The sequence below is a fragment of the Oenanthe melanoleuca genome, chromosome 10 (genome assembly GCF_029582105.1).
Source record: "Oenanthe melanoleuca isolate GR-GAL-2019-014 chromosome 10, OMel1.0, whole genome shotgun sequence".
Classification (NCBI taxonomy): Eukaryota; Metazoa; Chordata; class Aves; order Passeriformes; family Muscicapidae; genus Oenanthe; species Oenanthe melanoleuca.
In genome coordinates, this window is record NC_079344.1 from 13,160,381 (window position 1) to 13,304,108 (window position 143,728).

General features: G+C 44.0%; 1 protein-coding gene and 3 long non-coding RNA genes across 17 annotated transcripts; 1 reads left to right on the forward strand and 3 right to left on the reverse strand.

Moving 5' to 3' along the window:
* Positions 1-23,957: 23,957 nt before the first annotated feature.
* On the reverse strand, positions 23,958-43,181 carry LOC130257153 (uncharacterized). The gene is made up of 3 exons (XR_008841274.1): positions 36,015-43,181; positions 34,326-34,401; positions 23,958-32,302 (listed from the first exon to the last, which is right to left on the reverse strand). It is a non-coding gene; the product is annotated as an uncharacterized LOC130257153 (long non-coding RNA).
* Positions 43,182-43,380: 199 nt separating this feature from the next.
* Positions 43,381-70,422, reverse strand: LOC130257151 (uncharacterized). 11 transcript variants are annotated; one of them, XR_008841270.1, is made up of 7 exons: positions 67,951-70,422; positions 64,647-64,717; positions 60,064-60,093; positions 53,562-53,731; positions 51,416-51,759; positions 48,514-48,776; positions 43,381-45,081 (listed from the first exon to the last, which is right to left on the reverse strand). It is a non-coding gene; the product is annotated as an uncharacterized LOC130257151 (long non-coding RNA). The 11 variants fall into 11 exon arrangements; XR_008841269.1 differs by having other exon boundaries at positions 60,050-60,093; XR_008841271.1 differs by lacking the exon at positions 64,647-64,717.
* NR2F2 (nuclear receptor subfamily 2 group F member 2) lies at positions 66,432-81,397 on the forward strand. Of its 4 annotated transcripts, XM_056499392.1 has the most exons (4): positions 66,432-66,475; positions 67,112-67,304; positions 75,046-75,573; positions 78,780-81,397. In XM_056499392.1, the coding sequence occupies exons 2-4, from the start codon at positions 67,262-67,264 to the stop codon at positions 79,052-79,054; spliced, it is 846 nt and encodes a 281-aa protein (XP_056355367.1). In that variant the 5' UTR covers positions 66,432-66,475; positions 67,112-67,261; the 3' UTR covers positions 79,055-81,397. The 4 variants fall into 4 exon arrangements, with proteins under 4 accessions (XP_056355367.1, XP_056355366.1, XP_056355364.1 ...); XM_056499391.1 differs by lacking the exon at positions 66,432-66,475 and having other exon boundaries at positions 67,108-67,304; XM_056499389.1 differs by lacking the exons at positions 66,432-66,475; positions 67,112-67,304 and adding an exon at positions 71,335-73,234 and having other exon boundaries at positions 75,025-75,573.
* A 3,059-nt stretch (positions 81,398-84,456) lies between these two features.
* Positions 84,457-91,208, reverse strand: LOC130257154 (uncharacterized). The gene is made up of 3 exons (XR_008841275.1): positions 91,115-91,208; positions 90,507-90,620; positions 84,457-85,546 (listed from the first exon to the last, which is right to left on the reverse strand). It is a non-coding gene; the product is annotated as an uncharacterized LOC130257154 (long non-coding RNA).
* Positions 91,209-143,728: the final 52,520 nt, after the last annotated feature.

The window sequence follows — 143,728 nt, forward strand, 5'->3', positions numbered from 1 at the left end:
GGAAATCCACCCCCCACTCCTCCCAACCCTCTTTCAGCTGGTGCACACAAGATGTTCCTGCTCACTTCATCTTCAAACATTTAAACACTTTGAGGACCACACACCTACAGTGTGTTATTTGCAGGGCTTCCCGAGCTGAAATCCAGCGTGTGTGTGTATCTGTGGGTGGGAATGGCTGGATAATGTTACCCTGATAGCTGATGATAATATTTCTAGCAATTGTTAAGCTTCCTAAGTCTCCACTTTGCAAATGCCTCGGCGGGTCGGTTTCTGAAAAACCCAGCTCTCCTCGCCGAGGAAAAGGGACGAGTCAATAACGTGTTTGTGCAGATTATCTTGGGGGCTCTGATTTGCCCCAGAGGGAAAAAAGTCTCCCTTACACAAATGCACCTTTCTAAACACTTGAGGGGTCGCATGGTTCACTGCAGGGCTGTGTCAGTGCAGCCATAAAGTGAGGCGGCCGCTCAGGCTGCCTGGGGCTGGCAGGTCCTGCAGAAACACAGATGTGCCGGGGCTGAGTCGCCAAAAGTGGCTCCCTGCTTGTGAGCTCTCTGCTTTGGGCCCAAACAGACATCAGGAAAATGTGTGAGGGACAAGAGAGTGTGTTCCTGCACTGCTTCAGGGAGAAAAAAGCGTGGGAGGAGGGATAATTTTGTTGAAGTTCCTAATTCCCTTCAGACCTGTAAAGTCAGTGGGAGTTGCTTCACTTTCATCTCAACATGCAAAGAGGGATGAAGTTAGAACAAAGGAAGGTGGAAGAACATAAATAAGCTGTTTTTTATAAAGTGAGTTTAAGGAAAACCAAAAGAAGCAGCAATGTTCTCGGTGTAAGGACAAAGACAAAAGCAAACTACAATTCTGTATAACATAATTTTATCTCATAATACTTATTCAGGTCCTAGCTTCTGAGAAGTCCTCTGCTCATCTTTGTTCCATTTCCTCTGCTGTGGTGACCCTTCTGGGCTGTGCATGCCTCACACAAAGCATAATATCTTCTGGGACTTGGTTAAAATGCTATTCAGGACCAACATCAAGCTCAGTTCTGACTTTATCAAGCCTTTGCTTCATACTTTCCATCTCCTCTTCATCCACTGCATTAAGGCACAAAATTCTTCTTTTCTCCAAAGATATTTGCAAGTTAAATCCTCCATAACACTCTTCTCAGCTGTTTTTGTCCCCAGAAAATCAAGCCTGACTGTTCACTTCCCGCCCAAGTATTTGCAGCCTCAAAATTTCTCAAACTCCACAAATTAACAATTCCTTTTGGGGCAGGGATTCATATTCTACCATTCCAAATTTACCTTAGTTATAAGACTGAGCAGTTTTGCACCTCAAGTTCTGCACAAATTTTTTGTTTAGTCTTGAGGCAGGGAACATCATTTTAGAGACCCACGGGAAACAATTTATATACGTAAACCTGATTGTTAGAGTGTTTAAATCTGCCATAGAAGACAAAAATGCTATGGATTCACAATTCAAAATGAATTGAAAAAATCATAGTTTAGATATTTGTAGATTTCCTGGTACTAAAAGGTTCTGACTTTAACAAAACCAGCTGGATTCTACTGTAAAATACACAGTAAAAGCTGTGCTGTTCCCATCATAATGTTAGGCTCCCATACTCTTGATCTGAGAGCTCCCAGGCTCTCTCTTTCTTCTGGAGAGCACTGAAAAAATAGATTATACACAAAGTCTGTCTGTGCACAAGGGGGAAAAGCCCAGCACGAAGGCTAAGCTGAGCAATAGCAATGAATCACCCGTTTCATTGGGAAAGCAGGGAGCTCGAGTTTTGTTTATCTTTTGTGTGGGCAAGTTCCCTGGGCTGGGTCCCTATGTTTTCTGAAAGCCCCATCCCCCATCAGGCCCCAGCTGACAGCCTCATTGTCCCCAAGGCTGTCGTGGGAAGTCATGATAGATGGTTGCACCCCGACCCTTTTAGGAGGTGCGTGTTCACGTCGTGCTCAGAGACCTTTTTTTGATCAATAGTCCTTCTGAACCTTTTCTCTGGTGGAGACACACAAATACCTTTATGTTTATGATATATGGGTGTATAAATAAGTGGCTGGAGAATTGTTAAGATGAGCAAAACTACTTCAAGAGGTTTCAGCATTCTGGAACCCAAAGCAGCGCTATCTCATGAGTAAATGTGGTCATTTGCTGTGTTTGCAGTATGTTTTCTCAATATTTCAGTCAAAGGAAGAGCAGCCAGAATACTTTCATTGTGGAGAGCACAGAGACTTGAAATAACTAGGGTTTGATACTAGCCATATTGCACTTCACTTTTCCTCAGCACAGAATGCCAGCTTGTTTCTTCAAATTAAGACAATATGCTTATAGTGATGAACCTTATTGGCCATCTATCTTCCTTTTGTAATCTGGCTCTCATCAAGCTGAAATGAAGCCATTTCTTCTGACTGTGGCTGATTAAACACAGAGTAAACCTAGATCTCTGAGGAGGCTCTAATGATTCTCCACAGGCCTAGTGTCAGCCCAGCACCTGCAGCATTCAGCTTCCCCATTTCCATCATAAAATGAAGCATCTGTTACATCTGAAGTGTTATCTTTTTATCATCGATGGTATCTTTCTGTTTGAATTCACCTACCCCATTTGGTATAAATTACAGCCATTTCATATGTAATGAATGGTCACACAGGATGCACTCTGGTTATTGGGGGTTAAAAGGGCACAAAATCCTTTTACTAAACCTTTATTTAACTTGGTGAAAGTTAAGACTACATGGCTTGTGTAAAACCTTCTTTCTTACAACAAACAGGAGGAAATACTTACCACAGCTTAATGCTGAAGCATTTTGATATTGCTTATCTAAATACTGGCCTTTGAGTTTTTTGGAAGCGATTCCTGAGGAAACATTATTAGTTGCAGGGAAGAGAAACAGAGAAATATGTTCATGCCAAAGACATTTCTGTCTCAGTAACTTGATTAACTATAAGCCTGAGATGTAAAAGTAGACAAGATTTGTTTGCTAGAAGGGGTAGTTGCCAGCTTAGAACCTGCTGCAGATCCCACAGAAGTCAATTGGCATATTTTCAATTATTTCAACAGCATTTGTTTGCATCAGGCCAAAGATCAGGTGGCTGTTTACTTTTTGTGTGGTCCACATGCTCCTCTATGTTTTACCTTCTCCAGTTTTCCATCTGAGCTGAAAGAGGCAACTTCATCTTAGAAACAATTTATTTTCCTCTGAGGGAGATTTGGGACACAACTTTGCCAAGCATTTTGCTGTTTCCAGCCTACAACATGGATAGTCTGGACAACTTCACATCTCAGAAAAGGAAAGAAAAACTTCCAAAGACTCTAACTTGGGAGTGAAACTTTGCTCACTGAAGTAGTAATATAACTGATGGTAAAAGCAGTTGTAAAACTGCTGAATAATTCCACCCAATAACATGTAGTTACAGGATATAGAGGTGGGGACAGCAACTGCACAATGGCCTTCCTGGTCACATGAAAGACGTTATAGCACAGCAACCACTTTGATAAAATCTCAAGATTGCAAATAAGAGATGGCTTGCTGTGTTTGATGTAAGTTGAGATAAGGTCTCCAGTGAGCCAAAGAGCAGCACAGAGAGACTCCAAAGCAGCTTGCTCAGGTGTTGGTGTGAGACTATTTGATACCAGCACCAGCTATTTCTTGGCAAATTCTTGGGGAGTTGAACCGTTGAGGTGTTGCATAAATCTGGGTCAGGAAAGGCAGTTACAGTCCAAAAATTTCATTCCACTCATTGGCCTATGCCAAATTCTGAACAGGATGTGCCACCACTGAGGGCACTGTGATCTGCAGCCCAGCACAGCCCAGCAGCCACACAAAGCAGCACTGACAGTGTTCTACTGAATTGCAGACGTCAAACAGTCAAAAAGGAAATTATAATCACCAAAAATAACAGAGCCTCTCTGGTAGATCATTTGCCAAGGTGTTTTTCATACTTCTCTACAGGTTAAATAATTTTATGGCATAAAATTAACTTAAAATAATGTACTTTATTGTCATGTTTAAACTTTTAACTGCCTGTTATCTCCAAAGCCAGGAGTTGCTTAATGGACCCATTAGCGGGTGGGGGGAAAAAATCATCCTTGTGAAAATTGTGAAAATAATGAAATTATGAAGAATGAACAATTTTGTACCAACATGCATTTTCATGGTAGCTTGGCTAACCTGAATTATGTGGCGACTTTCTCCTGATCCATTTTGTAGCAAGCAAAATCATATTGTCCTACCACAAGAGCACACTTGTTATTCAAAATAATTAAGACGTGAGTCATCTTAGTATCAAAGTTGGCATTAGTGATATATGGGGCTGATGACTGATGAGTCCAATGAATGTTTGACTCATGTAGACTTAAAATATGCAGCTGAAAAGCTCATTTAATTCAGAAGAGGCACAGCATAGCTGTGATAGCATCTTGTAAAAGCAAGATCCAAGACAAGTAGAAATGCAGTAACACTAGTGATGAAAACATCTGAGGTCTTTGGATTTCTCAGAACAGCTGAAAAATGGAATAACTTTTTCATTAAAAATTTCAAAACACCATTGTTTTCCCCTTGACAAGGTACAAAACGTATCAATTATTTATTCTACTGTTTACATGATATTTTGGCAAAGCACTGGAGTTACTTTTGTTTCCTGTCCATTTCTTTTCATTTTTCCTTTTTGTTGCTTCAGTTGAATAAGAGAGTAATATCCAAAATTTTAGTTTGGCTTGGAAAAGCTGTAACAGCAGAAAGAAAAATGAAACTCCTTTAACCACTTTAGAGAGTTTCAGTTTTCCTTCGCTTTCCTCTGTAAGTTCTCCAGAATTAACAATTTGTAAGAATTAGTCTGAAAATAGGGAAAATAAGGAGAAGAAAGATGAGGAGTGCAAAAGGAGGGAAAAAGAAAAATAAAGGAAAAAAGCCAAACTACTACTTATTCTCTTAGAGGGGAAAAAAAAAAAGAAAAATTGGGAAATAGGTGTTTAATATTTGTTTCAAACAAAAGAAATGGGAAAATATGTAAAGAAGCTTTTGTTTTCATCTTTTCTTGTGGATGCCAACCATTTCCCTGTCAGCAGCTGTGTAATTGACTCATACAGTGAACATGTGGCAACTATTTTCAGCTGTATTTAGCCAAGTCTGCTGCAGTGTTTCAGACATAATGAAGGCTTCCAGTGCCCAATAGCTGCTTTCCCAGCTTTGCAATGGGGTCTAACAAAAACCATTGCACCTAACAGCCTTTGACTTAGTCTAAAAAGTAGCAATATTTGCATCTAAACATGATTTAGGACAGTATCAAGGGATAAATGTTGAAGGACAGCTCTTGTAAGGACTTCCACTTGGTTGCCCAGTCAAGGTGTCCCAAAATCAACTACCTTCAAAGCTGCTTCATGGAGCTGTAAAACTCATAAAGGCTTGTACTTCAGCAGCTGGACACCCTGAGGCAAACAGAAAGCAGAAAGCAATCAGAGCCAGAAACTCCAGTCAGTGTTTCCTTGCTCCATGGGACAGCTCTGGGTGACGTGAGGGTGCTCCCCACCTCTGTGTCAGATCCAAATGTCCCTGGAGTTAACAGGCTGTAAAGCAGTGGAGACCACAGCATTTAACTGCAGACCATAAAACTTAGAGCATCTTGTTTCCACCTGGCACCTCACAGAGAAATCTGGTTTGTAATGAGTCAAAAACAAACGTTTGAAAACTGGGAGAGGAATACATGAGTGTCTCCCCAACAGTGGCAAATATCAAGGCAGCTAATCACAAGCTTAATGTTAAAGGATTTGAAATCTCTGGAACCAGCTAGGTTTATAATTAAGCCTGTAGTGTAGAGCTTGCCCAGAAAAAAAATTTGGTTTGGTTTCACTCCTCTTATTCTTTTTTAAAGTGATGCTTTTTTACATTTAAAACATTCAAGTGACACAACTATATTTGTGATCGAGTGTCTTCTTACTGTAAGATTTTTTCTTCACTGATTCAAATGCTGTAATATATATAGCTCATATATAATGGTGCCTGTAGAGGCTCCATTAATGGACTGAGACAATTCAATGCTTTATTCCAAGCCACCAAATCATTCTGTAGTTATTCTGGGGGGGAAACATTACCAGAGCTAGAATGAAATATCAGAGGTGGACACCAGCTTACGTGATTGTGAAGAACAATATGTGAAAAATGTTGTGATCACGGCAGATGAAGAAACTTTGAGATTAAATTGGTCTTTCACAGAAATATCAGTTCTCTTCATCAACAACAATGTATCTGGACAATGCACCAGTGTCATTGACTTTCACCATTTTAAAGGCCTTTAATCCTGATTACTGCTCAGTGAACAAAAGCTTTTCTTGTGAGGAGTCTGAAAAGGTTGATTATATGTACATTACAGCTGAAAATGGATCAGACGAGTAGTAAGGTATGAAAGTATGAACACAAGAGAATAAAACCATTCACTGGGCCTGAATTACTTTAGTTTATCTTCTTAGGCTGAATTGTGGCTGTGGTCTTTTGCAACTCAAATAAAAAGCATAGATCAAGATGAGATAAAGATAACAGAGTATTGCCAGCATTAGGCAATAAAATCAGTAGCTGGAATGGAAGAAAACTTCCATAACCACAGAGAAAAATTTTTAAGAGTTACAGTAATAGAGGCAAAAGTCCTCTGTGCTACTGCAGTCAAGTAAATTAAGAACTGAGACAATAAAAAGATACAAACATCTGCTCTTGCATGTCTTCATGAAGATATTTGGAACAGAAATTATTCTGTCCAGCTGAAGGGACTGTGTCTGATGTCCCAGTTAAACATGATTTGAAAGCAGCTAAAAGTTGAGAGTGGTAACAACTTTCATGTTAGGGCCCACACAGAGATTCAAAATTCACTCAAAGTTCTGTTTTACACTGGGGAAAATGAAGCAATTCTTTTTAAAAAAAGCAGTTTGATTCTCAAATGGATTGTCCAAGTTGCTTTAAAATCATGTTTCTTTCCATATCTTGTGAAGAAAATTAAGTTTTAATTACTTTATACTTGTTTTAGCATGAAGGAGGCAACACAGCCATCACTGGAAGAGTTTGTGTCAGTAACAAGAGCTCACACCTCAGGAGGAACACAGCCTGGTCTCCACGCTTGAGCAGAGTTTGCAGATTGAGCAGTCAGGAAAAGAATCTCACAAATATATCTTTTAAAAATGCATTTTTGCTCTAACAGTCACAATAAAAACTATGGAAGCCCCATTGTTATTCCTGTGCAACAAAGCGCACACTTTTTAAAACAAAAGATCCTAAATTAAATTTTCGCCACTGCATTAAAGGGTCATTTCCAAAAGATGAAAGTACATTCTGTGGCAGTGTAAAAGGATAATAGAGGGCAAAAAAGAATTACAACACACTAGTATTGTGGAAGAAGGAGCATGAGTTTTGATATCCATGAAATGTTAGATTTTCCGCTATTCACAAGGCTCTGCATTCTTAATATCTGTAAAGAATGGTCATCTCACTTGCTAAAATATAACCCAAATGCTCAAGCCACAAGGCTAAAATACTCTAAAGTAGCCACTCCATCCAGCTGACTCTACCATTTAGCACTTCTCCTGTAACATCAGCAGTGTAACCTTAGTCCCCAAAAATAGGAGGGCGAGTTATGCCATTGACCTCAGTCTGATCTGGCTCTAGGACAAGCAGCTGTGCAGTCCCTCGAGGCTATGAGCCATGGGGAAACTCCAGGCCTCTGGAAGAGGAAAACAGCCCCAGATGCCTCAGCTGAAGGGGAAAATCAGAGCTATAAACTCTCCCTGCAGCTGCCAGGAGCCTGAAATAGTGGGGCCAGGTTTTCAGTGAGCCACAGAATGGTTTGGGTTGGAAGGACCCTTAAAGATCATCTTGTTCCAGCCTCTGCCATGGGCAGGGACACCTTCCATGAGACCAGGTTGCTCAAAGCTCTGTCCAACCTGGCCTTGAATGCTTTGAGGGACTTGTTCCACCCTCACAGCAAAGAATTTCTTCCATATATCTAATCTAACCTTGCCTTCTTTCGGTTTAAAGCCATTGCCTTTCATCCTGTCACTCCAAGCTCTTGTCAAAAGTCTCACTTGGAGCCCCTTTAGGCACTGAAAGGTGCTGTGAGATCTCCCCAGAGCCTTCTCCTCTCCAGGCTGAGCAGCCCCAGCTCTCTCAGCTTGGCTCCATAGCTCTTGGATCCTCTTCGTGGCCTCACTCCAACAGGTCTCCATCCTTCTTCTCCTGGGGGACTCAGAGCTCCTGGTGGAGTCTCACAAGAGTTCACCCTGGCACACAAAAGGGAGAAATCCCAAATCAGTGGTGACACACTGGAAGGTGCTGATGCAGCCTCATGTACAAACAGCCAACGTTGGCCATGGGGGTTTGGTGGTGTGTGTCCATCACAGTGAGAAATTCATGTGTCCACATCTTTGGACACATTGTTCAGACACCAAACCACCTTGTATGAAATCCTGGGGGACATGTGAGACCCCTGTTCTGTCTCAGCAATGTCACACAGCCCAGTGTGCACATCCATGCACCCCTGTGCTGACACTACATGCAACAACTGTCTTCTCACATGGAGAAAAACTCAGTAATTAATGTTTGTTAAAATTAATATTTTTGCCAGTCAGAATTAGTCACACTTGAAGCATCCTGAGCTTCCAGTGGGCTGTCTTAATTAAAGTTTTATCTTCCACTTAATGGAAGAATTATTGCCAATTTTGATCACTCTTTTTTCCTTTCAGATAACAGCAGTGCTGTATCAGACTTCGCGTCCCTGTAAACAAAGCAAAATTTCTTTCAGATTTCAAAGGCAGGCTGACTTATTTTGCAATATTCTGCTGCATCCTGGGGTGTCTTGGATCCAATGTTCCCACCCCACAGTGCAGAAACCACGCAAACAGGTGTTCCCACAAAAGGAAAGGACACTCCCCATGACAGATATTTTTATGGAAAGCAATACCATTTGCACAGCTTTGTTTTCAACTGCTTCAGACATTTTCAGCAGCAAAAAGCTATCCAAGTACTGCTTCTAGTGACAACTGAAGGTTCTTTCTTTTTGTTTTTTAATAAAATAATTATTCAGCAACACTGATTTCCCTAATGTATGCTCTATTGGCCTTGTGCAAGTCTGGAATAAAAGCACCATCATGAATAGAATTCAATCTGGAGTCATTCAGGAGCAGCTGAGATCCAAATTCCCCAATCAGTAACATTTTTTTCCAGATTAAAAAACTTCTTGTTAGAACACAAACAGTCCTTTTACAAGGAGAGTTTAAATGAGTTGTTAGTGATGTCTTCACAGAAAGAGATGGAGAATTTATTTGTACTTCACAAAGAACCTCTTCCTCTCTTTAAAAGCACCAGTTGTTTTAATTTAAACTGTTATTAAAGGTTTCTTTCCCTGAGAGTGGTGTTGGATGTACAACTGTACAGCATCTCTTTATCAGTGTAGGAATTCAATGGCATAAAGACCATGCACTGGAGTGAGACAGATCCTCGTATTGCTTCCCTCAGATTGCCAGAATTAATCCAGATTTACATGCCACTCATCCCTAAGGGATGGCTAGTGCCCAATTCTTTCCTTATAACCATGGAGCAGCAGGGAAGACAAGACTCTCTATGTATTTTAATTGAAAAGAATGGATTGGCAAAACAAAATCTCCTTTTTTCAGTCACAGACTCAGAGCTGGATCAAGTGACAATATGTCCTAGAAACTGCAGCGTCACCAGCACGGTGACCTAAGTCAGGAATGCTTTAGTGGCACTTCTAAGCATTTCTTTTTCTCTTAAAAAAAAAAAAAAAAAAAAAAAAAAATAGCAGCCAATCTTCCTCTTGTGCCACGCTGACGTCAGGAAACAGAGAAATCTACAGAATTCTCTTTAAAGTATTTTGGCCGCATGCAGCGGAGCTTAAATAGGATCAGCTCTTTCCTGACAGGTCACAGTATGCTGACTAAGTTTAGTTACACTTTATGATTTCAAAGGCTTCTCCCCCAAAAGATACTCCCCTCTCTGCTCTGTTGTTTTTTTTTTTAACAGCACAGTGATCAAAGTGCTTTTCAAAATGCTATTCATGACTACTTTGAGCTAAAAAATGAAGCCTAAAGTGATTCCAAGCATTTCATTTTAATTTAAGTGATGCATAAATTTTGCACGACTGCTCAGCTTCTTCCATTCAACCACTATAGATAATAAAGAGTTATTTAAAATATGTGGGACATGCGAATAGTTCTATTAGTGTGAAATAATGCCATGTACATGCCAAAAGCTGGAGAGATGACCAAGAACTTTAAAATGCCCAAGAACTTTAAACCAGCAGAAGGGAGCCAGGTACCATGAAGAATTAAGGCAACAAGATACAAGTGCAGCAGTCATCATCTTTGATTTAATTGCTATTATTTTATTCAAGCTTTGAGTTATACAGAGCAAAGTTTCAAAAACTGGAGAGCTTTATTGTTGAAAGGGAGAAAGGGGAATATTTCTGCCACTTGCAGAGAGCATCTCAAACACGTAACATGAAATGCAGCCTTGTGCAGAACTGCAGCAGAGATGAAAGGCACATTAGTCTCCACAGCAAGTTTATATTTTTGTGGTGTTATCTAAAATTCCCACTCAATGCAAACTCCATACTTACCTTGGAAGGAAAAGCCAAGCAATTTCTGCCAGGCTTTAAACACACTGCTCCTGGGAAGTGAATGTTTTCCATGCTCAGACTGCCAAACATCCTGCACCAGCACTCATTACATGGTCCAGTGAGAGTTAAGGGCAATCTACTTCCCCAAAAAACAGACCTTTTGCTCATTTCACCATTTTTTTCTGAAATTTAGAGCCTCTCCAGAGGACCAGCTTCAGCCTCTAAGTAGCTAGCATATAATGACATAATATTCTAGGCACAGTGTCTGCAGAGGTACACCCATCCCACGTCAAAGGCTGTTACCAAAAATCATTGCCATCCCTTTGGTATCCTTGGGAAAAAATGAAGGGGAAAACCAGATTAAGTGTTAGAGCAGAGAAGGGGGAGCCACTGGCACTTGTGCTGTTGGTTCTCTCCAGTTTGGGGGCTGAGAAGTTAATGCATTCAGCTCATCCTGAACACCAGCCTCCCCTCATGTTATTCATACAACTTAACTCCAGCTGCCTCCTCCTCATCCCTCCTGCTTCGCCTCATGCTTCTCAAAAGGCATTTCTCTGCACGGCACATCAGAAACTAAAAATCTAAGTTGCTATCTTACTTCCAAACCAAGCTGTTGTCAGCATTAAACCTACACAATGCATTACAATATAATCCATTTACAGGGTGTCTTATCATGCAAATAACTCAAGGTGCCTCACAATAAAATAGAAAGGACGAGAGGAATAAACCTCAGCCATTGGAACGCACAAAAAGGAAACCTTGAAATTTACTTTTAAACACACTAATGGCTCTTTTCTCCCAGTGAGGCATGAAGAGGGACAGGGCAGAGGATTTGACCAAGGAATTCCTATTAGCATTTGATGTGACTTAAATGTGTAAATCCACCCCAAGGTTACTGGGAGACCAGACTCCTTAAAAGGAGAAACTCCCTTCATACCTTGAAGAGAGAAGATTCATAAAGGCACAAATGTTAGAGAAAACCTTGGTCACCAAAAGATCATCTTGTTGGCCTAGATCTAAACAGGAGGAAGGCCTGAATTATCAGATTCAGGGCACAAACCATGAAAGTTCCATAACACAGAAGCAGGAATAGTGTTTAAAGGTAAGAACTGCTTTGATCGGGGCTTATCTCATTTCGAAAAACAATCCTTAAAATTAATGTTCCATTATCAGTGTAGAAATAGCAAATAAAAGGTGGGTTTTTTTTCCCTTCCTACTTAGCTTTCATTTTCTATACTTTTTTCTTAGACTTACAAAATGCTCTTTGGAAGAGATGGATTGGCAGCTCTCCCCTCTCCTTTTCCCCCCTGTGTTGAAGCATGAAGCAGATTGACTGTCCCAGGAGAAGAGCAGAGGAGAGGAGGAACAGGCACCAAATCTCACTTTGAATGATTTTTCTCCCTCTCTCACAGCTCATGTCATGGCCCATATTATTCCCCTGGCCAAGCCAAATAAACTCCACCAAAATGACAACCAGAGGATGAGGCAAACCAAATCATGGAATGTTTTGCGTTGGAAGGGGCCTTAAAGCCCATTTCATTTCAACACCTGCCATGGGTAGGGACAAATTCCACGAGACCAGGTTGCTCAGAGCCCTGTCCAACCTGGTCTTGGACACTTTCAGGGATGGGGAATCTGTGCCACTGCCTCACCATGCTCACAAGGAAGAATTTCTTCCTAATATCTGATCTAAACCTTCTCTTGCTCCTAGACAGCCTCATATGGCACCAGAAATAAAACCATTGTAGGAGAGTCAGAGTTTGAGTCACTGCTCCTGCTCCTTAGAGCCCAAAATTTAATATTGCAAAAATGCCAAATACTAGAGATAACAGCCAGCACTAGGACAATTAATGTGAAGGTGTCAGCTCTTGTAGCACATTCAAAGTATTTCCTTTATTTTCTCTTCACTGTTTTTCAGGTGTACCTGTGGGTTCAAATTAGAAATATTTGGTTTGGTGAGCATTCAGCTTTGGGTACACACAAAGGGAATAAGGGGGGCTGGAGCACCTCAGCCATCAGGAGATAATGGAAAGCATAGAATCCAGCATAGGATGGAAAACCTGTGGATATCTTGGCAGAGTTGAACAATTCTTCCTGCTCCCAAAAAAGAAAAAACCTCCACAACCCAAATATATCCAGCATCCAAAGTTTACTATTTTTTAATCAGTGGGTATTAACACAGCATCCAAACCATAGTTCAGCTAGCATCCATATATCCCACTCTAATTTTACTGAGGAATGTATAGCCTATTTTCAAATCTATACTAGCAGCCATTATAGAAAATTATTATTATGCACCAATATTTGCTCTACTTCTGGAGCTGGTTGCAGCCAGCCTTGCCTACAAGCAGGGTTAAGTCTACAGACAAATTAGCAGAAATTTAAATTGCCATTTTACATTTTAAACACCACTCCCTTTCTTTCAAGGTCACTGTAGCCATGGTTTCTGTGTTGCTGAACACTGGCTCTACTCAGATTTGAGTGATCTTTTTCTTCAGGATTTCCATTTCCACATTCATTCCCACAGATTTAAATCCAGAGTAATACTTAAGCAGTGAATGATTTTCCACATTTATAAATGCTATCAGATATTTTCCTATGGCCCAGGCTAAGCAGTAATGAACTCCTAAAGTTACTTCAAGAAATAAAAGACTAGAGTAAAAATGCAATTTAAATTGGAAAGCACTGTGTTGTTTGACTTCTCTTGCTTCAAAGTAAAAAGGCCAATTTATTTGCCATTTGAAGAGGATGAAAGCCTTTCTAAGACACTATTCCCCCTTCATCTATCATATATTGCTGGACATGTATGGCACCCATGGCTTGTGAGAGCCCTTCCTGGGGGATCATAGCTAATTTCAGAAGAGACAGAGGGATATGTATCAGCTGCCTTTCCAAGATCAGAGCCAGGTCTGCCTTGGTAAGGCTAAGCTTTAGCTTGGAGAGAGTTTTTATGGCTGAGTTATAAAAAGCCTGGAAACAGGGGAGTTTATGACAGAACCACTGACAGACCCTTAACTATGGCAGTATTCATGGTTACCACTACAAGACAGGCATTATGTTGGAGGGCAGTAAAGTTAAACCTGCCCATAGGGCATTCCCAAATGTTAACTGCTGGTGCATACTGTAAAATTTTTAGCACAGGTGCACTCTCCAAATAAACTTGACTTCCAGAAACCCCCTGAAAAAAAAAAAAATAGAAAAAAAAGAAAGGTTTTCATCTGTGCCACTAGAACCATTTCTGTAGTTGTGAACAACTACATTTGATTAAAATCTGTCAGATTTATCTTCTTAGCAGGAGGGAAGAAATATGTGTTTTCCTCCAGAAGGAAATCAATGTGTCTTTATGACAGATACAGAGAGAAAACAGGGATGATGTCACTTTAAAAGGGGAGGGAGGAAGGAGGAGTGACCCACTGGATGTGACCATTATAATCATTGTGAGGAAATGCCCTGCTCAGATCTTATATTCTGCATTTATAGGACTGGTTTATAATCACTGACCCAACAGTTATTGCTTTGATTCTTAAGGAACAACATCTTCAGTGCAGAGACACTGTGATTCTTTGTCCTCTTCCCGTTTCTTAATTACCACACCTTAATGAAATCTCATGAAAAAGGCCCTTGGCTTTTTCTTTACTGATATTATCACTGCTGGAGTCCAACCAGTTTCTTTAAAACAGCAGAATAAAAGCATATTTATTTTTCTTGAAATAAAATAGAATTTTTTATTTTGGCATACTGGTTGATTTAGTGGCCGAAACAAATATTCTCACTGAGACAATGTATCACTGAAATGAAAAAAAATATATATATTAACTGAAAGAGTGAAATGGAGCTTGATTAAAAGCAGGGGCTTAATGCCCTTATCAGGCTATTTGACCTTAACAAATGTGTTATCAGCTTGGATTATGGCATCATCCAGAGTTACCATACAAAATGGTTTAAAGAAAAACCTAGATATAAAGATGCTGCCCTTATCCTGGAGAGCTTAGAAGCTGAAGAGAGGAAGAAATAGTAAAGATTGCACCTCTGAGCAACTGCACTGCAGGAAGATGAAACAACTTGCTCAGTAAGACAGATTTTTTTGGCAGAGAAGGAGTTAACCTGTATATCCCAAATACCAGATCACAGCTTTAGTAGAAAAACACATTCTCCTTTTGAAATTATTTTAAATTTAACCAAGAAAAACCACCATGGCTTTTAATGCCAAGTGATATTCAGAACCATCCCTTGCTCTGCACAAAGTCCTTTTAATGAGGTCCTGCCAAAGGAATGAGTAACTTCATGTACATCTCCAGCAAGGGCACACAGATTTTTAGAAAGGCTTTGAGAAGTTTTCAGTGCCCTAAAATGTGATAGTTACAAGAATAAATACCCAGTTTTTAGAGTGGGGGCAGTTACTGAGCAGGGGCCCCCCAAGAGTCTGTCACCAACTATGTTGATCATATATGGATAAATGATAGAGAATTACCCAACACTCCAAAATGAAATATCTCACTGTACTAAGTGCCTATTAGAAAAACAGGAGAAATTCAGTGTCACTGGGTAGAGAGTAAAAAAGGGCAATACAGACACACACAGAGGCTCTAGATGCATCTGTACCAGAAAGATCTCAGTAATTGTGAATAATTCACTGCAAAGCATCAATTCAGTGCCCCACAAAAGGGAAAATAAGATACAAGATTATGAGTGGAGAATGAAAAAGCAGAAAATATCCTCATGCCACATATAAATCCATGGTAGTTCTGGTCACACTGACTCAAAATAGGTGCAGAAAATTATAACACCTTCCTGCTTTTTTTAAGTAAAGAATATCTGAAAAAGAAAAAGGGAACACAATATCTGGCCTATAAAATCTGGAATAGAGAAGGTAAGTAGGGAATGATTATTCACTCTTTTTCATAATACAGTATAGGGCACCTGCTACAAGAAAGTATTTTTCTCCTCAGCATGAATTCAATGATGGAACTCATTTTTAAAGGAGTTGGAGAGAACAAAAGTATATATGGATTTTGAAAACCATAAAACCTCGCTGAGTAATATTAAACATCAGCTTTGGATGTCTTTTAACTGCTGATTTTGAAACCAGGAAGGCACAGAGCTCTCCTTCCAATAATCTTTCCCTAATCTGTCACAGACTATGGCTGCACCAGGTTTTACTTTGGTTTGACACAACCTGCAGTTTATAGTATCATGAACTTTATTATGAAATTTTCACATAGCACATAAAATTGTGCTAATAAAATCTGCAGATGACAGGAAGAATTATTATTTTAGGAAGTGATGGGAGAGGATGAGGTTCTGATTCAGGGCAGTCTGTTATGCTGTATTTACTGCAGTGTAGCTAAACAATGCAAAAGTCAGGGAACAAGGCCACTTTTATAGAGTGGGAAACTGTCTCAAAACATTTGAACCTGAAGTATTTAATCTCCACCTCTACTCATCATAAAGAGGCCAAAATTCTCTGGAGTCCAGAGACAGAATTTAAAACAAACAAACAAAAAAAAAAAAGACAGATTTAAGTAGAAACAAGGAAATTATATGCTCTGACAAAAATTGGTAATTCAAATTATTAGACAGCTTTATTTTCAAAAGGGAGAAGTAACACCATAGAACAATAAAATAAGAAATAAATAATAAAATAAATAATGAATAAATAATAAACTAATCTAGGTATTAGAAACAAGCTCTGCTGTGTAATTTATAAACTCTAATTCTTCAGCTGAACAAGAAAGGGGGAAGAGGACTTGATTTCTAAGCAGTGGGACCTGTGCACAGAGAGAATATTGGATAACATGGGGCATTTGACCTTGCTGCCAACAACATGACAAGATGCAAAAATGGAAACAGGAGTTACAGAAACTCAGCTTTGAAGCAAGATGCAGTTTCCCAGTGCTGCAAAGTGCTAAACTTCAAGATCATTGGGCTTGGGCAACATAGAATTTATCTTCTTCATCATCTGACTTGGAACATCCAGCAATTTATACACCCTCCTGTTTGAGAGAATATGGGAAAAGAAGGAGAATTCTTATGCAAGTGAGAGAAATGTAAATCCTCATCATCTATAAAGCAGAGTCTTTCTCTTATACCAGTCTGTGAATCTGGGGTTTTGCCTTGTCCCCTTTTATTATTCTTGTGGTCCAACATTAGGAAAATATTTATGCTTTAGAGTCCCAAGCATTAGCAGTACTTGCAGTATCAAGAATAATTCTCACACCTTGGTGTATAACTCAGCTTCTGGTCTTGCCCTATGCCAGTACTTTTTCCCTTGGCTGCATCCAAGGTTTTGCAATGCTAGACATGAAATGCTGAAGAGGAGATCAGAGTCTGGGGGGGCAATGAAGAGGTGCCCAAGTGGTAGCTGGTATCTGCTCTTGTCATATTCAGGACTGCACTGATCACCAGTTTCAGATCTGAGAGTGAAATTAGCCCAGATCAGGTTATCAGGGACAGTGAGGGAATTCTTACTGGGCAGTAATATCCAGATATATTTCAGCCAGTTTCTCTGGACTTCAGTATTGCCTTGCTCTGACCCATTCTCTGCCTATCCTTAATAGCTGAGGAACAAGAAAGGGCAGAGCAGAGAGGGAAAAAAATGTACAGAGTTTTAAATAGGTTGCAATCTCTGGTCTTATCATAGGTAATTTGTAGTGTTTAATAGCCCTGATATACAGGAGGTCACATGAAATCATTTAGAAGTCCTGTCTGGATTCAATTTCTAAGAATGTATTAATCTCTGCCTGGCACGGGAAAGATAATGGCATTTCCTTCAGTAGAGCCTCGGTGGGTGCCAAGAGCAGGAGCCCGACTGTCATCAGATCAGCCAGTGAAAACAAGAGGGGTATATGGCTGTTTATTTATTGAGTCATTCCAGCTTGATATTGGCTTTATGCCAATGCATATAAGCCCAGAGATAAAGAGTTATTCCCGACGATAGCAGGACAAACCATTTCTCCCCAGCACAGCACAGAAATCCAGTGCTAAATTAAATCCAACCCCAGATATGCAGGTAACCTGAATCTCGACTTTCACAAGGGAGAAAAGGTTCAGGAGACAAGCTGGGACAAATCCAGAGAAGGGTCATAAAGGCACAACAAGCCAGAGCCCTGCACAAACCTTTTGCTGTCTTTCAGCAGCACAGTGCAGATCTGAACTTGGAAAGGTCCAAAGGAAACTATTTAAACCCAGGTCCCAGAATGCAAAGTGAGCTGGTGAGGTTGCTCAGGAGCCTGAAGTGGCATTTTTTTATAGAGCAAACAATATAAAGTAAATAAAGGAGAATGACAACCCTCTGTGTACTCCAAAAGAAGACTAAAAAGCCCCACTGGTGTGTGCTGCTTGTCAGAGAATACAGGAGCAAAATGCAAGTGTGTTAAAAGGCTCTAGCCTGGAAAAACCCTTTTCTCCCTTCTTCTTTAAAGTAATGAAATGGTTCAGCAACCTTCTGAGAAGGTGAAAAATCTTGCCTGTTTACATTTGTAAGAGAAGCCTGAATTACCTGCCTTTCCCTTTAAGCATTTTCAGATACAAATCAAACACAGATGGCCCATTATGTTTATGACCTCACTGTCAATTGCTCTAGATAGTGCATACATTAATTATTGAAATATTTTCATAGTATACAACTTTTTCTTGTTCACATTGTCACAGATAATTTCAACTTTCTGATTAGGAGATATAAACAGTGTTATTTATGAGAATTAATCTCTTGAATGCCATAAAACTCACAAATATACTGGGGGGAAGGGAGGTTCTACATATATATTCACACACACACAATGAATCCAGACCAAAAAAAGAAAATTTTAAAAATTGGCCTCAGTCCTGAAAGTCAACATTATGTTAACATTCCCTGTGATACATAAACGATGCCAAAACCTATTACAATTGCAGTAAATTTTGATTACTGGGGTTGTTTGTTATTTATGTCTAGAATATAAAGATAATATTGGGAATAGCCCTCTTCTTTTCTGCTTATAAATTACATCCATAAAATACTGTGTTCTTCAAAGAGTGAAAAACCTGATTGAGGTTTTTTAAATTGTGTCTATTCTGCTTCAAGAAAACCAGATCTGGCAAGTGAGCAGGTAGTAGGATTTTTTTTAATTCTCATTTACTTTCATTAGTAAAAACTGAGCAGCTCTAGACTATGTCCAGAGAATTCTACAGAGTAACAAACAGCTCCTAGGGGTGGCAAAGTGTTCATTTTAGAGTGAGGTCATCAGAAACACCAGTTTCACCAGAAGCAGCCCATTGCAACATGCTTGTTCATCACTATATCTCTTTGAAAAACAAAAATAAAAAATTACCCTTGACTTCCTTACTATTGACTGTGACCCTCACTATTTATCCCCCCCAAAAAAATCTGCATTATATTGTGATAAACTTTTCTAGGTAGCATCTGGCTTCCTCCAGCAGAAAAATTGGATTTTTTTTATCCTAGGTACTATTTAAAAGGAAAAAACAAAAGGAGAGCACCTGCTCACTAAGGTTCCAAAAGTATATCTATGTAGAAAAAACTTTTCACTTTCTTTTACTGATACTTCTCTTGCCTTAGTATTTCTGCAATGCAAAACTAGAGTGGAAACCCCAAATTTATGGGGTGAAGAATTCAAAGAGTTAATCCTCCCCAGAATGCTCCAGGTGAGCAAACAGAAAACATGCCTTTTTAATATTTCAGTTTTCAGCAAACCCCTCCAATCAGCTGATGGCATCCAAAAGAGCAAAGGTAGAATGGGGAGGGGGGAAGGAAGAGAAAGAAACATCTCGTGGAAGTAGCCCAAGGGAGAAATAAGTTCATGACTAGCACATTTACACCTTTCTTGATTTATTTAAGGTACAAGAATAGTGTAATATGACCTGTTTGCTTCCCTAACAAGCATTTCTATTTGCAGCAGATCAAGTCCAGACCCACTTCTTGTGGCACAGGCACCTCTCACAGCTCTTCAGGAGACCCTGAGCACAGACCTGAGCCCTCTGCAGCACCCCACAAGCATGGGGAGCAGAAGGAAAAACCCCACACCTCTCCTTTTTAACCAAATTCTGTGGTGAAGCAGCAGCCCCTCTTTCAACCCTGACCCCCAGCTTCACACAGACTCCATCTCTCATTGTTCCAGCTAAGGGGCTTTTGGGTTCTCAGACCCCAGGTTTGTTTCCCAGCCCCAAGGAAGAACCACACCTGACAGCAGAGTGATCTCTTAGCACTTCCATGAAACTCTCCCAAACAAATATTTCCCCTCTCCTCACGTCTCCCTCCTCAAAAATGTCTCTCGTAGATTTTCTGATAGTCAAAATAACAGAAAAAGAAAAACAATTGGCAAATAAAAGCCTGAATTTTCCAAGACACCTCTTGTCTCATAATGGAGATTTTGAAGTCCTGCAAGGACCCAGAATTCCTTTAGTCCAATTTACATCCAGGGCCCAACTCTCTATAAATTTCCTTAATGCAACTTCTTCCCTTGGGGGTTATGTGCTTTCTTAGAAGGGAATTGGGAAGGAAAGAAGAGGTTTGCTTCTAGGTAGAAGTTTTTCTGACCTTGAAGAAAGGAAAGATGTAGGTTTTCCATGCCCCTCTTTCTATGCAAAACTGCTCTTAATCCATCCTGCTGATTTTATTGATTCTGAAATTGTTAGCACTGGGTTTTGCTAGAGCCAAGAAACAGGAGAATAATTATGTTTCTTGATTTGTTGTGGGTCTTTTTTTTTTTTTATTCTGTAGAGGATTGTTATGGTTTTCTACAGCTTGGAGAGCTAAATCTCACACTTGTGATAATTTCAGATGGATTGTCCCAATCAGCTCTTCCAGGACTAGTGCTTCTGAGAGACAGTAAATATTAGCCCTTTTTTCTTTCCTTTTTTGCTTCCAAATAGAAAGCAATGGCCACGTGAAGCCTCTGTCTGGGTAGATAACTAGAAAGTTTATTGTTTAACTATCATTTAACAGCAGCAAACATTGCCTGCTTTTTTCCCCCTGTATACTGTGAGAAAAAGTGGATGTTCAGGAAAGGACAGATCCTATTGGAACATGTTTGGGGTTGATGGAGGCAGGCTGGCTGTGCAAACAGATCTTTAGGGATTTATGATGATCAGTTTTCCAAGCATTAGGAAAGCCTGAGAGCACATTATTTTTAAATGAGTTATATATTTAGCACTATGCCCACCATTCTTTCAGTTCTAATTTTAGAGGGCAGGGGACAACTCTGGCACTATTGTAGCCTTGTCTAAATTTAATATAGTTGAGCAGCTGATGATTATCAGAGAGATTGGCTTTTTGCTCCTTCAGGAATTTTTCACTCAGGAAAAAAAATCAGTGCATAGTACTCTGCTCGGGATATTGTACAAGCTGTTGTAGAACATGAGAAGAAAGTGTGCTCTGAAATAGTTGTTCAAGCCTTATCTCTTACTCCAAGTAGGGATTTTAGATACAGGAGAAGGGGATGAGGTTGGTTTGGTCAAGGTTTTCTTTTCTCTTCTAGAAAGAGCAGTACCTCAAGCCTGTAGAGCAGACTTTTCCCAGCTCCTTATGAGTGCAGGTATGAGACAGAATGGAGCTCAGGAACTTCCAGTTCTCCAGTTGTCCCATAGAAGGGGTGAGGAGTGGTGCTCCCAACTTCTTGCCCACTGCCAAAAGTCAGGTTGTCCCTCCAGAGCTGTGGGCTGAAGACCAGAAGAGGAACTTTTGTGATTATTCAGCTCAGTCTCCCATAAATTCCCCCAGTCCCAGTCAAATGTGGCTTTTAACTCTCTCATGCCCTGCAAGACAGAGCAGACCTCGTGTTGTCTTTCTTGCTGTGGCCTTGGTGAGCAGTGTCCACTCCAGCAGTGCCTCTGAATTTGACTAATGATATGCCAGTCATCATTTATGGAAACAGGGCCATGGTGCAGGGAGGGTGTTTAAGTGTTTGTAAGTGATTAAAGGCAACATTCAGAAACACTCTAGTATTAGAGGCAAGCTCAATCTGCATAACTCTAGACAGTGTCAAACTCATTCGACACAAAGGATGGTTAAGGAAAATCTCTGTAAAAAGAGGCCTTGCAAATTCCTATAAATATTAGGCTTTCTGCCTTCCTTCTGAAATATATTAACAGCCTCAAGAGGGATTATTGATGCTGGCAAGTTTAAACAGCCCTCAGAAGTCTCTGACACTGTGTAGAGCATTAGATTTTTGCATATGGTTTCCCCCTCTTGCACTGAAGTGTTTTGAGGTTGGGGTGACTGCAGGTCTCTGAGAAAGCAAGATTGATAAAGCAAAGCAATCGGAGTTATTTCCTATGCATGAAATTGATTAAATGCTTCACTAAATGGCTTATAAATTTGGCTCTCATATTTCTGTCACCCACTGCAAAGATTACAGAAACTCCGTCTATAACCATGTTGTATACAATACCAAATTACAAAAGGTTGTAAAAACTAATGTTTTGTTTAAAGTTTTGAGCAGGACCATATGCCTTCGGTGACCTTGAGTAAGCTATTTTAATTCAAAACATTTTAAAGAGTAGAGGAGAAGGAAAAAAATCCATCTGCATAACAAAACTGAACTAACAGAATTTAATACTTAGGATGCTGCATATCATTTTTTTACTTCTTGCCAGAAAAAATGTTGAATACCCTTCTAGCAGAGTATTCTAATTTTATAGCTACTAAATGTACATGGCATGGAACCTAGAAGCTCAGGTTTCCCCAGATTGAATTTGCTTTTCTTATTTTATGAACTCTGTTATCAAATCTACCTGGGAACTTACATGGTCCCTCTACTCTTGAACTCATGTGCATCAGGCCCTGGTGTTTTCTTGACCTCATCAAACCCTTTAAAGCAAAGCTTTATTGATTTTTGCCTTAGCATAGAGTTTCATTACCTCCCAAAATAGGGTGAAAAACTGAGCCACAGAGACACTGAGGATCTTAAGATGCCAAAAACAGGTGTGAGTGTAGCTTGCACCCAGATCTGCTTGCTTTTCTTTCACAGCCACAGGACTCCTTAGAGTTTGTGCAATGCTCTGTGGGTAGTCAGCTGCTGAGATCTGCTGGTACAACATTATTTCCTGACTGTGCTCAGCCATGTGCAGTGTTCTGCACACATTTGACAACAGCTTCTGCTCACACCCAGTTGTGCTCTCAGTCCACAGCAGAACAATCTTCAGGGCATCTGAATCTTCTGTTATTTTAAAGTCTTGTGTTGGCTTGAGCTGGAGACCTAAGCTCTCCCATACTGTCTAATTGTGGATGTGCCATTCCTAGTGCCAAGATAGACAAAGATTGGAGCAACCTGGTATAGTGTAAGTTCCCTGCCCACAGCAGGGCAGTTGGGACAAGATGATCCTGAAGGTTTCAACCCAAATCACTCACTATTTCTGTGACTGTAGGAAAGGACATTACTTAGCAAGTTACAGATATATGGTTAGCCACACTAAAATAGGTAGATTGCTTTTTAGATCAAATAAACACTGAACTTCTGACAGTCACAAATAAAATTTTGCAGGATCCTTTTTACATGGAGCTCCATTGTACAGATGAGAAAAGTAAAGTTCAGTGGGCAAATTGCTTTTGCCCAGTTTCACAGTGCAAGTCTTTTGGTAAAACTTGAGGCTGAGCTCTGGCTCTTCTACTCCCCAGTTCTTCAAGAACTCAACCATTCTCTCCTCAACTATACAAATAAAGACCTTAAGTGATTAAATGTAAGTACTGAAGCGAAGCTCATAGCAAGCAAGAGTGATTTGGCATGAAATGCAAACACAAGCATGAGAAAACAATCCATGTTTTAACCATAAATGCCTGTTTTCTACAGGAAAAGCTGTGTTCTCCCATAACATTTACAAGCCATCCTGTCCCCAGCAAGGATTAACATTTGGCATCGAAGTACTGATCTGGCAAAGGGCTGCCAGTAACGTAATCTTTTTTACAACCAACAACATGCTTAAAGTCTTGACAGACTTGACCTCTGCCCATTGCTAATCCCTCACTTTCTTGCCCACTCAGATATACATCTTTAAAGAGATGGCACTGAATGTATAGCAGAGAGCTAAACTTTAGCTGATGGTGAAACAAGAGCTGCCCAGGGAAAATCGCTGGGTGGAGGGAAATCCAACTGTGCCCTACCCAGCCTGGCTGGATTCTGTCTCTGTGCTGGGTAGAGGTGCCTGCTCAGTTACACATTTGTGGAGACTTTGCTGCTGCCCAGATGGGAGAACACACCTTTTGGCAAGGGAGGATGTAATGTATTTGCTTGGATTACTGGAGAGCCCAAACTGTAATCAGACTCTTTGTGCTCAGACAGTCTGAACAGTCCTTGATCCCAAAGGATAAAGCTAAACAAAGTAGATGAAACTCACACATGGAAAAATGAGATATAAAGAGACCTTGTATTTTACTGAATCAGTTTCTCAACTCCCAGTTCAGGCGTCTGGTTGAAAAACCAGAGTGGTAGATTTACATTATATTCGCAGAAAATAACAGTCAATCCAAAAAGATTCCAGCTGTCTTTTCTTTCATTTGTGTGACAACCAGTCCTGGGACACATGCCAGCTCCTCAGATACTGCTGCTCCACAGTCTAGTTATTTTAACTTCTGGCAACTGGTTATTTGACCTCTTGGTGGCTTGTCACTTTAGTATCACTTTCTCTATGTGGATAATCTAGTGGGAATCCTTCCTTTATAAGGCAACGTGGTAATTGGCCAGAACACTGAAGTATTGTGCTGTTAAGTCCAGTCTTGAGCTACAGCTGAGGAGCTGTGTCTGGGAAGCACAAAAAGTACATTTCAGTGTCATGTTCATGAATTGGTGGCCATCAGGCACTGGGAGAAAACTAATTTTGTCTAAGCCATGTGTTATATATCAACTTGGAATACTCCCTAAAGCCATGTGATAGCAACCTCCTTCTCCTGGGTGAGCACAGCCCGGGCTCCAAAGGACACACAAGGAGGAGATTTGAACAGCATCACCCTCAGCTTTCACTGGCTTGAGAATGCTGAGTTAGATCACTTAGGTGAGAGGAACCAGCCAGGTGTAAAGCTGATCTGTCCTCTGCCCCATCACCAGTGATTCCAGCACAAAAGCCAGTGGAGTTCTCTGCATCCCATGGACATGCTCCAGTGACTGCCAGCACTGCTGGGTGAGGGTTGCTTTTCAACAGTTTCCAAAGCAGCCTGAAAACACTTCAGAAGAGCCTTGTGTCTGTAAACAGTCTCACCTTCTGATGACAAAAAGCAGTGAGAAATATAAACAGAAGAGGCAGCCATATATCTTTAATTTAAGACAATATTCCTTTGTCCACCTGGACTAGTCAAAGCACAGCCACAGATTTTTCCAGTAGTCTGGGAATGGGATCTTAGAAAATGGTGTACTCAGTCTGACATGAACTTAAATAGGTTTGAGAATAATCCATTATGCATCAAGTGTTTAATTGACATAATTAATATTTTTAAGGGGAGCCATTTACACTGTAAGTTCTATACACATTATTTACAATTTCAACAGTAACAGTTAATGCTCTGTGACAAACTATATTGTTTCCAGCTTGTTATCCATTCATAACAAGGTCAATCTATTACCATTATTTTTGTGAATGTAGCTGTTACCTTGAGGCAAAAAGTTAATTGTAAATTACAGAGGAGGGATTATTGAGTTGGCTTTTTTAAACTGTATTCACTGCAATGTATGGTAATGCTGCTATTTTATGAAACATTTACATTTAAAAGCATTTCATTATTCATATCACACATGCTGGACAAATTCACTTTTAAACTTTTCAAGAACTTCCTCAATGGGAAGGGGAGAGCCATTTGGAAGGATCCAGCTGAGCTCTTCTTAACTGCAGTTAAAACCAGATGGAATCAGCTATTTCTCCTCTTTGAGGCTGGTTCCTCTGCCATCACCAGCCAACACAACTCTAAGCAGGGCTTAGTGCTCTGGGGAGCAGGAGCAGATTTGGCTGAATTTAGAGTAACACCACAAAGGTGGTCTGAAAGAGATGTGTCTGCAGATTTTACTCAGCCCCTGACACACAGCAAGTACACAGAGCCACTCTGATGTCTGAACTCTTCTCCTCCCTACTTCTGCACAATTTCTGCTGCATTGGTTGATGCCCTGGCAGGCAGAGTTAAATTTTATATTTACACCCTGCCTTGTTTGCTCCCACCTGAGCAAAAGTCAGAGGGTCTGTGGCACTGCTGTTTCCAGATAGCAGTAAAGTTGTCATTCAGAGACGACACAGAAAAGGATGGAGAACCATCATAAAACCTGTCTTTCCCACATCATTTTAACAATGCATCTCAGGGCAAAACCCATGAGCTTTCCAGTAGATCATGGACTTGTCCATCTTAATGGAGAGCTGACACCATTTAACTCCAGTTTAGGTCTGCATGCAGTGTTGATCTCCACTTTTGTTTTCTTCCACGTTGTACTTGGAATTAGGTGACATATAATCCCATTCTATTCTGGCTTCAATTAAAATACTGTCACTTTATCTTCACAATCACTTCCAGAATAAGAGAAGACAAACTCATAAACACTGAATATTTTGAGCACACTCAAGAATGTAAGAGACTGATCAGATGCAGAAATGCATTTCCAGTCACACAGAAATAAAAAAGCGTGTGAGAGTTTTATCTTCCTTTCTCTACTTAAGACTAGGCAGGTGTGAGTTGTTGGGATATTTCCTTAACCAGCCTGTAAGAGATGTGTTCTAACTTCTCAGTGATTACATTAGTGTAGTGTGCTGAGGGTGTTTAGGTGAAATTTTATAGAGAACAATTCAAGTCTGTTAGAATCTCAGTTGTCACTTGAAAAAATTTATTCCTTTCTTCCACAAGTCCTAAGGAAAAATAAATTTGTCAGGCTTGTGTCTTATATTTAAAATGTTTAATGTGCTATATCAGACCAAGGCTTTTTCTACCTCATGCTCTCAGAAACTTCAAGTCATCATCAGGTATTAGCATACCAAGCTTGAAATGGATTAATTAACATGATTTCTGTGGTCTCCTTTGCTGGTAGCATGTTCAAAGTGCACAAAGCTCAGGACATGTGCATTCTTCGTCCAATAACTTGTCCAGTAATTGGTATATTGATTGCTAATGTCATCATGTTTTAGTATATATAAACCCTCTCACTCCATCACACAGCCTCCAACAACCCAAGAAGTCATTGTTTATTCATTGTAACTCCCAAACTGGCCGTGTCAGATTCTGCTCCAGGCCTTGCTGATAAAAATCAGCAGATGATTGGGCACACACATTCTTGACATGGCTGACCCATGACATCTTAGGGCCAGCAGGGAGCCTGTCATTATGTGTACAATACTCTTCTTTCTTCCCCCTTATCTATTCCCAGATGACTTTGAGATTTTTATTAACTCATTAATGACTGAAGATGTCATTAAAGAAAGTGGGGAGGAAGGGGGAAGAAGGACATTGTGTTTGTTTGTTTAAAGGTGGGGAGCAGCAAGCCATTGGCTCCACTTGGAGAATGGTGAGGAGCCTTAAAGACAAAGCTGAAGTAGGAGGACTGAAGCCAAGCCTTGAACAGAGGAAAAAAAAATATTAGGTCATATTTGAAACAGAACTAAAAAGGGAGGGATGAATTTCTCCATAAAAGTAGAAAAAAGGGCTGGTCAGCCCTTATTTAGCACATAAGGATGTGTCCCTGGCACTGCCTGGGTGTTCAAACACTTCAGTATTCAGTCAGAAGGAGTTTTGTGTTCAGGATTAGAATTTTATCATGTCTTTAAAAGAGCATCACTTTACACAGAGAAATAGAGTCTGGGTTTATGGGTTTTTTTTTCTTTTTCTTGTATATATGTCAGTTGAAAGGACATTAAAAAGCATTAAATAGTGATCACACCTGAAGTTTTACTCAGTGGGTTTTTTTTTCCATAAGTTTATGGATTCTATCTGTAAATGCAGAAAACTACTGCATATATAATTTCGCAGATTTTTACTGTATGGTCAGAATTTTATTACATTCAAATATATATTTTTAATGAAGAATTTTCATGAGTGAGTCTGTTGACAGCCTATTTCTGATCCTACAGCATCTGGTCACAAAAATTACCCTAAATTCAGGATAAACAATTAGTTCCACTTTATAGATTTTTCTTCCACATGAAAATACAGCTTATATTTCTTAATTTCTCTATGAAACAATCTCAAATTTGATACTTTATTGGAAGCTGGATTCATATGACAATGAAAATAACATTTTCCTCCTGAAATTTGTGTGTTTCCTATCATTAGAGTCCTGTCAGTTTAGAACCAAGGACTTAATATTTTAAAGATTGCAATTATTTTATTTTAATGATTGCCATTTGTGGGTTGTCTGAGGAATAGTGAAGGTTTTCCTTTCCTGGACAGCTGCCCTCCATATGGTTGTTGATCCCAACCTAGAAAACTCTGCTGTGATTCTGTGGTTCCAGTGGTACTGGGTGCTAAGGTGACACAGAGCTTGGTGTCACCTGCATTGGCTGGCCCTTAACATTCCTTGTTTCCATGTTTGCCTCCTCCATGAGGTGAGTGGAAGAAAGATGAGCCTGCTTCTCAAAGGGAGCTGCAAGTACTGATATAAAAATAATGGAATAACCTCCATAGATTGGACCTGTGGGTTCCTGCAACCAACTCAAACAGGAATCTGCTTATTCCATCACATAAACTACAGATAATGGATCAGATGAATCAACCTGATCTTAGAGACTGAGCACAGTCAGTTTTAGTACTCCTAATAGGAGCTAAATTAAAATAACTTAATTAAACCACATTGTTTGTGACAGCTCTCCACTCAATAGGTGATCAGATCACCTGGGTCACAGGGAAAACATTTATTCTCAGGAATAATGATAATATTTGCTGTCCTGAGCCCTTGTGAAGACAGTGGACATTTTCTGCAATATTAGACGTCGTTTCTGGTTTGCTTCTTTAAGAGTGATTTCTATTCTTCTTTTGTCTCCTGATAATTAACAGAACATTGTATTGTAGTGGGAGCTGGAGATCTCCATCATAGGTCATGGACTTGTGGAAGATTCTGTCTGGGGCTTTAAAAAGTTGCACATACATATATTTTTATATATATCTATATTCTCCAAAGGAACACAGATGGGTTTGAAAAAGAAAAAAAAGCAAAATGGCAATTATTTGCTGGCCTAATCAGCTATGCCCTGATCAACCAAGGTGTGTCATTTCCCAAATGCACCTTTCTGAGAGGAAGCTTTCCTTTGTCTTTTGTCCTCCCTTTCTGACATCCAGCCTCTCTTCCACGTGTACCAGAGTGGGAACCTGTGATGAATCTTTGGATAATGGACTGTGGCTTTGACAAACTGCTCCTGGTGAAACACGTGGCTGTCTTGGAGACAATAACAGCAAGGTGCAGATTTTGTGGAAGAAATGGAGGTTTTGAGGGCTACATCAGCAGACTTTGACTCTATAAAGTGCTGGCCTGGGACCTTAGATGCCTTTTAATATTTTCAAACTCCAGTAGAGTAATGAAAGAACTGTAGGACTACCCTGATGTAAGACTTCAGGAGAGTTGTTTTCAGAGATCATGGGAGCTCACAACTTGTTTAAGAACATGGAATCCTATCCAACTAATAGCTGAAAATAAGTTGCTTGATTTTTCTATCCCTAAAGACAAATTCTTGTAATAGCAAAAATGTAAAATCCAACAGAGAGGGGCTTGATACTTTCAGATACTCCAGCCACTTCACAGTGGAGAAAAAGAAAAGGCAGACTGACAGTGAAACTATTTGAGGTAAATAATGAGGACAGACTTCCCAGAAATAAACTGGCATGGATTTGGCCATGAGATGTCAGATTCATAACTTGGGAAATGAAAGCCTCTATATTCTAGAGAGCAGGCCCTAGCCCAGCAGTGGCAATTCAGCCTTCTGAGCCACAGGGATTTCTTTATAAGCAGTGGTATATTAAATGTGGGATCTGGTAGGCCAAAGGGACAGCAGTAAAACAGAGACAACGTGCAGTGACCAAAAATGAGCTAAAGCCAGACACTAATTGCTTCACAGTGATTTTGTTTTCCTGTAGAGTTGACTAATATTGCTTCCTCCCATAAACTAAATGCTTTCCCTATCAGTTAGGTTTTACACCTAGGACTTTTTTTTTTTTTTTTTTTTCCATTTAAGTGAAACTGGGGAGAAAGCAGTTTTTGTTTATTTATCTGATTTTGTGCCTTTTCCAATGTGAAGACGAGGGGTGGATTGTTACACTGTGCACATAGCTGGAGTGGGCTGAGGAGGAGACAGGCCTAGGTCAACAAAACAGATTCATCCATCACATCTGGCAGAGTGGAAAGATAGTCTGGATGCTCGGTCAATCCAAGACCTTTCTGCTGAGTCAACTGACAAGATTGCAGATGTTGTGACAATGGGGACACTCAGCCACTGTAAGTGGACTGAAGACCACCAACAGTTTGGCAGTGGGTCTTCATCTAGGGGAGCTCTGAACTCTTGAACACCAGAATTGCAGCCCTCCTCTCCTTATGGACTGAGAATCCTTACCAAAAACTAAGATGGAATCAGATAAAAGAACAAAAGGAAGGGATTCTGAGGTGCTAATGGTGGAAGGTGTGAGAGTCAGTAGAAAGTACAGTAAAGAAACCCATGACAAGTCATGATAAATGGGTCGTTATAAAATTCATGTTTAGGCTGCACCAGTCTGGGGATAATGCCATTCGTCATGGCAACACTGGGGCACTAATGAGCCCTCATTGCATATTCATGGCTTTGGCGCCTCTCTCCTCTCTCTGCCTCCCTCCCACCCCCGAACCAATGCCTGGTAAATATCTCCACCTCAAGCTGAAACTCGACTTAGGCTGCTTTTTTTTTTTTTTCTTTTTTTTTTTCTTTTTTTTTTTTTTTTATTTGTTATGTTGCAGCAATTACACTGTAAAAGTGCTGCACAAGATTGATTGCTCTGATCTGTAGTTCAATTGTAAATTAGAATACACATCCCCCTGGGGACACACGGCCCCTATTTGTGATTAAGAAAAAAGCCCCATAATAGACTAATAGCTAAAGTTCTCTCTCTTTTACTTTCAGGCAATTAGCTTGATGAAATGGTCTCTTTTTGTGTACCCTGGAAGTGTAAACCGATATCATAATGAAGTATATGATGTTTATTCTATTATTTTCACCTTGCCATGTATGCAGGAATGCATAAATAATGGCTGCTTTGTCTAGTACATTTACTGATTCAGAAGTAAACTCTGTCTTAAAGATGCAGAGTGTGATCCCATAGCCTTCTGTTAAGCTGGACACTGTGACTAGTCCCTACAAAAACTCACATTCTGCCCAAAGAAGTTGGAGACCATTTTTAGCTAGGTGATTATACTGTTTGCAAGTCACTTTCATCTATGATGAACCTTAATTGGAAAATCCTCCTAATAACCTTGTGAGGAAAACAAGGTATGTCCATTTTACAGAAAGGAAAACTGAGGGGCAGATGCTGAAAGCGTTAACACGAGCCCACACAGGACCTTAATAAGTACTTGAGAAATCCTACCTCCTTGAAGGTTTTTTCAGGCAATCAGAAGCTCCCTTTCCTCTGTCTTGTAAAGTTATTGATGCTGTCCTGGATGGGTCATGGAGTGGCTCTGACCTTAGTCTTCCTCAAAGCCCTGCAACTCCGCGGTGTCACGGCTGCCTTCATTCCCACGTGACACACACAGCCAAAGCTCTTTCACCTGAATCCAAGGTGGATATGGTCATGCCCATTCTCAGTATCATGTGTTGGATGTTGCCTTTCCCAAGGCTCAATTTGAGCTGTCAGTCTGAGCCAGTCAGTGAGTGCTGTTGTGCAATGGTGTTATAACGTGGGGATGGTGTTTGTGCAGTTGAGCTCCAGATAAATATCTGGGAAGAAAAATGCCATGTGATGATAGCTCTGGGCATATCTGCCTGGTGAGGAAAGGCTTCTGCATTAGCCTTCCACTTGGCCCAGGAGTGCACTTTGGAAGAGAATCCTCCAAATAACCCTGCTTACCCCGTCCCACCAGGCCAGGCAGCCTCGGAGCACGCAAAGGGAATTCTTTAGTGTGGAATTAAAGCAGGTGATGTGGTCTGGGAGCTGCAGCAGCTAATGGGAATTCAGTCCACAGGAGCATGCTAGGGCTAGTCTGAGTAAATCTCTCAGTAAAGCCAGATCCTGCTCCTCAGACCTTTCTTTGCCTCTATGCTGACTGGAGTTATGACAAACTTGGATAGGATGGCAGGGAGGACGTGAGAAATGGCCTGAAAACCCAGCCTGAGGAAATGCACTGCTTTATGTATAACCCCATCAGTTTGCCTGCAATAGAAATGTCTCCATTTAGTTTAAATTCTGTGTGAGAAGGGTTCTGTAGGGGAATATAACAGAGCTTGGAAACATTTTGCTGAGAAGCACTACCAGTGCAAACCTTCAAAGGGTAACTCTGTACATGGCTACAAAACCATATTCTGTTTAAACTTGTTCATCATTGTCTTCTTGCATGACAGCCCTGGCATTTAAAATATGTTAGGGGTGACACAATACTTTCACCTGGTGCAGACATATATCACTGGAAGGATGTTCTCATAAACAAAGTGCTGCAGGCTATGATCTTATCATTCTCCTCTTCCTTCTTCTCAGCTCAGTTCAATGACAAACACGTATTTCTCTTCTTTGCTCCAGTTTCTGCTCTACAGGAGCCTGGTGTTGGAGCAACAGGTGATGCTGCAAATCAGGAATGACAAGCGTTGGTGGTGGCCTGGTGGGGGGAAGCATCAGAGGGGGCAGAAAAGAAATGCATCAAAAGTTATCCTGGCTCAGCTGGTGCAGCTCCACGGCAGGAGCAGAAGTGCACACACGTGCATGCCTGCACACGCGTGAGTTTTTTGAGAAAGACAAAGCAAATTAGAGTGTTCATGTGTAATTAGCTGACTATTAGTGTGGTTCAGCCGAGGCAATAGGCAGACAGTTAACTTGAAGATAGCTGGCAGATAAAAGGGCTGGGGAGGGTGTTCTGGGGAAAGCTGGAGGTAATAGTTCAGAAGATAAAATCCTGACAAATTGAGCAGGCATCTCAGAAGTTCTTTCCCCACACCATTAGCACAGTGAAGCTACACAGGCCTTCCCTCTCTCCCCTCTAGATTAACCCTTCAGAGCATCTGGGGCTCTTTGTCCTTGGATAGCTCGCTTCTAAATTATTTAATATTTATAATTTTCTGTTCAAACACATTAGTTTGAAATAAAACTGTGAAATTTCCTGCTCGTGCTTCCTGCCCTCCTTCCTGTGCTAGCATATGAAACAGAGATTATTACCCCTGTAGAGGCTGGAATACCTCCAGCTCTTTATCTGAGAGTGTGGGTGACCAGGTCTAGTAAAAACATTCTCATTAAGCATCACACCTGGGGAGAAACAGAAAGTGTGTCCGAGTTCAAGTCTTTGCAACTTCTGTGAAAATATGGGTGTTTTAGTAAATCTCTGCTCTAAATGAAAATGTCATTATAATTTTCATTCATTTTATAGCTGACAGGGAAGTGCTTTTTTCTGTCCTTTGGGAGTTTTCAAGATTTCATTTTTTTTTTCAGCTAATTCTGTGGCTAACCAATAAGCTGCTAAAAAGTGAAAAATCTAACTGAGCCATTTGCTTCAGTAGTTTCAAAATATTTCATTTTCTTTTCTTACTTTCACTTATAAATTAAAAATTAAAATCAAAATATATTTCAAAGCAAATATATGTTCAGTTATAACAATATGTATTGGGACACTTGCAATGATTTTGAAAAGTCTTTAACATCCTTTTTTTCAACAGAAAAGCTTCATGAAAACTGAGTGATTCAGTCCAAACCTTTTTGCTTGTTTGGCATTTTACAGGACAAAGTTCTCATGGAAATATCTAGACATAATCCACTCTTGTCATTAATTCAGTATATTAGGTTGTTCTTGTTTGGGAGGACTTCTGGGAAAGAATAATCGAGAACTTCATGTTGGGTTGATCCAGAAGTGAAATTCTCAAATACTGCTGTAATTATCCATACTTCTGAGTATCCATTCATGGAAAACTTCCATTTCTCAAAGGTCTATGTGCCTATGGCCCCTTTCATTCCTCTCAAACAGGATTGACTAAAAGTGCTTCTGTTGAAGTAAAAGTTTATCATAGGTTTTGAACAACCTGTGCATTATTTCTTTGTCAGTGTTTAAACTGTACAGAACTGTTAGAACATTTTCCTGCAAAGAAAATGCACTCAGGGTATTTCAGATGAGATGTTCTTTTTTTGTTCTTTTTCCCCAAACCCACAGGAAGACCTGCACTGTTGGGATGGGCCAAGCCATATTCATTGAAGAAAATGTTATTTTTTGCAGGCAATAAATCACCTCTCAGGGTACAGTTAGCAACTTTTGGTTCACAGCTATTTTTTAACCCCCCAAAGGTAAATTTCCACTGCAACTTTTAATGCTTGTTTGTCCAAGCCTTGTGTAGGCATTTGTCATGAGCAAAATTTGGAGTAAATTCTCTACAGAAGAAATGCAGAATCAAGAGTGGGCAAGACTGTGTTGGTGTTTCTGTTCATCTTGAAGGAGGGAACCTTCTGCTGCAGATCTCAAGTGATGCTCGAGGGGAAGAACAGCATGTACAAGGAGGAGAGCCAAGAGCCTGCCACTAGAGAGAAGCCCTGGGGACAGTGTCAAGGTAAGGGCCCTCACCAGCCACTCAGCAAATGCTTTCTTTGTGACTTTTGCTGCCTCACTTACCTTCTTCCCACGTCCTGTCATTTTCCTCATCCCCTTTTGCACAGTGACAGGAAAGCCTGAGGTTTTACACGGGTTTCTGGAGAGAGGAGCAAGCTTTCAAACAACTCACCTTGGCTAAAAACAGTGCTTGGGTGACACCAGAGGTCCTGCAAGCCCCTCAGCCCTCACCTGAGGAGCAGCTGGGGGAATTTGGGGTGTTCAGCCTGGAGAAAAGGAGGCTCAGGGAGGACCTTGTCACTCCCTGACAGGAGACTGCAGCCAGGTATGGGCCAGTCCCTTCCCCCAGGTAACAAGCAACAGGACAAGAGGAAGAAGACTTGATTTGCACCAGGGGAGGTTTATGTTGGATATCAGGGAAATTTAATCACTGAGAGGGTGATCAAGCATGGGAACAGCCTGCCCACAGAAGAGATGCAGTCACTATACCTGGAGGTGTTTAAAAATGTATGGGTATGGTGCTCAGGAACAGGATTTAGTGATGGACCTGGCAGTGTTGGGTTAATGGCTGAACTGATGATCTTAGAGGTCTTTTCCAGCATTACTGGTTCCATGATTCTATGGTCCCTGTGGCAGAGACTCCCAGCAGATATACAGAAAAATGTCATAAGTCAAACTAATTCTTCTCATGAGGTATTTTCCTTGTTCCTATCACTCAGTGCATTAGAGACTGGCAATAGAAGTTGCATAAAGCAAGAATGTTTAATGGCATTCTAAGTTGATTATATTTTTGGTATTCTTTTGGCAGAAAGTCTTGCAATTTAATTAACTAATTGTGCTGCATGACAAAATGTTATTCACTTTAAACCTCTTTTGCTCCTATTAACATAGTCTATAAATATTCTCCTCCTAAGAACGTTCTCCATAACATTTGCCATGGTATAAACCTCAGCCACCTCCTTCCAAAGAGTTCTAAATTTATCTAGTTTATCCTGGCATGGAAGCAGATACATACAATTACTGACAAGACAACCACTATCAAACCCAACTGTTGTTACTGAGGCTGAAATGCTTCCAAAAATTAATTATTTAAAATAATCCAAACGGTGCAAATATCCAAAGATCAGGCAGATCTATAAAACTTGCCTGTAGCAAAATCATGCAATTAGAATCATGCTCATAAGTGTTGCAGTCTTAAAACATTAATGGAAGGAGTTATTAAAATTGTATTTGATTTGCATTATTACAACACTGAATGCACTATGGAAAACTGAGTCCATGAGTGAGGTGCAGCACAAACCAGAGTCTTATTATCTGAGTTGGAACTTTAAAACAGACTGTGCTTTACAGTTCTTCCTGAATTTTCTTTAGTTTTATTGCTCTTCTGAATTGATAAGGACTCCTGTTTTTATATTAGAAATAGAAAATGAGGAGGAGGATAAGAAAATAGTTGTAGATAAAGACTCAGAAAAGCAATTTGAGAAAAAAACAATCCTTCCCAATGTAAGTAATTTTTATCAGAAATGTGTTGCTGTGATCATAACTGCCATCAAAAGCCCCAAGAATTGCAGAGTTTCTGTAGACAACCTAGGAAAAAGTTGCCCCAAATGTGGAAGCAATTATAAAGAAATTCATGACTCATAGTAAGAATTCCTGGTTTTATTTCCATTACATATAGACTGTAATTTGTGGATCCCTATCTGACATCTTTTTATTGGGCACTTACCCTCCCTGACATGTTTATAAAATTACCTGTTTCATTAGTGGGACATCACCAGCAAATCCAATGCACAGATTTCACATTTAATCCAGGAAACAGAGTCTGTTAAAGTCAATGGAATAATTTCAATTATTTCCAACAGAATTAGGGATAAACCTGTGAGGGTTAAAAAAGATATATATATATAACCACTATTACGAAGTGTAAGAAGGAATGCAGGGAATTTTCTTTGCAACTGAGATATTTTTAGGTTTTTTATTCTTTAGAATCCCTGTACAGGCACGTCCCTCATGCACAGTTGTCAAAAATAGTGTTTAGGCATTTAGAGTCAAGTTGATTTAATCCAGTACAGAAGTGTGCTCTAAATTTTTCAGGGCAGTGAAAATGTGTAAAATGGTGTATTCATGTTCAAAAGCTCCATTTCATTTAGAACAGTGCTAGTAAATTAAATAAATTAGAGTATTTCTATTAAAAATAGAAATAGTGTCTTGTAGAAAAAAACACTCTTTCTTCTGAACTTAAAATATGCTTTAAAATTCAGTATTCACATCCTTAGCAGGTGTAAATCATCACAGAAATTATGCTGTTACACTTTACATGATATTACCAAATTGTCTTGCTGGTAATTAAGAATATCCTCTATGGAATAAGGACCAATGACAGGAGAAAGTAGAAGTTGATATTGTCTCAGCACGCATAAGTGGTAGACAGAAATATTCATGTGTATAATCTTACACCTTCCCTACATGATACCCAGTGGGCTAAAGTAATAGTGTACAGAATTATCTTGGAAAAGGCAATTCTCAACAGAAACTAAAAAATCTTATGAGTTGTCTGTGTTTCTCGTAATTATACATGGCAAAAATGAAGATAAAACTAACAGGCACGCTCTTGGAAAATGTTTCTTTAAAAATGTTTCTTTAAACTTTCAGCATGTTATATTCAAATGTTTTCCAAGTCCAAATTTTCTGTATTTCATTCCAAGAAAATCAGTATCCCTTTCTCCATTTGTTTTCATGGGTCTATCATATCTATAATGTACAGCCCAAGGAAACCAATGTCATTCCTATTACTCAGGAAGGTTCTGATCAAAGATGAAATTTCTGAATTTCTGGTGTAAATTTCAGGGGAAAGGCCACCTCTGAATTCAACAGACACTTCCATGAGTGCCAAAGAGCCACTCTACAGCACAGCTCCTCAACTTACCAACAGAGAGTCTTTTCCAGAACCAAACTTTTTTTAAAAATGCAAGTGCTCTCCTTCCTCAGTATTAAAAGTGAATCTCTTCTGATTTTTGTGAAAATTATTTTCAACACCTTCCTTGAGGAGATGTCCATAATGAGCAGCAGAGGCTCGTGGCTGGAATTTCAGGTGCTCATGAAACGTGCTCTGAGCTATGTGTTCAGCTCCTGGCTCTCCCCAGTATGCTCTGGGCTTTAGAAATCACTTTTCTTTAATCCAGCTAGGTTACTGTGAGGATACAAGATCTAAATTCCATGTAACATGATGTTACATCCAGGTAACATCAGCATACAGCTGTTTTCTAATTTTGGATAAAAATGGATAAATATTGGTTTCATTATCCTCTCAAAAAATTTAGAAATAGTCAACTGAGAGAGGAAAAATACAGTGCACAGTGGTGAATGATGCTTGAATGCATGTGTTTAAAATGTCCTATTAGTGCAGAGTAATATAGAACTTACAAGAAAACATCACCTGTTGTAATGCAGGAAGAATTTTGTACAGAGGGAAAATTCTGTGTCCTGCCTACTAAATGACAGGCACAAGCAGCTCCTTCTGTATGGCCCCCAGTGATCACATCTCATTTTTCTGTGCACATTGGAGCTTTTCAAACCTCCAGAGTTTTGTGTTTAGCAAAGCAGATGTGCAAATGGAGATCTGGGTGACCTCCTCTCTGAGAACCAGGCCTTTGACACACATTACTCCCCTGCTGACAGAAGTGTGGATCAGTTGGCATTTCACACCTGCAACTAATGTAGAAGTTGTAACAATATGAGTGAGCATTAGGGAGAGAAGGGAATCTTTGGACATAAACCAGCTATATTTAACAGGAAAGGTGCAAATCCACATTATGACTTAGGATATGTATTAGCTGCAGCCCTTCTCTAACCTAGAAAGAAAGAATTATATCCAAGGGAACTTACCTCAAAGAGTTTCTCTTTCCTCAGACAGAAGTGATGATTAGGCTAAAACTGGCCATTTGTTTTATCTCTGGGTTGGGAATAGACAATTTAGTCCTTGCAGCTTCAGCTGTCTTGGCTCAAGATCCTGATCTACAATAAATACCCCTTCCAATCAATAGAGCACTGAACTTGGAGTAGAGCCCAGGACCTTTCCCGGCAACTTTGGCCTGGACTGAGCTGACCTGGTAAATCTGCAGGGTTAGGGGAGAGATCTCACTGAAGATCTCCAGTTCTGCAAGTCCTCTCTGCCTTGGGAAGTGTGTGCCTCCAGTGAGGCTGCTGGGGACAGCAATCACAAGCTTTTCACATGCTGTTTTCTTGTTGGTGACAAATACCCTGCACCGCTCCTTGGGATTTTTGGACTTTCCTGATGCTGCAGCACTCATCCCTGTTCAGAGCTCCCTCCATTGAAGCAGGGCTATCAGCTGCAGAGCATTTGGGGTTGGATGTATTTGCTCGCCCATTTAAGGGCAGCAAATCTTGTTGGGTGGATAGAAAGGTACCACCATCCTTTGTACCAGGTCTAACCCTGGCAGCTCAATTCCCCTGGATGAGTTCTGGAGGTTTCTTTTTCCGGAGGTGTCTAAAGGTGGCTGCTGTGATTCCTCCCTGCACCCTGATGCCTCTGCCTTTCTTCCTGCCTGAGAAATGTCACAGCTGTAAATGAGCAGTTCCAGCTCCTCCTGCCAGGGTGGGAAGGGGCCACAGCAGCACATCTCTGCTTGAAAAGCCAGGGTGCAACCCCCCCAAAACTGAGCAGTTTCGTGACATTCAGCCTGAGAAAGGAAACCGGTTTGTCACCTCTTGCTTAATGGTGTCACCTCAAGGCAGAGCTGAGGAGCACCTATGGCCAAGAGATAAGATTGCATTATTAACACTATATTCATCTTGTTCTGGAGGTCACAGAATCATAGAAAAGCTTGGGTTGAAAAGGACCTTAAAGATCACCTAGTTACAAGATATTCTGTTTTCCAGCCTCGAAATGTGATACAACATTAAAAATGTGGTGAGAGTCTCACTTACATAAATGTTAATTTATAGATTCTCCTACCAAAGAAAGTAAAGCATGTCTCCCAACTCATCTTCCTGATTTCTCTTAAAAGATACAACAGCTCCAAAGTCGATGTGAGCTGTCATCATCCATGACCCCTTGGCCTGAGAACTGTAGGAAAACATAGAAAAGATGTTCTTAACCCAGAATAACATAAACTACAGATGAAGTATGTGTGAATACTTTTGTGCAAGGTGCTCTGCAAAATGCATTTTGGATGTAGCTGAGAATAGTAGTGTATACAATTCAAAGTTACCAGGAATATTAAAATAGGTGGGAAGGGCACAGAAGAGACAAGGGGAATTGTAGATATAGGCAGGTAAAAAAGGAAAGATGATAGATGTAGAGACAGCTACAAGGATGACAGGTGTGACAGGCAGGATCAGGTAGGACAAATCCAAATGGCTCATAGGATGGAAAAAAGCCTCTCTGCCATTGTACCTTTAGTTTGTTTTTCCACAGTGGTGTTACAGTTCTTTTTCTACTGCTACTACAAATGCATCACTGAAGTTCTCCTGATTAGTTTTTCCCCCCTGTGTGAGATGTCCTTTATGCTGGGATGAGATCATTTGTGTATTAGTTCATTTTAATCTTTTCAGAAGGAATCCAGGAACTGCAGTGAGGTCATGACTGCAGTAATGTCTAAAAGGATGGTTTTAGAGAGGAGGGGAGAAATATTCCTCTCATTTAGCAAAACTGTAACAAAATTTGTGGCTCTCAAGCGTGTTGAACAAGTTAAGGTTTGGGTTTTTTTCTGTTGTGTGTGTTTGCAAAAGACAGCCTGTTTCATACTCTTGTTTTTTTTTTTTCCCTAAGTATTGCATAAATCTAATAAAGGCTGCAGACAAAGCACCCTGTTAGAACTCCACCTGAACAATTCTCTAGCATCATCCCAACCCATGGCACCTCCCAGCCTTACAGCCAAGAGCAGGGTAAAAAACCCAGAACCTCTGATGGCCTGAGTGTCCTCACATTAGACCTTCTGTACCCCTGGGAAGGGAGATGCCTCACTGAGAACATCCTTGTTCCCATCTCTTTCAAGGAGATAGATCCTTGGGACATCCCCCAGGGCCATGGTGTCACTCTTCAATCTGACATATTTGTGCCTCATGGATCAAAGGAACAATGTCAGGCATGAATTTGGACCGTGACATTTCAGGCAACGACCCAAAAATAAAAGTGCCAAAATTTCACTGTTGCTCTGCTTTTCTCCTCCAGTCTTTTCCACTCTCTGTGGACATGACAAGACTTAATGATATAATTCTGAAAGGTCTCTGGATGGATTTTGTGCTGGAAAGAGACTTGTACACAGATGGAATCACATGCCTTGCTTTGCCATGGACGATGTATTATATTTTAATGTGTTCTGATGAACTTTAAAATTACTCCCCAGCACACATTGGTCAGAGGGGTTATTCTGAGTGTGCCAACTTCCTGGATCCCTGAGATCATTCCCTCTGCAACAACAGAGCAGTGATAACAAATATACTGCTGCTTTAACCCAGCACTGTGCTTTTCCCTCTTTGCTAAGTGGATTTGTTTATACTAAGAGTTACACTGCTCCTCTTCCAGCAACTTCAGGGCATTAGTCATGTGCTCAAAACCAGTTCCCCTTTCATATCTAGAGACCAAACATCTTGGATGATCCATGGGACATAGAAGATGCCACAGGCTTAGTTTTGATCCAGGGGTTGAAGAGATTTAGTTACCCAGAGAGGAGTGGGAGATTAATGGTGCTCCTTGATGATGACAGGGACCTGTGTGCTCTAAATCCCATCACAAGCAGAGAAGAACCCACCTCTACACACCACTAATATGCATAACTATGGAAAGTCTTTTAAATAAAAAAAGACTAATTAATAATGCTTAGTGGTCTAGGTGTCTAAGTATGAATTGTCAGGGATTTCTGCAGGCTTAGGGAGGTGGGGAAATGGGTTAACATTGCATTGTTTCAAATTACAGGGTTTTAGATTCTTTCAAAGGAGAAGCAGAGAGGGTTTCCACACCAGATTTGAGACGTTTGTTCTCTTTTATTTGTACAAAAATTTCGGCTTCAGCTCACATTGTCATTCTACCCAGGCTGCTTCCCAGACCAGCTAATTTGTCTACCTGTGCTCCGTTTTAGGCCTTGGTTTTAATTTGAGGATGATTCCTGCTAATACCAAAGACTGGATAGGACATCCATTAAAAGTCCACACAGCAATTGAAATGGAAAATTCCAAAAGAAACCCTATTAGAGTTTTTCTCCATCAAATCAACATTACAGACTTCTTATGCATTTCTTAATTAGACATTGATATTAACTGGACTGTTGCATGATTTAAATCTAGCTCTTAATCTCAGCTATTCTATGCTGCTGTAGTTTTTATGACATCCAACTAGCGACTGCTTTATGCATTAATCTATCTGGAAAACCACCTTCACATTTTTTTTGTCTTTTTTTAGAAGAATAAAGGCCCCAAGAAGGAAATGAAAGCTTTTGGGTTCAGCCATTAGTAATTTTCTGCTTAGTATTTGAAAAATTGCTTATTTTAATTGCTTCATAGAAGAAAAAGATATCAAAGCTAACGTTCTTTCTCTCCAAACTTTGTAATTATTTCTCTCAGACTCTTATTTGAAATGCCTTGAAAGGATTTTCATTGAAATGTAGATTTCTTCTCTTTCAAAAGTACTTTTATTCCCCTGTGCTTCTTTCCCTTTTTTTTCCTAGTGACTTCCTCTCTAGATTTAGAGCAAAAACATAGTCTCCAATGTCTGGACACTGCAGCATGTGTCACACAGATGTCCCTAAAGTGACATCTTCTTTAAACCTAACCTTCCCATGGCCTATAGACTGTGCTGACAATTTGCCTTAGGTCTTAGTCTGGTACCCTTGGGCTTCCTCCAGGGATAGTGAAGAAAAGTCAGAGGTGTTATAGGGGTTTGCTCTATCAGACTAATCATTCTGAAAAGTATTGTGTGATTTGCTAATTAATATCACCACCAAAATTAGGAATCTAATGAAAAAATTCTATAAATATGAGTGAAGGGTCAGTGAGCTGAAGCCAAGGCACAGGTAAGCCTTGTATAGTTTTGGGTTCTGTTTCCAACAGTGTAAATCCTGAATATCCAAATCCAGAAGGGAATTTGCTAGCCAAACCCTGTAGTTAATTCTGCATTGTATTTAAATGTCAGTGGCACAAAGCCTCAGGATCATGTTGGCCTCCACAGTAATCCTTGATACCAATACAGCAATAGTAGCAAGAAGTTCTTTATTTCACCTATGTATTTTCAGAGAGCATTATTTACTAATAGATTATGATCTGGTCAAAATGATCTATACATTCATTACATCTGGAGTGGGCTTTCATAACTCACAGGACCTAAGAATGAGGCAAAACTCACATTTGTTTATAGTGCTGCAATTCTGCTCAGCAAAAAAAAGGTGCAGAGAAAACACTGTCCTAAGCACTTGTGGTCTGCTCTGAGTCCCAGGTGATTTCTCATGGCAGCTCACAAATATCTTTAAGAGCCTCAGAAGAGTGGGGACCTGGCTGCCTCAGAGCCACCTCAAAGTGCAGTGGCTCCTCTGCAAATCAGTCACCCCACAACCTTGGCTGAGGTTATCTCCCAGGGGGAATCTTCCCAGTGAGAATACATTTTGAGAATAGAAGATTGAAACGAAGCTAAAGCATTCTCAATATCAGATTTTGCACACATTTTTTTGCAGTAACACAAAAGGAAGAAAGAGAATAAGAAAATGAGTTAGAGGGAGATGGAGAGAGAGATGGTCTATTAAGCAAAGCTACATTTTTACTCTCTGAATTTACAGTCCTGATAGACATCTTTCTCCAAAATTACTCATTTTTTATATTCAGATACTACAGCTTTCAGTACTTGGTCCTAGATTTGTCTGGACAGATTACCCTCTTATTTCCACAATGAAACTTAATTATCCTTTTTATGTCTTCCTGAACTGTTTCTGGGGACAGAGAGCAGCTGATGGGTCAGTCAGTAAAGTAAATACTGTGCAGCCCTACTGTTTTTAAGGTAAAAGCCCTTTGGCCCCAGGTCTTTTTAGAATATTTTGAGGGCTAGTACATACATGTAAATTTGCTCAGATCTACTTTTTCTGAGCCTTTTTTTTTTTTTTTTTTTTTTTTTTTTTTTTTTTTTTTTTTTTTTGTGGTGTGTGTGACTAGGCAGAAACTCATCATTTTCTCAGCACCTTTCTGTGTATTACTTGGAAGCATCTAAATGTGACTAACTCACCTGGAATCCATAGAGGGATATTTGAATGCGTCATCTGTGAGACAAGAATAACTCCTCATGAAATCCAGGGTGGAAATGACTGTGTGGTTTCAAACACCCCTTCCTGTACCCCTGCTGCTGCAGCAAGAAGGAATACATCTGAGTACTTAAAGCCCAAATGAATAAATAAATTGGTTCAAAGCAATGGTAGGAGCACAGAGGGATGTGGAAGTGGCTGGTATTGAGTACTGAACTTTAGGACACTCTGTAGGTTTCATCTGTAAAGAAACCTATAACACATTGCCCACTGTCACTACCTTCTGTCTGAGCAGAACTAACACAGAGCAGTCAACATGAAAATGTCACCTAAGATAACCCAGGACCTGCAAGTACTGAAGAGAAAATTATAGTGAGTAGCCATTCACACTTTGAGAGTTATTTTTTAGCTTTTATTTTTTTTTTTAAAGTCTTAGTTGTTCAAATTAGAAAGTAAAGAAGTGTTACAGCTAATTAAAATATAAATTGGTTAGAGAAAATCACCCAAATCATCAGGAAGTAGAAAGAGAGCACAACTGGGCATGTGTTATAGAATCCTTTATGAATGAAATGCTAAATCCTAAAGGCCTGACTTGGCAAAATAATCTTAATATATAAATAGATCAGGTGTTGTTGTGGTACCCAGATACACTTTACTGGGTTGAACAAGTAGTGGTCAAATGCAGTTTAACTAGGCAGGGATGAACAACAGACTTTGTATGGACTTTACATATTGTATAAATACCAAATTAAACAAAATTGCTCTTACCCTGGCACAGTATTCACACTGCAGTCACATATCTGCATGGAAGTTTCTTCTTCCAAATCCAGCTTGTGACTCCAGCCTGAAAGCAGGAACTGGGATGGTTCAGTATCACTGAGTCTGTCATACCAAAACCAGAAATTAAGATGTCACTGTGGTATAAAACACAAGTTTCTCTGTCACACCCAACCTACATTTTCTCCAGATGAGTTCATCATACTCAGTTTCCACTATCCTGAGAGAACAAATAATCTGTTTCCTGTAAATACAAGAAAGAGTGCTTCAAATGACATGGCATTTTTTCAATTCATCATTTAGATGATTCAAAATAAGTGTGAAAAGAAAAGATGCTGAAAGCAACAAGCAGCAGGACTGAGTGCCTCAGGAGGCTGAGTCCCCATTTTTGCTGTTGATGGATTCTCCCATCTCAGACCTGAACCTCCATCCTGGGTGCATTCCCCTGCCTCCACAGGGTCCTGCAGCCCTGTGTGCTGCACAGTCTGCACAGAAATAAACTGGGTCCTGATCTCATCTCTGCCCTCACTCCCTGCAACTGGAAAAGGAGTGATAAAAAATAATAATAAGCCCAGAATAATTATGTATTGTCTTTATAGTGAACAGGCCTTGAGCATTGTGAGCTCTCCACTGGGAGAAGTCCCATTTAAAACATCTCCCTGGCATAAAAATGAATTGGATCCTGTTACATGAATGGCCTGCATTTACTATTCTTTTCACTTACCTTCTAGTGGTTCATTTTCTGAGCTTGCTTGTGCCTCTTTCCCTGTTGTCAGTGGGAACTGGGTAACAAGAACTTGCTGGAAATGGAGTGGTAAATAAATAAACAAACACAGAAAAAAACCTGCTGACTTGGCAGAAGAACTATTACAAACATGATGTAAAACTATCTAACAAAAAAATGCAACTTCTGAATGTCTCATGATTCACATCACAAACAGTAAGGGAGGAAACTGAAAGGGGATTTTAATCAGTGATCATGAATTTGGAACAACACTGGATTTTTAAATCATAGGAAATTCAGGACAAGTCTGGGTTGAATTCTTGGTATGAACCAAATATTCTTCCTGTAGCCATCAATCACTTCATCTATTATCTGTAAAAAGGACTTGGACTACCCCAATAGCAATGACCACTCTACTATAACCACGAAAATCAGTCAGCATCTTTATTCTAGGGTAAGGAAAATATTTGGACACTTCAGGAGTACTCATTTCTCCTCCCAAGAGCCCAACACCTCTAAGTGTGATACCAGGGCTCCTTGCTTCATCTGTTTCAGTTTTGAAGCCCTTGGAAAAGGTAACAGTTCACAGCTGCTGCAGTGGTCTTGCCCCAAGGAGAGGGACAGAACAGAGCAGAGGCAGAAACTCCACAAGTAACCTAAGGGATGTTTTCTTGGGAAAAAGGGGGAGATTAATTAAAGGGGAAAATCTGCTGGTCATTAAGTGTCCTGGAGCCACTATTGTGACACTGAAGCAGTGAGTTTCTGCTGGCTTTAAGACATCTGCCCTAAGGACACATTTGCAATTGAAACTGTGTCCTCTTTTTCCCAAGTCTCTGATTCCCATGGGCCAGCAGTTTCCTTGCTAAATGAAATGCTTCTTTAGGGAGCCTGGCTGGCCCCAGGGATTGGTAATGCAATATAGAGCCTTTCATCTCTCACCCATGAACCCAAGTCAAACAGAGTTTGGTAAATGGCCAATAACCCCTACCATTCCAGGGCTGTTTGGTGACCTGTGCGAAATGAGGAGGGTCATCTCTGTGTCTGTTTACTAGAAGGCAAGTGTCAACTTCACCATAAAAAAGGACACAGTTACTACTCATTATCACCCAATTTAACATTCTGAAGACAAGAGAATGAGCCTGGAAAACTCAGCCATCTTCTGACCCAACCATGGCGGTCCCAGTACATCAGGGCTTGAAGAACATTAATGAGGACAGTTGCATTGTAGCAAACCAGGCTGTGCCTCTCCTGCCAACAAGAACTCCAAGTCTGAGCTACTCTCAGCTGCATGTGATTGCAGTCCTTCCCAGATCCACGTGGAAATCCACAGGATTCAGTCCAATTTTCAGGTGCATCAGGCACCAAAGCACAACCATGAAGTTACAGAATGCTGCAGACTTCTGCAAACCTTCATTTATGCTCTTAAATAGACACAGGCAACTTGCACAGGGACCCAGAATCCAGCAGTGATAGAGTTAATGTGCTGAGAAGCCCTGCACTGGAAGGCTCTGCTCCCTCACCCATCACGAATATGCTGTTCTGGTTACCAAAATAGCTGTGTTTGGAAGGGTTGAAGGCCAGAAGCTCACTGCAGTGCCCACTCTTGCCCTATGCACTGCTCATTTTAAGGTCAGACCTTTAGCATCAGGAATCTGTTAGAAGAAAGAGGAACCGCTTTAAAAGTTGTTGCCACTCTGGGGATTACCCTGGAAGGTCTGAGAGGGTAAAGGAAAGGGCAGGGGCAGATAAACACTTGGCCACATGAAAAATCAGCTGCCCCTAAATTTCAATACATCTGCATAAACCTCCCAAAACTGCAGCCAGCTTGTTCTTCCTCACAGTACTCCCAGTCACCACTCTCATTCTGCAGCCCTTCTCATGCCACAGCAATGCTAACACTGTCGTTGTCAGCTGAGATACTGTTTAATCCCTCCTATCTTGATTAATTGCATTAAATTGGTATACCTATATTAATTAAGCAGAAGATGGCAGAGGCAGCTTTTACTTCTTGTTCTTTTGTGTAGATCATTTCCCAGGGCTTCACAGGTTGTGGAATAATAACAATACAGACACACCACACGTCATATTTCAGCACAGCTGATAAAGCTATTTTACTCATACAGTGGTCCATGATTCTTTTTGCATATCACAGTATAGGTTTAATTACCACGCTGCTGCTGCATGGCAGCTCTTCTCTTTCTTTTTTTTTTTTTTTTTTATTTGTATTATTTGCAAGTCATAATCATGTTTTCCTGTCATCCCCGAGCAATGTGCATGCGTGCGTACAGGCAAATGCCAAGCCTGGAAAGGAAACTTGATGCGTGTCCATGAATTAGAGTTTTCAAACTTTGGCTGAAGATTAGTACATGTAAACATAGCTCTGCCCCCTTCATCTTGGATAATTGGTCACAAATGCTACTTGACACTTCTCAAATCAGACACTTTACATACTTCTGAGCATAGCTGAACTTTTTTGGCAGGAATTAATTTGCTTTGCAACTTAGCTGCTCATTCCTGGCCCGATCCCTGCTCCAGTGATTTCAGGGCAGTGCTCTGTCAGTGTGAGGAGCACAGAGGCAGGACCAGATCTGTTTGCTAGTGCAGACGAGCCCGGCTTTGTTGACTCCCTCAGAAAAACAATTACTGCAGCTAATGCTCTGCCCTTTGCCAGCCTTGATTAACAGCGGGAATTTTACCTTCAGGTCCCTCTTTCTATTCCAATTACTGAGCAAGTTACAATGCATCAGGGGACATCTCAAAAGAATGGAGAAGGCGATGTAGCATCACCAGAAAACTTCTGACACACCAAGACCCTTCCACAGCATTACCAGCTTTATGGGAGATGGTTACAGACACCATCCGAGGAGACCCTCTCACTTTTTTTCCTGCCCTTCCTGCAAACAGTGCACGCTCCAGCAGAGAAGGGAAATCCATTTCTGGAGCAGTGATGGAGTTTGAAGCAGGCACAGGATCTCCTGCTATTAAAGAGCCCCCTGTTTGCTGTGACAGTACGACGTGTTTACTCACCGTGCACCAGCACGGCGAGAGCTGAGCAGACCATATGCTCACTTAGAAGGGCTGCCAGGTCTCAGGGAGCATTGCTGTGCCTGTTCCAGGAGGGCTTTGGGGCAAGAACACATTCCGTAAAGGATTTCACTAGGAATATTGTATTTTATCTGGTGATATATTTAGTCTCTGGACTAAATGGCAATTTATCAGCATTTCCATGTCGATCTATGAATAACCAGTGAAAAAATCTCATTTGCCCTTTATTCACTGGGATGTTGACAAGCATATTAAAAATATTTGTCAGTTTGTTCTTTTCAGCTATCAAGTGGGGTATGTGCCAGCATGCCCTCCTCATGCTGGCTGCTTCATCCAGAAAAGGGAGAGAAAATGACGAAACAATGTCGTCTCTAGATGAGGGTCACCATTTGCATGAGTTATTTTAGGATTATTGCCTTGCTTCTAACTAAAACTAAATCTGTAAATTAGATTGAGCTCCTACCTGCAGAAGCAAAGGGTGGAACTTTGTGTAGACCATGAGAGGAGCAAATCCCTGGTGATGTTGCCTTGGGTCTCAGGGCTTTGTGCAGCACTGGTGAGGAGTAGCCAAGACAGAAACAGTCCCCATGATGTTTCTCTGGCCTCTGGTGGCTTCTGCCATGAGCAAAAGCTGACCCACAGCCCAGGGCCAGGGATGCTGCAACAGCATCTCCCTGAGTGCTTGGTCCCCACATTTTCCAATCACAGTCTTGTGATGGCTCATCCCTAGAAAAGAATGGAAGCTCATGTTATCAGAAATATGGCAGATTCACTGTGGAGAAGCAATAACTGCCCCAGATTCTGCCATGGAATAATTAAAAAAAAGACATTGTATGTTAGCATGTCTTGAGTTTTCATAATTCCTACCTTAAAATAAACAAATTGAGATGTATTTTGCTTCCTTCTGTTTAACTCTGATATTTGATTCACTGTGGGAGTGGTGAGTATGATATTTCCAGGTGGACAACAACTGGCCAAGACATACAGCACAGCTCCAAAGTCTGAACTAAGGAGGATGCTTGGTTTCCATTACTATTATCTATCACTATAAATTTAGCTTTCAGGTCCTAGACATTTTAAAATAACATGTGTAGTGTTAGAATAGGAGACTATCAGAAAAAGTGAATTACAGGTTACAGGCTTCCAGTATTTGCAGTAAAAGAACTATTACTGTAATTACACGTGTAGAGTACTCGTTTATGTTGTTATTAGGGGAAAGGGATGGTAGAATTAGGATGTATGGAAAGAAAACATTTCAGAAGGGGAGCTAAATAGTTTAGCTGGGACAAAGAACTATGATAGCTCCTGGTCACACTTCTGTTTTCAGCACGTCAAGTCACCATGTGCATGTGGACCTGCAATGTCCAGGGATTTAGGTGAAACCACTATAGATCACCAATATCTGGTACAAATGGAAACAAACCTCAGCCCACAGAATGGGAGCTGATACCTTCTTTTACCATTGAATATCTCCATGGTCTTTGGTGGGTGCAAAGCAGGAGCTCAGTTCTTCAGAGACAAAAGCCCTTCCTCAGAGGAGATAAAATCCATATTCTTGGACATTTGAAATGAGACCAGAATAAGGAAAACAAAAATCTTTCTTTTCAGGGGAGGGGTGAATCTCCATTTTGACTCTCTATTTTGTGGCTGTTATTAGTCCTTAGGGACTTGCTGGTGTGAATCCACTGCATCACCTCCTGGATGTCATTGCTTCAAGTCAGCAAACTCGTGCTTCAGTGGCTGAAGATTTACTTGCTTAATGCCTGGTGTCATCAACAAATTCAGGCTGGCAATGACATCCTACTTGTCTGAGCTAATATACAGCCTTGCACTGTCCTTGTTTCCCTTTCCATTCAAACTTCTGGCTCAGTGTTAGTGTCTACCAAAAACCAACATCACAGCTGAAGAGAATGAAGTGATGAATGAACATGAGGCTTGCATGTAGATAATTAGAAGTCCGGCTGGGTAGATCACATTATTTAATATATCATCATTATGTTTGTATTTAAAAAGCATTTAAAATATATTATTTCTTTTATTACTCCATCTCTTCAGTGCTCTGACTCCAGGGATGAATTGTGCTGTGTGTTTTGGTAGAGATTTGTTTTCTAAAATATGATGGAACCATGTGGATCTTAAATCATTGCTGTAATAAACTAGTAAGTTGTCCCTACTTGAGGAAACCCTTGTGTCAGGAGTCCTTGTTTAGCTGTGCTGCAAGAAGCAGGATGATATTTAATTATGACAGTTGAAACTCATCTCCAAGTGCAGACAATATTGATTTGTCCTAATACAGAAAAGGGGCAATTAAAAAGCTGGTTTATTTAGAAATTTACTTATTCCTAAAAATGTCTGTTCAGCTCATTTTAAAATTTGATTTCTTATCCCGGGTGAATTACACTGCATTTCTGAATCTCAAGAACTGCCTGTGCCTGATAACAGCTGATCGAAGTACCAGCATAATTCAGTTGTTTTGATTGTAGGATTTTTGTTAGCTGCTTTATTGGACAATGGTGTTTGCAAAAGAGAGGTTAAGAGCACTAGAGACAGAATTACAGCCCACAGTTGGTGCATAGACTTAGTGGCAAAGGATACCAGCTAGCAAGCAAAATCAATGCCTGGCTGTGAAAAAAAAAAAACAGCGAGGAAAACCTGTGCCAGTGTCCCAGCATGACAAATGAACTTGGGCAAGTTGAAGATAATCATGATTATTTAATATTCCAACTTGATATTCTGTGGACAAAAGATCAGAAGTCTGCTGAATCCAAAGTTTTGAATCTTTGGGTCAATACGCTTCTCATGTCTTCAACATTTAGTTTAATTTAGGAGGAAACAGTTCTGAGCTAAGATAAGATCTCAGACAAAATTGACGTGGACTCACAACATGGCCTAACATAACCATTTAATCTATCCTGTGCTTCCCCTGAAAGAAGGCTTAATAACTGTGGTATGATTTCACCTGCTGCTTCTAGCATTTGCTCATTCTTTTTTCCTGAGCAAATTTGGATTATCAGATGGCGAGCAGCTTTGTTCATGGTAGACAAACTTGAATTCATTTAGGATTAATAACAATAGGTTCAATCTTGGATTCAATGGCAGTTCTTAATGAATGGAGTCTTTGGAAGACAAATGTTTGTTTGTGTTAAAAGAGAAATAATTAATTCTCTATTTTTCTGAGTATGAGGTGATTATAGTACATATCACAAAATGTTTTCCCTGTGTTTCCAGCCCTGGGTATAAGAACTGCAGGAATGCTCCCCAAGCCCCAGCATTGTAGATATAAGCCATTTTGACCTTGTCATTTCCAAATCTGAAGTTTTGCAATGAATTGTTTGGTGTGAGAAAAAAGCATATCTCTTACTCACAGTACTGTCAGGTGCTCCTGGTGAGTGATGCAGGGCAGGGAGGAGAGAGGACGCTGCGCTCCATCAGCAGTCGTGGCTCAACACAGGCTTACTTGGATGAGGGAATCAAGGCTGGATCTGGATTTTGGCCCAATCCTCACCATTGTCTTAGACATGGGCATCTTCCAAATTCCTGTGGGAAACCCCAGGTTCTTCATTCCTGTCCCTGTCTCTTGGGAAGCAGCTGGAGCACACACGACCACCGTGCCCGGCCAGGAGAGGCTGCACTGCCCAGCACCCCGTGCCCACTGACCTCAGGAGAAATTAACAGGCTTCAGCAAGTCGACCCTGCAGGCAACTTTACCCTGGAAAAACATCACCCACGTTGCTAGAGTTTAGGACAACAAATTAGAGCTTTTAATATGCACTGGCCGCTTCTTTTTTTCCCCCCATCCCCACAACACCACCATCCCCCCTCCCAGCCTAGTAACATCCAGTTGCTTAATTCCATTTGAAATCACCCGGGTTAGGCACCTAAATAATCTTGTCCTTCATGCCTGTCAACATCTTGAGGCACCTAACCACCTTTAGAGATGTGGTGTGAAAGCTTGTGAACGATGCAATCGAGGAGGGAAACAAAAGACAAGTATCCCTATTTGCTGCCCAAGAATCCACAAAGAATGCTGCTTCAGCTCTGCTCTGATTTCTAATTAGATTATGAGTGATGTAGGACTCTGAAGCCAAGCTGGAGTTTGTGCTAGCACTTTGCATGTATGAATGACAAAGGGACACCACTTTCATATTGATTTAAGCAAGCCAGTGGAAGAATGTTTAAACATCAAGTGCTTGATGTCCCAGTTTGCCAGAGCACCTGGAAATATCAAATTAATTCCAGGTGTTCTGCCATTAAGACAGGCTTGCTGCTTTTACAGCCACACATACAAAATGTGGCTCCCAGTTCCACAAATAAAAACGGAATGGTTTCTGCTCCTAATGCCTCGATAACTCCGACATATTGCAAGTTCTGGAAAGAATTTTAATCTACATAGGTTTTTTTTTTTTTTTAAATGGGGAGGGGAGCGAGGGGGGAAAGATTTTAAATATGCTGCATACAATTTGTGATGGTCATCTCTAAAATGCAGCTCCATTATCCTTTTCCATTTGGAATGAATGAGGCTAATTAATTTCAGGCCATACTTGATGAGGTCAGCACCATACGAAGGGTGCGTGCTAGACATTGCTAATCTCTTTCAGCTGAGAGTGATGAATTAAAGATGAAGCATTCCTTTGCAGGCCTAATTTAGAATGTATATCAAAAACCTACAGCAAATAATACTATACCCTACAACAAAGGAAAACTTGTTCTCTCAGGCTCCCATGTAGGGTTGATTTTAAAGGCATTTTCATTTCGCTTTGGAATTCCAGCTGTGGATGGGTGAAACAGTTCAGAAAATTCAAGCTTTCTCTCTTTCTATTGCTTTTATGGACAAAAGTAGGCAAGGGAGGGGCTATGGGGAGAGAGAAACTGGTCCGTGTTTGATCCTGTATATCTGGGATTCTGACTGTATGCTCAGCATTTAGGAAACCAAGTACCTGTGATGTGACACTCCCCCCACAGCCCTCACTCACTTTTTACTGTTGGGATTTTTGAGTCTGAGGGAACAGCAGCCAACTTTGGCTCAGCATCATCCCAAGAATGTTTTGTTGGACATTGCAGGTAGGAAGCAGGATGGGGTCACCCCTTGTTGGGGTCACCCAAAGAGGACAGGAGCTTCCAAGCCCTCACAGAGCTGTAATTCTCCCTAGGGATAAACACTTTCCCATCACATCTAGAAATGCAGATAGCAAAACTGAATGGAACGAGTCACTGAGAAAGCAACCAGGGCTGGGAGCAGGACAAATTCCTACACAGCTCCCAAACTGGCTGGAGTTGAGGCTCAGCCAAGCTGTGCCACCTTTCTCTCAAGGCAAAGCCACCCACAAAGTCCACAGGGGTTTTCCCGAGTGAGGGAATGCAGGATCTGGCCCTGTGGGCAGCGAGAAGCTGAATTGTCATTTTGGTAAAATAAGACTTTGGTAAATTTGACTTATGAAATCTTAACCCAGCCTCAAGAGGAGGCTGCAAACAACAGAGCATCGTGTTCCCCACCACTTGTCTGTTCAATACCTGGCAGTTTCTTGGAATTCTTGACAGGTTGCTGCAGCGAGTGGAAGTTCCCAACTGGTGGCCATGAGCGGCTGCCGTCTTTGTATCCCAGTAGTCCTCATTAGAACAAAGCTGCTTCGAATTAAATCCAATCTACATGCCGAATCAATCTTTCAACCCTTTGATTGCTTCTGAAAATATTTATACTTCTTAATAATGCACATTTTGTCCCAAAGCCTGTGATTAAACCCAGACAAGGTCCAGAGAAGCCTGAAGTATATGTGGAAGGGGTTATTTTGGACAGGAAAAGAAAGATAAAGACACAGGTTTTTCCTATTGTGAAACCATTAGAGTGTATAAATCTAGCAATTGCAGTTGTATAAGCATCAGAGTGGGGTTGTAATAAATACAGATTGGAGTATTATAGTAACCAAATGGAGTTTATGGATTATGTTCACTAGTTCATATTTCTCAGCTACTACAACCTAACTAACTTCATGCTGCACTCACCTCTGTTAATATTCCCTATTAATATTCTCTTTACGTGTTTGTGGGGGGAAAAAAAAAGTTAGGATTCAACTGCTGCTCTGTAAAACAAATATGTTTAAAGAATCATGCCCTCCAAAGGAAAAAAATAAACACGGGGATGCTGCAAAGCGACTGCGTTCGAAGGGCACAGGCTGTGGCTGGCTGAAATCAGCCCAGTTCTGCTGAAAGTTAATAACTTCCATCTGAGTGGAACCTGGTCCTAATGCAGGGCACTTGCTGCGTGAAAATTGGGGTGCAAAAATGAAGAAAATAACTTCTGCTATCCTGGTAAATTTTGAGGGTGGTGAATAATAAGTTTTGGCTGGCGATGAGAAACACACAAAGGCTTTGAAACTGTGCTGTATGGTAAGGAGCATATTATTCCCTTCTCAAAAAGCAGCATGCATCACAGGTGAGATATGTGGAGATGAAGGGAAGGATACATTCCTTGGCTAAGAAGTAACCCAGAGAGGGCCAGATCCTCCGGAGTGGGAATCTGCCGATTAAGAAGGTGGTGGTGGCTGGGGACGCAGATCAGATAAAGGCTCTGTACCTGTCTCCCTCCCTAAACACAAATGACTGCCCTTGTCTTTAACAAAAGGGAAAAATTGACTTTGGAAAACACGCCATGATAAATCTCCTTGGATAAAGTATGCAGTGCCTGGGTGAGAGGGAAGGAAATCCTGGAGACTGAAAGTATGTGATGCTATTTAATATCATCAGCAGCATCAGACGGTAAATGCAGGTAATATTCTTTAGGAGTGGGCTGGTAAATGCTTGTGATAGTTTTGCTTGTGACAGTTTCCCCTTTTCATGAAGGAGAGAAAGGAATATTCTCAGTTAAAATATTATTCATTTACTCTTTCATCACATAGTTCATTATATTAAGCTGTAATTTCCTAAATATGTTGGGGGGTGGTATTATTATTATACATATATCCTGAGTCATGATGGCTATTTTGCATTAATGTATGATTTGGATGCTCAGTCTTTAAGGTAGAGAGAAGGGGGGGTTTATCATCACCATAAATAAGGGGAAAACAGAGATTGAAAAAAACCTCTCATAAATAGGGATGGATCCAAAATCTAATGACACTGATGAAAATCCATTTTGGATCAGGCCCCCACCAGAACTCTGCATTATATAACCAGCATTTTCTGAGTATCTTCTATTGTTTGACAACCCTGATTTCACACTGAACTTAGAGTTCATTTCTGAGCAGAAGCTTTTTGTACAGAAACTTTAAATCATATCCCTCCGTGAACACACACATACCATTGAGGATATTGTCTTATTAAAGAGTTTAAGCCTAAAGGTGTATGCCTACTTTTAAAAGAAATTTTCTGATTGCAGATAACTGCTCAATTTGATTTAGTGTCCAATGATAGTGATGGGGTTGATAACTGAGCATTCATCGGTAATTCATCTTGTGCTAGTAGAAATTTACAGCAAAGCAGTGCTTTCCCAACACTGACAAGTCCTATTAATCTTCTTCAGACACATTTCAATAGGTGTCTCCATCTGTGCCCAACATCTAAACACTCTGGCATCACTGGGGACTTGGAGACACCTTCATTTCAGGTTACACTAGTGAAAATGTGATACTAGATTGTACTCTATTTTTAACATAATTCTCTCTTTTCATTCAATTAGCCTGTCTTGCCTGCATTTTTCTACTCATGTGTAACATCCTTTTCCCAGGAATAGCTTAAAAATGAGATTTAGTTACTTAAAGAGACAGAATCTGCCAGGGCAAAAGCAACCAAGAGCTTAGTACAGAAAAGCAGAATAGCAAAGCTCAGGGACACAGTGTGGAGATGGAATTGCCAGTCACCAAACACGTCCTGAGCAGCATTCCCACAATATTCCCCTCCTGATGCACCTCTTGCAGGCACCACTGGGTTGGGATAGCTCTGAAAGCAAACACCTTAAAGCTGCAAACAATTGCAGGATGTTTGGGTGTTGAAAACCCAAACACCTCTGTTTGTTCGTGCTGCACGGGGATCCCCACCATCCATCCCCACTCTGCTTTACATATACAGCTAATGCATGAACAAACACAGAGCAGTCAAATTACAGCAATAACATTTATGGCTGGATTATGTTCCAACTTCCTCACTTATTATTAAAAGCGAGTAAATTGCGAAGCACATGGAAGAGGTAGGGTGCAAATGCAGGCGAATTTCCACCCTGAACCAAATGTTGTTTTTTCACTTTCAAAGCTGCGATGAGTTTGCGAGCAGACGCAGCACAGCTTTAAAGCTTACTCATTCAAAAATGTGTGTTTGGGTTCCTATTTTTTTTTTTTTTTCCCTCCCCTCCTTACTCCATTTACGTTTGCCTTTCAAAGAGGAGCAGATGCACACCATTTGGGTTTGGGTGGCTCCTACTTGCTCTGAACTTTCTTCTGAAAAGAGCAAACCGTGAGCCGTGCGTCTGCTCCGCGCCTCAGAGGCAGTTCCAAACTTTGGTTCTGGCTTTATGAAGTTCTCTCCTGAGTCGTATTATAGATCTAAATGACCTTATTGTAGGTGGCAAGTTTAAATGTGCCATATTAATAACTTGTTATCCAAGACAAATTAAGTCCTTATGTGTCAAAAGCACTCTGTTCTGGATTACCTACAAGACAAGTATTTATTGAATAAACGTTGGATCCAATTTCATTTTAATGTGACTGACTGTATGCTGCAGCCCCTCAGAACGAGATAAAAACACTCAAACCTACAACTGTGTTGCAACATTACACCTAACTTGTCTATTTCTATTATTGTCTTTTTAACATGGGATCTCAAAAGTGTTTGGGGGGTTTAAGTATTTATATTATTATTATTGTTATTATTTTTTTCTGAAGAGCTAGGAGAGAGATAGAAAAAAAGACTGGCATTCAGCCTAAAGAGAAATCATTGAAACAAATTAATCCTATGCCGTTTAAATTGACATGGTAATCCATCATCAGCAAAGGGAAACTCTGAAAGCAATCTAGAATCTGCAGTGTTCTTTCACTGGCCCTCAGGCACAAAGACAGATAGTAAAAGAGGAAAGGGGGGGAAAAAATCATAAAAGTTAGCAGCACCTTAGCATAGGGAAGGGCTAGAGAAAACAGCTTTCACTTTTTCCTGCTTTCAAGCACCCAGCTCAGAAAGCAGCACTGATTAACCCTCAGTCACTGCCTGCTAACGTTCACTTGTGTGTCAGATCATCTTCAGCTGCTGGGATGGGAGTTATTTCAAATAGTGCAGAGCCCCCATCCTGTATAAACTCCACCATTGAAAACTCTGCCAAACATCAACTTGGGCATTTCTGCTTACAGAGAGCCTTTTATTAGCCTAAACTTGATCATTCCAAATGGACAATAAATTCTATCTGCACAGCCCTGGAGAAAAGAGCTGTGCTATCCTTGGGAGTTTAATAGCCAGGATTTTCATAGAGCTAGCATGAAAAATCTGGGGGGGTTTATTTGGGTTTGGACTCAGGGTATTTTTTCTTTGTCCATCCCCTGCTTTCTCAGTGGAGTTATCCACCATAATGTATGTTTCCCAAGAGATTTTTCAAACTCGTTTTAAATATCTAAAGTGATGAGACTTTGTGCACCTTTAAAATTTTATTAGACTTATGGTCAGAAGAAAACATAAACCTCTTGGGCCTTGAAAGCCCATTGCAATACAGCCATTATCCCTATAATGTCAACAGAGCTACAAAATTCTCAAGAAATAAACCTTTTAAGAACAGCTTTCCCTGCTTCATATTTTCTTTTAAGGTCAGTGGTGCATCACTTTTTTGGAAAACGTTTCCCCTCTCTGGCCAGGTTTAGCAATGTGAAATACAATGTATATTACTAAATGAATAGGTTTAATTTTAGACACTGAAAAAATAAATAGAAGAAGAGAGCCAGGGCAGGAGTAATACCTTTCAGTTAGAAACAGACATAGTAGAAAGAAAAAGTCAGAACTTTAGTGCCAGGGGCAAAGGGGTGAAAGGCTGGCTAATATGAACCATATCCAACATCTGCCCTATTTTAATTTAGCAGGGATAAAGTTTCTTCTTTTTTATTATTAAGAAAACTTTATGTGGCAGAGAAACCCATGAGCTATGTTATCAAAACTGTTTTATTGTCACACTGAAACTTAGAACTATTAAGAATTGGCGGGGCAAAGAGATAAAAACTCCCCTTCTCTCTCCTTTTATACTCTGTGACAAGCCTGGGCTCGGGTCCTGCTGACTGGGATGTCCTTTTCATGTCTTTATGAAGTACTGCACTTGGGGCTGTAATATAAAGGGGAGGTTAATTGTTCAGGATGGGTCCAAATGATTGATTCTCCAGGTTAAAAAAAAAAAATAAATAAATTTAAAAAAAAAATCTGAATATTTAAAACAAAATGCTGGTGGCTGCCCTCGGAGGTGAGCGAAGGTGGTGGTGCACAAGTGTAAAGCACGGCTGGACTGGGGACCTGTATGAGAAACAGCCCAAACTGCCAGGCTGGAACATGATCTCATTCCATCTAAAAGTTTTCCACCTCAATAGTGCAAATTCCACTATAAAATAACAAAGTATACCAAACCACATGTGAGTAGCTGTAGGAGTAAGAGAGCAAATTGGTTTCTGACAAAAGAAGGATGAATACCTTCGGATAATCTAAAGTTAAAATTTGATTGAAAGCATAACATTCCTCTAAGCATCAATATGCTTAGGATCCAAAATATGGTTATTTTATTACCAGTTAATACTTAGATCAAAGCAAAACACTGTAGCTGGAAGGGACATTCTCTCTGGAAATAAAGTTCCATGTAATTATTTCCTATTAAAAACTAAAACTGGTCTCAGATTCAAAAATTTGGGCTTCCTTACATGTGATATAATGCAAGCTTGTCAAGAGAGAGCAGATGTATCATTTTTCACTGTTTGCTGGTATCTCTTTGCTTTAAAGTTTTCGGTTTAGCTTTAACTCTTTGAATGTGAAATATTCTCATTCAATTTACCTCGATCAGACCAAGGGGACTGTTTTGGATTATGTTGACTCATTTCTTATGATAAGAAATTAGGATTTGATATAAGCTAACATCATTTTAAATAAAGCCTGCAAATGTAAGGAGGTGGAATTTAATGAAAATGATATGGCGATGGGTAGGCAGCTGAAAGTTAAATATTAAATTGTAAACAAGGGCTTTACTCTTGGGCAAAACAGCTCATCTTAATTCAATTCGAGACATGGAGTTTAAAATATGCACTCAAAATACTTCCAAGAAAGCTGCAACCTTTCAGAGGAGAGAGATAAGAATGTATTTTAATTATGAGGTTATAAATATGCGATAGATTTAATTTCTTTTTACCAACTCCTAATGTGCTACATAACATTGTTCAGATGCAGTTATACATTTATCTGTCTGTCTCTATTCCTGTCCAGGGTTTTGCTTTTATTTTATTCTTTCTCTCTTTTTTTTTTCCCCTCCTGATAGCTCAATCTCTATTTATGGCATCGCTGAGGCAGGCCCTGGGAAAAAAAAAAAAAATAAAAGAATCTACACTTCTGTATTTATAAACCACCACAGAATAAATAGGGAATGGTTCTTTTTTACAACTGAAGGGCTGGTATTATAAGTAGCAATATGAAATATTTAGACACATTATTTCAAGCTTCCCGGCTGCTTCTGATTCTGCTAATTATTTTTGATCTGTCACTCAGAAATAAAAAAATAAATAAATAAAACTTTAAAGAGTTCATTAGGACTGCAGAAAGGAAGAAGAGTCAGATATAAGGCAGCAATTATAATTTGGTTTTAACATGTTTTTTTCATTTTTTGCTGACTCCTCAGCTACATTGTTTAGTAGGAGGATGGCTACAATATACTTCTACATTAAAGCCTGTTAAATAGGGAAGAAGCTGAGACATTCAGCTGGGATATTGTTTGCTAGCTCAATTAGTATCCCAAGAATTTGAAAGTACAATAAATGTATCTGAAGATCATATCTAAACATACTTACCAAAAAGTACCCACCTCTTTCAGCAGTTCAAATATTTCTGCCTTCTAACTGGGAGGAAAAAAAAAAAATAAAAAGAAAAGAAAAAAAGGCAGTTCGATGTGCAGGTTAAGATTGGCGTGTGGTAAGGTTTGTGTGAGATACAAAGAAATCTGTATTTCACTCAACAATTTCATTGCTTAAACATATAGTTTAGAAGCATCTTTTCCTTAAACATGTGGTTCAATAACATTTTCTTCAAAGGAACAACTCAGTGTGTTAAAAGATTTAAGAACAAAGAATGTGCTGCAAAATGCAAATTCCTCCAGTATTATACTGTGTATGCAATTATGTATGTAGGCAGATAGATATAATTTGAGAGTTATTAACTTTCAACATCAATGGTGTACCCTGAATCAATACAATGTAACTACCTATTAAAATATAAACCAGGTGTGTTCGCAGGCAAATACAGTCTGAGAAGCTTTTCTAGATTTTTTTTTTTCTCTTTAAAGATTCTCTGTGGACAAGAAGCTCAAGAGATTGGTGCTGGTCCTAAAGATGGAGATTTCTTTGCCTTTTGCTGATGGTTCTAGAATGTTTCATTTCCTCCACTTGGGAAAAAAAAAAAAAATCAAAATAATAAACAATAATGAAATGGTGTAAAGGGGATGAATTGCCTTACAAATATCCGTACATTTATGCACCTCCGGATGCTTGGGAAAAAAAGAAAAGTTCCCTATTTCCATATTTCCTTTGGCTGAAGGGAGGGAATGAAGGGAGCAGAAATCATTTTAAGCTTTGCCCTCCCGTCGGATCGACCCCTCTTGCAAATCCCTTTCTCCTGGCCGCCCTCCCTCGCTCCCCCGAGCACACAGCCCGGCGCAGTTAACCTTGGAGCGGCGCCGGGGAGGGAAGGGTTAATGAAACCCAGCTCTTTACGACCTCCAGGGTCAGACTCTTCCTATCTGCAATCTAAGGAATTAGGTAAGGAGGTTATAAGATTATAGTGAAAGGAGTTATAGGCCCTCGTAGCCTCACACCTGAACATATTGGGCTAATCCACTGGGATTCTTAAAAATCGCTTCAGCTATGGAAAACTGTTAATTAGGCTGAGTCTGTCCCGAGGTTTCCTGTTGCATTAGTGATCCAGCCGAGCTGCCTGCACTCCATAGGCTCACATGAAACGCTCTCAGTATGCCTATACTTTTTGTCCCTTCTCCACAACTGCAATCACCATCAGCCCCTGATTTCGGGGTAAAAAATAAAAGCAAAGCTGGGGGAAAATGCAGCCCGAGAGATGAACAAAAGTCAAGCCCCTCCGGTCCCTGAGCCCTGGGTGCCCGGCAGGCTATTTGCAGCTGTTTCTAACTTCGGTGTTTGTTTACAGTAGCAAAATTAGCACTTGGAGGAGAAGTGAAAAGCTGTTTTCACATCAGTTTTACTCCTCGGTTCCTAGCTTGAGATGCCTTTCCTCCCTCCCAGCAATCAGCATCATTTAAAGTGCGGTTCAAACTTTCTCTCGCTGCTTTGACTTAGTTCACTGCAGTCGCATCCTATTTTCTGCTAAAGAAAAATACGCGGAGAGAAGGTAACGTGAACACGGGCCAAACATCACGGATTAGAGGCAAAAATAATAATAATGATAATAATAATCCTGAGCATCCCCAGAGAACGTATTTTAGCGTCGCATGGCAGAGCCCTGCCCTACTCCCAGCTTTCTGCCCTTTGGCACTCAGATATTTGCTTGTCTCCAGCAAAGTTTTCTTTAATCCGCCGAGGCACCCCAGGGCTGTACCTGAGCCACGGCTAAATTGCTCCCTACAACAGACAAAATCCTGCAGGAGCAACTCCCCAGCTTCAATACTTAGAGCAAGGGCTGGTTTTAGCCATTTTGTCATTTGCAGAAATGCTGCATTTTTATTATTTTTATTTTTTTTAAATTTTTTTTATGCCACTTGTGGTCACCCTCGAATGGCAGTAATCTGTAGATTACATATTACGAGCCTTGTCATTACGTGGATAAAATGAGGTGGTTAAACGCTAAAATCCATTTTACTCACCACATTTGCCTGTGGGGAGGGAGGGGGGCGGGAAGGAGAGGGGAGAACAAACTTGTAGGAGAAGGAATTAAACCCCTCGGATGGGAGCTGGATGTGCCCTCGCTTCTGCTGCCAGAGCCCTCTCTGCCTGGTGGGTACACGGGCTGGCCGCCCCTCAACTTCACCTCCAAGGCAGGCGCCCGATTACTCCAGCCCTCTCACTCGCTCCTGAGCCTTTTGTCCCCATTTTCGTGGTATCTCAGCTTTGCTCCACAGAGGCGACTTTTCTCTGCCTCTCCTGGATTTGCTCTGTAGCATTTCTAGGCTCCCACTCTCCAGCTCTCCCCCCGTTTGCCTCTTTCATCTGTGTCCCTGATCCCTCTCCAGCTGATGTGATTCTTTAGAAATGTGGGTCTTATCCCGTCCCTACCTTTGCCGGCTCTGATTAGATATTATTTTTTCATTGGCTCTGCTACAATGGGTTCCTCCCTTTAATCTCTCGGTATATTTTCCCCCTCCCGGTATAACCAAATCCATGAAATTCACAGCCTCTCTCTTTGACACGACTGGTTCGTCTAATCACTCCATATCGATTTCCCTAACTCTTTTCATCCAGCTGAAGACACATTTTAAAACACTCCAAGCCAGAGTGTGCTCTTTGCTTTATACACACTAATAAAATGATTTACCCTTCTCTCTCTGCTCTCCTCACAGGAGAAAATCGTTCAAGTCGCGGCTATTTGTGTGTGATCAGTAAATATTTAGTGTGGCGACATCCTCAGCTCCTCTCCTGATCAATACGCAACCCAACAGGAGGTGGACTATTGTCCGGGTAGTGACTTGCTGAGATCTCCTTTAGATGAATTCTTTGCCCCCCATACTGTCTGTTATGATTTATCCTCGAAGGTGACCAATAAAGAAAAACAGAGTCTTTAGAGGCGTCTGTTTCTAACCTGTTTACCGTGCCATTAAAGCACCTAAGCAAGGAACGCCTTATTCATCCCCGTCTCCCACATCCCTGGGATGGGCTGACACACGCAGGGCGCTGCTGGAAAATGGGGATCAAAGCGGGCGGCCCCCGCACCGCTGCCCTGCATCCCCGAACCCCTCGATCCCCTCTTCCCCGACCCCTCCGGTGAAACCCCGACCGCTCTCTGCCGTGCAATGCCACGGCAAAAGGGCGATTCCCCGCTCGCACCCTGCAGCATCTTCGGGCACGGGGCACAGCTCAGCCTCAGCGGGTGGGAACGATGTGCCCGGGGATGGAGGGTGCCCCAGCAACTTCCAACCCACCTCCCGCCTCCTCCTCGTCGCATCCCGCGGCCAGGACCAGGCTGAGGCAGGGCTAGGGGCTCAGTGGTTTTTTGTTTGTTTGGCTGGTTTTTTGTTTGGGGTGGTTTTTTTGAACGACATGGAAAATCTGTAGTGAAGAATATAATAAAAATAATAATAATGGAAATGGAGAAGAGCTTAAAGCCCGTTTCCTGTGGTTAACCATAACGAGAGCTTTCCCAGAGTGATAAAATGGGCAGCAGGAGAAGTTCGCGTGTGTATGTGTGTGTTTTATCCTGATCTGCTCTTTCAGCCCTGGGAAAGCCAACGCCTCCCCTCGCAATTACCCCAGGGGTGTGCTGTGCCCGGAGAGATGTCCGAGACAGCAGTGCCTGGTGTGTGGGTGCCTGTCGGACGCAGGCTGGGTGCCCCCACACAATGGCTACACAGTTATATCTGCATCGTCTGTGTGTGCTCGCTCACTTCATGTCCTGCAGCCCACAGAGGTGCCCAGATATTTATTTTATTCCCTTGCGTGTGCGTTTGCACCTCAGCTCTAGGTCGAAGGCGTTTATCTCTGCAAATGGACATTGCCTGCACAGGCGCTGCAGAAATCCAGGGGCTGTGTATTACAGATGTGCGACTGTTATTCAAATGTAAAACCAGCTACATCCACCTGTTAACTTTGTTTAGAAACCACTTTCACTAATGGCTTTTCTCGAACTTATTCAGCCCGTTACTCGAGTATAGGAGGCAATGGAGGGGAAAAATCCATATGAAACCCTGCTCACAGCCTCTCTTCGAGAGGACACTTTCCACACCTTGCCTAGACAGGGCTCCTATAGAGCGCTTATCTCTCGAATATATCTTTATACTAATGCATACTTAATTGGTCTGTCTTGACTGTCCATATAAAACAATTTAATTAGGGTGCTTTCTGCTTTGGAAAGAAAGAAAAAAAATCTGCCCAGCATTTATTGTATTTAGCACCAATACAGGCAGAAAATGTTGCACAAGTTTTTGGTTGAAAGAGCACCTATGTGTCCATTGAAGGGCGTTGATCCGAAAAGACAGAGAGGACAAGTAAAATCGATTTGAAGCAACCCTCTCTGTCCCTTTCACACCATTCAGACACTCCATTCCTTCTAAGACAAAGACCCAGCGCCTTGGGAATGCTGGCAAGGGAGGGGGAAAAAAGGAGGAAAAAAGGAAAAAAAAAGAGGAGGAAAAAAAAAAAAGGAAAAAAGCTTCAATCCCCCCAAGCAAAAGGGAGAGCTCTGAAATTCCTTCATATTGCTGTTATTTACCCCCGAAGATATGTTCAACTCCAGGATTTTCTTCAATTCGGCGTCTAACACTGCTGCTGCGAGGAATGTCCCTGGAAGGGGAGGAGGTAATTATGGCTATTAGTGCTGCGAGCCCAGCCGCAACCTTGGTCACTCGCAGGCTTTTAGGGTTAAAATAGTCCTCACCTCTGACCCCTGCGGAGCAAAGTTGTAGCTATTGCCACAAGTTGGGCCAAAGTTTTCAAATCCAGGGCTGGGCAGCACCGGAGGGGGCAAACTTCTCCCTGGAATTATTTTTGGTTGGGATTTAAATCATCTTTAGTCTATTTAATTGCCTTTCCCTCCTCCTTTGGCCAAACAATCCCTTTCGGAGAGGTGGGGGGGATTTCAAAATGCCCTGCTCTCACTACCTTTCCCACTGCTCTTTCCATTTAGGTTTAATTTGGCAGATTGTTTTCAAGCATGAAAATGGTTATCATCAAACTGAATTACTGGGTCAGCCTTTCATCCAGAGATCTCTAGAATAAAAAAAAAAAAGAGGGGGGGGGGGGGCGGGCAGGGGGCTCTCCCCTTTAGGCTTTCCCCGCCATGACCCGTTCAGCTTTAAAAAAAAAAAAAAAAAAAAGGAGCATTTGGGAAAATGAAGAAAAGACAAAAAGCTTGGATTTGTCTCCTGTGCTTTCTGCACACCTTCACGATCCTCCTCTGCAAGGGGGGATTTTGGAAGGGGGGGCGGGGGGTGCTCAAACTGAGGAGGGGAGGGAGCCCACAGATGCAAGTACCCCTCTGGCAATAATAAAAATTCATTCAAGTGGGCTATGTCTCCATCTTCCATGTACTGATTAGACTTAACAAGAGTGGAAACTTGTGTAGACCATATTTATGGTATTAACAAGCAGTTAAAAGATTTATCCTTCTTCTGATCAATATTGTTCGTACCCGGTCCTTCCCCCCCACCCCCCGGGCCCTCCCCGAAGGCTGCAATGACAATCGCCTTCATACTTTTTCATCACCGATCGAGGTGGCAAAACCCTTTTGTAATTTTCATTAGCCCAGTAAACATGCAATTAACATGCAGCACTGTGGTTAACTTAATTCCTGTTTTAAGGCAAGGACAAGCAAGAAATGGAAGAGCGTTTGTTCCATTTGTCAAGTATGACACACTCCCTACCCTAACAGTTTCTTAAAATAAAAGCTCGGCTCCCCACCACCACGACCACCACCCCTCTTTCCAGAAACCCCCCACACTGATACACACACACACACAAAAAGGAGCAGGAATCCATTAGTTGGAGAGTATTCTCCTGCCAAAGGCGGTATAATGTATTCCAAATTTTCCCAAGCCCTCACTGTACCGGGGTCCCGTTCCCCCTACTCCCCCCCTCCCATCCCGGGGAAGGGGGCTGACTCGCTGATATTTCTCGTGGGTGAAAGATTCAGCCTTTTCCTAACCGTATTTTTTTTTTTTTTTTAATAAAATAAAAACTAAACGTGCTTCCCATGACTAAAAGTTGCCATGTTTGTGAAGGGGGTGGGGAAAAATGTCTCCAAGGGTTTCAATTAGCAACAAATGATTATTGCAACGGATTTTTGGTAATGAAAAAATGTGGAGTACCTCTTTCGAGCTGGGATCTCAGGGGCAGTGAGAGAGAGAGAGAGGGGGAGAGGGAGAGAAGGAGAGAGAGAGAAAGAGATTGCTGATTAGCTCGGATTCTTTCCCAACTTGCTTTAGCGTGTGCTTGCGTTCCCTGCCGACCCTACACAGGACACTATATATTTTTTCCCCTTCGGTGCATGTGTTGATAGTCCAGCCTGTAGTTGTTTGCGGTTGGCTTTTTTTTCCCTTTTCGGTTTGTTTTTTTTTTTTTTTTTTTTTTTTTTTTTTTTCCTGCCGGGGAGGGGGGAGGTGGGAAAGGGGGGGAGGGGGGGCTGAAATCCGTCGCATCCATCCTACCCCCACAGTCATTAACTTAGGAGATTTCCCTCTCTTATTTTTTTTTTCTCCCCAATTGGAAGGGTGGGTTGTGAATATTTTTCCCCCTTTTTTTCCCTTTCCCTTTTCTTTTTCTTTTTTTTTTTTTTTTTTAAGTCTCGCCTTTCCAGCTCCAAACAAGGTGTAGCGAGACGCTCTTCCTTCTAAGGAATGAAATGAGACAAGGATCACTCAAAGACATCTCCTACCTTGGGCTTGGGGATTTTTTCTTAAAGGCAAGGCGCACATTCCTAAGCAGCTGTGTACAAAGCCCCCCCTGAAATCTTGTCTGTGTAAAGTTAGAGTGTGTTCAGGGTGTTTTTTTTTTTCCTCTCTCTCCCAAGGCTGATCGCTAATAATACATCGAAAGCACTTCCCTTTAGGTTGTGGGAAATCTATTCCCTTCACCTTGCTTCCTTTTTTTCCCCCCTGAAGGCTGTAACTTTACTTTTTTTTCTCTCTCTCTCTCTTTTTTTTTTTTTTTTTTTTTTTTTTTTTTTTTTTTTTAAATCAGTTTGCACAATCGCTTAGATAAACACCAAGAAGGAGACTTCTCTTTAATTACCCAACGCACATCTTTCTGGGGGGCAAACAGCGGTCTGAATTTTTTTTTTTTATTTGTTTGTTTCACCTGCCAAACTAAAGGAGAGGTAGAAAAAGGAAGATGCAAGCGATTTGGGACCTTGAACAAGGCAAATATGGTTTTGGTATGTTTACTTATAGTTTTTTTTCTTCTTCTTTGACACTTTTTTCGGGCAATGTGTTGTGATTCTTGTGTTTCTCTTTTAAGGAAAACAAAAAATCCAAAAAAGCAAATGTTAGCTAACGTGCGTCTTAAACGATCGTTTCTAAGGTTACGTGGGTTGCTCTAAGGAGGGGAAGAGGGGAGGGGGGCAGACCCAAGTATGTGTAATTGCAGCACCATCAGTTAGCACGTCCTTTAGCTAAATAAAGCAAAGCAGCAAACAAACAAACAAGCGAACAAACCCAAGGAGCGGACCCGGCTCGCAGGTCCGAGGCAAAGCGCCTCCGAGGCATTTCCCCAGGAGCAGCGCCCGGCGCTGCCGCCCCTGCCCGGCGCCGGGGCTGCTCGGGGGCAGCGCGGACAGACCTGCTCCGGAGGGTGGGAGGGCAGCACGAGGCTCTGAACTTAAGTGATAGGTATTAAACTGCCCGGGATCGCGTCGCCGTGGGCAGCTGGCAGCGTTTATTTGGGGGGTGAAGGAGGGGGAAAAAAAAATAAAAAAAAGAAAAAAGGTCGGTGGTGAAGGTAGAGCGCCGAGATCCCCTCTCCCCCTCCGGTCCCTTCCCTGGCTAAGCAAGTACAATGGAAAGAAGCTGGAATATACTCACCATCCGAAGGTGTGGTTGGCAGTTCGGCTGAGGCTTTAGGCATTTATTTATCCTTTCTTTTTTTTTTTTTTTTTTTTTAATATATTATTGGAAAATACGTAGATCTGACTTTAAGCTGCAGAAGTGTTTTTGCTCTGACAACAGCAAGCGAGGCACGGATCCTCGTTAAAAAAAAAAAAATCACAAAACAGGATCTCCCCCCCACCACCATCCCTTACCACTATCCCTTAAAAATACCTATTCGGCACAGCTCTCGCAGAAACCCTGATGCAGAAATCTTATAGTCCGGTCTAGGAGTGCTCAAGCCAATTAATTTTAAATCCTTAGGAATTAATCAGATTAAAATGTACAGAAGTTTCATTCTCGTATGCATACGTGAGCCAAAAGTCGTTTCCCTTTAAGAGATCCTTTTCTTTTAAAGTTGAATTTTAGGCAGATAAGAGACTTACACTAGGGGGCAGCCAGATACTGTACTTGCTCCAATCTTAAGCAATTTTTTTTCCTCTCTCACAGCATATGCTCTGATTTAGCACTGTAAATTTTTCAGAGGACCCAACTCTGACAGCCCCTGGTGATTTTCAAAGTACCACAAGCCAGTGGTTAAAAATTGCATTGACTTGGAAGTTCAGAGGCACACAATAGGAGCCACTTTCCCTATTCATGGAACTTCAGTGTGGTGGAAGAGAAAAACACACACATACTACATTGAGGGAGAAGAGGAATTCATTGAATTCTGTTAGACGTAACTGCTTTCCACTGAGTTCAGAGCGAAACTCGGTATTTGTTCGATGCTGTATTCATATTGCGATTTAATCTAGAAAGAATTAGAAGACTGTTAGGCAGCTTTCTGCCAGGAAAGCAGCTTCCCCCTCCTTCCTCTTCTCTTTTTGAAACCTAAAGATTTACACCGGCTCTATCCCCAACTCTATTTTAGCAAAATAAATCCTTCCACTCCCTCTCATTAAAATAAATTTACATCTGCAGTAAAATGGCAGGAGGGATGCGTTTGTTTATTTGGAAAACCAACACGGTCTCACTTTTAAACCAGAGCATTTCTATTGTCATTAGCCTCGGAGAAGGACAGTGGAGAATCTCCCCCTTCCTTGCGAGGCGCTCAGGTTTCGAGGATTATTTAGAGAAATTAGCTGCAGTTCATTTTTACATTCATCTCTTCTGTCTCAACCCACTCGCAGGGGTGTTTTCAAATAAATAGCAAAGCATCTAATAGTGCTAATAGATAGTTATATCGCTGCATCCCTCGAAGAGCAAATAGTTAATGTGGGGCATTCTTCATTAATGCTTGAGCAATCAGCGTATACGGCGGCTTTTAAGCGTGTATCAATGGGTTTTCATTTTTACGATCATACGTTCAAACTATTAATATTGTGCGTCCTGTTAAAACCGCTTTCTCTTCTTATTTCTGCGTTTGTTGGGACTGCGTTTATGTTTTTTCATATGGTGAATTAATCCTGTTTACTTTGTCAGATTCGAGACAGGAAAGGTTGGTGTTGGGTTGTGGTTTGGGTTTTGGCTTTTATTTTTTTTCCTCAGGAAATTCAACATCAGCAACAATCTGTGACTATTCCGTATTTTGAACCCCCACCTTCTCCTACCCTCCCCGAAAAGTGACCTCCTCAGCTCTGGGTTGTTTGGAAATCATAAGGCAGTTCCCCACATTTTAACCAGGAAAGGTTGCTTTCCCACTTTCTATCTTCCCAGTCCCTGCTGGTCACTGTTTCGGGTAAAGGTTATTTTTTGCTCCGTGAGGATCAATGGGATCGCTGCAGCCTTGTCTTTGAAACTGAGTCGCAAAAACCTCTTCGCCCGTGGGGTTTGAACACACCAGGTTTCCAGGCAGGACACTCAAGTCGAGGTGCTTTTTACAACTTTCCAACCATCTCCGCACCTGCGGCTTTAGCCACATGTATTCTTTCTGCGGCAGAAGTGTGTGGGCATGCGGCAACATGAAAAAGTGTGTGTGAGGAGGTGAGGGGCAATTACTGCCTTGCAGACCTGTGCCCAGGTCTGTGTCCCCGCGGCCGTGCTCGGTGACCGGCTGGGATGGGAGCGCTCACAGTCGCGTGTGTTCGCAGAGGAGGAATAGTCCGGCCGGGCATTTATCTGTCTATGTTAACATGTTTTCTATTTTATCTCTCCGTCCCTTCGCTTGTTCGAGTGTCTTTTGGCCATTTTCACCGGGAGACGGACTCGAGTCCCCGCTCCGCTGGCCGGTAGCTCCGTTCAGCGGGAAATAAACACGGCCACGCGCTCGGCTGTGTTACCTGCTGGCGGTACAGCACGGAGCTCGTGTTACAGTGTCGGGGTACGTGTGGTCATGAAACCCCCGAGCCCGCAAAACCCCGAAATAAAGTTAAAGGGGTTGAGGCGAGCCACGCCGCGGCGATGCCGCGCGAAAGGCACGGCTGTCACGCTCTGCGGAGCGGCGTGCCGGGCTCCGGGGCTGTCTGCAGCGGAGCGGCCGCTCCGGGGCGAGCGGGAACGAGGAGCGCTCGGGCGGAGCGGCGGAGCCCCCGCGCCCCGCCGGGCCGGGCCGGGCAGTGCGAGCGGCCGCTCCCGGAGCGCGGGCCGCGGGCACGCTCGGCTCGGCTCGGCTCGGCGCGGCTCCGCGGGCGGCCGGCGGGACACGGGGCGGCCGCGGCGAGCGCAGGTGCCCGGAGCGGGGCCGGGGGGCTCCGCCGTGAGACCCTCGGCGGGCCCTGCGCTTCCCCGACCGCTTTCGGGGGAACGCGCGGCCGCCCCTTCCCCGCGGCGGCGGCGGCGGCAGCGCCGGGGCTCGGCTTTACTTTATTCCACGGAGTTTCACCTCGGTTCAGCGCCTGCCTTCCGCTTCGCACCCGCCGCCCCCTCCGACCCCCGGGGCCGTGCCCCGGCGGGCCGCCCCAGGTGAGGCGGCGGCGGCGGCGGCGCTGCCGCGCTCCGCACGCCGGGCTCGCCCTAACCCCTGGCCCCGGCGGGCGGAGGGCGCGGGGCGGCGGGCGCGGGGCGGCGGCGGCGCTGGGACCGCGCGGGCGGCGGCGGCCGCCATGGCGGGCAGCGCAAGGGCGGCGCGGGCCAATGAGGGCCGGGGGGCGGGGCGCGCGCTCCTGGCCACTCAGGCGCCGGCCCGGTTGCCTTATAAGGCGCGCGGTCGCCATGGCGACGCGCGCTGAGTTGCAGCAGCCGTGTCAAAGTTCACTCTCCCGCCAGCGGGGCGAGCGGCCGGCGGGGAGCGCGCTCGCCGCTCCTCGGCCCACACGCCGCCCGCACCGCCCGCCCGCCCCGCCCCGCGCCGCCCCTCCCCGCCGCCGCGAGGGGAGGGGAGCGGGGGGAGCCCCTGCTTCTTTTTATTTTGGGGCGGGGGGGTGGGGGGGGGAAGCGCTGGCGCGCTCTCCCCGTGGTGATTTTTTTCCCCTCCTCCCTCCCTCCCCGGCTGAGGAGCGATGCTGCGCGCTGGGTTATGATCCTTCCCTCTCTCTCTCTCTCTCTCCCTCCTCCTCCTCCTCCTCCTCCTCCTCCTCCTCTCCTCCTCCTCCTCCTCCTCCTCCTCCTCCTCCCGCTCCCCTCTTTTATCATCCTGGCTGGCTGGGCGCTGCTGCGCTGGCGAGTTGACTCCTTCCCTCCCCCCCGCCCCGCGGCCCCCCTCCCCCTGCCCGCGCCGTGAGCACCGGCGGCGCGGAGGCGAGAGCCCACTTGCGAGGCGGCAGAAGCAGCATAAGGCAGCGCGGCGGCGGCGGCAGCGGCGGCGGGAGCGGCGGCGGCGGGAGCGGCGGCAGCAGCACCCGAGCGGCGGCGGGAGCGGGAGCGGCGGCGGGGACGCGGCGCGGCGGGAGCGGCGAACCGGCGGAACGGGGCAGAGCGGAGCAGAGCGGCGGCGCCGGAGAGGAGGAGGAACAAATAAACAATCATAATAATAATTCATAATAATCGTAATCCGTAACGATAATAAGAATTTTTTTATAAAACAAAAAAAAAAAAAAAAAAAATAAGAGAGAGCGAGGAGGAGGAGGAAAAAAAAAAAAAAAAAAAAAAAAGCCAACAGCCCCCCCACACCCCCGAGCCCAAAAGAGGGAGCGAGAGAGAGCAAGAGCGCAGCGGCCGGGCGGAGCGGCGGAGAGGAAGAATTAAAGCGAGCGAAGGAGGGAGGAGAGACAGAGCAGAGAGAGAGGAGGAAAGAGGAGGAGGAGGAAAAAAAAAGCCCACAAAAACAAAGCGATCGCAGTTGATGTTGCTGCTGCAAGCTGGACTTCCAAAAACTACGGCGAGACCGACCGCTCTCCGCGCCGAGAAGAGTCTCCTCCGCTGTGCGTGTTTTTTTCCGCTGTGTGTGTAATCTTTAACCTTTTATTCATTCTTATTTTGATGGCTTTCCTGAATGGCTGACTGCGAGCTTCCCTGGACCTGGCCCCCAGACACCCGCCTCTCCTCCTTCAACTACTCTGCTGCAGATCAGCTCTAAGAGAGAGAGAGGGAGATCTTTGAAGAGATTTTTTTTTTTTTCTCCTCTCTCTCTCTCTCTCTCCCCCTCTCTCCCCCACCCCCACCACCCCTTTACTTTGCTCTCCTGGAGCCCAGACAATCGACTCGCACCTCGCCCCCCCGCACACACACCTCCATCGCCCCGTGCTTCTGCACCTTCGCCGGTACCGGGAGATCCCCCCCACCCCGACCCTCCTGAAAAAAAAAAAAAAAAAAAAAAAAAAAGGCAAAACAACAAAAGAGAGAGAGGGAAAGAGAGAGAGAGAGAGGGGAGGACAAAAAATAAAAAGACTGCTGCAAAGCTGATCTGAAAAGCAAAGCAAACAAACTTTGAAAATAAAGGGGGAACAGGAAGTTTGGCAACGGTGTCCAATAGATATGGCAATGGTAGTCGGTGCGTGGCGAGACCCCCAGGACGATGTGCCCGGAGCTCAGGGAACGCAGCCTTCGCAAGCCCCGCCGGTGCAGGGACCCCCGGCCGGGGCCCCGCACACCCCACAGACCCCGGGGCCCGGGGGCCCTCCCAGTACGCCAGCCCAGACCAACCCGCCGAGCCAGCAGAACCAAGGAGACAAGCAGCAGCAGCAGCAGCACATTGAATGTGTGGTTTGTGGGGACAAGTCTAGTGGCAAACATTATGGCCAGTTTACCTGCGAGGGTTGCAAGAGTTTCTTCAAGCGGAGTGTAAGGAGGAATCTCAGCTACACTTGTCGTGCCAACAGGAACTGTCCCATTGACCAGCACCACCGCAATCAGTGTCAGTACTGCCGCCTCAAAAAATGCCTCAAAGTTGGCATGAGACGGGAAGGTATTGGGATTTCATTTGTTTTGCAATTTTTTTTTCACTCGCTGCGTTTTGGGGTTTGTTTGGTTTTCCTTTTTTTATTATTTTTAAATAATATATATAATTACTCTTAGCATTTTTAACCTTCCTCTCCAAACCCCAAACCCAACCAGAACCTTTCCTCCCCCCCACCCACCCCCCTCGAATAAACCAGCCAGAAACTTTCTCGTAATGAAAGAAAGCGGTGTTGGGCAGGGTGGGCAGGGAGGCAGGGGCTCTCGCATGCTTTCTCCTGCACTCGTAATTGATTTGTGTTTGTTTTGATTTTGCTGATGGAGGTTTATTGAAAGTGGATTTTTAGTTTCACGCTGCTTAGGAGCGAGATGATGATTCTGACGTATGGTTACTTTTCCTTCGTGTTTCCTCCTGCATGCTCAGCCTTAGCCCCTGTCCCCCGAGCAGCCCTGTGTGTGTGTGTCTGTGCGTGTGTGTACACACACACACGGAGCCTCCCGAGATGCACACACACACACACACACACACATATATATGTGTGTGTATATATATATCCTCCAGCACCCTGCCTTAGATTGCAATTTTACACAGGCGGTTCAAATTACTATTACAATGGGACTCACCCTACCGAGGCTCTACAGCACTCCACTGTGGATTCCCAGCCGGATTTTTCCTTCTTTAAAAATATATATATACACACACACATGTCCACGAGTGTGGTGTATATACACACTGCCGTGTGCCTGCCTTTTCTGGTTGTTATTACCTCACTTTTCTCTTCTTCCTCTTATTTTCTTGTTCCTCCGGGAGAGGCAGGAGGGGGTAGAGAAGGGATGGGGTGGGGGGTGTAAGGAGCAGTCCAGAAGTAAGTGTGGGGTGCTCGGGTCTCTGCAAGTGGAGTCTTTGTGATATAAAATTAGACGGGAAATGTGAGCCTGCAGTTTTCCAGTGCGTGCTCTGTGTCTGGACGCTGCTATGTAGGTTAAGGGTGAGGGGGCTTGGGACTCGCCGGGCTCCTCTCTTTGTGTTTCTGCAAGAGTAACTAACCTTGGAATACAGGCGATAACAAATATAAACCAAGCACATTTTTAGGCGTTCTCCCTTCTTGTCGTCTCGCTGCCTCTGAGCCCTTTTTCTCTCTCCTTTTTCTCTCGCTGTCACCGTGTAAATTTATTAACAAAATGAAAGGCCCACTTTCCATGGGCAGCGGGGGAAGGTGCCTTTGGATAATGCCCTCAGCCTCACCAGGGGACCTGCCGGGGATGTTGTGGGGTGATTTTGCCTCCTTTGGTATTTTTTACGAGAGGGGGTGATATATAATACCAGCAGCAACAATGTATTCAGTGGGCGAGAAACGCGTGTGGGACCAGAGCCGGGGATTTCGAACTGAAGTGTTTCTTCCTTCTCCCCTCCTCCCTCCCCATCCCGCTCCCCCAGCCTCAAATCAACGAGCTGTTTTAGGTGTAATGGAGAAAATACACAAAGACGTATCCTGCATCTCTTGAAGGAGGGGGTGGCAGGGGATGGGGGCAGCTGGACTGTGGTGTGTTTTGGGAAGTGAGGAGCTGGGCTCCCGCAGCAGCCCCGGTCGAGCCTGCAGCGTCCCTCAGCTTTTATTGTTGCTTTGACTTGACCCGAGAACTGCGGAGCCTTAGAGCGGGGCTGGGGCTGAACCCTGGCTGGGAAAATGCATGTTCCCCCTGAAGCTGGCCGGGTCCGGGGTCACACAGGCACGCACAAGCACACAAAGCAGGCTGTATTTGAACCGATGGTAGCAATTCAGATATTAATAGCTGTAGTTTCTTCTTTATTTACTGCAGCGGTCCAGAGGGGCAGAATGCCACCCACACAGCCAACTCATGGTCAGTTCGCCTTGACAAATGGGGACCCTCTCAACTGCCATTCCTACCTATCCGGATATATCTCCCTTCTTCTGAGAGCAGAGCCCTACCCCACCTCCCGCTTTGGCAGTCAGTGCATGCAACCCAACAACATCATGGGCATCGAGAACATTTGTGAACTGGCAGCTAGGATGCTCTTCAGCGCGGTGGAGTGGGCCAGGAATATCCCCTTCTTCCCAGACCTGCAGATCACAGACCAGGTGGCCCTCCTGAGGCTGACCTGGAGCGAGTTGTTTGTCCTCAACGCTGCCCAGTGCTCCATGCCCCTCCACGTAGCTCCGCTCCTGGCAGCTGCTGGCCTGCACGCTTCGCCAATGTCTGCTGACCGAGTGGTCGCCTTTATGGACCACATACGAATCTTCCAAGAGCAAGTAGAAAAACTGAAAGCATTGCATGTCGACTCTGCAGAATATAGCTGTTTAAAGGCCATAGTCCTCTTCACCTCAGGTAGGCGGCATTTCTTTGCTCCTTTTTTTTTTTTTTTTTTTTTTTTTTTTAATTTCTCCTTCCCCGGGCCCCCCTTGAGAACTGTTTGCTCTTGCAAAGTGTTATTGCCTGCACCCCATCCCTGCTCCCTGCCCCCCGAGAACCAGCGCGGTCTCTTTTCCCTTTAGGAAGCGGTGCCCTGTGCTCTCCCCTTCAGGGCCTCGGATCCGAGCATCCCATCTTCCAGGGAGAGCAAATCAGAAAAAAATAAAATAAAAATAAAATACACACACACGCTATTTTATTTTAAAGGAAAAAAATTAAACAAAACAGCCAAAATACACCCCAGCCCTAGCTGAATAATGCTGGGGAATGGGAAAGAAGGGGCCCGGGAAGAGGCACCCATTCGCCACGAGAGACTGCGCTCTTCCCATTGAAAATAATATTTTATTTAACAGTATAGCTCTGGGTTGTTGCATTTAATGACACGCATCCGAACAGCAGCAAAATCTGTTTGATGTTGTTAAATACAAGTCGTCCTATCAGTGAAATCACTTTAAAAAGAGGATCATTTTATGGGCAGCCAGGAAGGGAAAAAAGCCCTGCAGGATTAAAAATTGAATTAAAAAAAAAAACAAAACAACCAAGTTAAATGCGCAAATCTGAGTTTAAAATATGTTCCCTGCCATCCCATAAAATAAAATAAATCAACTTTGCAAAGAGCTGTCTCTGATTTAAACAGAATGTGGCAGTGAGCAGTTCTGTGTCATTTAAGCTAAGGGGAAAAGTTTGCATTTGTACCCAGCAGGAACTGCATAGTCCAAAGCGAGTAGCGGGTGCGAAAAGATCATTACCATAAGTAGACAGGGATAGTATGGAAAAGTAAGAGGAGGCTGAAGCTGCCGCTCCGCAGTGTAATTCCGGGGTGGCACAGCCATGACTCTCCCGAGGAAAAGACCTCGAGGTGTTTCTTAGATAATCAAAGAGGGGAGGGGGGGGGGGGAAATATGTGTCAACTTTTGCTGCCTAGAAATAGTGCATGAGTTATAAAGCAATAATTGAGTGCGTTGTGAAATCTAATTAGCTTGCACTAGAGTTTAACCTGGGTGAGTAATAATCCTGATATTAACTCTGGAGGCTAAATTTTTTTTTTTTTCATCTGAGGGGAAAAAAAAAAAAAAATCTGCTCGCTAATTTGTGCAATACGTTATCTCAGATCACTAACTTTGAGGCTGCACCGGCAACCCAGTGTGCTGGAGCCCTGGAAGTTTGGGGATTAAATTTAAAAATACATATATTTCGCCTGTAACTCATTTGGACGCTTGGGAAAGTGGCCACGCGATAAACATATGAATGGAAGCAGGACCTGCAAAATAATTACTCATCAGAGTTTTTTAAAGCCTGATATCAGGAAACAGGAAAAAAATGTAGTTTATGTGGGAAAAGAAGGGCTCACAATCCATTCCTTGTTGTGTTAAAGGGGGTCTGGGGAACGAAGTCATTTTCTGGACTTTGTCCAGGTTCTGGGTCGTGACCTAAACTTCCTTTTATATATTATTGCTTTACACATAAAAAACTTCTTTTTTTTTTTTTTTCCCTCCACACCCCCCCCCCCCAAATTACTCGTGCTAAATCCTGAGGTGATCAATGAGCAGGGCACTTCTAGCCACAGGGAGACAGGGATCCCGAGTGGGAAGGGGTATCCATGGGGTGCTTATTTTATTTTTCTATCGTTTTTCTAGGATGCATTTTCCTCTCCCTCGCTCAGCCGCTCAGCGAGGATCCCACACACACTCACATCCTTCCCCAGCCCCTGCCCAGCTCACACCCACACCAAGGAGTTTATTTCCAATCCTGCCTTTTCTCCCAAATCACTTTTTTTTTTTTTTTTTTTTTCTTTTTTTTTTTTGAGCCTTCTGAGAAAACAATCGTCCGATCCTGTCGTAACTGTTTAATTTATGACTATTTTCAAAATGGGAGGCCTGGCGTGTAAATTGCCTCCCAACTAGATAAACGTTTCTTGTTATCTGATTCTGGGGAAGACAGCCACATGCAAAAAAATATAGGGTGATGCTTGCAGCTTCTGCAGCACCCCAATAACCCTTCCTGATGTAAAGCAGACACACATAGATGCATATAATGTTTGCTGCAGCCTCTTTTAAGAGGGAGGGGGGAAAAATCTGGGTTCTAATGACTCGCAGAATATGCATGTGTTAGCCCTGTGCCTAGGAAAGCCACAGGGAGGTCAGGTCACAACCTGTGCTCTTTCAGCACAGACGTCTCTGATTTAAAGGGAACTTATTGTATTTTAGCGTATCAGGGAAAAAAAAAAAAAAAAAAAAAAAAAAAAGAGAGAAAAAATGTCCAGACCCTATCAGGGAGTTTTCTTCTTGTAAGGGCCTTTAGGTTTAAAAAGAAGAAGAAGAGGAAAAAAAAAGAGGGGGGAGTGGAGGGGGGGGAAGAAAGAAAGAGAAAAGAAAAGAGGGGGGAAAAGAAACAGCTCAAATGAACAGAGAGATCACAGTTTGCATGGCTGCCTCTGAATAGGCTAAACTGACAAGATCAGTTTTAAAGGGCCACTTAAATCAGTTTCAAAGACTGAAGAAAAACGCGTTGTCTTCTTTGGGGGAGAATCTGTTGCTGGATCCGGGGCGCCATTATCTTTGGCTGGGCCAGTTTTTTATTATTATTATGATTTCTATCACTGTGAGTAGTATTCCTTCTCATTGCAGGGTTAGGCTCTCCCCAATTATTTTCCAAGGAGGGGGGGTGTGGAGAAATAGTGGCTCCCTTTCCCCGCTTTTGACTCAAGCCTTCCCTGCCCCCCCGGCCTTTCCCCCAAAAATACAGATATATGAAATTAGGCTTGGCCAGCAGCTCCTTGCCAACCCCTCAGGTCTGTCGTGCCATTGGAAATCTCGACTCTGGGAGCTGTGCTCAATCCTAAAGGAGACCCTCTAGAAGAGAGAGAAATACAAACACACACACATGCACAGAGAGATTGTCCCTTTTGGTAAAACCCACTTAAACTCTGGGGGGCGAGGTGATGGCGCACGATCGACTCTTAAACCTAGACATTAAAAAAAAAAAAAATTCAAATTAAAAATTTTTAAAAAACACAAACCACCAAAAACCTTTTTAATCTGATGATTGCTTTCTTTTTTTTTTTTATTTTCTTTTCTTTTTTTTTTTTTTTTTTTTTTTTTTTTTAATACACTTTCTTCTAGATGCCTGTGGTCTCTCTGATGTAGCCCATGTTGAAAGTTTACAGGAGAAGTCACAGTGTGCTTTGGAAGAGTATGTTAGGAGCCAGTATCCCAACCAGCCAACACGATTCGGGAAGCTATTACTACGTCTCCCCTCCCTTCGCACTGTCTCCTCTTCTGTCATAGAGCAATTGTTTTTCGTCCGTTTGGTAGGTAAAACCCCCATAGAAACCCTAATCAGGGATATGTTACTGTCTGGCAGCAGTTTTAACTGGCCTTACATGTCCATTCAATAAAACATTCGAGAGAGAGAGAGAGAGAGAAAAAAAAAATACAAAAATTCAAAAAAAAAAAAAAAAATTCGAAATTGTGAAGGGAGATGAGAGTGAAAGGAAAGCAAATGACATTTGGGTTCTGGTTGTTTCTTAAATTTCCTTCTGCTAAGAAAGGATGTAAAAGGATGTTACAAGTTTGCTAAGAGAAGACAGGAAAAAAATAATGGACTGTGAATTTAAAAAAGAGACTGTCAAATGAACTTTTACAGAATGCATTAAAAACTCCCGTGTTGTTCAGAAAAAAAACTTGCTACTTATCATTTTTTTTGTAAAAAATTAAAAAGAGGGAAAGAAAAAAAGAAAGAAGAAGAAAAGAAACGATGGTGGGCTTTTTCTTTTTTTCTTTTTTCTTCTTTTTTTTTTCTTTTTTTTGGGGTAAACTTTTTAAAAAATCTCGCTTAAAGTGCATTTAAAGGAAATTTGGAGTAAATTAGCAGAACGGAAGAAAGTAAGTCTTTTTTTTCCAAATTATTAATTGTCCTATGTGTCTATGTACCTATAGCTGTTCTTTTTTGTATTTTTCTGGTTTCAAACCAGTTTATTCTGTGGTTCTATAATAATTTTTGATATAACCTTGGCTTCTTTAAAAAAAAAAAAATAAACTGTGTATCCTTAAAATATATGTTCTGAAAGAATTAAAACTGAGTCCACGAAAGTATCATAGGAAGAAAGGAAAAGAGAAAAAAAAAAAAAACCCTCAACAACACAATGATGGAAGCGCACTTAAGGTGGTGACCCAAAATCTAGCTTGAAGCTGAGAGAGCTATAATTATATAGACCCGAATGAACCACACGTGTCATATAACTCCCCCCAAATCTAGGTTTTTTGATATTTCGGACAGAAAATGAACTGTGGGGATTTATTATAGGTAGAAGGATTTTGTGTCCAAGACACACTACGGTTTTGATTTAAAAAAAACAAAAAAAAACAAAAAAAAAAACCAAAAAAAAACAACAAAAAAAACATGCAAACAAGCAAAGTGAACTTTTGTAATTTGAATTGGGTTCCACATAGTTCATCATGAATTGTTATTAAACTCCTCTATCTGTTTGTATATTTGCAAGCCCTTTGTATTATAATAATTGTTGATATTTTCCCTTTTTAAAAAATACCATTGAAATCAGCATGACAAAATAACACTGTTGGCACTTATAGATAACGTGATTGATTCAGTATCTTAGAGTTTACAGTTTTGTGTTTAAAAAACTGAAGGTTTTTTTTTTTTAAGTGCAACATTTCTGTATACTGTAAAAGTTATAATAACTGAACTGTTTGGTCGAGTCTTTGTGTGTTATATTCCAAGGAAAATTGAAAGTATTCAGAAATTAAAATATTATTTGATATCTGAAACTTGTTTGGCTGTCATAAATGTCTTTCAGAAACCACATTACTTCTCTATAGTTTGCAGTCATTTAAGTCCATAGGCGATTGATTTGTTTACTTGTCACAGTAAGTTTGTAGCAGATGTATTGTAGTGTATTTACCTGTTTAATTCCGGGATGGGGGTGGAGGACTTAAGTTCGTGGTTTATCTCTGGTTTTAGGAAGTACTATGCTGAAATGGTAAACCATCAACCCCCACTCATCTAATCCTCCTGTTAATTAAAAATGGATTTTCTGGGAAAAAAAAAAAAAAAAAAAAAAAAGGCCCTTATTTTTGTCACACTTAAGTGCCTGCGTAGGAAAGGTATTGTTGTGAAAAAGTATTAGAAATCTGGAGATCAGTATCTATTTTATGATCAGAATGGGGCGAAAAATCTTTTGTAAATGTCTGACATACGCGCACAAGATCATTCAAGCAAGGTAATAGCAGTATTGTAAATATAGGTCAGTTGTTTGCAATGAGTTTTCTTTAAGTATGTGTGATTTTTTATAATACTCCGTAGTTGCCATCTATCGTTGTCACTGAGAGGTCTTCAAATGGAGTGGCTTTAGCTTCTAGCACTGAGGAGTCGGTTTTTAATGTATATATACTCTCAAGTGGATTTTTTTTTTTTTTTTTTTTTTTTTTTTTTTTACCTTAGACTGTGAAAGCATGACCACAGGTCATCTCTCTCTTTTACATATGGGCTATATGTCTGTGTGTACGCTGGCACGCAGACACGCGTGGGCGTCCCTGGCTGTCCCCAGTGGAGGCTCAGGGCCCTTTCCCGCAGCCCTGGCACGGGCACAGCTCCCACCGGGACTGGGACCTGCCCGGGCGGGTGGCGCAGCGCCGGACACACCGCTGGGGAACGCAGCGCTGTCCCGAGCAGGCAAAAAAAACCCCACAAAATAACCCAACCCAAACCTGAAGGAAGGCAAGATGATGTGGTTTTTTGCAAGGGGTTGATATTTTATTTCGTGTGTGTGCGTGTCAATATTTTTTTTTTCTTTTCTTTCTCTCTCCCCCCGCCCGCCCTCCCCTTGGTCTATAGCAGATGCTTTGTATGTGAAAGCTTGCAATTTTGTTCTTGTCTGAGGCTTCCCCCTCTCCCTTTTTACCACACGTAACTACACCATGTTGTGGTTTCACAAAAAGAGAGAGAGGGAGGGAGAGAGATCATTCTGTAAAGTCGATTAAACCCTGATCTTTAGTGTGTTCCAGTTAGACACATCTGTACTGGGGGCTGAGGGGCGTATGACTGTGAATTTGAGCAGAGTTTTACATCTGAATCATGGCTCCTTTTCTATAAATATATAAATATATATAAATATATAAATATACTATTATTGCAGGGGAATTGCTGACCTCTAGATTTAGCTTTTTCTATTGCAAGTGCTATCCATGTGAGTGTGTGTGTGTGAAGTTTTTATGCTTACTAAGAACACAGGATCTTGACTTGTTTGTTTTGTGTTAGTTTATTGTAAACAACCATTTGTTGTAAATTGTTATTGGCATTAAATTATAATTTATGATTTTCAAATCCAAAACATTCTCTGCTTTTTATGTTTTAAAGCCTGTAAGCTATCTCTGTATTTATAAGTTTCTTGCAGCGAGCTTTGGTTCACAGAGAATAATAGTAAACAGAAAATGCACCAGGGTTAAATAAAAACACACACACACACACACACGCACGCACACACACAAGCCCCGTGTATATATGTTTGGAATGCTCAGAGGAGGATTTGTTTAGGGACTTCAGTTAGTTTTAAGTTTATAGCATTTAAAGAAAGTTTTTCTTTTCATGCTGAGTTAGAACAAAAGATCTATCCAAAGATTGAATTGGACAAAAGAGGAGGGTTGGGATCGAGAAGCTTGTTCTATGTTGAATTGAGGAGAACCTTTTTTTTTTTTTTTTTTTTTTTTTTTTAAGAAAAGGGAAAAAAAAAAAAAAAAAAGCTGTTAAACATGGCGACTCTTTCCCTCTAAGTGTCTAATTTATTTTATTTCCTTGCGATTCCCCCCTTGCCAACCCTCCCTTTTATTATATTTTCTGCTTTAATCCGATCTTAGCTCGCTCTATTCCTTCCCCCCCACCCCTGCCACCGGGACTGGCGGGGAAAGACCCAAGGGCGACCCGGAACGACAGCGAGAGCTGCGGAGCCGCCCGCGGTGCAACCCTCCGCTCGGGAAAGGTCTTCTTCACCCCCCTTCCCCTTCCTCCTCCTCCTCCTCCGCTCCGCTCTCCCCTCCCCGCTCGGCTCTCCCAAACCTCTCCCGGCCCCGCCGGGGGGCGGCGGCCCCGCGGGGCGCGGAGGGGGCGCGGGCGGAGGCGGCTCCCCAAGTTCAGACAAAAGCGGGGGCTGGGGCCGGAGGAGGCGCCGGGCGGGCGGTGCCAGCCCCTGGTGTGAGCGAGCGTGTGTGTGAATGAGCGTGTGCGAGTGTGTGCAGCCGCGCGTGTGTCCGTGCGCGCCCGCGGAGCCGTGCGCGGGGCTCTGCCCCGGGGCCGCGCCGGGCGGCTGGCAGGCTTTTTGGAGGTTGTTTGTTTTGTTTTGGTTTGTTTTTTTTTGAGGTTTTTTGGAGGCTCGGCTGAGCAGCGGTGGGGATGGAGTGGGAGGGGTGCGCACAGCGCTGCGCGGGCGCGGGCGAGACGCGTGGGAAAGTGCGCGGAGCCAACATGGCGGCCCCGCGGCCGGAGCTCGCCCCGCGCACCGGGGGCGCCCCGCGGCCCGTCCGCGGCCCGTCCGCACGCCGGTGACCTGCGGCAGCATCTCCCCCGTGCGAGCGCCGCGCGGTGCGGCGGGGTCACCCCGGCCCCGGCCGGGACCGCGGGGTGCGCGCCCGCAGGGAGCGCGGCATCCCCGGGACGGGCCGGACAACGGGTGGGGGGACGCGGGCAAAAAAAAAAAATAAATAACAAAACAAAAACATTAAGAAGAAGAAAAGGGGGAGGAAAAAAAGAGGGATAGCGAGGAAAAGGCAAGGATGTTTCTTGGCGCTCCGTAACCGCCGCTGATAACGAGCGGGATGTGGGAATGGAGATGGGTTTTATTTTTATTTCTTTCTCTCTTTCTCTTTTTTTTTTTTTCTTTTTTTTTTTTTTTTTTTTTTTTTTAATTAAAACTTTAGTGGGTCCTGGGGATCGCGCTCGCTTCGCTTTGCTTTGTAGAATGGAAAGAGATACACGGAGAAATGCAGGCCTTGTCAGGATTTATTGAAGTTGGGTTTAAAAAACGTGCTTCAGATGATTTTTCCCATTTTCTCAGATTTCAAAGGCTCCCCGCAGTGCGGCTGCCTAATTAATGGTGAAATTCAACTAAATCTAATTATGCAGTAATTTTAAAGCAGTTAGTCCTGGGCGCTGCTTTGTAATAGGAACCCAGTTTTTAAAGTTTGCTTAATGTGTTGGTTTAGGGAGCTGGGGAGGAGAAGGGTGTAAGGGACAGAGCTGTGGGGTTGGTTTTTTTCCTTTCCCCCTTCTCCCCTTCCCCCCCCACCCCCCTTCGTAAAGCAAAGAAATGCAAAATATAAACCCAAAACAGCCAGCGAAAGGCAAGGAGAGAGGCTGTGTTATCCCCTCGTATGTGATACGGGTATTGAGTGAGAAGCACCAGCGAAAGTGTAAATAACACAGTACTTAATAGGGACCATAAAGGTATTCCTGGCCTGTGGATTTCCAAGTGCCGAGCTGTTTTAGAGAGGATCTTGAATCCTGCGGTAATAAAGGGGCAACGGAGACACACAGCGTCTCTTCTTGGGAAATAGAAACCAGATTTCTGCTATTGAACATCTATTGTCATTAAGAGGAGAGGCTTGTGCTCGCGAAGTTATAAATCTTATCACCCTTTTGATAACACAGTTGTAATCAGTTAGCATCGCATTCAAACCCAATTGTAAAACTGCCTAATTTAATATGTCATACATGTCATTAAAACTTTATTTTTCCCACTTCTCTTTTTTTTTTTTTTTCCCCCCTTCTCTCTACCCATCCCCCCCCAAGTAAAATGTCAACAGATCTGGCTGGTAACGTGCAGCAGGGAGAGCCCGAGGTGGCTGCGCTGCTCCGGGGGCGAGCCCGGTGTTATGATGAAGAGGGTTTGCTTTCTTCCCATCTAGGTAATCGGAAGCGTTTCTATCATATTAGAAGTATAGGGGAAAAAAATAATAATAAAAATAGAGAGGGGTGGGAGGCAAGGGAGAGAGGAAAATGAAATCCTTCTCCTTCCTTCAGAATTGCCATCGCTCAATGAAGTTCTTTGAAAGAAACTTGTCTTATGATTAGCTAAGCAAACACATCTGCTTTCCTAGTTTGGGCTTAGCTAATTATCAAAACAAAGGGGCCGTTTCTTCTTCTACCTTGCTGGAAAGAAGATGTTATTTCAGGAGTCCTGTCCCTCCTCCCCCCACCTCATCCACACACACACGCAGCCCCCGTCCCAGCCCTTCCCTGCCAAGCACCACGCTCCTTTTATTGGGATTACCGATGGGGAAATGAGTTTGCGCACTCCTCTTCCTAATGTTAAGCTTTATCATTACCTTCCTTGGAACAATATTTTTCCAACCAAATGTCCCTGCGGCAGGGCGGAGGGTGGAGGTGGGAAGGGGAAGGGAGGAGGGGGAAGGTGGTTTTGAATTGCGGACCAACTTCGCAGCTATTTGAATCAAGGCTGCACTCGGTTGATTTTAGTTGACAGAGCGTGTGTTGAAGCTGAACTCTATAATTTGCACTTCTGTTCTTTTATTAGACTTGGACAACGAACTAATGAGCTTTCCCCCACCACTGTGTCACTTGTATTTATTTTCTTTCGGAAACTTTTAGATAGAAGGAGTGTTCTCGCAAAAGGGCAGAGGTGGAGGGAAGGTTTCGCGTGGTGGCTATTTATTTATTTATTTTCCTGGAGGTGCAGGGATCAACTCTGTGCTTGTGCGGATGTGCCTGTGTGTGTGTGTGTCCCTGTCCCCGGTGAAAGGCGACCCACGGGGTGTTAGAGGAGGAGAAGCTCCGAGCTACATGTGTTATCCGGGCGATGCTGCCCTTAGAGCGACTCGGGTGGTGGGAAGGTAACGCGGAGGCGATCCTCGCAAGACGCCTGGAAAAAAAAAAAACCAAATATATGTATGTGTGTATAAATCATTGGTCCTGAGGCAGAGGTTCCGCGGTGCGGGCGCGCTGTGGAGCGGAGGGCAGTGAGCGGCGTGAACCCGAATTTGATCAGATCTCTGCAGGAGCGGGTTAACTTCATAAAAGCGAGAGGTGGCTTTAAACATGTACCTGAGAGACGATGGAAGGAAAGGGGCTTGAAAGAAAATAGCAAGGTTTAAAATATACGTATATATTTAAGAAAGGGAGAAAAAGCCCAAAGGAAGGGTTTCCGCACACACAAAAATGAGGGTGAAATGTTTGTCACTACATGCCCACCAACGCATGAAGCCGTATCCATCGCTCGGAGCCTGCTCCATCCGTGCGAGTCGTGAGATATTTTGAATTTTGATTCCAGCGTGTTTTCTTTGAACTGGGCCTTTCGGTTTATTAAGGCAGGAAGAGGAACTCAGCAATCCTCTTTGAAACACGCTTGGTTTAACTATTTTACACAAGTTTGCCCAGGTCCCTGGAGATTCTCCAGTTGAAGAAGATTGAAATTAGAGTTAAAAGCTGGCGGGGGGGAGGTGTGGGGGGTGTAAGAGGGGTAAGGGGGTGGAGGGCGAGTGTGGAAGAGGGTGATGAATCTATTGTAAATGCTCTCCTGTATTCTTGTGTGTTGGGGAATGGAACAGAAATCTGCGTCGCCTTGTTTGATCCATACGCGCGCATCTGCGTGTCCGAGTGCATGGCTCATACTCTGTATGGAGACATGCTCGCACAGCTATAGGCCACGATTAATATTCCCAGAAATGCAGGAGAAAAAAGCTGGTATTTAGCGGCCATACGGAGAGGCGCACGCTGCCTGGTTCCCAGCAGCTTCACTCCCAAACTTTGCCTTTCCTTTTGTTTTGTTTTCTTTATTCTTTTTTTCCCCCTCCTTCTTGTAAATTGCTGTTAACGTGTGTCTTTATGTTCTGTCTATAACTAGGATGTAATCAGGCGCCCCATGTCTCTCTCTGAAAGCATTTAATAAATGTCTATTAAAGCGCTACAAATGTAAGATAAATTTAGTGGCGCTGCTGTCTCCCTGTATCCAAACGGTAATGATGGATTTATCAACAGGGATTCGCCTTCAGCGCGGTGAGAGAGATTTACTCAACAAATAAGTCGGAAAAGCACCCACCCAAATACAATCATTTATACAGAAACTGATTTCTTTACAGCACCACAGATTCGAGGGAACATACAGCTTATTGCCTTTTTTTTTTCCTTCGTTTTTTCTTTTTTTTTTTTCCTTTTTTTTTTACCCGTCCTCCTTTTTTTCCCCCTCCTTTTTAACATAATCAGTGGAGCTGGGAGAGTGTGTCTGTCTCTGTTTTGGGAGTGTTTGCTTGCTTATTGCTGGTGGAAGCTCCCAGACTCGATCAAACCCGGATCAATGCCTAATTTCTCGGCATCACTCTCTCTCTTCTCCCCCCTATTTTCAAGTATTTTTTTCCCTTTAGCCCCAAAATATCTGCGATACGTGTATTCGGTATCAAAACCAGTCAAGTTTCGAAGTCCAAGGTGAATAATAAAAGAGGGGGAAATTGTCCCTGAATTATTTGCGTGTCGCTTCATAAATGCTTGCGAGCGGCTCTCAGGAGCCACACCACCTCGCAGAGATGCTGCCTACCTCTGCTGAAATTTCCCTCTCCTTTTTCTTAGCCTTTGCTTTGAACCCTACCCCATAGCCTACTGCACGCGAATAAAAGGAATGAACTCAGAAAGAGGCACCATTCATTGTTGGATTCAAGCACTGTCAAAAAAAAAAAAAAAAAAAAAAAAAAAAAAAAATTACTGAAATGCAGCCACATAGCGCCCTTAAGATTATTTCCCTTTCCTAGAAAGTAGCTCCTAACCTCAGATTTCTGCCCCCTCCCCCTTCTTCCCTGGTTTTATCCCCCCCCCTCCCCCCCCACACCCTTGACCACATCTTTCTCCGATTCGCCTTGGAGAAAAAAAATTGCATGTGCTGATGTGATGGAGCCCTTTAAACAACGGGCATGTGAGAGCTGTATTCACTCTGAAACATTACCCCTATTTTCTGAATTTCCTTCCTTTCAAATAGCTGCTCGTATCTTACTATCCTGGATCCCTGATTTAAGCATCCTCAGTTCTAGGAGCTTGTTAGATACATCTACATTTTAATTTAATTTAATTTCGGTATTGTACTTAAAGCAACAATAAATAAACCCGAGAACTTGTGTTTTCCTTTGCAGAGAGTTTTTTATTCTTCTCCAGAAATTTCATTGAGATGTCTCTGTACTTTGTTTGTCAGTTATCTTTGTTCCTTTTAAATAAAGGGCTTTTAAATGGACTTATTGCTCCCAGCGTGGGTTCTTCTCTCTAAATGTTAGAAAATTGTGCCATCTACCCGCTATTCTAAGTACTGTCACACTCGGAGACCTCCAAGGACCTTCCAGCCCCAACTTCAATACAACTGTGTCAAAGGGTGCCTAGTAGCGAGAGGAGAAAGGTTTGCGTGGATTTTACAGATTTCCAGCCTGAATCGCTCTCTGAAGCGCCAGAATGATCTGCAAAGATGCAGTTGGCTTCCTTTGATGGCTGGCGCTCCGGCCCCAGCTCCAACCCAAGCCTTTGCAGGAACTAATGAAGCCTCCCTGCCTTTAGCTACATGGCACTTTCTCTCCAGTGCATAGTTTTCCTGCTAATTTTAGACACGAAAAGTGTGGGTGTGCAGGGAAAGGGGGGAGGGGGCAGTCAGTCTTCTGTCGTAAATTTTTTTTTTTTTTTTTAAGAGAAATAGTCAGATATTTATAGCCATGGCCTCTAATGCTGCAAATATAGTGTTGTTAATTGAAAAAAAAAGTTCTCTCGCTGGGGTTGGTTCTGGCTGATTAGCTGAGGATGCTGCTGGCTGTGTTTCCAAGGGCGGGATGAGCAAAACAGAAATGTATATAAACTTTACAGGCCTTTTTATCTCCACCCCAATACTTTGCACAGTAACCCAGTTCTACCTCATTAGCCCAACTGGAACATTAGTGCTCAGGTTTAAAATTAGATATCAAAATCTTTCTTGCTCGTGGGTAAGTAGAAATAGTTGGGAAGGTGCCTTATTTTTTTTTTCCTTTTCCACTAAAACTTAAAATCAGAAGTGCCTTCTGAATCAGTTAAAATGGATTATAAATTTTCAGGTTTCCGTAATAATGTAGTTACATGCCTTCGAAATTATTTTTGCATCTCTTAGGAGTATCAGGAGAGAACTGAGGGTGTTGGACGAGTATCTATGTGTGGGGAAAAAACAGTGATACGCTTTATGACTTTTATGACTTGTTTCACACCGTTCAAGAAATGGAGTTTCAAGCAATGTACAATTAAAACTATATTGCTCTTTGGACAAATTCCAAGAAACTTCAGAATCAATTAGTTTAGATCCTTGAATACTTGTTGCTAATACAGATATATATATATATAGATAGATATAGATATAGATAGATATATATATCTGATATCAAAGAGCAAGGCAAACTTGCCAAGCACGGCTCTGCTCCAGATGTAATTTTTAAGTCCCTGCTATATAGACCGGAGAAGCTGCACAGAATCGCTTCTCCAATTTCTCATTTTTCATCTATTCCTGTCAGAATATCCAGGCATCACAGAATCATTTTTCTCTCCCATTTTCCGCCCCCCCTCCCACCCCCCCACCCAATCCCCTCTTTCGTGCCCTTTCGAGCTTTTCGGGCAGTTCCGCCATTCGGGGTTTTTTTTGTTTGTTTGTTTGTTTGTTTTTCCGTTTGATACTTCCCAGTGTGTTTTTAACCATTCCCGTGATTATTTATATTAGTCAGGTACTAGGGTTAAAACTTTATCCTTCCCTACCCACAAACTACCGCCCCGCAGGCGAAGCCACATTCAGCCACTCTTAATTCCCAGGTTTAAAGATAATCCTAATTTTGAAAGCGGCTTCACCAGCCGCTCTCTTCCATTGATCACAAACTGTTTAGTCATCTTAAGTGCGATTTTCCATCCTTCTCCAATTTTTTTTCTTTCCCCTTGCCCCAGAGCCTTTTCCAGACCACATTTCTGGTGGCTGCGGCTGGCGGTGGGAGCGGGGCTCTGGCGCTGGGGCCGCAGCTGCTGGGGCTCAGCTCCGGGCACCCCAAATCATCCCGGTGCCTTCCGTTTCTTCCTCGGAGATCATTGTCCCTCCCTATTCTTTGCAACGTTTATTTTTCTGGACAAGAAAGTCGTCGCCCGCTGCAGATGTAATGGATTCCACACGCAGGTTTTCCTTCCTGCAGAATCTAATCTCAGCCAACAAGTTTCTGCCTTAACTCCTGTATCGTTATTAGTGAACGACCGCTGGAAATTAACTGTACAAGTGACCTCAAATTTCATCCTCTCGACAAACAGTTTCATTTAGCCTTAAAAAGAAGCTAAAAAAAAATTTAAGCTCACTAAAGTAGTAACAATGAAAATAATAATAATAATAATAATAAACAACTCTGACAGAGGAATATGCAAAATATCTTGAGGATAAAGCCTTAAATGAGACATTTGACATCCAAACTAGTTTTTGCACTGACACTGCAAGAGGCTCAAAGGAGGAGTGAGAGGAAGGGCTGCCATCCAGCAAAGTTTGCTGGACTTTATTCAGATAAAACTCGATCTTTCTCTCCCTGAAGCCAATGGCGAGCTTGTACAATAGGAGGCAGGTCAGAGCACATCACACTGCCCATATTGTCTTTTGAAACATGGGAAGAACCCTGCCACCTTCCTCAGCTGCCTTTAAAAAAAATATTTTTATTATGTTCCATGCCTGATAGACATCCCCTCCCCGGTCGTGTTTTGTATTTCCTAGTCCCTTTATAGGAGGATGATTCATTTTGCGCTGTCACTATTTTCAATTTTGTGGGTTTACTGATGTCTTACTAAAAAAAAAAAAAGAAGTACACTTTTCCTACCCCAAAGGTCTCATTAGCCTCCGCTGGCTGCTTTTTAGACAGCAGCTCAGTCTCTCTCCTCCAGCTGAATTTGTCCAACCCCTTCATCTTCTCATGTTTTATTTCAAGGTCTCACTAAAAAAAAAAAACAACAACAACATTAAATCCCCAAAAGGTCAGCCTCTCCCGGCTGTAATATCCCCGCAAGCCTCCCGCAGCCGCGGGGCTGGGTCCGTGCTCCCGCTCCGGTGCCGCTCCGGGGAGCGGCGGGGCCGGGGCTCCGGGCGGGTCGGGCTGCGGGGCCGGGGGTCCGCAGCCTCCCCCGGGACAGCCCCGGCCGCAGCCCCAGCACCTTCCGCTCTCTAGCTCCTCGCACGCTCTGGCGAGACCTTACTGTTGTTGATATTGCTAATACCATTATTATTATTATTATTATTATTATTATTATTATTATTATTATTATTACTACTACTGATACTCGAATGTGTGCCTGTTTGTCCCCGCCACCAGCGTGTTTCAGAGCGATTATCTCATATCTTTCCTGCAGCAGTAAGCTATCCTTCAGCCCCGGGTCAGGCATTGATCTCTCTGCAATGTAACAAACGGCCGGGTTAATTTTCCCTCATTACCATTTCCATAGCCCAGGCTGCACACACAGGACGGAGCCCTCCAGCCCGCAGCCGCTGTGTGCGGCTCAGGGCGCGCACACGGACACACACCCGGACAGACGGACACGGGGACATGTGTCTGACAGCGCCCAAACCTCGCAGCACCCCGGGCAGCGTGGGGCGCGCTCGCTGCCTCTCGTGTCACTTTGCCTGACCCCCCCTCTTTGTACGGATTTGGGGTTTTCTTTGGGGTTGTATTATTTTTTAAACGTTGTTCTGCTCGTTATAAATTAGATGGATTTTTTTTTTTTTTTGCTCACCCCGTTTACTTCTTAATCTTTTTTTTTTTTTTTTTTTTTTTTTCATCGAGTCTTTTCATTCACTGGTTGCAAAAGAAAAGGGGGTTGGTCAACACCAAAATGGCAAAGTTCAGCTTGGAGAGAAAAAAAAAAAAAAAAAAACAACAAAAAAACCTCCAGCTACCTACAAAGGGGCTCAGGGCTTTGTAATGGCAGAAAGAAACAAAAATGAAAAGAAAATTGCAGTTGAGGCTAAAGTGTGAGAGTGTGTTTGTGTGTATGTATATCTGTGTGTATTTTTAAAGGTTTCTTTGAACTGCCTTTGTGCTGACTAGGCAAAGCTCCTTGCCAATGCTAGTCACGGTTTAAGGAACTTTGAGTTAACCTCTTATATCGAATGAATCTTTTCATTTGGAAACCAATAAATCTCAATCTCTAGCCACCTTTTGTAGAACAGACTGGGGCTTACCAAGGCGAGGCTGAAGCTTATAATAAAGAAGAGATAAAGTTTGCCAAAGTTTGGGTTGCTTTTTTTTTTTTCCTTCCCCTCCTTCTTCTTCCTCTTCTTCTCTTGTAAATAAAAGTTTTGGAGATGGCAGCACTTGGAAGCAATCCGGAGAAGGACTTGGATCTATGCATTGTTTCACAGTAAGCCTATTTACTTAAATAGAGTCTTCAGGGATTGAAACACGAAAATGATTTATAGTTTTCCAACAAGTCATTATTTTGGTCAGTTGTTGAGGGTGGGGTTGTGGAAAAGGAGGGGGGTCCATACAGTCTAATAATCAATGTGTGTCTATGGAAAGTGAAAAGGGAGGGGTGGGGAGGGGAGGGTTCTGTAGATAAGTAGGGTTAACACTATAAACATTGCAGACAATTGAGTTTTCCCATCTGAGCGGGAGTTGGGGAGAAAAGGGGTCTTCACATTTATCAGGCATTGAAGAGGGGGAGTGTGGATGAACGAGACAGAGGGGGAAAAATACATTTCTCAAATCACTCCGGACTCACTCCTTCGGTTTCTGCCTTGCACTTTTGCATTTTGGGGATCATTTCTTTGAAGTTCTTTGAAACCCAGCGTTTTGTCTAATCTTTGGATGGGAGACGTGACCACAAGAATCAATGCTTTGATTTATTTTTTCAGTATTTATCTCCTGTCCAGTCTCCCTCGCTCGCTCGCCTGATTATAGCATATTTATACTTGTGTATACATTATGCACATATTATATATATAATGCCCCTGTAGACATATTTTAAAAAATCATTTGCAATTTCTCTTCCACGGAGGCGCAGTTCACTTCTCAACCCCTCTCTTTATCCTGTTTTATTTCAAGACGCTGTCTTCTCGCCGTCTCCAAATTGTTCCCATCCAGGAGTTATTAATTACTCTTACAAGGCGGGAGATTCTTAACTAATAACAAAGTTGTAAATTACCACCTTCCCTCAAATATTTCTCATTTGTCAACCCTGATTGATTTGATTAATATTCCACCGGCTGAGATCATTTCAACTTGCACTATATATTCAGCAGCACCAGGCTGCTCAGCAGAGCTTCTGCTTGCGGAGAAGGTTTTTCTCCAGCCCTTGAGCTGAAGTGTATTTTGCATTTGCTCCAGAGGAGCTATAAACGTGGACTTATAGCTTAAAGGACTTTAAGGTGCAGAGAATGAATACGGTGTCGGGAAATAAAATGCACAAAGCATATCTGTTTGGTTAAAAAAAAAAAAAAATTAAAAAAATATTTAAAAATCAGTAAAGATAAAGAAAAGAATGATAAACCCTCATGTAAGCCTGGAAGAAAAAGAAGACACGGGTTTCAGCCCTGCTTGCGGGGCTGGTTCAGCCCTCGCCTGAACTCTCCCACACTCCCTTGCCTTGCATCCAGACTGTCACATCGCCTGGAATAAACACCCAGCACCCCGCTTTAGGCTGTGCTTGTGGCCTCGGACGCAGAGAAATAATAATACTAGAGCTTAAATTAACCCCCCCATCCCTTGAAGTGATAGACAATAAACTTGGCTTCAGCTCCTCTCACTCCACCGCGAGTGGGATTGGGATTCTGGTTCGAAACCATCATATTGACTTAATTACGTGGCTGTAAATAACGGCGCAGAGATCATCTTTCTCTGCTTTTAAGGGGGGAAAAAAGGAAAAAGGTCATCTGGGTGAGCTTTCTGCCCAGTGCCAGAGCGGAACCTCCGCGCACCGCCCCGCGTATGCGCAGCCCGCACCTAGAGAGCAGGATATAGGAAAGAAGGTGGAAATCCCCAAACAGAAGTGACCCCTGCGTGCCTGAGCCGGGGCAGCAGATCCCGCTGCTGTCCTTGCGACCCGGCGACACCCGCTCCTTCCGCCAGCACTTCAGTTTTAATCTTAATTATATTAAGTGAAGTAGCGAGCTGGCCGTGGGGTTGAACGTGATGCGTGGTGGCTGCCTGGTAAAGCATCGATCGTGACTATCGCCTTTCTGTCGCAGTTCACAATACACCTTATCTGCGGCCGGGGAGGTGGCGCTGGGTGGTGGGCTTTTCACATTTTTCCTTTCTTTTTTTCCCCCCCTTTTTTGTTGTTGTTGTTGTTGTTGTGGTTTTCGTGTGAGTGTAAATGTAAAAAGGAGAGACACGAGTGAAATAACATTCCGCCCAGTCACCTGCAATTCAATATGCACACAAGAGACGCCGATGTATATGAGACGATTTTAATTATGATTAGAAGACACACTCTGAGCAAGAAAATAGATTTGGAGGGAGGGGAGGGGGGAAAAGGGGGAGCTGGAGGAGCATTAATGAAATCTTTCCCCGCGATACTAAAAGAAACAAGTGGTTGATACAACGGAGGTGATTTGTCACCCAACTGCAAAGGGGGGTGGGCGATGGGATCTGAGCATCCTTCCTTTCCTCCCCCCCCCATCTTTTGAAGCACATGATATGCCATGATGCCTCGCAGGCAGAGCTCGCACCACGCCTTTGCCGGGCTCTCCCACCCCGGCGCTGCCGAGCCCCCCTCGCCGCCGCCCCCCGCCGCCCCCCGGCTCACCGGCACGGAGCGGCCGCAGCCCCGGCTCCGAGCAGCGCCGTGCTCAGGCCTGAAGGAGATTGTGTTTGTGCACATGAAACCTTTTGTCTGGGCCCGCGGATCGCCGGCCTTTGCACAGACAGCCGGGAACAGTTCAGGGTCACCGGCAATTTCCAGCCCCGGTGGCGGCGGGGTGCGGGGGGACACAGGCAGAAGGTGACCCTGGCCGGTCCCCTCCAGGACAGTTGTGGCCTTGGGAGCCGGAGCGGAGGCGGTGGAGGTGCGGGGCGGCCCGGGGAGTGGACAGGACCTCTTCTCCCCCCGGCTGTGCCCTCCCAGCCCCGCCGCCCCGGCGCGCCCCCCGCCGCAGCCCCGCCCGCCCCGCGCCGCTGCTGTGTGAGAGCCGGCTATTTTTCTCAGGATGTGACTTCCAAGTGGCATAATCTGTGGGAGTGTGAATCTGTTCTCGTTATGTTTGTCCCCTTCGGTATATCTACAGGCTCTTTTATTTTTTCCTTTCTTTCCTTTTTTTTTTTTTTTTTTTTTTTTTTTTTTTTCCCATCTCCCTCTGTTTTTTTTTTTTTTTTTTTTTTCGGTATAAATTAACTCCGACTGAAACCACCAGATTGTTCCGAGGAGACTACCTCCCTAATGACTTCATCTCCAAAAGTTGACTGACACTCTAGCGAACTGCCAACACCTGTTTCCCAGCACCCAGACTCCAGAACCCACCAGACCTCGTAAATTTAGCTTCTCCCTTCTCCCCCCCACCCTCCCTTAATAGATGACGTGAATATCTGAAGGGAAGGGGGAGGGGGAGATGGAAGTAGGTCACATTTGAAACTTTTTATTTTTCATCTCTTCTGAGCGAAATCCGGAGATAAAGGGGCCGGACAGCTCCTGCCGCTGCCCGTCCCGGCGGGGAGCCCCGGGCTGGTGGCAGCCGTGGGGTCGGGGTCGGGCTCCAGGGCTGGGAGCTGCCCGCGGGTCCTGCTTAGGCGGGATTTAGGGGCAAAGCTCGAGCCTGCCCTGCAGATCTCAGGAGCTGTAACCATTACCCGAGCCCTTTCCTCGCCTCTACCCTTTCCCGAGGATGCTACAGGTCTCGGGCTCTTTGGTCCCACCTGGCCCCGCAGGTCCCTCCCCAGCGCGATCCGGCCTCGCTGCAGGGGTGACGCCAAGCTGGGCCGAGGGCACAGGGATGGGACACTCCGAGGACAGGGACAGAGCCGGAGCGGCTGCCCCTGGGGGAAGGAGGGGTAGGACGGTGGGCAGCATCGCACCCCGAGCCTGCGGGGAGGATGGAGATGGCTCCAGTCCCCGGTGGCCAGGGCAGGGGAGGTGGCAGCGGTCCCCCCGCCAGGTTCTCGGGCTGTCTGGGCACTGCCCCGCTCCCCGACATACCCGTCGTTCCCTGCACGGGTTTCAGAGGTTCATTCTCAGGAGAAAAATTAGGGAAAAAAAAAAAAAAAAAAAAAAAAAAAAAAAGGGAGATAAATTAAAAAGAAAACTACCTTGTCAAATGGGGAAAATCTTTTCCAGCTGCAGCCTTGCTGGAGAGGCTGCGGGGAGCAGGGACCATGAGGGCGGGAACGGACACCCCGAGCCCGGCGGTTCCGCAGCTCCGGGCGGCCGAACCCCTCCTCTCCCTGCTCACCGAGCAGGAGGGCTCTGCGCCCTGCTAGGGGCACATCCCTCCTCCCAAACCTCCCACCCTGCCCGGGAGAGCCTTTGCGGCCGGGCCTAAAGCCCAGCGCAGGAGGAGGGCGAGGAAAGCCCCGCAGCGCCGGGTGGCATCTCCGCAGGGTGCTCGTTAATCCCGACATCTCTCCTTCCCACCCCTCTCTTCATCTCCCCGGGGAACCTGCACGCCCTGAGAGGAGCCGGTCCGCACCCGGGGCAGCCGGGACAGAGGTTTTGCATACCCTGGGCAGAGGGGAGAGATTCTGGGGGGCAGTGGTCGGGTAACTTTGAAGCGGTCTTGACGCCGAGCGGAAATCCTCAGCCCTTGGAGCATCCCGCCCCCCACACGGATACAAAGTTGGAAGTTGTCTTCTCTTGAAAAGAACCTCCTGAAATTAATAGGCTGCAAACATAATTAATAGGTGGAATATGCAAAACGTTTGCCGTGTTTAAAAGGCTCATGGCAGGTCCGCGTGTCTGTGCGAGATACTGAGATGTCGCAAGGGCTGGTTATTAATGGGCAGGTTTTAGGTAGTTTAAGAAAAAAAAAGAAGAAAAGAAAAAAAGAAACCAGGTTTTCTTTTTCTCACTTCTCGCTCTCCCTCTCTCTAATCCAGGAATCATTAGCAACCCCCTCTGGCTACATGTTTTGCATCAGTGAAACATTATGACATAGTTGTAATACAAACTCCGCTGACTTGCTCTGCATCTTGTGGTAGGAAGTGCAATAGCAATAAAAGCATTTTTTAAAAAAGACTCCGGGCATTAAGTTGTCTACCTGAAACACTTTTTCTTGGCCAGGAAAAAAAAAAAAAAAAAAAAAGTGTTAGGATGGACAACTTGTCAGCCTGGAGGATCCTCGCTGTCCACACCGGACAGGGGCAATTCTTCCCAGTCTTTTCACCCTCCTATTTTGTTGGGTTTCCCCCCTTTTCCATAATTCGGAGTGCTTTTCATCATTTCTTGGTGTCGCTGCATCCCCCGCACTGTCCCTCCGCATCCCCGGGCTCTTAACAAACCCCGACCGGGGACATTATCTCCCCGCAATATTAATTGTCAAAAGCAGCCTTTGCTCAATTATCTCTCTTCCACCTGTCGCAGCTGTTGGGTTATATTGTTCCCGGTTGAAATTCTCGCTGGAATTAGAAAATAGAGCGATTTTTCCTCTTCTTTTCTGCTTTCTTTGAAAGAATCCAATTGTGCTGGGGCCGGCCGGGGGCCCGCCGCCCCGCACCTCTCTATTTTCTCCATTACTCATTAACTAATATTCGCTACTTTCTGGTAAAGTCAAATGGCTCTTAATAGCTCTTTACATTCTCGGAATAACATGTGGATGCTCTTAATCAATACTTAATAGCACGTTTCAAGCTAAACAACTGCCATGTGTACTGGTGTGCAGGAGTTCTCTGTGAACGGGAGGGCGAAGAGGATCTGGGGGATGTCTGCCCTCCGTTGTCACCCAAAGCCACCAAAAGCTTGGGAGATGGGGACTTTCCTTTCCTCCCTGCCTGTGCCGCTGCTCTCTTCTCAGCAGGATCGAAAAGGGATCCCCCAAATCCGCCTCCCCGTGCACCACCTGCCTGCGAGCCGGCCCGCGGAGAGATCCGAGGGGTGCTTTGAAATGCGCATGTGACACTGTCCCTATTGTGAGCCTGCAGGGGCCTTCTTCTTTTTTTTTTTTTTTTTTTTTTTCTTTTCTTTTTCTTTCTTTTTCTTTTTCTTTTAAATAATTTCCCAAATGAGTCCTCCAAGCTCTGGAACTATTTCGAGACTTTACGTTTTCATCATCTTCTTTACATTGCATTATTCACTGCTCCCTATTCCATTATTATTATGATTATTCCCTTAAGCGATGTGGGAATTTCGAACTATATCAGCTAATTCTGGTGTTTGGGGGTTTTACCACTTAATTTTTTTTTTCCTGGGGAAAACAAACAGATTAAAATTTGTTAAATTATCTTGAGGACTAGCAGTTGTATGTGCTCCATAAGGAAATGATTCTGCCTTCTAAGTATCATTTCGATCCAAGCGAAGTAGTTAATAGTAGTTAATGCATTTTTTAAAATTTTCTTTTATTTTTTTTCCTTTTTTTTTTTTAATGTGAAGAAATTGCTGCCTGATCTCCCGGGCCATATCGGACAGGGAGAGAGAGCTCCTTCGATTTTACTCCTTTTAACTGAACATCCAATCCTGCCGCAGCAGTTTGTGCTCCGGGACGCTTCCGAAGCTCAATCTCCCTGCAAGGTCAGGGATTAAAAAAAAAAAAAAAAAAAAAAAAAAAAAATCAGAGAAAGCGAGAAGCCCTTTCTGTTGGTGTTTCTGTTGTTGCTGTGTGTTTGCGCTGTCCCGAGGCCCGGCTGGCCGCGGGAGTTGCGCGGTGCTGTCCCCCCGCTCCGCCTCCCGCAGGTGCGCGGGCTCCGCGCGGCTGCAGTAGCGCCCAGCGCAGCGAGGTGGCGCTCGGGAGCGCGGCGGGAGGCGGCGCGGGGGGACGCGGGAGCCCCGCGGGCGCGCAGCGGGGTCACCCCGCCAAAAAAAACCCCAAAAAACACCCTCCTAACCGATAATACATGTTTTTATTAAAGCGCAGCTCGCCTCGCTGCTGCTCGCCGCTGTCTGACTGCCCCGATCCCCTTTGCAGCGCTCTGCAGAACGCACCTTCCGCACCCGCGCTCTCCCGCGGGCATCCCGCCTCCTGCGCGGCCGCGGAGCGGGGTCCGGCTCTGCCGGCACCTCTGCTCCGTTTTTAGGGTGGTCAGCCTTATTTTAGCGCTCGCGCGGTTAGGAGAGAGCAAAGGTAGGGAGCAACCTGTCTGCTTTGTTTAAAACAATTCCCCCTCTCCCACAGCTCTGCCCCCTGGGAGCATCTCTGGTGCGGATTTATTAATAAACGCAGGTTATTGGCAATAGTTTTACAGAGCCAAACACGCTGCGGGAACCTGGACGGGCAGGGAGAAGAACTCCCACAAAGGTGAATTCCCAGCATGGGGAGCAAACACGGAGCCGCCAGTTTTTATGTGGCCAGGGAAACTCCTGAGGGCTTTGACGCGTGCTGTCATTGAGGAGTGCATTTCTCTAATTTAGAAATTTTTGTTTACTGTTTTGAGATCTCTAAAAAATGTGGGAAAAAATTCTTTTATGGGTCTACTCTTTCCCTACAATACCTACAACCTTCTCGGAGGTGATCGCTTGTCGCTTTAAAACAAATGTCTTAATATTGTTTGAAAATTGCTCAATGAGCCAAAAGGATACGAGATACCTTTCCTTTCATGGTTTTTAAAATATGATTATTATTATTATTACTATTATTATTCCCCCCTCAACTCACTCCCTCCCTAAATTTTAAACAGCCGTCATAGGAGTGTGAGGAAGAAACGGGTGCAAGAGAATTATTTACTGCTAACCCAGTGCTAACTTCCCCATCTCGGTGCGTGGGCACATGTGTGATCATACATGACGCTTCCTCCGTGCGAGTGCAGCATCTCGGTCCTGCTCTTCCTCGCCTTCCCTGTAACTTTTGGGCGCTGATGGGATGATGTTGTTTTTCTTTTTATTATTGTTTTTTAATCTCGGCGTTAGGCACGCAGGTTCCCCATGCAGGTCAGGTCATTAGGAATGTTAACGTCGAGACAAAGAATTATAAACACGATCTCCAAGTCTCTCTCAATTCATTTCTTCAACCGTTTATTCGGTTTAAGTGATGAAAAGTGACAGTTCTGAAATAGACAGCTTTTAAAAGTAATGAAGTCAGATGACGCTTTAACCTGTCGATTGCTATAAATCAACTTTGAAAAAGATGAATGAACAATATTATTTGCTGGCTTAACTAGGAGTTAATACAGTGTCGCAGTAGGAGCTGCGGGAGCGCAGCGGCGTTGGGTGCTGCCGCCTTCCCGAGCCTCACCCGCCGCCAAAAATAACAACGTTAAAGCAGCAAAACATTCCTGTTTGTGCGGAAACCAGTGTCATTTTCACCGCTTTTATTATGGACCCTCGAAGGGAAAAAGGGGTATTTAAACGATCCCCAACATCCAGCTGGGAAAGGGAGGCATCAGCTATTTTCTTTTTTTTTTTCTTTTTCTTTTTTCTTTTTTTCTCGTCATTTTAGAGGCCTTTCGAGCAAAAGTCTCGCCGCGTTACTAGTATTTAAGGCCAAACTGTTCCTTGTACCGAACCCACAGTCTCCCCCAGGAAGGTTTTCAAAATAAATATAGGCCATTTCCTCTTCTTTACCTGATTCGTTTATTACCTACGTGCTTGTTGGCACAGAGGGGGAAAAAAATAAAAAGGGAAAGAAATGAAAAAAGAGATCTGCATGAATAACAGAAGAGGAAAAGGTCGATTTTTCTAGGCGGAAAAAAGACAATTTTTGTGGGCAAAGCAAGTGCGAGCGTGAGAGGGATATCGCCAGTTCCTCCCGTCCCTTCCCGGCCTCGGGGGTAACCTGAAAAATATTGCAAAGGAAGGAATTGACGCTCCTTTCGAATGAATTATTAGGAATTAATCAATGACTGGTTTTATGCGCGGAGGGTTCGCTCTCCTTGCGCCCTTCCCAAATCTCGCTCCGGGCTGCAGAGCCGGGACGGGGTGCGGAGGCTTTGCCTCTGCTCTTGGGAAATACAAATACCTCCCGGAGGCTTATAAACCTCTCCTTTTTTTTTTTTTTTTTTTTTTTTGGTCCTTTTTTTTTTTTTTTTATAGTTTGCAAAAAGCTTTTAAAATTAGCTGTAAATAGAAAAACAAAGGACAAGAACCCTGCTTGGGATTCAGGGCCGGGATGGATTTTTTAACTGCCTTTTTCCACCCCTTTTCCTTCCCCGAAGACAATGTAAATCAAAGCGCTGCTCTTCCTTTCCCAGCACTGCTAACTGTCCTTGATTTTTTTTTTTTTTTTTTTTTCCCTAGTCCTCGTTGTATTTTTTCCCCCGAGGTGGCGAGGGGCAGAGGTGCGCGCCCGAGCTCCGCGCTCCGCGGGCGGCGGCCGCGGCCCCACCCGGGACCAGCGGCCACAAACGCGGGCCACGGGCTGGGAACTGGGGGTGGGGGTGTCTGAGATGTTACCCGGGCTTCTTTCTGGAAAGCGTTATCGATTTTTAGGCAAGTCTCGGCGCCCTCACCCCCCCGAGAAATGTCAGAGCAGAGAACTTGAGAGAGAAGTTTCTCTGCTGCTTTAAAGGTGACCTTTGGGAAAGTTTCCGCACTTTCTCTTTCATTGCTCAAGGACTTTATTTGAAGTTCCTTGGCTGACTACATTCTCTCCGAAGCTGACGCTGTCTCTTACATTGCACTTCTTAAGTTTTTATCCTTGAAAAATATGGAGAGGCAGATACATTTTCCTTCCTTTTCAAATTTTTTTTTTTTTAAATTTCCGTAAGAAAAACAATAGATCCTCCGCGGGGACCCCTTTCTCTCTGAAAAAAAAAAGGAAAAAAAAAGAAAAAAAAAGAAAAAAATAGCTTCTCTCTTTAGAGAAGAGCTCGGGAGGAAGGTAAATTACTTCTATACCTGTTGCAAGAGCAGATTGCCCCAGTGACTCCCCGTCCCCCCAGTCTGGAGCAGCAGCTGTGGCTGGGGAGGCTGGGTCTGGAGGGAACAGACGCTTGGCAGGGGCGTTTGTGGGTGCCCACCCCGGGTCGTTCGGGGCTCAGTGTCCCCTGCCTGTCCCACAGCCCAACCCAGCCGTGCCCTGCCTCGGACGCGCTTCTCTCTCCCGACACCCTGCGTGGATTCCCCAGGAGCTTCCCCGAGGTTTATTTGCACGGAGGATGAGGAGGCAGCTGCAGGCGAAGATTTATTTTTACGGTAGGAGTTTGTGGGGCCACCTGGGCCCAGTTTCTCTGACATCCCTCGGGCCACCGGCCCGGAGATGGCCTCGCCTCGGGCGAGCGAGTCCCCGGCCCGACCAGCCCCGAGGCGCCGACACCGGGAAAAAGGCCACGGAAAGAAACTTTCCCCTCTCTGATTGTGTTACCTTTGGCTGAACGTGTAATGAAAATCCTCGGAAAATGTTACACAACACGAGGATACCCTTTTGGAGCAAAGCGTCCAGAAAAGCCTGGCCGCTTCCCTGGGGGCGAGGGACGATGCTGGGGGCGACGTTATCTCCCGGGAAGCACAGGCGCATCCTCAGCGATCCCGCCGCGCTTCCCCCCTTCCCGGGCCACCGAAACCTGAGCCCGAAAATAATATAACCCGTCTGCGGCCGCAGACGTGGCTCTCGCCCTTACAGTGTTACAAAAAGCATTTAAATTAATCAGGGCGCTCCCCACGGCTGCTAATTAGGCGGGGAGGGAAGGGAGGGCTGGCCGGGGCCGCCTGCGCCGCGCCGGGAGGAGCCCACGGGTGGCACCCCCGTCCCGGGGGTGAGCGCTGGGGAGGGACCGGGGGTCGCTGCTTCGCCCCCGGAGGGGCGGCTCGTTGTGCTGCCGGTGCCGGCGGTGGCTGCGTGCGGCAGCAGAGGGATGGGGATGGGGATGGGGATGGGGATTGGCGGCACACGGGGACACGCCACTTCCACCCCGCTGTCCCGGGGACCGCGGGATTAGCGAGGACATTGCAGCCAGGGAGCTGCATCCTCTTCCCCCTCCCCACCTCCCTCCATACACCTCCGCTAAGGACTGGTGGGTGGGTTTATTATTTTTTTTTTAAAAAAATCCAATTTCATATTATTTTATTTGCCCAGATCTCGCGATAAGGCAAACCTGGCGAGAGCTGGCTTCCACCCCCCCCATCCCCGCCTCCCTCCACCAAAGTTATGATGGAAAAAACAGAATAAATCAGTCTCCACCGCCTCATCTCCACCCGGTACCTGGGAGACTTCATACCCGGAGCTGGGACGAGTGGGGGCGGGGGGCTCATCCCTAACTCTGCGGTGAAAATCTCCTTCTCGGAGACAGGGGATGATGGAGAGAGGCGAACATCCCCCAGGAAACCCCCTTCTCCCAAAGTCCCGAACGGGACCTTGCAACGTTTGCCATTCACCCCCCACTTCACCACTCCTCGCAGGACCCAGTTCTATTCCCAGCCAGCCGGGCTCCACGCCCCTCGCAAATCCACCTCGGGGACGCACTTACTATTATTATTATTATTATTATTATTATTATTATTATTATTATTATTATTATTATTATTATTATTCCTCCCTGCTGCTGCCAGGCTCCACAAGCGAAGGGTTGTGGGGTTTTGGGTTGCTGGGTTGTTTTGGGTTTTGGGCAAAAGGAGGGGCTTTGGGGCGAGGCTTTAGGGGCTCAGGTAGCCCTGAGGAGCCGCAGCCCCGCTCCGCCCGCAGCCGCCGCCGGTGGCTCCGCGCTGCGCAGGGTGGGTGGGAAGAGGGGCAGGGGGGTGTAGGGAGGGAGCGAGGGAGGGCTCGGAAAACCGTCCAATTTTCCTGTGAAAGAAAAGAAAATAATCAGGGGGGAGCGGGACTGTGGTGAATTGGTGTGAAGGAAGTGGGATTATTGCCTTAATTTTGGACATTGATAAGGGAATGAGGTAAAAACAAAACTCGCTTCATTATATACAACAAAATGTAATTTATACCCAGGGATGCCTGTCCACTGAGATTTACATCATTTGCTGATAGCGATCACACTTATTACTTTTCTTCAAAGACTTTTTTTTCCTTCCCCTTAAAAAAAAAAAAAAAAAAAAAAAAAAAAAAGAAGAGGGCATTTGTGCTAAATTGCCCAATGCTAGTGTGATAACTGTCAAAAGTTTGACATCAAAGGGAACTAATATTATTCAGTTACCAGAGGAGCTGTCTGTCCAAATAAGAATATCTTAATTACTGAATCACAACGGTAGAAAAGGGAACAGATCTGAAAAGGAGAGGGGCTGGCGGGGGGGGGGGGGGGGCGGGCAGGGGGGGGAGCTTTCAGTCTGTTCCTTTTTGATGAACCATCTATATTAGGCCACTGTGCGATTCTTAATCATGTTTAGTGGTTTATACCCTTTCTCTCTCCCCACCGGTCCTCTGAACTTTATAACTATATGTAAACACGTTGTCAGTTTGAAAATAATCTTCTCTAGGTTCTTGTTAGAAGAAATTTCAATCTTCTTCAGTTCTAGATTAGGCAGTCTAGTTTTCTCTATCAGTGAATGGACTGGGTTTCTTGGACAATAATGTGCCAATTGTTGATGGTTTGTGACCCATAAAATGTGAGGGTGACTATTCTGGCTTTGGTATGTAATTATGCAAAACACTTTCTATAAAGGCTTGCCATCTGATCTAATGACAGTCCCTGCGGTCTATTTCAAAAAGGGAGGGTCTCTATACACAGCTCCTGAGAGAAAGAAAAGTAACATTTTGTTTTAATACAAGTTTTATGGGAAAAATGGATAAACACAGAAACAGCTGAACACATAGGCAAAGCGTTTTCGGGGCAAACTCAACCAAGGAGGAGATATTTTCATAAGTTCAGCATTGCAACACCACGGGTCTACAACATCGGGGTAGGGCCAAATGATGTGAAATCCCCATAGGAAAAAAAAATTATCTTCAACTCCTAAGCACCTTGGAAGAGATGGGAGGTCGCCGGGGAGGAGGTGGACGCCGGGATCCCGCAGCAGCCTCCCACCTCTGCGGGCATTTGCCATCCCGCAAGAGTCGTTTATTTCCCCACTTTTTAAGCTGCAGAGCAAGGCGGGGTTCTACCTTAGCAAGCCTGTGAAAATGAGCTGGGCACTTGGGATGACACCTACCATGCAGCTCAAGGGACGGCTGTTCCACCTGAGAAATTAACGCCAACAATGTAATATGTAATAAAAATAACCAGGATCGGCATCACCAGCTCCAACTCCCTCTCCAAAGAGCCTGGACAACAGAGGGTTTCTTTAAACAGGTGAACGGAGGGTGGGAAGGAGACATACACGCTCCCTTAAAGAAAAGGGGGAAAGTTTGAGATGTTTTGGGGTGTTTTTAAAAATATATTATTGGTATTTTTCCCATTCCTCCTCCACCCCCCTCCCCTCCCCTTTCTGCTTTCCTGAAAGGAGGGACGCTAAAGGGCTTCGGCTGCTTTGGTTGCTATCAAATGACATTGCTGCTACGTCACGGGACAAAACATAAACACTGCTGCCAATTTAAACTGATGTATAAAGATTAATGGGAGATGAAGCATACTAACAACCTGGATTATAATGGCAGGAGTAGTTATTATTTCTCCAGAGCACATCCATGTATACTGAGAGCCACAGGGAGCACACACTCATAGCCAGAATTTTATCTCTCCACATAGGCATGATGTCTGTCCACAGTGACATGTTTAATTCCCTCGTGGACTAAACTAATACGATTAAAAAAAAAAAAAAAAAGAAAGAAAGTAAGCAAGAAAGACTGGTTAAAAGGGAGAATCAACAAAATATCAACATGCCACAGAGAGGAAGGAGGAATAGATAATTAGAAGCAAAAGAGGAGCAGGTAATTATGATCTGAAATTAAACATGATGTTTAAGACGTCTCCTTTGTACTGCAGTGAAGATTTCAGATTCATACACATAATAAACACTCAGGTTGTCATCTGGAGGTGCAAATCTGAAAGATATTCCAACAAATGAAGTGCTGGCAGAGAGAGGTATAAAGAGATCTCCGCCTGTCAGGGGTCAGACAGCCTGAGATTGCTTCTAGAGATCTTTTGAAAATTTCACACGATTGAAGGCTTAGGGGCTTTGCTGTGTTCGCATTTCAAACTCAGATCAGCGGGATCACAATCAAAAATAGAGGTCTGGAAAATTTTGATGCAAAGATGGCCACAGGCTCCACTGATTTTTTTTTTTTTTCCTTCTTCTTCTTCTTCTCCCAGACAGACACTCTGACATGACTATGATCCCGGGGATGACAGAGTTGTCAGAAAAGAAAGGGAAAATAGCATCTTGTCTTGTAACTTCCTATCAGTCAAAAGGAATTTAGGATCCTCTTTCCAATAAAAGAGAGGGAGAAGGAGCAAGAGGGGGAGCGGGGGAAGACGAGGCTTTCTTACTGAGCAAAGAAAAGTGAAGAGAGTTCTGCGTTTCATAATTAATATTCCACACCTAAACGTTTGTGATCTCTTCCCTTTACAGTCCTCCCACCCCATCACCTTCTTCTTCTCCACAATTTCAATTTTAGATCAATCCAGGTCCTCTGAAACAGTGCGCACAAGTGATAAAATACTGGCTACATGTATATTCGTGTCTAATACTGTATCATTCGTCCTATATTCTTCTATGAGATATATTACATTTTTTTGCTCGAACTTAATGTAGCTACATAATTTTAGCAACAAACATCTCCTACCGTCATTGCTTTATCAAAAATATTATATCGTTCTAACAAATGTGTGTAAAGTCTGAAAAAATAAGCAATAAAACCGGAAGAAAATACAAAATTCAGACGTGTCTTAAGAGCCGAAGAACAGCAAAAGAAGGATTAAAGCAACGGGAATTGTGTTAAAACATATATTCAGTACATTCTATTTATAACACTTTTGGCAAGGTCAGGTGCAATGGGAAGTGTTTTATCATCTCTGCTATTTCAAATTAATTGCTATTGATTTGTTAACCAGGAGGAAGAGTAGTTAGCTCAGGTCTAATTATTGTGGTTTCTAAAAGAAATGATGCGGGTAACTTTCCAAAGGAAACAAGCTGGGTTTGGAAACCGGACCTCGCCGGGATGCTCTTTCCTAATTAGCTCGAACCTCCCGAAAGTCTCCCTCTCTGCCATTTACTCCTGCATGCTCTGCAAACCGGGTCCTAAGAATTAGTAAAAATTGCCCGGTACTGCACATCCTGCACGGATTTTTGTTGGATTGATCTTTTAAAATCAATTTCTGTGGTGCTGTGTGCGCTTACTCAGGTAGAGAGAGGAGAGGGAAGCAGGGAAAATATGCTTTTGGTAATTGATCATTTACATATATATATATATATATATATAATTTCTTTTTCTTTATGAAAGAAAAATATATTAACAAGAAAGATGAATTTTTTTTTTTTTTTTTTTCTACTTGGAAAAGATGGAAAAGGGTTCGGACTCCACTGAGTAACCGAAGTTTTACAATCTCTTCAGAAATAAAACATAAACGCTATTGCCACGCTGGGAAGCAGAAAATAACCTCTGCGAAATGCCTAAAATGATGAGATATGCATTGTTAAAGTTATGACAAGAAAGTCTGTATTTGAAACAGCCAAAGTTTCCCGTTCCCCCGCTACTCCCTAAATGTGACAGTGGTAGCTCTGGCAAGTGACATCTCAATAATGAACAAAACATTTTTTTTTAAAAAAACCCCTTGCCATCTGAAGCAACCAGTTAATTAACAAATAGCCCCCTCATTTTTCGTGGACTCCACTTATTCTAAATGAAGGATGAGAACTTTAAGACGAAAAATTAACAACGAACTTGAGGGTGTGAAGAAAAATAAAACAACTTTTGAGGGATGAGTTTGGTGTGTATTTTCCTCTGCTGGGGATATTTCATAGTTATGTCACACAAATAAACCTAAGCGGTAGTGGAAGCAATTTCCTGAAGATAACAAACAATTCTAAAGAATTTAAAATAAAATAATTCGAACTTGGAGAAATGGGTTGTTTCAAAGGATTATTAGAAATATCTTTTGGGGGGGGAGATTTTGTTTTTTCTCCCCAGAAAAGATAAACTACAATTGGGAGGATTCGGGTTTTTGTGCCCCTCTGCCTTTACCTCGGTGGTGACGTGTTTGCAATCCAGACTTTCAGGTGCAACTTTAGAAATAAGGAACTAAAGGCAGAAAATCGGAGAAACAGAATTAGAAAGACACAAGATTAAAAACATTCTACGGAGAGTGGGGAGAAACAGAAATAAGTAAATTTTAAAGAATTATTTCCCTTTTGGGGGAAAAAATATCAGCGAATTTTTTCCACATGTAGAACATAAATTCCAGCGTCTGCTGAATTTCCCACTTTTAGCTGACCAAACTCTATTCTCAGAGAAAAAAAAAGCCGAAAAATTTATGCAAGTGCTAACTTTGCCTTCGAGCTGTCCTGTAAATCAGCACGTTTGTGCTCACATCGCGTGGATATTTTTTAATCTCTGGAAAGGTCCCGTCCCGCTGCGGGGAGTTCGTACCTGGTCAGAGGGGAGGGAGGGGAGGAAAAGCAGCAAACGAACTTGGCAGGAGGGAATCGTTGCCATTCTGGGCAAGGACTTGGGGCAGGAGTTTAACTCTCAAACTTTTACTTGGGAAGAGTAGAAAAACTGAAATATTAACGAGCCGGCTTGCGGGGAGGGCGGTGGGCGCAGGATTGAAGTGGTGATGCCCCCTCCTGCGGGCTGAGGGAGAGGAGGGGGGGAATTTGTATTCCTTTCACCCTAGAGATGGACACGATCATCCTGACAACTGCAAAACGCAGGGGTTCAGACCTTTGTTCTGGGGCTGCCGATTGCAATTTGGAGGTGGCGATTTGTGTTTTCTCCATTTTTTAAAGAAAAATAGGACGATCCGTGGATGGACTTTTTTTCCCCCAATAAAGTTTTCACAAACCGAGAGTGCATTTTTCGGGGTTGGGTGTTTTTTCTGGTGTGGTTGTTTTTTTGGTTTTTTTTTTTTGAAGCGTGGCCAGCAGCTCGCTAAGAATCGTGGAAATAAACGGGAACTCTCCTGGTGACTCCAGCCCGCTTGGTGAAAGCGTCCCTAAATCGGGGCAGGAGCTGGCGAGCGGGCCCGATCCTGTCTCCCTTCCTCAGGGAAATCCACCTGCCTCTCACCTGGCTCTCTGTAATTTTGGGGGGAGGTGTGTTAATTTTAATTCCCCAAACCGGGATGCCCCATCCCATCTTCCTGCCCGCCCCGCCTCCACCACCCAACCTCCCTGTCCCGCTGCCCCACGACCACGCAGGACAAGCTCAGTGCAAGCTCAGATCAAGTCCCAGCCAGCTCCTGGCTCTGGGTGTGACTCCCCGTGCCCCCTCCCGGCTCCTCTCCGGGGGTACCGCTCGTTCCCCCCACGCGTGTCCCTCCTCGGGCTCAGCCCGCTGCGGGCGGGGTGAGGTGGAAACCACCCCACTTCCACGTGTCGGGCTGAAAACACCTCCCACGGCACACAGCGCCTTTTCCTACACCCCGAGTCAATGAAACCCTCCTTAAATCGCCCCAATTGCGGCTGGAGATGGCAGCGGGTACCACCGTCAGCGGAGCTGCGCCCGGCTGCGGGGACTTGCCCTCGGGGATTTTGGCACGGGGGATTTTGGGATTCTCTCGCACCCCTCTGTCCGTGCGCACCTTGCAGCCCTTTGCTCATTGCCTCCCCCACGGGGCTCACGCCGGGCTGTATTTAGAGAGTGTTTAACCCAAATCTATACATAATGGCCTGCAATGTATAGAACGCCCCGCGCGCTCCTCACGGACGCGGGGCTGGCTGAAGGTGGGTCCGGGGTCAGTGGGTGGCACACACAGCCCCGGCCGCGGGTGGGTGCCCCATGAGGGATGCCAGCGTGTGCCCTGAGGTGTTTGCAGAGGGCTCGGTGCCTCCGGTGGGTTTGGGGGGCAGGAACAGAGGGGGCCGGCCGAGGGGCACCGCCAGAATTATTCCCAGGCATCAAGCACTGCTGTGGAGATTTCACATGATCTTCCTAATTCCACGTTTTATATTTTATGATTTCTTGCCAGCATCACAGTGTGTTTCTGTTTAGATATACTAAGCTCCTTGAAATTAATTAACCTGTGGTCAGCAACCAAAAAAAAAAAAAAAAAAAAAGTAATTCTGGTTAAGCTATATTCCTTTACATCTTTTGGTCACAGTTAGTTACAGAATTTTCCAGCTGTGAGGATGATGTACACTATTTATTGTAATTGAATTGCTGTTATAACACCTTTCAAGAGGAAAAGTGATACATGACTAAAGTTGAGCTGAAGCAGGGGCCCCCTTTTATTCCCCCCCTCCATCCCCCCGGCTTATCTGGAATAAAACCTCCACTACGGAGAGCCCCCACTCGTGGATGCGGAGCTTGGCCCCGCAGAGCGGTGCGGATCCCCCGCAGCGAGAGGCGCTCCGGCCGCGCATCCCGCGGGAATTCCCGGCTGGAGCAGCGCCGCGCTCAGCCCCGCTGCCCGCGGGGCGCTCCGTCAGCCGCACGCTGGCAGAGCAGGGGCACAGGGCGCTCCTTCATGGCCCAAAGCGCCCAAAACAGACGCTCTCGTGTTTGGGGAGGCGGTTGGATTTATTTCCATCCCACGACTAATAGATTCTCTACAGCATCTGAGAGATTATTTTTTAAAGCAAATTCAAACCAGGCTGTTTATTAGATCCCATTATTATGAAAAGGGAATGATCAGTTGGGAAAAAAATCTATCTAATTTGGAGGGAAAAGACCACAGATTTTAAATAATTTCTGTAACTTTTGCTACCTTTGGCGGTTTTGGCAAGAGAACAAATAAAAACCCGGAGGAGTTAGAAGTGTTTTTTCCTCTCTCTCATTTTTTTTCCCTTCTCAGTGCCACACAGCAGCCTTTCCTCCTTCAACTTCAAAGAGTACTGAAAGGACAAACATTCTGATACAGCTAATAATACACGGAGAGAAAGAATTTGCATTCCTTAGCAAATATAAGTGCTCATTAATAGAATCATGTATTTGGCTAAGAACATCTTGCCAGTACAGCTGGGAGATAGAAAGTGGTCGTGTGGGGAGGGTTGGAGAAAGAGTTTTGATTGACGCTGTAGGAGCCACATCACCTCTCTTTCCCCCAGTTATCTATATCAGGTCAACGATTACTATTAAAAAAAAAAAAAAAAAAAAAGTAAAGTAATAATCATAAAGGAACAGATGGGGACAGAGTGCCCTGCGACTTCTGAAAGGCACAGCAAGGACTCGCTGCCTAGAAATTCATCAAGATAATGCTAATTGCACTCTCAGGCCGTGCCGCAACTGCCCTGCTGGGGGTCCCGCATCCCTGCCCGCATCCCTGCCCGCATTCCTGCCTGCATCAGCTCCAGCATCTCTGCTGCATCCCTTCTGCATCCCTGTTGCATCCCTGCTGCATTCCTGCTGCATCCTTTCCTGCATCCCTGCTGCATCCCTGCTGCATCCCTGCTGCATTCCTGCTGCATCCCTGCCTGCATCAGCTCCTGCATCCCTGCTGCATCCCTGCTGCATCCCTGCCTGCATCCCTGCTTCATCCCTGCTGCATCCCTGCCTGCATCCCTGCCTGCATCCCTGCCTGCATCCCTGCTGCATCCCTGCCTGCATCCCTGCTGCATCCCTGCCTGCATCCCTGCCCTCTTCCTGCCCTCCCGCCCTCGGGACTGCTCCGAATGCCGCGATCCCCTCTGAGCCCCCAGGTTTGGGGGGAAGGACGGAGGTGTGGTTGCGAGGGAGGGCAGCGATCCCTCCGTCCGTCCGTCCGTCCGTCCGTCCGTCCCCGCAGCGCTCGGGGCTCTCTCGCCCCTCACACCGCATTAACCTGTTCGCACCCGACCTGGCCCGGGGCTGCAGCCCGCGGGGGATGCTCGCACAAGGAACACGCAATTTTGGGGTTTTGGCATCGCCGTGGGGAGCAGCAACTTCCCTCAGGGCTGTCACCGGGAGGTCTCTTCCCAACCAACACTTCCCCAGGCTCTGACTGAGTTAACTCCACCTAATAGGTGTGGTGGGGACTGACAAACAAAATTAAAGTTGCCTTCTGATTGAAACTTTGTTCGCTTGACTGAGCCGGAGACGATTCTTGTGATTATCCTTATTTTACATGAGAACTCTAATTTAGTTCTTATATTCCCTACTGTAAATCTGAACTTGCTGCTTCCTGTAGAGGAGTCTTCTCCAAGAGGGAATAAATAATAATCAGCTTGACACAGACCCTGGGAAAGTTTACAGACAGCCAGGTGGGCAAATCTATCCTGTTCTCAGCACAATAAATGCTATAAAAAAGATAAAACCTTAGAGAAATTTAAAAACAACTCAGCCTTTTAAGGTGATTATCCTAATTTACGCCTACATTTACTGATTCCCACCTTTCTGTGGAGAAAAAATATAAAAATATCTGGCCAGCACAGACTGAGTAGGTGTGTCTGTGAGGAGACTCGCAGTGAGGAGATGCAGAATTGGAATTGCAGCCCAACATCGGGACTGTAATTTGTTCTCCTGGATTCCCAGTCTTAAAAGTGTCATAATTATCAGGATTTTAAAGGTGAACAATATATTTCAAACTGTTATTTTGAAGGACCCGGTGAGTTTATTTTTCACTTCAGCCTTGAACATCAGGTTTGGATATCTTTGTAGAAGATAACCCTTAATTCAGCTGCAAGGTTGAGAGCTTGGTGTAAGCACAGAGCAAGGATACTCTGCTGAGAGTCTTACTCCACCAAATTTTGCTGCTAACAATTTCTTTCTAGGTTTTAACTCTTCAAGCTGATTTAAAGAAGTTTTTATCTATGAGTTTCTTTAGTTGTAGTTTATTTGGAAACACTTTTTGCACATTATGTGAGTGTATTTTTATTTCTCCAACACAGCTGAGCATAGCTTGGCTTTGACTTTAGTGGATTTTATCTCACTGGAAATGCACATGGATGCCAGAGGAGTGCACAGGGAATGCACCACACGTGTTTCTTTGGGATGGTTTGTGTATGAAACATGCAGAAACGTGCACTGGCTTCAAAGAAATCCTCTATTTTATCGACATAATCTGTAGAAATTATCAGTCGGGGGTCTGCTGTTGGTTTAGGCCCAGTGGTCATGGGTCTAATAACCTTCTGACTGAGCTTGGGATTAAAAAGTCAGAAATCTGTGGTTCATTCAGCAAGTGGGACCCTCCATCTGAGCACACTGATGTCTGCAGCGACTCTTTGTTCTGTCCCAGTGGTCCCCAGCCCACGCTGGCCCTGGGATAATAACATCAAGCAAGCAAAGCACTGGCTTTTTTTTTTATTTATTCTTTTTTTCCCTCACCTCTCCTCATCCTTTTTAACTCCTATGGCTGTGAGCAGCCTCAGAGGGTCCATGAGGTTAACAAATTGGGAATTTCAGCCCCCTTTGTTTCAGCCTCCCCTGAAACACGCCTGTTGGCTTTGCTGCAGGGCCTTGAACCCAGGAATCCCCCCTGACCCACAGCCCCAAGGCCCCTGAGCTCACAGGGACAGCCCCAGCAGGGGACTGCCCCAGGGTGAGGAGCCCAGATCTTTGGGGATGAAACAAAATGTTTCAGATGTGATGAATTGGACATCTGTTTCATCAGAGGGGAAAAAAAGGAAAAATTCATCAGCTCTAATGAGAGATGCAAAGATATTTTGGTATGTTGATAGGCTGCCTCCTGCTCCTCACAGCTGGAACAAACACTACCTAATCTATTGGGCCCTAGGAATGATTTTTTTCCCCCTGGGCAATATCTTTTCTTCACATCAGATCACTGGAGTATCAGTAGCAGGCACTCGATGCTTTGCATTGTGCTCTTTAGCAGTTTTGGGTCACTGCCAGCCTCCAATTTACCTGCAGGCTCCCTTCTCTGGGATGTGGATCCATTCCATACTGGATTTCTAAAACATGATCTCCTCTTCCTGTGCAAGCTTTTATTTTTTATTCAGTAGCTCTACTAGAGCTAAAAGCATTTTGTTTATCTGTTAATGTGGTCAGGGGATCTGCTTTTACCCCAAGCTTATCCAAATGTTTCCATCCCCTCCAAACGTGGTGAACAGGCATGAGGGACAAATTCCTTCTCACCCTGAGAGCATCCCAGTGTCACCCATCCCCTGCAATGCTCTGTAGCTCAGTGCTGGGGGACACTCTCCTGTGCTGGCTGCTTTATCAAGGGATTGATAAAACCCTTGAGATTTTTATTAGCAGCTTTGTGTGGACTCTGAATAGTGCTACAGCATGTCCCTGCACCTCATCACCTTTTCCCCTTTGGACCTGTGTTGGTTTTGTGCACAGATTCAGTTCTTGCAAACCCAACTCTTCAGTTCTTTGTGCAAAATTATTTTTCCTGTAAATACAATATTATTGATGGAGCTTTCTGTGGAAAGAATTTCCTCCCCAGCTCCTATTCACTTCATTCCCTGGTACTGTGTTCTAGGTGCAGGGCTTTTGCTCTTATTTGTACTTTCCTCCTTGCAAGAGGTGGCAGGAGGCCAAGCTCTGCCGAGCCATCTTGCACACCATGGGCTGAATGAAGCCATTAAAGATGTCTCTGCCTCTCACCCCAAGTGTGCCTTTCATCTGAAAGGCTGTGGCCAGAGCTGGTGCAAGCTCAGCTGGGATTTTAGCCAGGCACTTGCAGACCAAGTTTTACAGCACTGCCTGAGAGGGGCCAAGCAGGCATCTGCCTTTTCCTGGACATCCTTGCAGCTGCCCCAGCAGTGGCCTGTTTCCAAAGTGCTGTCACCCACGTTTATTCAATACTTGACGTTGTAGAGGCTCTTCAGGAAGCTTCAGGATCCTGTCTGAAGCTCCTGATAACAGCTTGTTGTGCTGTTGACACGGTTGCAGATCCTGTGACACCCCACATTTCTTTTTTTGGAAGTAGCATTCCAGCTCTCCCTGATTTTTGTTTGTTTTTTTTTTTTTCTAAGCCTCCCCTTCATTAAATTGTGCTGATGCCACAGAAAATTGTCAGCTGTCCATTCTTTCCCTAGACAGGGAATATATCTGTATGTATATATATGTATATATGTATGTATAATCAAGGCAAGGGGAGGAAAGGGTCAGGTGTTGCTATGGAAAGAGACTATTAATCTGTGACACAACTGGTGCTCTGGGAGGTGAGAGCCTTCCCCTGCACAAAATAAGCCTTTAAAGGGAAGCTCACCAACCTTTCTCCAGGGGACACCTGCCCCAAGTTTACTGATTTGGTAATTTGCTGCCCTTGTTGCTTGCCTTTGATGATGGCTTTTAATCCAGATTTTCACTGCTATAAATGTAGCCCAGTCTCAACTAGTCTGGATTAAATTAGAAAGAAGATTTGTATGAGGTATTGCCTTGAATGCTTTACAAAGAGCTTGATGGCCAGGACCTAGAGATTATCATGTTTCTCAAAAATGCTGTGATGGTTTATGCCAGACAAGGACCTACTTACACACATCAGACCTTTAATAGATGCATCCAAAAGGAAAGAAGTGGGAATTGAAGCAAAGGGAGAGATTAATCCCTTTCTCATCTATTCTGTAAAAATGATGTCCCTTGCAGAGCCCACCTGGGTATCACTCTGGTCCATACTGGGCATGGTTTCATCAGACTCTGTCAGGTCAACCAGCCTGCAGCAATAAAAGCAGCTCTGCTTTTATTTGCTAGTCCATTTCTGACCAGGAGGATGGAGCAGAAGGAACCCTCCTCTGGAGGTGCCTTTGCAGACCTGGTTTCTCTTTGCTCCACCCATGGACATCCAAGCCCACACAAGTGGCTTCACCTTCCCAAGGCTCCCAGTGAGGAGGGGGTTGAGGGAGCCACTCCTGACCCACAAACTGACCTTCATCTGGGCCCCACAAAGAACAGGACACAAGCTACTAACTGATTGCATTAAAAGTTAATGTGAAAAAAGGTAGATTGCCAGCTGAATGTCTCATCTGTAAAACTTAAGCTGCACTCTGGGTGTTTCTACACCTCTGGAAGAATTGGGTGTAATTTTAACAGCTTGTCCCATAGCTTTATCCTGGCCTAACAATGGAACTAGAACTAAAGAGTTAAATTTATTTCTTCCCATACAGCAGGATTTTTCAACCCATTTCCCTTTTCCAGCCCCTGCCATTCCTCCTGCTGGCTGCAGACCTGCCAGTTGGTGCTGCCTCTCCCGGTCACTCGGAGGTTGCCTCATGGACCACAAGGTCTCTCCTGGCCAGGGGCTGAGAACAGCTGCTTGGAGGAATGGGAATGAGCAGAACAAGCCTCTCTCAGGGTCATTGGCCTGGTGTCATGCTCACACACACCAAGCAACATTTTATTTTTGTTCTGCCCGGCAATCTCAGTTTCAATTTTTTTTTTTTTTTTTTTTTTTTTTTTTTTTTTTTTTTTCCACAGAAAGCATTGGAGGACTGCACACTGTATACAATAAGACCTGGTTTAAATATTAAAGTGTTAACATTTCCTTGGTTGTCCCTTATCTCTAGCACTTTTAAGTTTTTTTCAGCAGTCATTTGATTGATTCTGAGATTTTTGTACTGCTTTGGACCTTTAAGTCCTGGTAAGAAATCACTGTGTCTGTTTTTTAAATCTTTGCAATCTGAACATTTCTCCTTGCAGGCACAAGAGTGTGTGTGCAGACGTGTGTACACAGAAAAATGGAATTATGTGCCTCTCTGGAAACCAAACCTGGGAAAAGGAGGGTAGCTCTTTCCTCTACATGATTTAGAAATTTTCCATTACTCTTTTCTGTCTTTTTCAGAGCAGATTTTGCTGCAAAACCAGCACTCAGAGAAGGATTGTGGCCCCAGCATTGCCTTAGGGTCATTTCTCCTTTCCCACCCAGCTCAGCAGCAATGTTTTGGTCAAGGATTTCCCAATAATAAAACAGGCAAAGTTCTGTGATCCAACCCACACTGCTCAAGCAATTTGAGCATCAAGGCATACTGATGATCAACTGCTGCATGGTTCTACCAGGTAAAATAAAGGGAGTATAAATCAGAAGAAAAAAACCCACCAGGCCTCCTCAGAACTTTGTCACACCATTGAAGATGCTGCCTGGGGTGACTGTCAGTGGTCACTGGTGACAGGAGGACTGGTGAGAAGAGGAAGGAGGTGATAAGTAAGAGCTCATGGTATGCCCAGGGCAGACAACAGAAAAGTCATGAAGAAACAAAGAATACTTTCCAGAGAAAGGAGATGACTGAGAAGAAGGGCTGTTGTTGCAGCAAAAGCAAAAGTTTTTTTTTTCATAAATGGGCCTGAATTGCACCATTATAGAGGTGGGGGTGCATTTCTCCTCTAGGGAATCCATGGCTTGTTTGCTAGTGAGGGAACAGGGATGCAATCTCCTTGGTCCTAGCAGTAAATCTATCCCAAATAAAAGCAAATCTGAGTAGGTTGGGTGAGGGCTTTATTTGCTTTTGTGAGGTTGTTCTGCATGGAAACATGTGCCTTGTTAAATGGTGTCCATACACATCACTGCAAGTGCTCCTTGAATCCAAAAGTGCTTACAGGGTAAATTTCTAACTAAGAAAAAATTCCCAGTGTCCATTTAAAATTAAGGGACAACTTAAGAGACAGTTTTTCCTCTAATTTTGACCTATCCATTATGGTCTGGGCAATGTTTTTAAAAGCTGTCACCTCAGTACCATTTCTTAAGTGGGTCTATCCACTCTGATGCAGGAGTGCCACGATGGGAGGGTTGGGGGAATGGAGGAAAAGAGGCAGTTGGACAAATTGTGGCTAAACAGATGATCCAAGCTGGCACCACTGATGAAAAAGAAACTGAGATATAGTAAGAAAGAATGAAATATGTAAAAGAAGAAAGAACATGGGCATCTGGGAAGTGAGGGTAAGAAGTATGATCTTGCTGAAGGGTGGGAAAGAAGCAGTGTGAAGGTTATCTGGAGGATAAGCACAGGATGGAGGGAAAAGGGAATTGTCACTTGTTTTTTTGGGATGGGCAGACAGACAGGAGGCTGTGGTGAGGGAGGAGACACAGAAAGGGGCACACAGCAGACCAGGCTGGCCCTCAGAAGGGAGGTGGGGGAAGGTGGCAGGTTGGGGGAGGCAGGGATGGCTGCCAGCCTGCGTGGTGATGGGGTGGCACTGTCAGTGCTGGTAGTGTCGGGGATGGCAGATGACAGAAGCAGGAAATGGGGAATAGGGAGAAGAAAGAGCTCTCAGCCCCCACCACTGACTGACATGGGAGGGGTGACTTCAGCTTCCATCTCTCCGTGCAGCTCCTCAAAATCTGGGGCCATCTGGACACAGTCCTGTCCCTCCTACAAGCTGTCAGCAGCACCGAGGGATTGCTCTGGCAGCCAGGACTCCCTGGCACATCCCAGAGCCTCTGTGCTGGTGGCCAGAAGGGCAGATGGCACCGGATGCACTAGAGTGGCTTTGCACCACCTGGTGTCCCTGTCTGGGGAGCCCTGCAGAGCCAGGTGAGCCCAGCCCTGGGCACGGTGCTGAACTCAGCCTGGCTGCAGAGCCACAGCTCCTGGGGGATGTGAAACAGGGTGTGAACGTTCAGGATGGCCACCTCTGGTTCTGGCTGGCTGTGCCGTGTCAGGCATCACCAGAGCAGCAGCTCGAGATGGGTGACAAAGCAGGAGAGGGACACAAGGTCTGCAAAGGAGCAGGTACTTGAAATGATCAGCATCTTCAGCCCATCTCCTCAGCACTTCCCCTGCCCATAAATCAACATTTGGAGTGGTGTTTTGAGTTGTTCCTGCAACTCAAAGTTGTTAAAGGTATTGGCTATTCCTGATCATGCTCACCTGTACACCAGGGATTATTTTATTTATGAAATGTTTCACTGACCCTCAACCCTCCCAAGAACAACACTGCTTTATTACAGCAGATCTGGCAAGGGGAATCTGCAAAGTGCATACTTTGGGGTAAGAAAGTGATGTGTGTTTTTTCACTTAAAGCTGCAGAAAATAATGCCAAGGATTGCAGCTCTTCATTCTACAAAAAAACAAACCCAACCCAACAAACAAACACAAAAACAATTAAAAAATCATGCTAAAATCAAGACCTGCAATAATGACAGTATAAAATTTTGTATTAGAGGAGGTGACATGGGAAGCAAGTGGTGACTGTGAATTGCTTTAAGGTCAGCTCTCCCTGGCTGAGGAGGGCTGGCTGTTTCTCCAGGCATTGCCTCCTCACAGATGTTGTTCCTGGGACAGGGGAAAGGTTGTGGTTGACTTGTCCAACTCTCAGCCCTAACAAACTCTTCTGGCAGAGGGGGCTTTCAGCTTGAATCCCATATGGCCATGCATTGCTTCCACTGGAAAATAAAAATATTTCAATATAAATGACATCTTTTTCTGTTAAATTGTAAGACTTCTCCAATCTAGGTATGACATTCTGGCCAAAACCTTTGAGGCAGAGATCCTCCCAGAAGGAAAACAAAGTGACCCACAGTGAAGATATCCACAGAGTGAAACAGAAAAATAAATAGAAGGTTTGAACACAAGCTTTCTCTGCATGATAAACTGGTTTCCTAAACATTGATTTATTAGTCATTCAGTAAAGAGGAGGAGAAAAAAAGAGAGAATAAAAAAGATTCTGGATTGATAAACTGGCAAATGGCTTAAATTTATTTTATCATGTGCCATGAAAATACATGCAATGAATTAATACATAAACAAATAATGAAATATCTTTAAACACACAGATAGGTGTGCACACACAGTGCACCTTTGGAAAGCAAAAACTGATCTCAGACCATGCTGAGCTGCCCAGCTGTGTCACTTTACACTGGGACAGCAGTCACTGCATCTTTCCACGCCCTGCATTGGGGCTGCACTGAGGTGACAATTTGGGAAGTACATGTAAATGAATGATCTGAATGTGACACCAGCCCCTGTGATGGCCAACCCCAAACTCCCAGGTTGAAAAGATGAACCCTGTGACACTGCAGCCCTGGCACAGGTATCTGATGGAGTGCTCTGAGTGTGGTGGATGTGGCTCAGGGAAGGGACATATTAGCTGCAAATAAAGCAGCTACCAATTTAAAAATGCATAAAATGCAGAAGAAACAAAGCCACAGCCAAACCTGTTAGTGATAAAATTGGAAAGAGAAGCACTGTGTGCCCAGCTGGTTAAATCATGATGGAGGGCAAAATCGAGTGAAAAATAAACACCAGATTTAGAAGCACACTTGATATATCTGGCAGGCTGCAGGAGCTGGTGCCACTAAAGAAAAGATGCCTACAACCACAGCAAAACTGCCCAGCTCTGTTCAGACCTACACAAAATACTGGTGCCCTGCAGGGTCTCAGCCACCTCCACTCCAGCAGCAGTGAGCAGTGACCCAGCTCCTCCCCTGCTGCTCCTGCTGACAGACAGGACTGGACTCAGACTCTCAGAACAGATTCATCTTCACAGAATCTTTTAATCTAGAATGGTTTGGGTTGGGAGGGACCCTAAAGATCACCTCTTTGCAACCCCCCTGCTGTGGGCAGGGACACCTTTCACCAGCCCAGGTTGATCCAAGTCCCATCCAGCCTGGCCTTGGACACTTCCAGGGATGGAGCAGCCACAGCTTCTCTGTGTCAAGGCCTCATCACCCTCAGAGAGAAGAATTTCTTTCCAGTATCTAATCTAAATCTAACCTATTTCAGTTTAAAACCATTACCACTCATCACTATACTCCCTAATACCTTGAACATCTATATCCCCTCTAAGGATCTAGAGGCAGTTTTGCAATCAACAGAAAAAATATCAGGAGAATGGTATTCATAATTATTAGGGGACTTTAGTGCTCAACATTCATTGATTTCAACACCGGAGAAGTTTAAAAACTTCTTTTATTTTCCTGATTAGCTCCTATGAACTCAGCTTCTGGGTGTCCAAGCTCTCACGAAAAATCAAAGGAAGCCTGAATGAAAAGCAAAAGCACAGTTGTCACTTTAGTTTACTCATGCTTGTCCCAGAAAATGAAAAGAGGCTTTTTCTCACTTTGGATTTTTTTTTTTATGCACTCGTGCAACACAGTTGTGTTTGGAGTTAAACTTCTTATTGTCATGTTGGAAACCCAAACTGTGAATGCAAATCTCCTGATGGCTTAGTACCAGACCTATGAGTCTCATTGCAGAGACATCTTTGAAAATTTGGCCTCATTTTGTAGTGACAAAGTGACAGATTCCTCTGGTAAGGAAATTCTGGTGAGCAGAGTGCCTCGAGGTTTGGCTAATTTGCTAGGATTACAATTTGGGTTTTAATGACAGTAGCTTAGTTTTACTCCAAACCAGCCATCAAAACAGAGCTCTGCTTTTAGGGAAAATCACATCCACAGAAATACAAAAGTAGATTTATCCCATCTGACTGGTATTCCAAAGCTCCCAACTAAGCCTGTGTTCCCCTTGTCACATTTCCTCTGCTAGAGCCTGTGCCTGGTTTTTAATGTCCTCAATTTGTTTAGAGCAGCCAGGATTCTTCAGAAGCTCACTTTCACCCTGTTTACTTCAGAAATTAATTGGGATTTCTGTCTCACACTGATCCTGGGCATATACCTTGTCTTTTCCTCTCAGGCTCCCATTTAAGGACCCAGTGGGATGGGTGGGATGGTTCTCCTCCCCTCCTGAGCTTGTGCTGCTCTGCCACACAGAAGGGAAGCCAGGACCAAGTCCACCAGCTCCTTCACTTGTTTAAGGACACCTTTTTATGACAGAAATTCTTCTCAAGCCCTTGCCAATTAAGCCCAGTTTAATAACTCTGACATATTTCATCTTGGAAGAGCTAATAAAAACAACAAATTGCTGTTCACAGTGCTCCTGAGAGGCAGATGGTCATTATCACATCCTCACTCCTTTGGTAGGGAAATTGAGGCAATGTGTTTTTAGGACAACAGAGTAGAGTCTTTGCCAAACCACCCAGGTGAGCTTATGTGCTTTGCAGTTCCTTTTGATGTGGGACAAAATCTTCTTCTGCTGGGTATAAAGGGAGAATCTCCTGGTTTTCTTTATTGGGAAGATGTAAAGGTGAAAAAGGGGAAGCCAGGCCATGCAAATGATGTCTGTGGATCTTCCAATTCTCTGCTGGGCATTTGAACTCAAAATGTCAGCAACACTCTTCTCCCTTGCTCTCAAGAGGGAAGCTATATCTGGAGTAGGGCAACATGCCTTAATTTGAGAAATTTAATGCCTTCGAAGCACTACCAAAGCACAATTAGCAAATAAAAAAACCCCAGAAGTCAAGGCAGGAGACCAGAGTATGTAGTTCAAACATCAAAGGAATATTACCTATGCTTTCATCTCCCTTTCCTCTTGTGAGTCAAAGATACAACATATTACTGCATATTTTAAGCATTTTCTGTTTTCAAAGCTTAAATGTCAGTGTAATTACCCCAATGGTAATTTCTGTTGTGCTGTGCCAGGCTGGTACTTCAGCAGAATCTCCCAGTTTTCACATTATTATCTCCATCTCTGCCTTTGATAGGTTTGTGTCCAATTTGCTCTGGATTTGAACTGGTTCACATTCCTTGAAAATCTGCTTTGAATGCTGCCAGACAAGGTATGGTACTGACTTTTGTGGGGCATTTTTGATGTCCTACTTTCACCTGGTTCCCCCATCCTCTTTCCTAAGTGCAGAATGACCTGGTTGCTCCAAGACCCACAGTTCAGAGCAATCTGTGATGCAACCACCTGGAACTGAACGTAACTTTTACCTTTTTCTTTTCTTCCATCTTTCTTTCTTTAGAATAAACTTTGCAGTGGAGGATTATTGACAAATCTGCTCAAAAAAGACACGTGGAGAACATCCTTTATGGTCCATCTTGTGGCAAAACGTGGGTATTTCTTTGCTCATTTGAATGTCAGTGGATTGTTTATGCTGGTGCAATGTTTTCAAGAGATAAAATACTCCCCACTGTGCTACATGCAAATCTCTGCAATGTAAACATAAATAGTTGTTGCACATGCATAATCAAAGACATTTTTTATAATTATTGTTGGATAGTTCAGTCCTCTAATAGCATCATCTGGTGTAAATCAGTGTAGCTCTACTGAAGCCTGCAAAGCCCCTACCGATTTGTACCAGATGGGGCTCAAACTCTTCACTCTAAGTTTAGTCATTCTTAAAAAAAAAATAAAATAAAGAGAGAGAGAAAAAGCCCTGGTAGTCCTTGAAAATGAAGTTCTTTGTTCATTCATGGGAAGCTGGTAGAGCAGGGACTTTTCTTGATCCACACTCAGCCCTTATCTAGGGAGAACATTTCTGCCATGAGGGAAAGCAGGAGGTCCTGTGCCAAGTGAGTTCTTGGCCCCTCTGCTCAGACTGCTGCAAAGATTTGCCAGATAATGTCATTTACAATGTGAACTCCTTTCTGACAAGATTTGGACCAAGACCACCAGCTCTTTAGCATGGGCCAGATGCTAAGAATTTGCAGTTGTTCAGAACCTGAGCTGCATTTTTAGACACCTAAAGGTGAAGGGCTGGAAATCTGGTTTTCTGTCCCCAGAGCAATCTTGTTTCACTGTCATTCAGCATTATCTTTTCTCAAACATTGTACACAGCACAGAGAACTTTCTAAAGCTACTTTGACACCTGATTTGAGTCCAGCTGAAGACAACAACCTCAATTTCATCCTTCTGGTGTTCTGTAGAAATCTGTGCTCTGAATTAATATAAAAGACAATATTCTGTAGCATCTATTTTCACAAATTAATTTACACTACATCATTCAAATAGGTGTTAGTGGAAGCTGCCCATGCAGATTTTAATGCTATAAATATACATTTATTTCCAAATCATCAACAATGTCTTAACTGCTGTACACAGTGTTTTATCAACAAATACAAAGTAAGTTAACTTTGCTTATATAAGAAGAGGAAAATTAGGAGTTTGCTCCCCCTCTTTTGAATGCCGACAGCAAAAATATCCACTAAATACTGGATATTACCTATTAATAATAGACTGGAGGAGAGAGTTTTGACAGAAGTGAAGAGTACACACATACACACAGCATAGAAGTACCCACATTTCAAACAACTAAAAGTCTGCATTACTGTGATCAGCTCTTTCAGGTTTACCTGTCAGGTTTTTTTCCCCTTGTGCTCTCCATTTTTTGACAAGATCCTCCAAAAGAGTTGCTGTTATTCTTGTATAGACTTGATGTGGATGTAAACTTTTTTGCAAGATGCCTGAGCTACTGTTAGCAGCTTCTGAAGAGCTCCAAGTCCGACGTGGGTTTAATTTGTGGTGAGTGCCATGGCAGGACTGTCTAACAATATAAGTCTGTTGGACATGTCGTCTGGGCTGTCACGTTCAATTTGCACATGACCTCCTGGCCAAAAAATGGGAAAGAAGTGGTAGAATGTGGGACTGAAAGCTTATATTATTGCTTTGACAGCTTCACTCATCTAGAAGTAATGCAAAATGCAATCTATATTTATACTCTCTGACCTTCTGTACAGAGAGTGAAACTATCTAATGATGGGCCACGGTGGCAGAGAAAGAAACAGATCTCAATACAGCTGGAATTTGTCTACATTTTTTTTTTTTTTCCTTTTCAACCATTCAATTACAGTCAAAAGATAAATGAAACATGAAGAGTGCCTTGGTTAGGTAGTGACACAATTATTTTGTAGTGAGTAGGTTCTGGCTTTGAGCCTTGGCAAAGGTTGCCATGCACACCTTGTTTCACTAGATACAGATAATCTGCCTGCTCCCATCAGACAAATCCCCTCTGCTTGGAGGTGTGTCCTTCTGCCCATCACAGGAGGAGAAGAAAGACACCAGCAACTCAGTACCACTCTTCCCCTGCATTTCAATATCCTCCAGAAAGGCTGATGCTCTAATCCTATTAAACATGATAAATCAAGCCAGGCTGATTGTAAACAGGACGTGAGGCATTTCTGTGCAAACAGGCAAAGAGGAAGAATGGGCCATGTTCCTCTCATCTGAGGAGCAGCACATGGATTTGTGTCCTCCCAGGGAAAAGAAATAAACACAGCAGCCTTTGATTCTGACAGCAACCACCAGGTAACACCTGAAGATCCTGAGGAAAAGGTCTCAGAGCTGATATTGCACTGCCACGGCTCAGCCTCCTTCACAGGGGCTCACTGCAGCCACCACTGCTCAGAGCAGCACAGTTTGGCTCAGATTCAGCCTCCAGCTGCATCTGTTTCTCCTTCCTCATCCAAATGAGACACAGCATTTGAAGGAAAAGTTATTTGCTTTGCAGGGATGAGCTTTACCAGAAGATAACACAGAAGACAGAAAGTGTGGGGTTTATGCATCTCAGTGTATTTTGGACAACTACATCAGTTTGAACTCATCTCTTCACTCCATTGATCCACCCTGCTTTAAATAGGAGTCGATCCAAAGTCCACTGACCTTAGCAGTGAGAGTTTCATAAATGGCTGGAGGCTGTGAAACTGGTTTAGAAATTAGGTGTTCATATAAACCAGTCACTTGTTTTCTGTTGGAATTGCTTTCTTCTGGTTTGCTGTGTTTTGCTGTTGCACATTGAATTAATAAAAATCACTGGATAAAGATTTCAACTGGTGTCTAACTTTCTCCATGGAATTATTTTTTTAAAGACATGTGTTGACAATAATAAACCATGAAACTGGTGGTCACTATACAGTTAATATGTCAGAAAAGAATAAAAGTGCACAAACAAAGGCTATGAGAAGGTCATGTTTCATAAATAAATACAATAAGATGGCATAACTAAGACAAAATAGTTCAATGATGAGAGGCTGAGTGAAGATTAATATGCAATTAATCTGTTATTTATTAATCCCTCAACACACCTACATAGGTCCAAAAAACTTGTCTAGATCTGACTCCTGCCAGTGCATCACAGAAGGAGGAAAGGGATGAGGCCTCTGATTTGGGTGGGAGGGAGAGGAACACCCCCAGATAATTGCAAGTTTGCTTCTGCAACCTCCAGCCCAGCAGCTGGTACAGCAAGCAGCATCTCCTCACACACTCCACAGATCTTTTCCAGCTGAGTCACTAAATCAGGAAAAAATGGAGCAGTTGAGCTGGCATTTTAGAGGACTGATTTGGGGGGGGGGGATGGGAGTAAGAAATCCCCCTTCTTTGTCTGTACCTTTTTTTTTTTTCCACCAAGCTGCTGGAGTGAAGCAGTTAATAGTGATTTTTTTTTTCCATCATTTTTAATCCACTGCCCTGCCCTGTACCTGCCCTTATAATCCCCTAGCATGTGCTGGTGACATCACATGGCCATCAGCTCCCAGCTCCATCCCTGTGACTGTCATTAACTGTTGCAAGCAAATGAAAAATGACTGGGAGACTCGGTGGCTCCCACCAGTGACCTTGGGTATTATTAGAATGACCTCGCTTTGGCTGGACCATAAAAAAAAAGAAAAACCTTTCTTGATATCATCGCTGGGACTGACTGAGGCTGTTTGCAGCGAGGAGCAGGGAGAGGAGTGGAGAAAGCCATTAAAGGAAGCAAAGTAAATGTTATGCAAAGATGCAGGGGCCATAAATACTTGATCAGAGGCGCAGCCCCAGCAGCAGCCCCACAGCCTGACCCCTTGCCAGGACACGCTGGGAGATGCTGGGGTTACAGAGCACCTTGCTGGGAGTATTTTTTAACCAACCTCCTCTTTGTGATTTGTTTGCTTGGGCTTTAAAGGAAAATAAATCACGTGTAAGCACTTAAGGGCTTATTGGCCTCTCACACCTTATATCCTGACACGCTTTTCCAGCCCTACACAAGCAGAGGAGGGGGCAGACTGGGCAGGGTGAACATTTTTTGTGCAGTATAACACAAGGAAAATGTGTCTTTATGCCTCTATGTAGATATACACCTCCTCTCTGTGCAAACACATGTGTACAGTGCATGTTTATTAATGTACAGATGTATGTAAGCATAAATACTTACACAGCACTTATAGATGTTCATATTTATGGTCGTGCATCATTCTCAATGCACAGACATGTGGACATAAAAGGAACAAATATTGATTGCATGTGTCTGATGTTGCCTTCTATATAATATGTAATAGTATATATATATCTGTATCATATATAGAGTCATCATATAGAGTGGTCATGTTTCTTCCATTGTACTCTGGAGATATTAGCAATAAAAATAAAGAGTAAAAATAAGAGTAAGAATTAAAAAGAATGAAAATGACAATGAGAATAAAAATAAATAAGAATAATTCACATATCTGGGCTGGGCCATGAGGATGTTCTGGTGTTTAGTGCCCACCTGCCAGCGATCCCCAGGGCGGGGGCTGCCCAGGACCCCCAGCCCTGGTCCCATTGTGGCGCTGGGTGCCCAGGCCAGGCTGCAATGCCCTACCCGGAGGATTGGGTGGGGTCCGGCTGCCCTCGGGGTGCTCGCTGTGAAATAGTTAAAGCCCTGGAGGCACAAAAGCGATCCTCCCGCCGCTGTCCTGCCGGGCTTCTCCGCTGTCGGCTGGAAATGGATCTGATGCCCCCTGGACTTTAACTCCAGACGAAAAGGGCATTTTATTACAGGTTATGACAACTTGCAGAGAGACTTGGAGAACTCAATAAGAAGAAACAGCGAGTGGAATCAAGGGGCAGGAGGGGAATGCTGCAGCTGTTTGGCGGGCAGGGGGAAGATGGGCTCAGACGGGAGGTGTGAGCAGGGGAGCTGATGCCAGGGATGTGAGCAGGAATGCTGATGCCGGGAATGTGAGCAGGAATGCTGATGCCAGGGATGTGAGCAGGGGTGCTGATTCCGGGGCTGTGAGCAGGAATGTTGATGCCAGAAGTGTGAGCAGGGGCGCTGATGCCGGAGATGTGAGCAGGGGTGATGATCCCAGGGATGTGAGCAGGAATGGTACCGGAGGTGTGAGCAGGTGACGCTGATGTCAGGGATGTGAGCAGGGGCGCTGGTCCCAGGGATGTGTGCAGGAATGGTTCCGGGGTTGTGAGCAGGTGACGCTGATCCCAGGGATGTGAGCAAGGGCGATGTTCCCAGGGATGCGAGCAGGAATGACACCGGAGGTGTGAGCAGGTGACGCTGATGCTGCCGGCGGGAGCGCAGCGCATCCTCCGCCGGGCAGGGGCTCCCCGGAGCGGGTCGGGGGCTGCCCGACAGAGCCCTGCTACCAGCAGCAGCTCCTCATCCATTCACAAGAAGCAGAGACCACCAAACCTCCTTTTCCCCCCCCTTATTAAATTGTCGCTTTCTGGGTGCTTAGAGATCTTCTGTCCCCTTTGCGCCGCGCAGGTCGCGCTGTGTGCGACAGAGACGGGAGGGACAGGCTGCAGGTGGCTTCCCCACCCCAGTCCTCCGTCCCTCCCCCGTCTGGGGCCAGGAGAGCATCTCTGCGGGCTGCAGGGGTGGTGCCGCCCGCCGTGCCAGGCGGAGCGGGCAGGGAGCGGCGCTCCGCCGGGCCGCGCTCACCCCCGGCTCTCGCATCCCGCTCCTTGGACCCGTCACGTATCCAGGAGGATGCCAAGGACTTTATGGAGTCTGTCAAGCACTCAGTACTTCTGTCTTTAGTGGCATCCTCATAGACAAACTTCGCAGGTGTTAAAAAAATATGCCGGGAAATAATACTACTAATACTAATAAAAAAAAGCCTCAACAAGCTTAACAGCTGCTCAGAGACACTGCAAACCATCTGATTTTGCAGGATAGGGCTACCATCCTAATTCTCCCTGGCAGCTTTTCAAGTGCGTTTCATCGCTGGTTGCCAATGGAGGATGGCTCTGTCTCTCCCTTCGAGCCCTGCCGGGTGTCTCTGGGAGCGGTTTGGCACCGGGAAAATCAACTCCCATCTCGGGAGCTGGGGGAAAAAAAAAGAAAAAAAAAAAGGAAAAAAAAAAAAAAAAAGTGCTGGTGTCTGGAAAATAAATAATAATAATTAAAAAAAAAAAAAAAAAAAAAAAAAAAAAAAAAAAAAAAGTTTTGAAGTGTCAGACTGTGAATTTAAGAGTTTCAGCCCGGGTAATGTTGTGCCTTATGGCAGGTGAGCACTGCGCGGGGAGCCCCTCACCCCTCACCCTCCTCGGGGCAGGGAGAAACGCGACAATCGCAGACAGTCTGGGGACACCCGTGTGCTTTAAGAGCACAAAGGTGACCTCTGTGCCAGCCTGCCACCCCTGTGCAAGCCCCGAGGCACACAGGGTTTCGTGGGGAGGGCTGCAGGCAGGAATCACAGCACGAAGCTCTTCTGCATCCCTTCCCAAAGGATGCTCCCCCAGCCCTCTCCAGCCGGCCGGGCGACTGTCAGCTTGTTATTTCTCTTTGGCTCATGGGTCTTGTTTCGGGTTTATATTTATTTTTGAAGTGTTGAAGCCCCAGTAACACAAAGGGTTTTCTCGGAAGGAAAAACAAACCCCAACGAAATCCCAGAGCAATCTTCACTGCAAAGCAGAGCTGCCTGTTTCTGGAAATGATGCTTGCAGAAAGGGTGAAAGTCAGGAGCCTCTAACCAAAAATGTAACAAACCCTGGCCAGTATCACAAGGGCAAACTTCCCATGGGCCTCGGGGTTTGCTGTCATCTTTGCTTACACTGATAAGTCCTTTTTCTAAATCCACCAAAGTTGCTTGCTCTTCCCTTTCATGTATAAGGTTACCAAAATCTGACAGATAAGACAGATTTACTGTTTCTGGATAAGACTTATGGCCACACATAAGAGACCACACTGCAAATGATCAGTTAAAACGTGTTGCTGTTGAAATGAAAGACTGTTATATAAACCTGGTTTTGCTTTAAACGATAGCATGAGGAAAATAATGATATTGTAAGAAGGGAAAAGAGGAAGGTCCCAGAAGAATAAAGACATTTTCTGCTCCACTGTCACTCGTGTTTTCACCTGTATGTGTGCTTTCCAGAGAGGCAGTGTGGCTCAGGGAACTGCTTTTCCTCTCCTTTTCTTCTGTTTTATTTCAAAATGCAGCTGACACCTTCACAGGTACATGACATTATCGGCACTCACACTCGAAGATAGGGCTGGGGAATGTGGTGGAAGGATGTGTCAAGGATGAGGCAGGAAAGTGCAAAACTAGAAAATCTTGGAAGTTTTTCTAAAAGCCGTCTGAAAAGACAAATTAGTGGGGATTCCTGGGATTATAACATATATATTTCGAACTCTTTTCGAGACCTTTATCATTTAAGGAAGGGTGACTAATTTCCTAAGAGTAAACTATTTGTTTCTTTCCCTTCAGTGACGAGTTTTTGCTGTTTTGTAGCATCACTGCTTTGGGGGAAGAAAGCCCAAACCAAACTTCCTCATATCACTGCTAAATTTCAGCCTTCCTTTGGTTATCCAAAACTGTTTGAATTTGAGCTGGTGAGTCCTGAAAGTTTTACAGACCTGGGTAGAGAAAATATTCCATCCAAGAGTGGGGAGAAAATATCCCATTCAAGCACCCAGGGAGACAAATCATAACACAGCGGTAAAATAAAAATTAAATTTTAAAAAAGTATGGGCTCTTGCTGAGGTTTATTTTTAATTTACCTGTTTCACACTTAAAAAAAAAAAAATTTATAGTGGTAAAAGAATCGAAGGGATGAGCTGCTTTAAATAGGAGAGGAGAATGGGGGATCCAAGGAAGAGCAAAGCCAGGCAGAAGTGTGGCTGCTGGAAGCCAAGAGCTCCTTTGCTCAGTCTCTGAGGGATGGGTGAGCACAAGTCCGGAGCCGGGCAGGAATTGCCCCGCTCCTCCTGCCAGAGGCAGAGGGGGCATCGCCCTTCCCTGGGTCCCCCCAGCCCTCAGATAATAAACTCAAGTGTCTGCCTGTGACAGCCCTGCCCATCTTCTTTAGCCAACTTGACAAAGTGGAAGAAATATGACATGTGAATTATTAAAGAGGAGGCAGTTGACTCCTAACCTCTGTTGCTTTTTCTCAGAACCCATTACCTGAGAATTTATCTTGCAGGAATTACAGTGTCTGAAAGCTTCGGGAGGAGCAGCGAGGAGGGAGGGGGGGCTTTTGAGTAAGAGTTTTGAAGAAATACCGCTGAAAAGCACCAGGTTTCACCTTAGCATTTGCGCCACTCAAGAGGTGGATAACGTGTGAGAGAAAACAAGCCGCTCCTCCTCAGAAGTGGATCAGGTCGCCGCAGGGAGCCAGGGAATAAAATCCGGACTGAATTTAAAACGGCTATCACCACTTAAATACCTTTAAAAACTAGAAAGGGGGAAATTGAAAGCTTTTTTCATGCTTAAAGTTCGTCCTTTAGCCCCGTTCTTAAAGTTAACGAGGGCTCTCGATAAATAATCTCGCCGCCCGCCCCGGGTGAAGAGGCGACCTGCAGCGTGTCCTGCTCATGCCCCGGCACCCAGAGACAGGATCAGCTCCTGCCAGGGGGGCAGAGCCCGGAATCTCGGGGGAACGAGCACAAACTCTGGGTACAGACTCCGAAGTTTAGAGGCTCTGCCATAACCTTCCCTACGAAAGTTTGAGGGTGCGATGGAACTGGTGGGGAGCTCTCAGGCCGAGCAAAGTGTTGGCTGATTATTTTTTTCCCCAGGAATTCGTAGCAGGGAGACAAATCGAATGGCATGGACATTGGTTTTCTTTCTTTATTTTTTTTTTTTTTTATTTATTTTTTTTTAATTTCCCCCCCCCCCCCCATCCTTAAAAATTTTATTTATTTCCTTTAGTAAGGGGAAAAAACACTTTGGGAGAGAAGAAGACTGGGGTGATTTTTCCAGTCCTTTGGGCATAGATTTGTATCTACTGCTGCCAAGCCTAAGGTAATAATTGAATCTCTCCCAAATCTTGGTGATAGAGCAGTCAGAAATGACTCCATCTGACAGCAGAGCCATGAGGCAAGTGATGGATACTATTGTCCAAGCCTGACCCTCCATTAACACCACCTATCAGCATCTGTATTCTGTCACCAATTCCCATGCCGGAGCCAAGAGGGGTGACTCTAATATTCTGAGCACATTGAAGGCTTCCATGCTGAGTTCAACCCTGCATCAACTAAATGGGTGGAGAGGATGACCTAAACCTTGCTCTCTCTATCTCCACTCGCCTTATTACCCCACTCCAATCCCATTGTTTTGCAGGTGCCTGCAATTTGCTCCTTATCTCCTCACTGTTTATGAGGGCTCCTTTTTATTAATACAAAGGGAGAAATGTTATTAATATTAATTAACAAAATAAAAAATGAAGCAGTTTTGGGAATCCACCAAATGAATAATCTCATCCTCTAATTGGAGATGAAGTGGTGGTGGGGGGGAGGAGGTGTAAGAGAAACAGATGACCTACTGGGTGACAGGCACAGGTTGGAAGGGTGACATTTTATTGTAAGCCTCCCTATGAAAGGAAGAAAAGGAAAGGACCAGTCAATTTAATGCAGGGACCAAGAGTGCAAGAGTGTTGCTAAGAGACAGAGATGCTGCTAAAGTTCTGTGAGAAGCTGTACCCTGACCTTATGCAAATGGAGGCTTCCAACTCTTTGTGGAAAGGCTGCAAATTCCACCCACTGTGTCACCAATACCTGGCATCGAGCCTTTTATTCAAATGTTCTCTAAAAACACACACGCAGAGGATGTGACAAAGCATGACACATTTAGGGCTGGAAGGGGGGGACGCGAAGGGGGGGCAGCAGGGAGGGGGAAGGACGGATCTCATGGTGGAAATGTCACCCATCCATACCTCCCAGAGCCTGTCATCTTCCCGAGCTGAGAGACGAGCCCAAGGATTCCTAAATTACCTTAATCCAGATCTATTAGGAGTCATAAATAGCATCTACTCCTTGTGCGTGGGAGAAGCCTGGGGAAAACAGAGGAGCCTCCACGATCTGCTGGCTAACAGATCTCTGTACCTACATCTGTAGCACCTACATCTGCCCGGGGAGCTCCTCCTGGATCTGATTACATCCCACGGTCAAAACAAGCCAGAGAAAACCCCTGAGCCAGGGCCCAGAGCCGTGGGGAAATATTAAATCTGGGGGAGCAGGGAGGCGGGAACACTCCCAGTTCAAACACAACCTTCACCAAGGATTCAAGGTGAAGTGAGTGACTCTAGAGCTGTTTTTTTTTCTCACTGCAATCAGCAGAGAGTAAATACCCGGGTAAATCAATACAGATCCCCACCTGATGAAAAACAAGGCTGGGTCTTAGGTTTTTTTTTGTTTTTAATGGAATCTGAGTTCCAGACGGGCATGAGAGTAATTGAAGAGTTATCTCGGGGGAAAAAAAACAAACTACAAACACAGTTTGCCAACTTTCTTCCTGTAAACACCTGTGGATGCTGCACTCGGGGGTCCCCAAAGCCCCCAGACTTTTCTCTCCCAGCACCTTCCTCACACGAAAATAGCAAATTTTGCCACGAACGTTCAGGATTGCAATGCAGCAAAAGGAAGGGCTGCTTGTGCTTAGAATGATAAATAGCAATAATAAAAAAGAGCAGAATGACCTGGGCATCTCCCTGGAATGGGAGTGAGATAAAGAGCTCCAGGACAGCCTGGTCCTGCCGGGCTGAGCTTGCGGTGCTTAAATTCGATATCCCTCAGTTTTCCACGCGATCTGGAAATTATCGGTTTACTTTCATTTCAGTTGATCCTCGGGGCACTTTTGGGACTCCGGCGGCCAATTTTCCTTTCACAGGAGATAGGATTTCTCTGTCCGCCCTGAGCAGCAACTGAAAAGTGACTCAGCTGCGGTCTGCAAAGTAAGGTGATGCCTGATTACTCATCTTTGAGACACTCGGGGTTTGCTTGGACTTCAAACCGTCTCGGAAAATCGAGCTGGGAGAAGCAGTCAAAAAACCTAACACCCCCCTGTCACCATCGGATCCCCCTGATTCTCCTCGGCCCCATCCCTCGTCGGGGAAGAGCAGCTTTGGGCATCTCCTGTCCTGGGGATGCCCCAGAGCAGATGGAAAACGTGACCCTTCACAAGTGAATGACTCAGCCCCGTGGTGGAGGTGGCACTGAGAGGGCCACGCCGCTTCCTGCGGTGCCACCCGCGCTCCAGGGCTGCTCCCGCTCCGCCCCGCGCATCCCCCGCGGGGATGGGGCTGCGCTCCCCTCTGCGCCCGGTGGACACGGTAAACGAAGTTACCCGTGCAAATTGCCCGCTATATATATATATATATATATATATATATATATATATATATATATATATATATATATATATATATATATATATATATATATATATATATATATATATATATATTTATAATAAGAATTTTCATAATGTGCACAATACTATTAATATTTCATATTAGCGGTGCGTGGATGGTGAACTTTGTAATGGGAAATTCAATCGCCGCTGTAAATATTAATAGAATATGAAATGAAGTCACAGCTTCCATGTAGCACTGACAGTAAAACGGAGTGAACATGTGGTGGCCCTGGGGCAAGATAGGCCTTTCCTCTTGTCTCTCTCGCTTTATTACATTAGCCCGAGCCTCTCCTTACAGTCCTGGGCTCAGAAGCTGAAGTTCACAGGTCAGCCATGACAAATGTCCCCACGTCTAGCCAAACAAGACCCCCTGGCCTTGCCATTACACTCGCCCAACAAGCCCCTGGAGAGTGCTTAAGGGTGGCTGGTGCAGGTAAAGAGCTCTTTAGCGCAACTTTCCAAACACCTCCGAGGCGCGGAGGCGCCCGCAGCTCCGCCAGGGCCGGCTGCGGGAACTCTGCCACCCCAGCCCGGCTCCGGGCACAGCCTCCCTCCCATCCCCGGTCCCATCCCGAGCTGTGATTTCCCGGCGGTTTCCTCCCGCTCCGAGGTGCCCCGGTGGCACCCGCAAGGTTCGGGGCATCCCCGCGACGCCCACCCGGGACAGGGGCGAAGGAGAGCCCCGGGAATCAAAACCTTCTTGGCTCCTCAGCCCCGTATTTTTTGGCTGACATCAGCCGCGGACCGACAGCCTCCCGGGCTTTTGGGGTTTTCCAGTCTTTCCCCTGTTTCCGCTTCCTTTTTTTTTTTTTTTTTTCCAGAGGGCATTAATCTCCATTTGTTAGGGGAAACCTTGTCCGAATTTCCTCCCGCTTTTCCCCACGGAGCTTTGGGCTGCCCAGTGATTGATGCCGTGTCTCCCGGGGCTCGGTGCTGACTTTTCCCGTGCCTTGGGGAGTTCCAGGCGCTCGGAGAGGGAATTGGAGCCCCCCAAACGGGCCGGGGGCTCTGCTGCCCGCAGGGAGATCAGGCAGGATCGGGGCCTGTCGGGAAGGGGGGTAGAGGTGGGGAACTGGGAAAGGCACCGGGAATTCCAAAAGGACACTTGGGTGAGTGGAAAGCGGGGAGTTAACAAATGGGCGGTAATCCCAAAGCGTACTCGGCCGACAGCTCTTTTTTATCTCAGAAGGCAAAACTTGTCACCTGATGGGGGGAAACACATTGCACCCCGAGAGCCGCATTCCTTCCTACGTTTAGAAAAAAAAAAAAAAAAAGTCCAACCAAAAAAACCTGTGGTCAGACCCCACCAAAAACTTTTATTTCAACAAATACCCGGGACAATTGATTTCTTTCGGGAAATTCTAAGATTTCAGTATTTATCTGACAAACTCTAAAAACAATCTAAGCACCCGCGTCTCTGCCGCTTCTCCAGCCGCTCCAACTGTCCGGCAGCTGCGAGAGATGCCGAGCTGGGAGGGAAGAACCCCCGGTCGCTTCCTCTTTGGAGCGGCTCGTTCCTAATTGCATGCCAAGAAGAAACAGTTCTCGGGAGCCTTTTAGCCACCCGGGTTGTGAAATCATGAATGAAAAGGAAATAAACCCTAATGCGCAGCCAGGAACCGACTCCGGCCACTTCTACATTGACTTGTTCTTTTAACAGCTTCTGTATTTTTCCAGCATCGTGGCTCACGTACTTTGTACAGTGTCTGTGGCTTCATTAAAAGCTTTCTATTATATCCCCCAGGAAAATGCAACTGTCACCTCTCCGTGCCTTTTAAGAAGAGTTGCACTTTCAAAGAATATTTTTCTCCCCTTTTACTAAAAGAAACAGCACTGAATTCAGGTTTTGTAAGTGTTAAATAACTTTCCCAGCGTGTATTAAAGGAAGATTGTATTTTATCAACAGCTGATTGATGCGGCCATGTGATCCTCTCGGTTTGTCTATAGTATCATATTTATTTAACCTGCTGGGGGACTGTGTTCAGGGGCCGCTTGCTCCCGCTGGCAAGAGCACACACATTACACACTACCCCAGGTATTCTGATTGATTGTTCCCACCCCACAGCCTTTGGATCATAATTTAACACAGCAGGTCCTACAGCACAGAGGAGGTTTTCGTGAAATGCAGTGAGGAGTTTCTCTGAGCTAGTACCGCACAGCTACCAGGCTTTTCTGAACCAAAAATTTGATGTGCGGGGAGAGGTGGAGGGGCGCTTGCAGAATCGCGATGCGAACGGTGGCACACGCAAAAGCCTTTAGCCTCTATATTTAATCCAAGCCCTTCATTTTTAACAAGTTCTTCCTGCAAATGAGCATTTCCTGGGACTTTCGGAGCACCCGGGTACAGCACCATCACGCACGTCAAACCCTTCGTAGCGGCAGTCGGTCAATTATATTCAAACATATTTAAAATGCGGAGAGAGTCAGACGTCAGTTTTCTCCTCACTTTCTTCAAATGAAGCAGTTCAGAAAGTCTTTTGGCTGCCAGCTGCTGTTTGGCCCCAGAGAGGAGATAAAAAACAAAACATCTATCACCACCCCCCCAAAAAAAAACCAAACTCCAAACCCCTCAACCCCCCCCAGTCACATCATGCCCGCCCTGCAAATTGTTTAACAAGTTCTGTGATGAATTAATTTGCGCGGGGAGGTCTGGATCCCGGCGGCTGCTCCCCGCAGCGGGGCTGCTGGTCCCTGCCCGGGCGGGATGCGGGATGCGGGATGCGGGATGCGGGTCGGGCTGCTGCCCCTCTCAGCCCCGCTGCGGGGCATCTAGGGCAGGTTTAGTTAAGGTACTACTTTATTGTTTTCATGTTTATCCTGCGTGCAGCTACGGAAAACAGCGTTTTCCAACTGGTTTTAATTTTTTAAAGAAAGAATAATTATTTCTATTTTTAACCCTTTCCTCCAGCCGGGTCAGGGATGCGCTCCGGGGCAGGTATTCGCCCCCCAGCCGTCTCTCCGTGCTCGTGAGGGACTTTTCCCCGCTCTGGCTTGTCTGAGCCCTTGGGGAAGGGGGATGTCCCTCCTTTGCGCTCTGGAGGCTGCAGCCTTGCCCGCAGGAGGCCCCGGGCCCGGCCTGACCCCGCGCTGGGGCGGGTACCCCGGGCGCAGCCTGGCACCCGGCGGTGTTTGCCCATGACTCAGGGCCAGCCCAGGGATGCAGGGGCTCGGCAAGGTGAGGGAGATGGCAAAGGAGGTGCCAGGTAATGGATCGGCTCCAGCTCCGCAGCGCCGCGGGGCAGAGGCGTATTGACAGATCACGTTAATCAGTAATTTTTTTTTTATTTATTTTTTTTTTCCCCTCTGGTGGGTGCCGGTGACAAATAGCTCCACTATCCGGGCTCGTAACCCTTTCGTGGCCGGAGCTCTCTCTCTGTCCACCTTCCCGGTTACCGATGTGAGCTCGTCCCGCTCACCCCTCGGGAAACCCCTCCCGGGGAGGCCGGATGGATTTCCCAGGGCACTTCTCCCTCCCAGCTGAATTCTGCTCTGGAAAAATCCTGTCACATAGGACCACTTGTGCTGGAAAAGAGAAAAACTCCTCAGGAAAGGCGGTTTTATGGTCCAAATATTTCATTTGGAGCAGGGCACGGGGAGCGCTTTCACTCTACAGCAGAGACTTTCCGCATTACCTGTTCTGTTGACAAAGTAAAGTAAATCTCACTTAAAAACACGATTTCTAGTCTCTGTGAGAATGAAGCATATATGTTTTTAGGGCTTGTTAGTACCAGGTCATATTGACTGATTCCTGAATAGTTGCCATTGTGCCGAGCTTACTAAAGGAACCCGAGCAAACACCGCCCGAGAAAGGCTTGTGGTTCCCTTCCAGCGCCGGCTGCGGGCTCGCAGCCAGCCTCTCCCTCCCCTGGCTAATCTCTTCCTTCTCAATTTGTTTAGGATAACAAAAAAAAAAAAAAAAAAAAAAAAAAAAAAAAAAAAGAGATAATTCCTGGGAAGGTGGGGAGGAGAACGGATCAAACAGCGCGGGGAGGGTCATGCACCTCCGAGGCAGTCCCGGGGCGAGCATCAGCCGGCGGGAGATGCAGCGCGGCCGGGGGTTCCCGGGGCTTTTCTCGCGGGGATGCCGGTCCTCCCTGCCCTGGAAAAGGCTGCTGCACCCTCCGTGGACTGCGGGGCAGGGCAGGGCTGTGTCCTTTGGCAGGGTGCGGGGCAGGGACGGCGCTGCCCCTGCAGGATGCGGGGCAGGACCCGCGGGACCCGCGCTGCGGGAGCGCCGGGGCCGGAGCCGCCCCAAGCCCCGGCCCCCTCCCCGAGGAGCTGCGGGAGGAAAACAACAACGTTTGTTCATTCCAAGCCTCGGCAAACAGCTAAACTAGTTTACACAGTTGGTTTTGACGAACGAATAAATTGTTTTCTTTAAGTACACCGTCCAAAGCAAGCACACACTTTAACTAGTTTTCCTAGGGGAGAGCTTTTTACTAGATTGCTTTTTCATTGCGTGGCTATCGGAACGAGATAATGACCAAAGAGGTGGAACCTAATCAGCCTTTTAGTTGAGTTTAAAGAGTCTAGAGGTAGTTTAAAGGTAGCTTTGGTCATGTTTGCTGGGCAGCTGCGATGTTTGCACTACCACGTTATGATGGGGAGAGTAATGTGTTCGATAGATAAGGGAAAGAGGCTAGCCAAAAAGCAAGGTCAGGTGTGATAAGACTTGACACTTTTACTCATTTTTCACACACATAAAAGGAAACTTTAATATATGAAGCAAAAAGAAGGAAAGACTCGACATGCTAACATCTATCATAAAAACTGTACATTAACAGACCTCACTTCTTATTTAATTAGCCCAAAACCTTATCATAGTTTGGAACTTGTCATGCCATTAAACAGAAAAAGAATTCTTCTATTTTGTTAGCACCTAGGTATGCTCTAAAAATAAAACCTCCCTGTTCATGGGATAACCACACAATCCCCTTTCTCCTCCTTCATGTTTTATCTTCACTTTCTAAAGTAGTTAATAAAATAAGTTATAAGCTGAAGATAAGAGTCTGTGAGTGTAATCAATAGGAAAGGGAGGGCATAAGGTTCTAATAGAGACAAAAATCCTGGAGGAAAAGGAAAAAAAAATCTCTCTGGATTTAAAAGCTGAACCAAATAAAACCACTGGGTAGTGATGAAGAAATACAAGGTGCAATGTAACCAAACAATCAATGGCAAAACTCACTCTCCTAAATAAGACCTGCTGTGACTTGAATGATATTTTAGCAATACTGGTATCCAGGAAAACAGCTATATAGTATTGATCCTACAGTCTATAAAAATGAATTGGTTTTTGCTATATATGCACGAATTTTAAACCAAAACTTACTACATTTCTTCTTTCAGGAAATTTTCTGCCATCTTCAGTTAAAATCTAAGTTACATATTGAAGGTCAATCTCTCCTCAACACCCACCTTCTATCAGAAAATTATTTCAGTCCCCATTCAACAAAAAAGTAGTAAGATAATATTCGCAGAGCCGTCTAAAACCAATTTTCACAGGCAATTTATGCTAGTGTACAGAGACACTTACACACCCATGTCCAAAATGTGGCTTCTCAAAATGCCTGTGCAGCTGCTGGACAAAATAAACCCAGAATTTGTAGGCACTGCAGTTTTTTCCTTGAAGCCTGGCAAGTGCCTAGAATTTGCCTTTGGGCATGTCTAGCGTTGTCTATCCCTTGGCAGGGCTGAACAATTTGGTGTTTTCTGCTTTTTCTCTGAGCCCTTCACAAATGATGTTTCTGTGCTTGCCCAGCAGGTCTTTAAAAGAGAAAATGAGCTGGGTGAAGGAAGAGGACAGACCTGCTGTATTTTCCCTCGTGGAAGGTGTGATCTCCCTGCCCTTCCATTAGTCCTCAGGTGTTAAACCAGCCCCACAGAGATGGTGATCTATGCCCAAGTCCTCCTCTGTCTGAGAGGACATAAGATCCTTCTCCATCTCTGCTGGGAAATGAAGAGAAATGGGTCACATTTCCATCAGTTCCTCCTGAAATGGCTGCATTCTGCAGAAAAGCAGAGCCAGAGACAATGAAAACATGAGCAAGGCTCCATGGCTCAGTGGTCAGAGGCAGCACCAGGGAAAGAGAGGAGGAAGTGAGCCTGGGGGACCCTGTGCATTCAGGCACCACTGCTGCAAATCCCAGCCCCCAAACTCCCCTGCTACCATTCCAGCTCATAAGGATGTTGAATGGTGCCTGGATTCTCACTCCACATTGGGACAAATCCCTGAGGACAGACCAAAATTTCACCCTGAGCAGCCTGATCTTAGCAGAGCTTTCCTGTGGAACTCAGTGCAGGGCTGGGTTTAGAGGTCCCTGAGCACTGCCACCGTGCCAGCAAACAGCTCCTAATCAGGTGGGGCTCAAATCCTGCATTGCTGCCAGCCAGGGCACTGCATGTGCACTCACACATCCCAGCACAGGATATGCTTGAGCTCACATGTAAGGCTGAGGAGATTTAGGTGCCTGAACACCTACAATGCTTTGTCAGCTCAGTCTGACACACACCTGAGTCACTCGGGTATCTTTTATGATCCTGCTCCTAAGCACCAGCTTAACTGATGGCACATGAAGGATCTCACAGACCTGACTGAGGCACCTCACACCTAAAAGCAAATGTTTGGGCTTTGCTGAGCAGGGATGAGCTCACACCCACTCGGGGATCATGCCATGTCTTAACACGCTGCTGGATCATGGCCAGGGCAGCAAAGCACAAAAAGCACACATGGCATGAAGAAAGTGAGCAGCAGTTTCTCAGGCTTAGCAATAGTCCCAAAAATAACCTGGCTCACAGTCTGCCCAACCCAGAGCTGCACTTCCAGCAACGGACCAGTGTGAGGATGACAGAGGGTTTTCCCACATCACCCCAGTGTGGGACAGATGTTTGTCTCCAGCATATTTTTATTTCTCTGTCCCTGAGTCCCACAGGAAAACCACTGGTGGCTGCAAACTTTCCTTAGAGTAATGGACAGGCAACCAGATTACATCTTCCATATGGAGGGAGAAAAAAACCCCAGAACCCTGGGTCTTTAGGAATTATTTTCTTCCTATAGAGGCCACCTTGTACACTTTTTTGGTCTCATTTTAATAATCTATATCAGTGTTGTTTTTTAGCTGATTTTAATGTCAACTGGGGATTAATGTGCATTAATTAAATTGACTGTATTTTCTTTAATGAGCACAAAAGGATTTTATGTTAATACTGATGATCCAAATAAGGATTCTATCTACTTATCTGTGTTTTCTCAACATCCTGAAATATTTTATTAGGAAACAAATTAATTTAGTTACTATCACAGGATAAAAGCAAAAGCTATCAGGTGACTGCTGACTGGGTCTGATGATTAAGCTGTAAGTACTGCATGTACTGCAGGACTGCTCACTGCCATGCACTACTTTAAACTTAGTCTATGCCCTTTTTATGGCATTGAACAACTTTTCTGGATTGAAAGCTGCTATTAAATGAGTACCTGAGTAGCCTTAAAAGAGATGCAGGAAGTGAAATCTGGGTAAGGGTCCATTCTCCTTGCCTTGGAGTGAGTTACTAACAAGTAGGAAACAGGAAATTAGCTGGGACCAGATGCTACAGAGTGATTACAGACAGGTAGACAGGTACTCATGTACAACCCCCTTTCAGCTGCTCAGATTGATAATGCAAATTAGTTTTTAGCTTGTTAAAACCCTATAATATAATAACAATCATTCACAACAAATGAAAGAAATACATTTATTTGCATGCATGAATATATCTGTGTCAATATATTTTTATACATTCACAGCTGTTCGGAGCTTGAAAGACACTTGACTTGCTGAGCAAGCATTTAATAAAAAGCCCATGGAAATGTTAATTAATGGTATTTGGTACTAAATGCTCACTTTGATGCTAAAATGTTACGCTGTGCAGATTTAAAATTCATTCGGCATTTTTTGCCCTTGTTACCATCTGCAAATTTCCACCCCACACCCCATTCTCACATCAGGTTGCTGAAATAATTTGATAGTATTATAGCATATGCCAGTAATGAACACTAGGGATGGCTTCTGATCCCACTACACCTGTTTAACATCGTGGCTCTCAACTCCCTGGTTCTTGTCAGTTGTTTGCCTCTTCACTGTCCCAACCCAAACCACCCTTGCTTTAGCACAGACCTGTAGGAAGAGGCAACATCCCTCAAAGAACTCTCAAGAACTTCAGCAGCTGCCATTAAACAAATAAGAGAAATTCCAGTGAGCTCAGAAAAAATTATTGTGCTGAACTAAGTTACTCAGGCATAAAAGAGTTTGTGAGATCCAGCAGCAAGTAGAGATGTAAGAAACCTGGCAGTGCTCTAAGACACCCTGGGAAATGGGGATCTGAAGGATTTCAGGGCTAAAAGCCCACCTGGAGCACGGGAAGGAGCTCTGAGAATGATTTCTGAATCCTACTGAAGGTAATTCTGGCTTCCTAAGATCTGTGGCATTGGGAAATTCAGCCAAGAAAATGGTAAATATACTTTATAAAGCCCGATAATAAGGTAAATTGCAAACTCATTGAAAAGATCTGTATGATGGAGAGAAAAAATTGCTTACATTTCAAAGGCTTTAAAGTTAAACTTTGTTTACAAAAATGTGAGTGATCTGATTACAGAACTCCTTATCTTTTCATTCACATTTGTCCTAAGTTTTCCATGAAAATGAAATTACAATAATAGCTTAAACATATTTTTTAAAAAAATTATTTGGGTAAAATTTTGGAAAAAGGAATGATTTCTTTAAAGATACAAGAAAAAATATTTTTAGATTAAAATCCCCACTGGAAAAAATTAAAAAAAAACCCCCAAACTCATTGATAATTTCTGAGGAGAGAAAAGCCCCTGTAAGAAATCCAACCATTCTATGAAATTCCAGTTGATAGATGGCTATATATATGTAGATGTTTAAGCATTTATTTCTTTATACTCTTGCTTTTAGTTTAGTTCAAGTTTTATATTGAATGTTTATACAGGGTTTTAATAACATTTCTGTTTACCTTGTCTCTTTCTTGACAAATTAACCTTTTCCAACAGTAACTATAAATTACACAATCACATTAGAGCATTAATTAATTAAAGATATTAGTAGATGACCTATAATTAATATAAAATAATTACAGAAATTATTGTTAGTTTCGACAATCTGGAGCTGAAACCCGCTTTGAAACGTCTCATGCCAGTATTCCACAGAGTGATTACAGCCTCTGTTACATTAAAATATCCCACTGCCACTTTATTCATGTGTACAGGATAATTAATTTTTATGCCAGATATCCCAGCATGTCCAGGCATCGACTTTTACAAAATGGACTGGGGACATAATTATGAGCAACACATTTTGCACAGGTCACCCAAAAGCTCCAAACTATAAAAAAATAAGTGACATTTTCTACCATTTTTTTTTATTTCTGCTGTCTGTTGCTCTTTGAAATCACTCTGTGATTTGTGCTGGCATCTGGTTTCTGTCCTCTAAGGCTGCATTTTTCCATCCTACCTGGCAGCCTCTGCCACATCCATCTTGGTCCTTTTGGACCATCTCAAACACAGTAGAATGGAGGATCTCGCTTTGCCTAAGGAAATTCAGCTGTCAAACTTGACAAATGGGCCAAAAAATGTCATAGGGGTAAACTCTGATTTTAAAAAGTGTTTTGTCTGACAGTTAATGACCTACCCTAACTTATTTGACAGCTGGGCATGGAATGTAAGAATGCACCAGATACAGACTTGAGGGACTCTCTTCAGGGCTTCATTCTGGACACTATGTATATGTGAAAACTAGACCATAAATTGATTAAAATCCACCTCACTATAATTATTTTATCATGGTTTTCTATGTCCTCCTTTGCTACACATCCCTCCCCCCTGAACAAAATACATAACTCAATATGCAGAATCACAACCTTGCCCTGTTTCCAGAGGCTGACTGAATTCTCACTTCTAGAAACATGGTGAAATCTCCCTAGCAAAGAGTAAAACAGACTTCAGGCTCCAGACCGTGGTCTTCCTTCCT

Bases quoted from the DNA above. Each gene is read 5' to 3' on its own strand.
- NR2F2 (XM_056499389.1), top strand. From the start codon at position 72,805: ATGGCAATGGTAGTCGGTGCGTGGCGAGACCCCCAGGACGATGTGCCC. The intron at 73,235-75,024 runs GTATTGGGATTT...TAATAGCTGTAG, and splicing joins AGTTGGCATGAGACGGGAAG to TTTCTTCTTTATTTACTGCA. The intron at 75,574-78,779 runs GTAGGCGGCATT...ACTTTCTTCTAG, and splicing joins CATAGTCCTCTTCACCTCAG to ATGCCTGTGGTCTCTCTGAT.